We start from the raw sequence: 144,179 nt of genomic DNA, 5'->3' as shown, positions 1-144,179 counted from the left end.
AGGAACTTGGGGGATTATGGGTGCAACCTTTGGTCAAGGTTGACCTGGTTGACCCGACTTGAGTTGACCTGATTCGGGAAAAGTCCAAGTATGGAGACTTGGCACGGAAAAGTCCAAGCAGGGAGCTTGGCACGGGAAAAATCCAAGCAGGGAGCTTGGCACGGGAAAAGTCCAAGTATGGAAGCTTGGCATGGGAGGTCAGAGAGGGCTCGGTAGCTCGTTCTTTGGACTGGATGGAGTCGGAGAGGGCTCGGTAGCTCGTTCTCCGGACTAGGTCAGAGAGGGCTCGGTAGCTCGTTCTCTGGACTGGATGGAGTCGGAGAGGGCTCGGTAGCTCGTTCTCCGGACTAGGTCAGAGAGGGCTCGGTAGCTCGTTCTCTGGACTGGATGGAGTCGGAGAGGGCTCGGTAGCTCGTTCTCCAGACTAGGTCAGAGAGGGCTCGGTAGCTCGTTCTCTGGACCGAACGTAGAGTCGGAGAGGGCTCGGTAGCTCGTTCTCCGAACTAGGTCAAAGAGGGCTCGGTAGCTTGTTCTCTGGATCGGACGTGAAAGTCGGAGAGGGCTCGGTAGCTCGTTCTCCGGACTAGGTCAGAGAGGGCTCGGTAGCTCGTTCTCTGGACCAGGAAGACGTTAGGGTTTAGGGCTGGGAAGCTCTAAAACCAACAGAGGCATTGGATCGGTCTGTTGACCGATCCAGTGATACTTTGGCTGTCTGGATCGATCTGTCGACCGATCCAGTGATACCTTAGTTATCTGATCGGTCTCGTGACCGATCAGTAACCACACAGTAGCTCTCTGTGGGTTATCTGATCGGTCTGGTGACCGATCAGTAAGAAGAGAACAATAGGGGGATCAATAGGGGGATCGGTCTGTGGACCGATCCACCTATGGCCTGATCGGTCCACAGACCGATCAGGGATCGGCAACAACTCTCTGTGAGAGTTGGGATCGGTCTGGGGACCGATCAGCCTAGGCCCTGATCAGTCCCCTGACCGATCAGATCCTCCCTGGACCGATCAGGGTGGAGCCTGATCGGTCCAGGCCTAGCCGTTGAGTCACAACGGCTAGATTTCTGTGTCTTCTTTGTCTTCTTCACAGGTTGGTTATAAATCGAGGTTGAAGGCAGAGAAGTGGTCTTCTTCTTCTTCTTCCTCCTGGCGATCTGAGCTTTGTTGAGCTCTCTACTGCTGAAACTTCGTGTGAGCTTCCCTCGGCTGGGTCTCCAACAACAGTTGCTGCTGTGGTTGGCATCCGTGAAGTTGCTGCTTCATCAACAGTCGACGAGAAGGCAAGCAAACTAGTGTTTTTACATTCATATTGTTCTTGGCTTCTTGCTATATCTTTGTACTCTGATCTTGTTGTTGCAAGAGAGATTGTGGCGAGGTTTCTCCACCCAGAAGGAGTTTTTATTAGCCGGTTTTCCGGGGTCTCATCCACCTACGGATTGATAGGATTCGTCCACCTTACGGACACGCCGAGGAGTAGGAGTATCATCTCCGAACCTCGTTATATCGTCGCGTTTGAGGTTTGATATTCTTCCCTTTCGTTTCTATCTTTTATTTCCGCTGCGCTAACTCAAATTGTAGGAAGAAACGAGAATTTGGGGTCGCCTATTCACACCCCCCCCCTCTCTAGCCGCATCCGAAGGTCCTAACAAGTGGTATCAGAGCGAGGTCGCTCTTCATCGGATTAACACCCGGGGGAGCACGAGCTAGAGAATGGATCAACTTGGAGAATACGTCACGATTCCACCCTTCTACGATCGCGACGACTTCGCGTATTGGAAGGTAAGAATGAAGTATTTTCTTATGACTAACCTAGTAAATTGGAATTGTGTACAAGTATGTTTTATTCCTCCGGTGGATAAAGAAGGAGAACATCTCGAGAAGAAGAAGTGGACGAAGGAACAAATCCACCAATCCATAATCAACGACGAGGTAACGAAAATCTTTGAATTTTCATTACCTAATGAAATCTTGTGTAAGATAGGTAGATACAACAATGCCAAGGAATTGTGGGACAACTTGGCTAAGTTCCATGAGGAGAGCTCCAATTCAAGTCATGAAGAGGAGTCAAGTGAGCCAAGTAGCTCACATCATGAAGGTATGGAATTAGAAGTTGAGGGCTACTCAACATCTAAGGAAGAAGAGGAGAAGAGTTCTTCTTCAAGACTGGAGCAAGAAGAAGAAGCCTCTACCTCCGGAAGGGATGAAGGAGAGAGCTTATATCCATCCTCAACCCTAGGTAACTCAAGCAACTTAATTTCAAGTAAATTACATATAATGTGCTTTAAGTGTAGGGAATATGGGCATTACAAAAGTAAATGTCCAAAGAGGATTAGGAAGACTCCACCGGCACCAAAAGTCAAGGAAGTCGGAGTCCCGATACGCAAGGGCAAGGAGCACATGGTGTGCTTCCAATGCAAGCAAAGGGGACATTATAGGAGTCAATGTCTAAGGGGGAGGCAACCTCACAAGGACAAGAGACCAAGCACATCTATAGGGGGAGCTAAGGTAAACCCTAAGGTATCCTTTAAGGCACATTCTTGCAATTCTAATAAGACACATGCTAGTAGTTTTATTGCAATTGTCAATAGTGATAAGCGTGATAACCATAGAAACCAATACATGTGCTTAGGTGTCAAACATGTTAGCCTAGATAAGGACAATGCTAGAAATGCCAACCCTAGAGTTAACTCATCTAAGGTTAAGGAAAACCTAGATAGGAATCCCAAAATAACTAGACATATGCCTAGGAATACCTCAAAGAAAAATGGAAAATTAAAGCTTAAGGTATTAAAGAAGGAAAATCAAGTCTTGAGATCAAGACTTGACACTTTAGAAAAGGCTCTTAAGAATTTGGAGAAGTCAACTCTAGGGTCTAAGGGTCAAAAATCAAAGCCCAAGGACATGAGAGGTTTGGGTCACAAACCTAAGTCACAAGTGCTACCCGCTTATCATAATGTTCCATTCGATTATGGAACAAGACCTAGGGCTAAGAAGACCATCACCAATGTCACAAGGGGAGTCACCCCTAGAGTTGATCTTGATGAGTCCCAAATGACCAAGGCTTTAAAGCCTAGGAGGGTCATTAGGAGGGTTGCTAGGGAAGTCATCCCTAGTGAATATTTAGTGAACCCAATGAGCTCAAATAGGTATTGGGTTCCTAGGAGCGTGATTCCTTCACGCTAGATGGTTTAGGGTGTGCCAACCTTAATTGGATAGGTAGTTAACCTACTCATGACAAAAGGTGGCATTTTAGGAATTTTCAAGGTGTAATCAAGCCTTGAAAATGAAATTAACAATTATTCCTAAGGTGATTAGGATGTGCCAACCACATTTGAGAAGTTTTCTAGGGTCAATCTAATTGGCACATAGTGATCTAAAAATCTTTAGTATATGATTTTAGGTCTATTACACTTAGGAATATATAATTTATGGTAAAATGATCAAAATTATCAAAAATGGCAACTAAGGCTAGAATTAGGTATTTTCTATACCTTTATATGTTATTTGTCATACATTGTCTGTCATATACCATGTCATGATATCATATTTATTTTATTATCATTTGAAATGTCATGATAATGCTTAGGTTAGTTATATGTCATGTCTTATTTAAGTTTCATACTTTATGCCATGACATCATGACATTGGCACATGTTTCCACTTATGATATTATTTTATGCCATGTCATCATCTCTTGCATTTATGATCAATTAATTTGATTTAAGAATAGAAACACAATTTGATATGGAGATCAAATTGTTATTTAGAAAATGCATGAGAACTTAGCTTAAGATGACCTAAACCCATATCTCACATCAAAATTGACTTGGATGTGTTTGATACACCTTAGATGTGTGTGAGATATTAGGATTATGAGTTAGGATCAAGGTGCATAGTTCTTGTACCTAGATGAGCCTAATTCGAATTTGAGGATCATAGGGACAACTTGTGTACAAGTCATGTACATTTAGCCCTAAGATTGTGGTCCTAAATTGAATGGTTTAAGATCATTTCAAAATTGATTTGAAAAAACCTTGATGAAGCTTTTCTAGTGATAGCATTCATCATTGAGCAATTTGATACAAAGATGGATTAACCTTGAGCTATTTCAAAGTCTTTCGAGCTTTGTATCAAGATTAAAAAATGGGAGTTATTTTCATAGAAAACTATTTTTCCATGATAATATATGTTATGAGAAATGTATCCTCAAAATTTTACAATTTTTGAAATTTTAAGTAATTTTTTAGGGGTTTCTCATTTTCGGGAGAAAAATCAGAAATTCTTATCAAAGAATTATGGACCGATCAGAGAAGATTCTGATCGATCCAGGGAGGTCTGGATCGGTCACTAGACCGATCCAGGGCAGTGTGGATCGGTCTGGTGACCGATCCAGTGGAGTCCTGATCGGTCTGGTGACCGATCAGAGCGTGCCAAAATGCTGATTTTCGGCTGTTGTCTGAAATTTCAGCTGTGGAAGTTGGTGTTTTAGATTTCTAAAGGGTTGAAACTCTCCAAGACATTGTTGGTGCAATGGTCAAGGAGGAGTTGACCTTTAGGGGGAGTTTTACCTATTGGTCAAGGGGGAGTTGACTTTTAGGGGGAGTTTTTACTCGTCAAGATTTCTGAGGATGAGTGATATGGGATTATCACTGAGTTGATTGTTGATTTTAGTATCAAGGGGGAAATTAAGTGTTTCAATGAAAGGTATGGGACTTTCATTAGGAAGAAACTCTTGACCTTGATTCACTCATTTTTGATGTGTGTCAAAAAGGGGGAGAATGTCCAGAGAATGTTCAAGGAAGAACATTGGAGTTTGGGGAGAATGTTCAAGAAAGAACATTGGAGAACTATTGGAAAACCTAAGTTAGGTTATCGGGTTAACCTAACTTGATTATGGTTTTTGTCAAACATCAAAAAGGGGGAGATTGTTGGTGCAACCTTAGGTCAAGGTTGACCTGGGTGACCCGACTCGAGTTGACCTGACTCGAGGTATATTTTGATGTTTGACAAGAATAGAGAAGTTATATTTTGATGTTTGACAAGAATAGGAACTTGGGGGATTGTGGGTGCAACCTTTGGTCAAGGTTGACCTGGTTGACCCGACTTGAGTTGACCTGATTCGGGAAAAGTCCAAGTATGGAGACTTGGCACGGAAAAGTCCAAGCAGGGAGCTTGGCACGGGAAAAGTCCAAGCAGGGAGCTTGGCACGGGGAAAAGTCCAAGTATGGAAGCTTGGCATGGGAGGTCGGAGAGGGCTCGGTAGCTCGTTCTCTGGACTGGATGGAGTCGGAGAGGGCTCGGTAGCTCGTTCTCCGGACTAGGTCAGAGAGGGCTCGGTAGCTCGTTCTCTGGACTGGATGGAGTCGGAGAGGGCTCGGTAGCTCGTTCTCCAGACTAGGTCAGAGAGGGCTCGGTAGCTCGTTCTCTGGACTGGATGGAGTCGGAGAGGGCTCGGTAGCTCGTTCTCCGGACTAGGTCGGAGAGGGCTCGGTAGCTCGTTCTCTGGACCGGACGAAGTTGGAGAGGGCTCGGTAGCTCGTTCTCCGGACTAGGTCAGAGAGGGCTCGGTAGCTCGTTCTCTGGACCGGACGAAGTCGGAGAGGGCTCGGTAGCTCGTTCTCCGGACTAGGTCAGAGAGGGCTCGGTAGCTCGTTCTCTGGACCAGACGTGGAAGTCGGAGAGGGCTCGGTAGCTAGTAAACCAGACATTGGATCGGTCTGTTGACCGATCCAGTGATACTTTGGCTGTCTGGATCGGTCTGTCGACCGATCCAGTGATACCTTAGTTATCTGATCGGTCTCGTGACCGATCAGTAACCACACAGTAGCTCTCTGTGGGTTATCTGATCGGTCTGGTGACCGATCGGTAAGAAGAGAACTATATGGGGGATCAATAGGGGGATCGGTCTGTGGACCGATCCACCTATGGCCTGATCGGTCCACAGACCGATCAGGGATCGGCAACAACTCTCTGTAAGAGTTGGGATCGGTCTGGGGACCGATCAGCCTAGGCCCTGATCGGTCCCCTGACCGATCAGATCCTCCCTGGACCGATCAGGGTGGAGCCTGATCGGTCCAGGCCTAGCCGTTGAGTCACAACGGCTAGATTTCTGTGTCTTCTTTGTCTTCTTCGCAGGTTGGTTATAAATCGAGGTTGAAGGCAGAGAAGTGGTCTTCTTCTTCTTCTTCCTCCTGGCGATCTGAGCTTTGTTGAGCTCTCTACTGCTGAAGCTTCGTGTGAGCTTCCCTCGGCTGAGTCTCCAACAACAGTTGCTGCTGTGGTTGGCATCCGTGAAGTTGCTGCTTCATCAACAGTCGACGAGAAGGCAAGCAAACTAGTGTTTTTACATTCATATTGTTCTTGGCTTCTTGCTATATCTTTGTACTCCGATCTTGCTGTTGCAAGAGAGATTGTGGCGAGGTTTCTCCACCCAGAAGGAGTTTTTATTAGCCGGTTTTCCGGGGTCTCATCCACCGACGGATTGATAGGATTCGTCCACCTTACGGGCACGCCGAGGAGTAGGAGTATCATCTCCGAACCTCGTTATATCGTCGCGTTTGAGGTTTGATATTCTTCCGTTTCGTTTCTATCTTTTATTTCCGCTGCGCTAACTCAAATTGTAGGAAGAAATGAGAATTTGGGGTCGCCTATTCACACCCCCCCCCCTCTCTAGCCGCATCCGAAGGTCCTAACACTAACAAGTGGTATTAGAGCCAGGACGCTTCAGGAGGACTAACCACCGAACGAAGCACACGAGATGGCCGAACCAAGCATCTATCCACCGAAGATCGAGGGGGAGTTCACGAGCTGGAAAAAAAGAATGGAGGTATTATTTAAAACCGATTTTGAATTGCTTTTAATAATGAAATTCGATTTTGTAGTACCCAAAGATAAGGAAAAATACTAGTAGACGAAGAAGGAGCAGGCCAACTTCGTGGCAAACGACGAAGTAGAGTTCCATCTGCTGAGCATCCTGTTAGGATGTATACTAAAAGCCTAGCTTTTGGTATAAATATTTATCTAGAAATAAGAATCACATTGGTCAAATGTCTACATTTATGATAAATGTTGTTGTTCAATTAATTTATATTGTAGATAACATGGTGTGTGGTGTCACACACAGAGGATCATGTTATCAGTACCTTATAAATTATAAACAGTAGCTCATGACCAAGATGGAAAGGAACAAACCATTGAAAGGTCGTAGTGTAATTAGGTATTAGTTTATCTTAACTATATAATTACACTAGAAAACTTAGAGTGTATTGAGTAGGACCATTAGAGGTCGTTTCTTTTATACTGACTTTATAAAGAAACAAAGACCTCAGTTATTATGAAAGTGTGTGCTCTTAATCCTAATATAATAACAACCACATATATTTGATATTTATTTCTTTAATTTATCAATGGGTGATATTTAGTTCGATAAATCAATAAGCCCGATAAGTTGGGAAATGATATCACTTATAGTGTGTGTTGTTGATTATAGAAGGAAACTGTGTCCTAGTGATCTAGGTTGATAATGTCCCCAAGAGGAGCTCATAAGGATTGTCATGTTAAACCCTACAGGTGGATTTAGTCTGACTTGACGATAAGGTTGATTGGTACTACTCTTGAACTAAGATATTAATTAAGTGAGTTGTCAGTAACTCATTTAATTAGTGGGCATTCGACATCTTAAACACAAGGAGACTAATACACTCATAATAAGAAGGAGCCCAAAATGTAATTTGGGATTGGTGCGGTAGTTCAATAATAGTTCTTTAGTGGAATGAATTATTATTGATGGAATTAAGTTGTGTGTTCGGGGCGAACACGGGAAGCTTAATTTCATCGGGAGACCAAAACCAATTCCTCCTCTCGGTCCCTATCATAGCCTCTTGTATATAGAGATTTATACTCACCACATACCTACCTTCTTACCCATCCTAATGGGGTCGGCCAAGCTAGCTTGGAACCCAAGCTAGGGCCGGCCAAGACCAAGTGGATGAGCCAAGTTGGTGGCCGGCCAAAGCTTGGGTCCCAAGCTTAGGTGGTCGGCCACTAGAATATTAAAAAGGATTTTTATTAAAATTATTTCTTATGTGGATATCATGGTTGTAAAAGAGAGTTTAAAATTTAAATCTTTCCTTTTATAGCTTTCTACAAAAGATTAAGAAAAGATTTGAAATATTTCCTTATTTGTAGATTGAAAGGAGATTTTAATTTTGAGAAAACTTTCATTTTTAACCATGATCATAATTTAAAAGAGAGTTTTAAAAATTAAATATTCTCTTTTATTAGTTTCTACAAAAGATTAAGAAAAGATTTGATATCTTTTCTTATTTGTAGATTGAAAAGAGATTTTAATTTTTAGAGATAACTTTCCTTTTTGAAAATTATCCACATGTTTAAAAGAAAGATTTTAATTTATAAAATTTCCTTTTTATATCCCACCATAAAGGGAAAAATTATTGGAGAAATTTTTTATAAATTTCCGGAAACAAATTAGGAAGTTTTAATTTTTGTTTTAATTAAAACTCTCCTTGTTTTGGGGAAATAAGTGGCCGGCCATGGATATTAAGAAAAGAAAATTATTTTTAATTAAATAATTTTTTCTTTTTCATGGCAATGGAATTAAGGAAGTTTTTATTGAAATTTCCTTATTTGCCAAGACCAAGGAATATAAAAGAGGGGATAGAGGTGCCTTCAAAGAGAATAACTCTATTCTTTTCTTCCTCTCTTTTTGTCCTTGGTGTGGCTGGCCATTAGAGGTTCTCCCTCTCCTCTTCTCTTCTTCTTTAGTGGCCGGTTTTTTATCCCCTCTTGGTGCTCTTGATGGTGGCCGGTTCAAGCTAGGAGAAGAAGGAAAGAAAGGAGGTTTTGTTTCTTTCATCCCTTGGAGCTTGGTGGTGGTGGTCGGACCTCTACTTCTCTTGGAGAATTATGGTGGCCAAATCTTGCTTGGAGAAGAAGGTGTCTTAGGTGGATTCTCATCTCGGTAGATCGTTGTCCACACAACATCCGGGATAAGAAGAGGAATACGGTAGAAGATCAAGAGGTTATTTTTTCTTACAAAGAAAGGTATAACTAGTAATTGTTTTTCCACATCATACTAGTTTTCTTTGTATAAGTTATTTTTAGAAATACCAAACACAAGAGGCATATGATTCTAGAGTTTTCGGATTTGTTTCGAAATTGTGTTTCTTTTATTTTATTTTTCGAATTTGTGATTCGATTGTTCCTTTTGGTTAACCTAGAGTTATTTAAGGAAATAAATATTAGCTTTCCTTAAAAGGCTTTGCCTAGGCGGTGGTGGTTGCTCCCATATCCAAGAAGGCCATGTGCCTCGCCATGCATTCCTGGAAGCCAATTTTGAAAATTAATATTTATGAAATTTATAACTTAGGTAGATTTGAATCAATAGTGTTAAGTTTCGCTTGCGATTCAAATCTAAACCATTAAGAACAAATAAGTTAAATTTGGAATCAATGATGTTAAGTTCTGTCTGCGATTCCTTATTTAACTTCTAAAGAACATAATAGGTTATTTAAGGAAAGGTTCGACACTTGTACAAAAAAATTTTGTACAGTGGAACTGGTACGTTTTCCTAGGACCAACCAACACATCCTACTGCCACAAGAAGTCAACCGGATCAGCCCCTATGACTCAGCAAAGGAGCTTTGGGAGAAGTTCCTTGAGCTACACGAAGGGACGTCCGAAGCCAAGCTCGTAATGAAGGAACCAACTAAGTAACATCAAATTGGAAGCAGAGGAAACCGTTGTACATCTTCACTCGAGAATGAAGGAACTCATTACTAGACTCATGAATCTTGGAGAAAAGGTAAGTAACCGAGATTTGCTAAGGTATACGCTTAATGCATTTCCTAGAATTAAAGAGTGGGCATCATTAGCAGATGCTTACTATATATCTAAAGACATAAAATCTGTTACCTTAGAGAAAATATTTTCAACATTTGAAGTCCATGAAACGAGATGTGCAGATCCAAAGAAGGAGCCGAAGCACAACGTTGCCTTTAAGGCAAAGATGGATGAACAAGATTCAGAATCCTCTCTCGACGACGAAGAAAAGACAATGATGGTAAGGCGATTTAAAAAATTAGTTAAATCTAGAAAAACTAACCATTTGTAGGGTAGAAAGAAAAGAATAATCAGATGCTACCACTGTAACGAAGAAGGGCACATTAAAGTTAACTACCCTAAGTTAAAAATCAAGGACAAGGACAAAGGAAAGATCAAGAAGCCTGATAACCATGATTTTGCTATATTGTTTTAATTCATAATGCATATTTTTCATGATCTTTTCATAGCTTAATTTTACATTTTACCTCATATTTCATAATTGCATATGATTTTGGATCTAATTGTAAATTAGCCTATTTTCATGGTATTTGATGTTAATATTTTATTATTATTTTGTAGGCATCAAAAGGGTCATGGACCCGATCAAATCAGACCACATTTGGGCTCAAATCAAGGGCTAAACGAGGCGATCAAACCTTGGAGCATTATGGACCGTTCATTGAAGATCAGAGAGATCTGAGCCATCCATTGATAATCTGGTCCATCCGAGCTCATGATGAGCAGATCTGAGCTATAGATGAAGATCCAAGGGTTTTGAGCCAGATCAGAGACAATCTAGCCGTTGATCAAGCCCTAGAATACTCTGGACCGTCCGATCAAGTTTGAGGAGGATTTAAAAGGGGCGAGAAGCTACAATACACGATGGACTCGACGTTCGTGATTTCCTTCACTATTCTACTTCTTCTCCGTCGTGACGCCGACATTCCCGTTCTCCATTTCAGATCCAGAGCTTAGCTTCTTCATCGTCGGCGATCACTGAGCATCTGGCGATCTTCATCCGAGGTCACAGAGAGCGGTCGAGGGTGTTTCCCAGTCCTCGCATTGAATCTGATTTTCATCCATGATCTAGGCTGAGGGTGTTTCCCAAGTGCTGCGATCTTCATTAGCAACCGGAGGACGAAGGTGGTTCCCAGTAGCTCTGGATTACATTTCATCCCCATTTCATCAGCTGCATTCGAACGGATTTGATCAGCCGATCGAGTGTGCGCAAATTCCAGATTCAGCCTCTATTTTCTTGTGCGTTGAGGACTCCAGTTGGTTGTGAGCCCGAAGGATGTTTTCCCGAGGTTAAGAACTTCCAACTGGACTAGTCGGAAGCTTGGTTTGTCGTCGATGGTCACCCGAAGGGCGTTTCCCAGAGGTTACTCTGTTTCCGATAGATTGTTGAGATTTTGGCTTCAGTTCTGGTTTGTGGAATGTTAGGGTTGCATCTTCTTTATCTTTGTCTTTAATTTGTTCTCAAAACTTGCTCAGATCTTCAGATCTGATATCTTCCTTTGCAAATTCAATTTCTGTTTGAGGATTTGTATTTCTGATTTCATATTCTTGCTTTTAAACCTGGACTAGTGACCTGATATTGATACTGATACTAACCTTAGTTCTGTTAGATTTATTTTGTTACTAATACTGATAGTTATAGGATTTAGTGATTTAGTTAGTAATTCTTTGCTCTAACTTTGGCTTTTATACTTGTGATCTTGCTTAAATGAAGATTGATCAACTGTAGTTTTGATTGTTACCTCTGCTCAATATAAATTTTGTTTGAGCTCATGCGTTTAATTGTTAAGTAAGATTGTGTTATGAATTGAAGAGTTAATGAGTGATTTTCTTGATTCAATGGTACAGTTAAATCCGAATTTAATTGATGCTTATTTGATGAGAAGGAAATGAAGGTGATAATAATAGAGGAGATCAACCTTACTTGAATCTGTTCTTGATCTTGTTAGAAGAACTTAATTTGAATTACAAATTGAAATGATATTTTGAATTAATTCTAGAATTAACACACATTTACTAGCTAACCTTGGAAAATACGACTTGGGACTCCTTACTACACGTGTTTCATTTAGTTTATGTGAGTTTCAATCTTTATTAATTTGGAGCGCCTCGTGACATGCAAAAAGGCTGACACCAAATTTTGGCGCCGTTGCCGGGGAACTAACTAGCAATGTGTGTTTATTTTGGATTTGATTGATTTTATTTGTTAGCATGTTGATTAATTTGATTGCTATTCTTTTTGCATTTTCATATTGATTTAATTCTGAATTTTTAAGTGCTTTTATGTTCATATTATCATGTATTTGAAACTTTATGCTTTTGATTCTTCTAATCTTGATTTTTAGTGTTGTAGTGAAGAACAGGAGATTTCTTTAGCATGAATCCATATTTTCAGAATTTTGAAGGTGGAATGGAAAATCAATATTTTCAGTCTGAGTATCAAATTTACCCAAACATGGATCAACAAAATATGTATGAGTCATTTTCAAATGGTTTTAATGCTAATTGGGTGGACAATTCATGTTTCATGTATGAAAGTGTACAAGGACCATTTATTAAGCCATATCCAGCTTACCAGAGTTCATATGGGTTCCAAGAAATTTCAACATCTTTTATGCCACAATCTTTTCAACAAAATGATCCTTAGATGGATGCGTCAACATGGAAACTCAGAGAGATAATGCAACAAATGAGTGAACATCAAGAGTAGCAATTTTCAAGGATACAAAACATACAGATTCAGTTAGATCAAATTGCATCATCCATCAATCAGCTGCAAGCACAAAATTCCAGTGGAGAGATGGAAAGTAGCGATTCTGTCAGGCCTGACCCTACTCCCATTACTTCATATGATTTTTCTAGTATTTTTTGTGATGATTATGTGATTATGCAAATTTTTGATCCTACTGATATTGTTGCTGAAGATGTTGTTAGTGATTCAGGTTCTGAACATTTCTTTGAAGATGATTTATGTGTAGGGGAATGCTTACTAGAAGCATTACCTCAAGAATTACTAAGAATTGAAGATGTAAGTGTAGGGACTTGTGCTATGGAGCCAAACACCCAAGAATCACTACATGAGGATGAACATTCACCAGAACTACAGCTTGAGCTATATCTTAATAAAGAGGAGGTAACAATCACCACTCCAGGTACCATTCAAAATGATAAGGTGAGTATTTTTTGTGATTCATCAGAAAATTTAATAGAGGTACCGTTCATTGATTTTATTAGATGTGATTCATTCATTGATATATTTTATACTCACACTAATGTTCTCCTATCTTTTTCTTATCCCACATGTGTATGGGAGGTTGTTTCTTTTAATGATGTTGTAGGAGAATACAAGCTTCTGGAGTGGATGCTTGAGTTGAACCGCCTACGTCCTCCAGAAAAAGCTTTGAAAGGAAAAATGAAGAATAAAAAGAATTTTAGTAGAACAACAATTACTCCATTTCTGGCGTGGATTCTTTTGCTAAATCTTCTTCGGCCACCGGAATTAAAGGGGAGTTGGTTCTAATTTCACTTTCTTTTGCATTTTAATTCATGCTTTGTTAATAAATTCTTGCTTCATACATTTCTTTAGTTTCATACTTAGCAATTGCATTTTATTTCCATACTTTGCATTTTGTTTAGTACATAGCATTTTCATTTTGAATAAAAGTCTCCATGGGAATTTTCTAAGTAATATCTTTAAGATGGTAAAAGATTCTTAAATTTGATCATCAATTTAGATCATGTGACATGATTGGATGTTTTTCTTACATGATATTGGTTAAATGGTGGTGGATTCCAATTTGATCAATTGGGCTTGTTTGCATGAAAATACCTAGAGAGGACCACTTTTAGCCTACACTCTATTATTTTCTCATGTGTGACATGCACTCATAGCAATTGAATTCTAGAACTTGCTTAATTTCTTTTCAAAGTCTCAATAACATTGGTATGCATGGAAATTGAGGATTAAATCAATTTTGTTCCCCTTCATACTTTCCAATTCCTTTCCTCACAATCTTCTTGAAAATTCTCATCTAGAATTCTAATTCTTAATTCTATTTTCTTGTCATATTTCTTTTATTTCATTGAGAGTTTTGGATTAATTGCTTGATGAATTAACTTGACCAAGATGTGGATGAAGATTGAGTGTGGGGGAGATGTTCATTCTTTGAGTGAGTTTTTGTGTGCTTGAATTCTACAGAAAAGAGGAAGCAGTGGAAGTTGTTGGTTGTGTGTGTGTGTTTTAGTTCCAATAATTGATATAATTGATTGTGAGAAGAAGTTTTGTGAACAGCTTGGAATTTCGGGAACTGAAGTTAGGGTCAGCTTTCATTTAGCTTTGGAAATCTGCAGAAATTGAAGTGCAGAGCTGGAAATTCTGTATCAGCTTAGTATCAAAATTCAGAATGCAAGATCTAAATGAGTGGAAGTTTAGTTGAAAATTAAGAATATGCTTAAACAAATGGTATGCTTACCTTTTATAGCATTTGCAAGATAAGAAGAGATGAATTCAGGAATCCATATGGACACAAAACAATGCAAAAATAGGGAAGTTGTTGTAGTTACTGAAATTTGATGTAAATGAGCATTGCATCGTTTACTCTGAAAAGTTGAAGACAAGGGCAGAAAATGACACTTTAAACAGTGAGAAATTGCAGAAAAACAGATTGTAAGCTGTTGAAACATGGATCTGTTGCTGAAAACCTGATCAAGGAGCAAAATTTGAACTTTGATTAGTGATTGCCAGTCAGTTCAAGTAACATTCCAGATGGAGTCATAAAATTTTAGAAGAAAAATATGAAGATTTCTGAAATATGGAATTATGAAGTTGTGAACCAGTGAAGGCAAATGCTGGAATCTGAGCATTCTATGGTGTTGCTGCCCATGAGCTATAGTAACTCCTAATCTGGACTCTCAATCAGGGATTGACTATATGATTTCCATCTCAGAAAGCTCCTTTAATTTAGCAAGAATCAGGAAACAGAGGGAATGGAAATGGGTTTTGCAGTGCTGGAATTTCACAGAATGTGCAGATTGTTGTGCCAAATTGTATTAACCTCAACTGTTTGTGCCAAGTTTAATTTCAAATTCTTTGAAGACTGTTGCTGCCCAACTAATCAAGATTAAAACTTTGATCAACTCAAATCCTAAAATATGAAGACTACAACTAAATCAAATTGTTGGAGCTAAAAGATGTAACAAATTGTCGTGCTGAAATGTAAGAATCAAAATGGAATTTGAAGTCAATGGTGAAGCTATTTGAATAGATGAAGGAATAATGGGCTCATGAGTGATATGTTTGGAAATGGATGTTAAAATGTTGTTATCTGATAATTTCTGAAACTGGGAATCTGAAACAGCAATTTTCAAAAGGCTAATCTTGGATTCAAGTTCCTGAAAATGGATTTCCAGGAGGCTGAAGATCTGCTGCAGTTCTTGCTGCGACATTAGAGTTTTGTTGCAACACAAAAGAAGCAGTAAATAAAGCTAGAAATTGAAGATTTTGTTAAGATGTGCAGAATCAGATTTCGGAAATGAAATGTTGTTTGCAAGTTATTAGAGGAAAACTGAAACTAAATGCTGAATTTTGGAACATACATCTTCTCAGAAATTGAAAATCAGTAATGCAATGATACAAACTTATCAATCTATTTGCTGATCAGGATGTAAGATTCTAGAATCTGATTCAAAACCTTTTGAGTCCCTGAATTCAATATTGATAGTTGCAAGGGAGTGAGGTGGAAGGCTGAAAAACCAAAAATGAACCTGCTGGAAATAGAATCAGAGCTTAGCTTTGTGCCAACTTCAGAGATTGTTTTTGAACAGGCATCAATTGGAATTCAACTTTCTATTATCCCATTTCCAAATGAGAATCCTTGTTGAGCTGAGCTTTACATGATTCAAGCCAAATTACAATTTTTGAACTAAGAAAAGGAAAAAATAATCAGCATTTAGCTATATTTCTAGAATTCATTTGCTGTGATTGATGTTTCATATACCTTATTTATGAGGTGGCATGATTACAACTCTTAGGATGTTCAAACAACAAGTGTTATCTGTAAACAGATTCTGGTTTGCAGGAAGTTGCTGTGCAGTTAGCTGTGCTACATTGTGTAAGAGTTTTGCAAGTGAACGGAATGAGATTTTGCAGAAACTAATTTACAATTGTGGAAATTCTGAACTGAAGAAGACCAAAAATAGAGTGAGGAAAAGAGCAGAACCTGCAAAGAGTGGCTATTGACATTAAATGAAGACTGATGCTAGATGTCGAGGCAGAAATAAAGGAAGACAGTGATACTTAATTTCTGTTAGCTGGGAATCTTGAAGCTGGTTTGAACTAGAATGGATAAAGATTGCGGAATTGCTGAATCTGGACTTTCTGAAATCAGGAAACTAGTATTAATTCTAAAATCTGGAATTGGAACTAATCAAGTTGCTGGAAGTTGCAGAAATGCTGGGAATTTTAGAGGTAAAAACTTACACATTAAAAGTGAAACAGAATGGAAGCTGAATTTGCAAGTTGCAGAAGCTATGAGAGACTTTCCATGACTTGCTGAAATTGCTGAAACCGAATTTCAGAAACATATAGAATCCGGTGTGCCAGAATTTTTGGTCATTGAGCATCAAGATTTGGAAAGAGCCATAACTCAGATTCTAAAATTTTGGTGGTTGTCTCTGTTCAAAGCTAAGTATTGGTTTTTCAGTGTTATATGATGTTCCATTTGCTTTGTATCAAGTTTTTTAGCAGAGAAAGACCAAATTCAGTCATGCTGGGAAGTTAGTCAACTAAAATCTTCAAATGCAAGGGTCGGTCTTGTCTTAGAGATTTTTCTGTGCAGTAATTTCAGAGGGAATTCGATTTGTTAAATTTGTTGCTAAGAATGTGGAATTTGAGCTCTGAAAACTGTGAATGCAGAACTGTAAAAATTCAATTCTGAATAGTTGTTGATGGGATACTTTAAGTCATATGAAGAGGAAGAAAGAAAAGTTTTAGAGTCACATGTTCTGAATTCTGAAATTAGATTCTGTTATGAAACTCTGGAATTTGTTGTGGCTTGGCTGAATTTGTATTCTTAAGTTCTGGTTTTCGGGCAATCAAATTCAAGGACTAAAATTAGCTAACAAGAGTTGTAAATGAATGTGTCAATTTAAGTATGATGCATGTCAATTCTAGTTAAAGTTTCTGATCATAAAAGAATCGAAGTGGAATTCTTATTCACTCAGTATCAAGTGGTGTTTACTTCCGGAAATGGAATGGTAAGAAGAAAAAAAAATAGAACAAGAGCAGAAATTGAAGAATTCTGAAATTGGTTATAAAAGTCAATTGTCGTTGACACAGGAATTGAACCTGTGATTTCTATTTTCTAAAAATCTACTGTTGAAAAATGGAAATAGGAAGCTAAAGGCTAGGCTGTGAAGCATGACATTGCTGACATTAATGCCAGTTTTCAGAATCAGTGACTTTCTGGAATTTTTGGTACTCAAACTGTACATAAGAAGTGCTGAAATAAGGAATGTATAAGTGACCTAGTGCTGAATTTGAAATCTGAATCCAGTTGTACAATGTGAAGGTATTTCAATAGAGAAATTAAGATTAGTTCAACACTGAAGTGTACAACTGCAAATGGAGTTTGTATTCTGATTTCAAAGAAGTGCAGTGCAGTTCCAGAGAAATCTTCACGTTTTGTGAAGAATTGCAAAGATTACTAATCTTGGAATGTTAGTTGAGTGCCAAGTATAAGTGATGATTGCTACCAATTGTGAGAACTTTGTAACTATAGAAACTTCAGTAATAACAGGAACAAAGGTTGAGGATAAATGCAGATTGAAGAAAGGGAAAACATTGGCTAGAAATGTGTCAAGTATTTATAATGCAAGATTTGTTCTATTGTCCGAGACGGTCAAAGTTTAAGTGTGGGGGAGGGAGCTCTTTTCCATAAGGGGATGTGAAATTGTTAAGCTTCTAAATGCTGGAATTTAAGTGGACAAATGGAAAAACAGTGAAAATTTTTTGAAAAATGGCACATCAAAAGAGTATCAAGGGAAAGATAGAGTATCAAGATTCTATGTTTGCATTCAAATTGAAGGAGAGGTTAGCTTGATGTTTTGAATTTGTAATGACAAATGGTATTCATCTCTTTTCACATCAAAATGGTCAACTCATCAAGTATATTCCTCCAATACTCTCATCTCCTCAATTCTTCATTGAATTCTTTTCTTTTGCCATTTTATTCACTTTCATTGTTATTCCATTTTGATTCTTCATGATAAATTCCTTTTGATTCATGTATGTTATGTTTTTGGTGGTGGAGAATTAGAAACTAAGCAAGATTATGGTAGTGAAATGTTGTGAGTGACATTGAGTGAGCTCCACTTATACACATTTTTGAGTGCGAGAGTTAGAATAGGTAAATCCATTGTGAGATTGCAACTTGCTTAATTTTTTAATTGGATTAAAACTACCATACCTACTGATTATTGTTTGGATTGTATTCATGATTGTTTGTGATCTTTAAGATGACCTTAGTTAAATTCTTTTTACTATCTTCTAGGTATTGCTAGGGAAATTTGTGTGGAGATGATTTTAGATTTTCTTTACTTGAATGGGGCATCCAAGACTAAGTGTAGGGGATTTGATAACCATGATTTTGCTATATTGTTTTAATTCATAATGCATATTTTTCATGATCTTTTCATAGCTTAATTTCACATTTTACCTCATATTTCATAATTACATATGATTTTGGATCTAATTGTAAATTAGCCTATTTTCATGGTATTTGATGTTAATATTTTATTATTATTTTGTAGGCATCAAAAGGGTCATGGACCCGATCAAATCAGACCACATTTGGGCTCAAATCAAGGGCTAAACGAGGCGATCAAACCTTGGAGCATTATGGACCGTTCATTGAAGATCAGAGAGATCTGAGCCATCCATTGATAATCTGGTCCATCCGAGCTCATGATGAGCAGATCTGAGCTATAGATGAAGATCCAAGGGTTTTGAGCCAGATCAGAGACAATCTAGCCGTTGATCAAGCCCCGAAATACTTTGGACCGTCTGATCAAGTTTGAGGAGGATTTAAAAGGGACGAGAAGCTACAGTACACGATGGACTCGGCGTTCGTGATTTCCTTCACTATTCTTCTTCTTCTCCGCCGCGACGCTGACGTTCCCGTTCTCCATTTCAGATCCAGAGCTTAGCTTCTTCATCGCCGGCGATCACTGAGCATCTGGTGATCTTCGTCCGAGGTCACAGAGAATGGTCGAGGGTGTTTCCCAGTCCACGCGTTGAATCTGATTTTCATCCGCGATCCAGGCTGAGGGTGTTTCCCAAGTGCAGCGATCTTCATTAGCAACCGGAGGACGAGGGCGGTTCCCAATAGCTCTGGATTACATTTCATCCCCATTTCATCAGCTGCATTCGAACGGATTTGATCAGCCGATCGAGTGTGCACAAATTCCAGATTTAGCCTCTATTTTCTTGTGCGTTGAGGACTCCAGTTGGTTGTGAGCCCGAAGGATGTTTTCCGGAGGTTAAGAACTTCCAACTGGACTAGTCGGAAGCTTGGTTTGTCGTCGGTGGTCACCCGAAGGGCGTTTCCCAGAGGTTACTCTGTTTCCGACAGATTGTTGAGGTTTTGGCTTCAGTTCTGGTTTGTGGAATGTTAGGGTTGCATCTTCTTTATCTTTGTCTTTAATTTGTTCTCAAAACTTGCTCAGATCTTCAGATCTGATATCTTCCTTTGCAAATTCAATTTCTGTTTGAGGATTTGTATTTCTGATTTCAGATACTTGCTTTTAAACTCGGACTATTGACCTGATATTGATACTGATACTAACCTTAGTTCTGTTAGATTTATTTTGTTACTGATACTGATAGTTATAGGATTTAGTGATTTAGTTAGTAAATCTTTGCTCTAACTTTGGCTTTTATACTTGTGATCTTGCTTAAATGAAGATTGATCAACTGTAGTTTTGATTGTTACCTCTGCTCAATATAAATTTTGTTTGAGCTCATGAGTTTAATTGTTAAGTAAGATTGTGTTATGAATTGAAGAGTTGATGAGTGATTTTCTTGATTCAATGGTACAATTAAATCCAAATTTAATTGATGCTTATTTGATGAGAAGGAAATGAAGGTGATAATAATAGAGGAGATCAACGTTACTTGAATCTGTTCTTGATCTTGTTAGAAGAACTTAATTTGAATTGCAAATTGAAATGAGATTTTGAATTAATTCTAGAATTAACACACATTTACTAGTTAACCTTGGAAAATACGACTTGGGACTCCTTACTAAACGTGTTTCATTTAGTTTATATGAGTTTCAATCTTTATTAATTTGGAGCGCCTTGTGACATGCAAAAAGGCTGACACCAAAGCCCCTTCAAAAGGACAAGTACAAGACTCTAAAGGCGACGTGAGATGAAACATAGTCCGAATTGGAAATTGAGGCCATCGCTGGACTTGCGTTAGTAGCAAGTCATCAAGACGATGAAAACGAAGCAAGCTCGTTCGAAATGAGCATTAAGAGCATTGACGAAGGGGGAGATATATCGGAAGAAAGTAGTAGTTCAGGGGGAGCTATGGATAATAAGATCGACAAGATAAGTCAGGTACGATCTCTTCCTCCCAATAAGTTATTTAAATTTGATAAATTATTATCTAAAGACTGTTACAAACTAGAAAAAGAAAATAAAGAATTAAAGTTAATTCTAGCCAAATCTTCTCTGTTAGAAGATTTTGAAAAATTAAAATTGGAAAATGATAAATTAAAGACACAAATAGAAAACTTGAAAAATCATACATGTTCAACTATTCGAACTCAAAGTTTTAAAAGACTAAGCTGGTATCTTAGATTTCACAGGGGTCAAATTAGAAAAATTCCCAAAAGTTATGTACCCCCAATTTTTCAAATTAATCATGTAGGAAGGAAACTATATTGAATTCTAAAATCATTTTTGGATTAAAACTTCAAAATTAGGGCTTTCAGAGAGTATATTACATGTTTAATTTCCTTAAGAGGCTTTGTCTAGAAAGTGGTTGTTGCTCCAATAACCAAGAAGGTCTAGTGTCTCGCCACAGCCTGAAAGCCAATTAATGAAATAAAATATTTAATTGATTAACTGATAAAATATTTAGTTATGATTAAATAATGCTTTAAATAATTGTCAAAATTACTCAAATATTTTTTTTACAAATTTGTTTAACTTAAGAAATTATTGATGTTACAAATTTCTTTTACTTAGAATTTTTTTTGCAAAAATTAAAGTTTCTAAAATTATTGTAAAATTTTTGAGATAGCAAAATTATTTTCAAAGTTTGTCAAAAACTTCAATATTATTTTCAAAGTTTGTCAAAAACTTCAATATTATTTTCAAAGATTGTCAAAAACTTGATAAGTTTTTCAATTTTTTTTGGAAAATTAGAGATTTTTTTTAAAAAAGTTACCCTTATATTTTTTTGGTACCCCATTTTTTATGTGATCAAAGCAAGAGAAGGGAAGATTAAGTCTAAGGGGAGGTAGCTTAATTTTTTTTTTCAATTTTTGCACTTTAATTGCTAATTTATTGCTTTACTTTATGTTGGTATACCCTAACTTAACTTGGGTTGCTCACATCAAAATGGGAGAGATTGTTGGTACCCCAAGGTAGTTTTGATGTGATTAAATAATTTAAGTTAGGTCTTGTTGTGTTTAACCCTGTGTTTAAGTGTGCAGGAATTTAGGAGCATAGGATGTCGAGCAAAAGACGCAACTAGCGAGAATGATGACACGAGAGAAAGCCGACGGGTTTAGTGCGTCTGAGGGACGAGGTATTGCGGAAAAGTATACCGGTGGACGAGAAGGGAGCGTGCAGTGTTTTCGAGGGACGAGAAGCTGAAGCGAAAGATTGCTCGAGGAGCAAAAGATGCAGCTGTCCGAGGGATGAAAAGCTATGGAAGAGTACGCTGGTGGACGAGAAGGAAGCATGCGATGATTCCGAGTGACGAGAAGCTAGAGCGGGTGCTTGCTCGAGGAGAAGGCCAGAAGTTGGGTTCGGGTGAGCCCTATTCCGGATGGCCAAAATCACCCAAGCGAGCTGAGCAAAACACCTGAACTGAGGCGAGTAGAACCAGAGCAGGAGACCGGGACCAAAAATCAGTAAAAGCTTAGTTTTGGGGCCCGGGGCGCCCAGACCTGGTCACCCGAACCCGTCCGAGGCGCCCGGACTAGGGCATCCAAAAGAGTCCAGGGTGCTCGGAATCTCAAATTTAGCCAAATCGACATGGCTTTGACCGTTGCATCGGGGATAAAATATTATCTCATTCCAGATGCTTGGAACCTTTCCAGGTGCCTTGAGCAGGGCTATATAAGCAGCCCTACTCGCAGAAGCTAATCACAACAATATTTTTGAAGTAACAACACTTGCGCTTGAGTTTGTCAGAATTTAGTTTTGCTTTGTGAGCTTTGAATGCTGTAAGAGGCTTTTCTGTCTAGAGGAGATCTTTTAGTGTGCCTTTTCACCTTAGATTAATAACCTCTCCGATTGTAACTATGTAATTTATCGTGTCTCTTTCTTTTTAGTTTATTTCTTATTTTGTTTAAGCAAGTGTTTTATTTTAAGTTATAAGTCCAAGAAAGGTTGTTTTGCTTAATTTGTGCAGGGGTTATTCATCCCCCTCTAGCTGACCGCCAAGGGTCCTAACAGAAGGTACAAACGATGCTAAGGTAATGAAATGTGACTTTCTTTTATTTAAAATTAAAAAGCAGGATGGAGAGACAAGAACTCAACTACATGCAAGGATTAAAGACATTCTGAATGGACTTCATTTGATCACTCATCAACTGGAAACTAGGGACATCATAAGGTATGTCTTAAACTCTTTTCCTTGAAATGCACTGTGGACATCTATAATAGATGCCTATAAAGTTTTGAGGAATTTAAATAAACTAAAATTTGATGAATTATTTTGTGAACTAGAATTACACGAACAAACTAACGCCAAACATGTTGAGAAGGATATAGCCTTTGTTGCAGGTTCCACAAAGCAGGCAAAGATGAAGACTAAACCTGAGCCAAAATTTGAGTCTAACTCAAACTCAGATGAAGAAGAGAAACCTATGAACATGGTTAGGAAGATGTTTACAAGGAAGAAAAAGGACTTTAGCAAGAAGGACATTCAGAAGATGATGTTAGTATTAGCCCGATGAGCCAATTATGAAATGATTAAGCTTATTGGGTTATTGGGTTATTGGGTTATTGGGTTAATGGTTAATCCAATATAATAATCCAACTCATTAAGAGGAAAACAAAAAGATGTTTAATCTGAATTAGACTCATTGAGTTAGACTCAATTGGATCAAATTGTTGGATTGAGTCTAATTTAAATTAAATTCATGGAGTCAATTTGGATTGATGTTCATGAAGTCAATTGGGATTTATAAGGTTCAAGGAATTAGACTCATTGGGTGAACTTGAATTCACCAAGGATTAATAAAGGTCTTTTACATGATTTGATCATGTAAAAGAAGAAGACTAAAAGGTTCTTCATGGAAGATGTAAAGCCTCTAAGCATCTTCATGAAAGATGATAATTCTTGAAGGAAGATCGAAAGGCACATGGACTTTTGGTATTCCATGATGGCAAAAATCATGGAATATAAAAGGTGGTGTGTTGATGATTTTGAAAAAGAGAACTTGAGATGTTCATTTGGTCTTCTTCTCCTTCCTCCTCTTCTTCTCTTAGTCGTTCCTTCCACATGGTCGAATCACCTTGTGTGGCTAGTACCACAAAGTTGGTTCTTCTCTGAAGGTTTCATTCGTGTGACGAATGAAGGACGTATTCGTGTGACTATCATAGAGGTACGACCGCTTGATCGTGCTGAGATTTGCATTTAAAGAAGAGTTGCTGTCGGGATTGTGAAGGACACACAACAAAAGTATACTTCTCATTGTAAAACTTAGTATATGTAGTTTTATCCTTCGCATGGATCGTTTGGGAGAGGATCTAGTTAATTTTTCTGCTGCTCTTGCTGTGTGTTTAGCGCGCTAGATCCCAACAGTGGTATCAGAGCCACTTGCGAAGACATATACTAAGTTGTTAGAATTTTTATATGTGATATAGAACTTGCATGAGATGTCTACTATGACCTACATGATTATGGGTCTCGGCCAAATAAGGTTTCGACCAAAGAGAGTTTCGGCCAAACTAGGTTTCGGCCAAAGATGTTGTCAACAACAAGGTCTCAGCCAAACAAGGTTTCGGCAAACTATGTTTCAGCCAAAACTATTGTGGACAGAAAGATTTTGGCCAAAGGTTATATGGGTAGTAAGGTTTCGAGTATGACAGCAACCCTTGACCCCCGCCCGCTAACTGGCTAATGAGACCACCATAGTGTTACAACTCATAAGTCTTTGTTTAAATCATAGTAGATTTTATGTCATAAAATATTGTGAATGTTATGTGATATGGTGCATGGTTATGACTTTTAACCTCAATGTGATTGGATATGTGTGTATATTGTAATTCATAATACGGTATGCCTGTCGTACCTCTCCTTTTTCATTCTTATTGTAAATTTAGACTACCCTCGAATATAACTTGAGATTTCTTTAAATTTTGTAATATACAAATTAGAAAGAAATTAGTCTACTGGACGATGGTGAAAAGGGGGAGAAGGACAACAACACACGACGACCAAGGAAGCACTCGGAGAAGATGCTTGGACCTAAGTTGACCTTTCGATCTTCTCATTGTCTTGAGAAGATCGTAGTGATGGGGCCATAACCATGTCACATTTAAATTAGCATATATGTTGATGTATGCCATGATATGCCATGAATGTATGTGATGCATGTGTAGCTATCGTAATTAGATCATTTTTTCATTTGCCTACCAAAGTTTGATACTCACTACTATCTCGATCATTTGTAGTTAGGTTTGTCAAAGTAAAGTAACTCATTTTATCTTGGTAGAGTGCGACAGAATAATTGTGATGTCCAACTATTGGGCTTTGAGTGTGACTTAACTAAGTTGAGAACTTAAAGGCATATCCCATACGATGAAATTCAAATTATGCTAGTCTTGGGCGATTAGCCAAAGCTAACTCAAGATGAGTTATAATGTAGATTTCATAAGGTGGGCAAATGAACAAATAGTCTTATTCACCTAAAGATACAAGAGTTACATAGAATGTAATTGGTAAACGTTGTCTACCTAAGTTGTACTAAGTCTTGGGCGATTTGCCAAAGCTAACTCAAGATAAGGTATAATATGGATCATATCCAATTGGTACACATTTCCTACTTAATTTATACAAGTCTTGGACGATTAGGCAAAGCTAACTCAAGATGAGGTATAATGTGAATCTTGTCCCACTTGAATGTCTTTGCTTTTGGGTTTAGAGCTAGTATTGACTTGCTCCTACCAAACTTTAGAATTTAGTGGGAGAATCATTTAATTAAAAGGTCTAATTAAATGATCTAAGTATATTACTTTTCCACATTTTATTGTAGATCACCATGTCATCTAGTATGTCGAATACACTCTTTATGTGATCTATCCTTGATAAGGACAAGCTAAATGGAGCTAATTTTCTAAACTGGTATAGGAACTTGAGAATAGTTCTTAATCAAGAGAGAAAACTGTACATCTTAGAGCAATCCATTCCTGAAGCACTCCCCACTACTGCCACTAGAGCTGATAGGGATGCTTATAAGAAGTATCAAGATGATGCATTAGATGTATCATGCCTTATGCTCGCCACCATGAACTCTGAGCTTTAGAAACAACATAAGAACATTTTTGCTTATGATATGGTTGAATATCTTAGACAACTATATCAAGGACAAGTAATGTAACGACCCGCCTTCTACTGACTAGGCTGTAAGGCCGATCGTTACGTAATGTTGTGCTAAATTACTATTGCGGAAATCTGGATTGATTAAAATTTTTACTAAACTGATTACTGTAAAATCTGAACTTAATATTCTGGGTGTACCTAGGAGTTGTACACATGCTAGGGAAGATAATCTATGCCTCCCGAATGTCCTGCTAGCTGTAATCAGGCATTTCAATCGATCCATGGATCGATTGGGCTGTCGGATCGATCTCGTGATCGATCCAGCTTGACAATCGGTCGGCTGACCGATCCACAAGCTATCTCGCTTCAGAAGCGGCTGGATCGGTCTACCGACCGATCCAATGATCGATGATCAGTCGACCGATCCCTTGATCGGTCGACCGATCGATGAGCTCGGTGCTCTCTGTTCGCGCATGGGTCGGTCGGCTGACCGATCCGATCCATGCCAACTCTTGGATCGATCGGTGGACCGATCGGCACCACCCAAACTCGATCGGTCCGGCCGTGCAGGTTCGATATCACCACAAACTCTGATTTCAGCACTCTAGCGTGCCAAAACCTCACACAACAATTCTAAAATCAATGGTAATATATTCTAGAAACTATTAACCAGCATTCTAACATAATTACTAACAAACTAAATAAATCTCCCATGGTTTAAACATTCTAAGGTCTAAAAATGCATGAAAGAAGAAATACTAAGAATTCAACTATTTAAGCTTGCTAAAACCCTGAGAATCTTTTATTCCAGTTCCTGCCACACACACCATCTTTGCATCAAACTCCAGCTTCCTCTGCTAGTCCATTTTCCCTTTACCTTTATCTGCAGTATAAGGAAAGTAGAATCTGTAAGCTTAAAGCTTAGTAAGAAACCAACTACCTCACTAAAACATGCAACGATGCAAACATGCTTTTAAAGAATGCTATTTGAAAACATGTACTGGCATGGCATACTATGGTTGCAAGCATAAACTGAAATAACTGAACATGTAAGCTGAAACATGGCATAGCAAGCTAATCACATAGAACAATAATAGAGAACTAAGCTAACTGAAGCTAACCTGAAGCTGAAATCAAACTCAACTAACATAACTGATTTTATGAGTTTTGAAAACTAATAGCATAGTAGATCAAAATAATAATCATATGCTGTTTGCTGTGCGTGCATCCCTAACTAAACCCGGGTTTGCAAGTCCCAATTTAGTAGGGTTTACTAGGTTATCTGAACCTAGGGACGTGGGAGTCCAACCCAATGGATATCTAATCCAGAACAGTAAAATACTGAATATAGCTAAACTGTTATAAATTGCTGTTTCTAGGTTATCTGAACCTAGAGCTAGGTTGTCTGAATCCAGAGGCGACTGTGGGAGCCCACCCGTTGGATCGTAGTCCCATATAAGCTAGAATAAACTGATTTACTGATTTACTGATTTAGATGCTTCTAATGCATTCAACTGAGCTGTTAAAATGCCTAATTTGCATTTTTACTTAACTAGCTATTTTATCGAACACTTAGTGTGCCCCAACTCTCCTCTCTATTAGGGAGACCACTTCTAGGCACCCGACAACGTCTAGAAACCCCCACTGAAGAGGGATTACTTGTCCGGCCCATCTAGAAGTGCTCACTAAATCCCTAAACCTGCGAGGAGGATCAATTTCACGCTAAGCGTCGATAAAAATCTGCGTATAGCTAACTAATGCGTAGAAAACCCAAACGGAGCTACTTATACTGCAGGTGAGGGGTTTCTTACCTCGTACGCTAATTTCCTTACAATTCTATTCGCTAGAATTCCGGTGGAGACGACTTCTCGATGATCTTCTAGCGTCTAAGCGTTCCTCTCGCGAAGAAGAGCGTCCTCGTGCCGGAGTTATCGCCGGAAGATGACCTTGGGGCCCTAGGGAGGGAACCCTAGGGTTGGCGCCGAGAGGAAGGAGGGAAAGAAGAAGGGTGTTCGGCATGAGGGTTTGGAGGGGAGGAGTTTGCCGAACCAAATTCTAAAATAAACCAAACCCAACCTAACTCTTCTATTTATACTAAGTGGATAATTGAACCCAACTCTAATATAAATATAATTGATTCCTCTTTCTCTCAGCACGGCCCTGCTGGGTTCACCGGTTACTAAGGCTAACTAAAAGTTATCGGATCCGAGGGGTTTCGGGTTCGATTCCCGCCTAAGCTATTTTGCGGTTCTAATTATTTTTACTGCTTCCGCTACTCGGAAAATTCCGGAAAAATATCTAAAAATTCCAGAAAAATCATAGAATATTTATAATGTAGTTTTGAGAATTTTCGGACGTTACAATCCCCCATACCTTATAAAAAGTTCATCCTCGAACTTAGAATAACTCTGGGTACTTCTGTCTCATGCTGGCCTCTGTCTCCGAAGTTGCCTCTTCTGCTGTGTGACTGTGCCAAATGACTTTGACTAATGGTACTTCCTTGTTCCGCAATTTCTTAACTGCTCGGTCTATTATCTGAATAGGCCAACTGTCATAGCTGAGGTCTTCGCGGATCTGGGGCTCAATCACCGGTGGCATCGGGTATGCTTCTTGATAGAGACATGAAATACGTTGTGGACAATTGACATTTCTCGGGTAGCTCTAGCTCATATGCTACCTTGCCCACTCTCCTCATCGATAAGGTATGGTCCCACATATCGGGACTTAGCTTGCCCTTTTCCCAAACCGCATTACTCCTTCATGGGATCTACTGGAACACAATCCCACGCAAACTCTAAGGGTTTGGTGTATCGACATAGCTCTTACGGCTTGTCTCTATCCTCTGGCGGATCTGCTGTATATCTGTTGTGGCTGAAGCTCGAGCTCTTTCTGTTCACCACTCTCATACCACAGATTGAGATCTACACCTCCGTCCGTAGAGAGCCTCGTAAGGTGCCATACCGATAGTGGATAGCTGTTGTTGTATGCAAACTCTACTAAGCTCGGATATTTGCACCAACTTCCTTGAAGTCTAGGCACATGCTCGAGCATATCTTGGATTTACCCGCTCGCCCATCCATCGAGGATGGAAAGTGCTAAACTTTAACCGTGCCCAAAGTCGACACACTCCTAGAAGTGTGATGTGAACCTACTGCTGAAATAATGGTTCGTGGGACTCCATGTAATCTAACGATCTCCTTGAGATACAACCGGGCTAGGCTCCATGGAGTAGGATATCCTGATAGCTAAGAAGTGGGTTAATTTAGTCAATCTGTCGACTATTACCCAGATGGTATCAAAACCATTCGTGGTTCCGGGTCCCACTATAAAATCCATAGAAATGTCTTCCACTTCCATTCCGGTATCTAAATAGGGTCAAAACTCCTCTGGTCTCGATGTTACGCCTTGACCCTCGGCGGGTCGACAGTGCTAACATATCTAGCGATGTCTCTTTTCATCCCGGGCCACCAAAAACGTTTCTTCAAGTCATTTTGGTGGAGCCCGGATGCATCGCATAGAGAGTCTTGTGAGCCTCATCTAAAATCTTTCTTCGTAGTTCCTCCCGATCCGGAACGCATAATCTATCGCCAAAGTACAACACCCCGCCAGCGACACTCAATTCTCCACTTTCTAATTCTGCTAATTGATTTTGTGATCCTGCTCCTGAGCTGTCTGGAGATCACCAAGCAAGGTAGACTCTAATGTCATAGTAGAGAGTTGTCCGACTATGAGTTCGAGATCGAAATCTGAGATCTCCTTCTGTAGGGGCAGTGACATGGCTGCTAGAGATAATAGGGTAGCGTTGGACTTTCTGCTGAGGGCGTCTGCTACCCTATTCGTTTTTCTTGGGCCTGTCGCATATTCAGATCCTTCTGAGTGAAGAAGTACTTCAGACTCTGATGATCTGTATACACTCTGCACTGAGCTCCATACAAGTAATGTCTCCAAATCTTGAGAGCGAACACCACTGCTGCAAGCTCAAGGTCATGAGTAGGATAGTTCTTCTCATAATCCTTAAGTTGTCTGGAGGCATAGGCAATCACCTTGCCATCTTGCATCAGCACTGCTCCTAGTCCCAACTTCGAGGCATCACTATATATGTCAAAGCTATCTGCGTTCTCTGGTAGAGTCAGAATAGGTGCACTGGTCAATCTCCTTTTCAGCTCGCTGAAACTGTTCTCACAGTCCTCTGTCCACTGAAATTTTCTGTTCTTTCTACGAATTTCCTGTAGTAACCTGCTAATCCCAGAAAGCTTCTGATCTCTCTGGCGTTCTTGGGTCTTTTCCAGTTGCTCACAGCTTCTATCTTACTGGGGTCTACCATGATACCATCCTTGGAGATGACGTGACCCAGGAAGGACACCTGATCTAACCAAAATTCACATTTCGTGAACTTGGCGTATAGTTGATTCTGCTGAAGGGCCTGTAACACTATTCTCAGGTGCTCTGCGTGTTCTTCCTGAGTTCTCGAATAGATAAGGATGTCATCAATGAATACGATGACAAACTTATCTAAGTATTCTCTGAATACTCTGTTCATAAGGTCCATGAAAGTAGCTGGAGCATTTGTCACACCGAAGGGCATGACTACGAACTCGTAGTGTCCGTATCTGGTCTTGAAAGCTGTCTTAGGTATATCCCCTTCCTTGACCTTCACCTGATGATAACCTGATCTGAGATCTATTTTAGAGAACACTGCTGCTCCCTTTAATTGATCAAACAGGTCATCTATTCTGGGGAGAGGATACCTGTTCTTGATTGTGACCTTGTTTAGTGCCCTGTAATCTATGCACAGACGCATGCTCCCGTCCTTCTTCTTCACGAACAATACAGGTGCTCCCCATGGTGAGTGACTAGGACGTATGAAGCCCTTATCAAGCAGCTCCTGTAATTGCTCATGAAGTTCCTTCAGTTCTGCTGGAGCCATGCGGTAAGGTGCTTTGGAGATAGGATTTGTACCGGGAATGAACTTTATCTCAAATTCGATCTCCCTGTCTGGTGCTAGGCCTGGTAACTCTTCAGGGAAGACTGCTGGGTAGTCACATACGACTCAGACCTCTGCTAGCTGTTGGTCCTTGTCCTGACTGGTACTGACTACGTGTGCTAAGAACCCCGTACATCCTGAATCCATCAACCTCTGTGCCTTCAGAGCTGAGAGAAACTTCTTGGCCTTTCTTCTTGGTTCCCCGATGTATTCAAACTGTGCTTCTGCTTCGGGTATGGCACTCTATAGAAGCACCGTATCTGATCAGGAAGTCCATTCCAAAGATGACATCGTAGTCAGTCATATCTAGCACTATCAGATCACAAAAGAGTTCTTTGTCTGCTATAATAACTGATACTGCTCTGAGCCAGTGCGTAGATGCCATAATTTCTCCCGAAGGTAATGTCGTCAGAAACTGACTACTGAGTACCTCTGGAGGTATTGCTAACTTGTTTGCGAATGCCCTGGCTATATAAGAATGGGTTGCCCCCGTATCGAATAAGACAGTTGCTATTTGCTGAAAAATACTAATATGACCTGTAACAACTGTCGAGGCATTTGCTACGTCCTCTCTGGTGAGTGAGTAGATCCTCGCATTGGTCATAGCTGGAGGGGCTTCTAATCTGCCCTGGCTGATGTGTGGACCATCTAAAGTGGCCTGCATCTGATGTAACTGAGCTGGCTGGCCTCCGTACTGAATCGGCTGTGGCTGAGGAAGACTGGTCTTGTTTGGGCACTGCTTAGCCATGTGCCCTTCTTGTCCACATTCAAAGCATCCTCGTGTGCCCTTACGACAAACTCCGGGATGGAATTTCCCACAAGTAGCACACTTTGGATAACTGGGCTGCTTGCTGGCTGGTCCTCCTTTTGGGTAACTCCCGAGTTCCCTTTCCAGTTAGAGTCATGGGAGCTGTGGCCCTGCTGTTTCTGAGTGCCTGAGCCTCCTTGACCCTTAGGTTCTGAGAGGATTTGCTTCTGCTGCTTAATACTATTCTGGTAGTGCTCAGTGGTCAAGGTGCTGCTGACTAGTTCTTCGGTGGTTTGCGGCCTGTGGATGCCGCCAGCCACGTTCATTGCTATTTCCGGCCTCAGCATCTTGAGCATCAACCGAACTCGTTCTTTTTCTGTGCTGGCTAGTTCTGGGCATAGACGAGCCAACCTGTTGAATTTCTTCACGGCTTCCTCCACTGAAAGGTTGACATGACGAAACTCTGTGAACTCGTCGTAGTGGCGGTTCGTGACCTGCTGGAGTTCCCTTTCGTATTACGTTGATTATACTCTTGGCATAGGTGTACATATGTCATGTGAGTGTTGTTGAGGTGTATTGTTGATTATACCTATGCTGATATATGCACACGGGTTTATTGATTTATACCTGTGCTATGAGTGTGTTTGGTGTGTACAAATTGGAGGATTATGTCGATTATACATATGTTGTGTGTGCATGTGTACCAGGTGTATGGTGGGTAGCATCATGATGATTCTACCTATGTTGAATGTAGAATGCTGAGTGTCTACATTATGTTATTGGTTGTATAACCCTGTCAACTAATTCTCTTATTAGTGGGTGACCAACCCACTAGGATGATGTTAGAGTTGACTATGGATTTGATTTGTTTACTAGGTTGTTTATACCTTTGGTTGCCTACAGTGATATGTGGTTGAGTGATCTCGTGCAGCCTCTAGTTGGATAGTTAGGTGCCTTGGACACTTATGGATCGTTTGTGGTGGAGCAGAGTTCCCACATATACATATTTCGGATTGCTTGTAGCGGAGCATTGCTCCCATATCTATTGCAGATACATGTTATAGATTATTTGTAGTGGAGTGTTACTCCTACATATTGAGGATTTCTTGTGGTAGAGCGTTGCTCCCACATATGTGGTATTTTCTGTGATGGAGCGTTGCTCTCACACTGAAGGATCTATGCTTAGATTATTTATATCGTTGGTGATCATATTTCAGATTTATTGTCGAGGATCTTATGGATTGAGAATGTCTGTGATACGGACATTATGTGTATTGGTGTTACCAATAGGGTTTAGGAAGCCTTAGATGTTTTCAGAGACTGGATGATTTTGGTATTCCCTAGGATATTGGATCAGAATTCATTATCGTTATTGATGATGTGGTGTTTTATTCCTGATTTGAGGTGTATCACGTACACTATCTTTGCATAGTTCTAGAGATGTTTCGATGGAAACGTCTATATGTGAAGTTCAGTAGTGTGTATTTTGGTTGTCTTCTGTGAGATGTTTGAGACACACGGTCACCAGTAGGAGAATACCGTGGTTCCACAGGAGGACGAGGTTGTTACCGTTGGGAGTAGACGGGGTCTATAGAAGAGGCTCGCAACTTTCTCTGTTTGACTCGATATTTCCGGAGATACATTGAGGGTTTCTCTCGGATTGCTATGCCACTTTCACGCTTGACCAGGAAAGGCATGAAGTTCACTTGGACTGAGGATTATGAGATCAGCTTCTAGGAGCTGAAGCGGTGACTAGTGTCAGCTCCGATTTTGGTTTTTTCCTTCTGAAGAGGACGGATTCGTGCTTTATACCGACGCGTCTCTACATGGTTTGTGCGTTGTTTTGATGCAGCACGGCCGGGTAGTCTCCTACTTCTCGGCAGTTGAAGGAGCATAAGGAGAACTACCCAGTACATGACTTGTGGCTGGCTGCCATTATTTTGCCTTGAAGATTTGGCAGCAACATTTGTTCGGTATTACATTTGAGATTCTCACTGATCATAAGAGTCTCAAATATATATTTTTACCCAGAAGGAATTTAATCTCCGACAGAGGAGATGGATGGAATTCCTGAAGGATTATGACTGTACGATTGACTATCACCCGGGGAAAACTAATATGGTTACCGACGCACTCAGCTAGAAGTCTAGAGAGACTTTAGCTTGCCACCGAGTTGTGGTCACAGATTTGATTCAGGGTTTCTCCGAGTTAGGCCTTGCGAAGCAGGGACAGACAGAGCAGGGTATTCTAGTTACCATGGTTGCTCAATCCTTGATCAGGATGAGGATTCAGGAGGCCCAGGTTGGAGATCAATATTTACGGTCCATTGGCAGCCAGATAGCTTCTGGCAGCAGACCGAGTTTACACGAGACAAGGAGGGTATTATATACTTCCGAGGCAGATTTTGCGTGCTTCAGTCTCATCTGGTCTTATAGGAGTTACTTCCGGAGGCTCATCGCTCATGATTTGCTGTCCACCCAGGCGGTACCCGTATGTACCAAGATTTGAGATGTTTCTATTGGTGGAACGACATGAAGGACGACATGAAAGAAGACATCGCGAATTTTGTAGCTACGTGTCTTGTCTGTCAGCAAATGAAGGCCGAGCACCAGAGACCTGTCGGCTTACTTCAGCAGATTCCTAATCCTCAGTGGAAATGAGAACACATTACTATGGACTTTGTGGTAGGTTTGCCGAGGACACGACGAGACCATGACGCGATTTGGGTAATCGTTGATCGATTAACCAAATCCGCGTACTCATTAGCGATCCGGAAGACTGATTTCCTGGATTGATTGACAGCTCTGTATTGCCGGGAGATTATCAGATTACATGGTGTCCCTTTGAGTATCATTTCGGATAGAGATCCGCGGTTCATGTCTCGTTTCTGGTAGAGTCTGCAGTAGGCCTTGGGCACGCAGCTCTGTTTCGGTACAGCTGTCCATCCTCAGACAGATGGATAGTCAAAGCGGACCATTTAGACTCTAGAGGACTTGCTGAGATCGTGTGTATTGGATTTTTGAGGCAGTTGGAAGGACCATCTGCCATTGGTAGAGTTCGCCTACAACAACAGCTTACATTCGGCTATCCAGATGGCACCGTTTGAGGCGTTGTATAGTAGACCTTGTCGGACACCCGTCCTCTGGGATGAGGTTGGAGAGGCCCAGATGTTGGGACCTCATAGAGTTTAGCAGGATGCAGAGTTGGTCCGTACTATCAGACGGAGGATGTTAGAGGCGCAGGACCGCCAGAAGAGTTACGCTGATCAGAGATGTAGACCACTAGAGTTCTCTGTTGGCGATATTTTTGCGAGTTTCACCCACGAAAGGGTGAAGAGATTTGGCCTCGAGGTGTCCACGATACATTGGCCCTTTCGAGATCTTGAGAGGATCGGAGTGGTAGCTACCGACTAGCACTGACCCGACACATGTGCTGACAGATGTCTCAGTTCCGGTTCAGCCTGACGTCACTTATGAGAAGGTTCCGATACGGATTTTGGACCGGAAAGAGCGTCAGTTGCGGAACAAGACTCTCCGGCTGGTTAAAGTCGGATGACAGCATCATTCGGACGAGGAGGCTACTTGGGAGCTCGAGGATACTATCCGAGCTCGATATCCCCATCTTTTCACTTGAGGTATGTGATTTGTTTACCGTTCAGCATTTATACTTTATATCTGTTGTTAGTACTTGCTGATGGTAGAAACAAAATTTGGAGACCAAATTTTTATTAGTGGGGGAGAATGTAAAATACCAGAAATAGGCGAATATTAATAAGGGAATTTTTAGAAATTTTTAGAAATTTTTCGGGAATTTTTCGGAGCTCGTATGGACGAGTTAACGGGGATGAAAACGGGGTCCGGAAAAGCCTGTTTAGGCTACCCCATTTTTTAGAGGAAAAGTTTTAATTTTTCCTTTTCTTTTTCTTTTATTCCTTTTCTTTATTTTCTCTTCTCCCGTTTCTTTTTGACGCCGTGACCTTCCCCGCGCGCCCGACTTCCCTCTGCCCTAACCGGCGCCGTGGCGGCTCCCTTCCTTTTCCTCTCTTCTCTGCCCTAGCCGGCGATGGCCGCCCCCTCTGCTACGATTTGGCAGCAGGACCGACCGCCACGATCTCTACCCCGATTGCCCTCTGCCGATCTCCCTTCTCTTCCGACGACACCACACGAGCGCCGGCCACCTCTCCTCTGTCTTACCTATACCCTAATCTCCAGCCGGCGTTTCCTTCTTGCCTACACCTAGGCACCACTGTCGATGTCTTCACCGTGACTTAGACCTCTCCCTCGCCGGTTCCTTTTTGTCCATCAGTTGCCGACAGAGAGGAAATGAGGGGCTCCAATTCAGCAACTTCTTCGTGATTCATTGAAATTGTGCCCTAGCTTTGGGTTCACGGCCACTGCCCTCTCCTCACAGACACTGGAACCCGTCGGAAAGGAGATTGAGCATCCGAGTCTTCACTTCACCCTCTGCCCCGTGTGCCGTTGCCCTTGTTGGAGTTGTGCCCTAGATCGTCGGAGGCCGAGAGCTGGAGAAAGTGACAGCGAGCAGTAGTAATCCGGCTATGTGATTGAAGGTAAGGGCTTAGGGTTTGATTTCCGAGTTGTGTTATGTTTCTTGTCCTACCGTGAGCAGCCCTTGTATAGGGTGGAGGTTAGGTTAACTAGGGATGGAGGTTTCTAATTGTAGATTCATTGTGCTGGTGGTGTTTCAGGTTTCCAGCAGCAGCTATTCCTTCCGACAGCACTATCCCTAGTTGTGGATCAACATCTGTACTGTGAGAATTTAGGTAAGGTGTAGTGAAATTGTTTCTTTGTTGTAGCGTGCACCAATTTGTAGGAAAGGACAAGAAATGAATGACACAGAAATCTATTTAAGTTTAAGTTGTTATGAGTAAATGGATTAAGTTTGGAATTTATCTAATGTATGATTAGGATTTATCCTAATTTAGAGTTAGAGGTTTTATTTAGCTATTTATGCGAATTTAGCTAAATAAATGTATGTATATCGGTTGACACAGGACTTTGACGCGAGACGAGTTTCTCGATGTCCGGATTTGGACTGATTGGACCTTTCTTATTAGAGGCGGGTACTTTTGACTTATTGTCTTTGATATGCTTAGTAATGAAAATAATATGTTGCATTAATTATGTTTCCTATTTGTTTCGGTTAATCACTGCCCAATACATGTTACCTGTTTGATTGATTGTTTGTTTGCATCTCGTATTGATCTTGTACCCGATCTATCATGCTCATGGGTAGTGATATAACCATGTTTCACATGTTCAGGACCTAGGTTTGATACCTTTTTGATCAGTATGTCTTGATTTGATCTATTCACTATGGTGCCCATTGTTATATGCCCAGAGGTTGGTTTAGTATATTACCATGCTTAGTGGCATGCACCATTTGCATGATCGCATGCTATGCGATAGATTGCTCCATTATTGTCGAGCACTTTGCCAGTTTTCATCACTGTTCGGTGCTCCGTTGGTCCGCTGTAGCACGTCAGTTTGACTCTTCCGTGCTCCGTTGATCCGCTCAGGGTAGTGTGACGCAGCTGTAGCACGTTAGAGATTCCTCCCGTCATACCGGGAGATGAGAGCATCAAGGCCCCCATTTATGATTTGGGGTAGAGTACGTGTGTACTCCGACAGATCCGTCCACTCGGTCACTCATCGTGAGTAGTGATGCAGAGTGCACGGTGTCACCTACCCACTTGGTCCCACTTTTGTTGTGAGTTGGTTGACTGGCGTCAGGGTGACATTGACATCATATGCATGATGCATTTATTGTTTGTGATTGTGATTGTTGCATTTATATGCTGCATATTGTTTGGATACCTATGTTTGGCATGCATACAGGTCTTCTATACCTTTCGGACTGTTTGTCCTTATACCGGGTCCTGGTTAGTACAGATTCTCTCCTGTCTTCTTCGGTTTGCATTTACCTTTATTTTTATCAGGAGACTATACGCATGATTAGTGCTAGGTGTTATTTCTTTACTTTGCATATCAACTGTACCTGCTGAGTGTTGGACTCACCCCGCCTCCATTGTTGTTATTTTCAGGTTGATGCTGTCAGGAGGGAGTTCCAGTCGCTAGTCCTCACTGCACGTAGTGCTAGATCCCTGTAGACCTCGAGGATTTATTTACCATTTGGTTTGGCTTTTATTTGCTTATGTGTGTACTTGGTTATTTGGATACTTGGACATCGTATGTTTTTCTTTTGATATTGATGGATGTTCTATTCGATATGTTTTTACTACATGCTTGCCTGGACGGCAGAAGATGTGAGTTTCGTCGGATTTGAGTTTTACGAGTGTAGTGGAGTAGGGTGGATTTCGAGTCAGTATAGTATTGTGATGTACTATTATAAACTGCGTGGTGAATGTTTTTATTTATTGTTATTATTCCAGCCGCCTGTGGCTGAGGTATGGAGATATGTAGAAAGTTTCAGATTGTCCGCCGTACAGGGGAGATGCTGCCGAAATTTCTTCGGACGGGGACTCCTCTGGGGGCGTGACAGTTCTGGCCAGTCCAGAAGCTCCATCGTACTCTCTAGTGTTTTGAACCAGGCTTGTGCATCCCATGGTTCACTAGTGCCTGAGAAGTTCTCTGGCTTGACTCTCTGCCACTGGATCAGATAGGCTTCTCTCCTTATCTCTGTTGCTGGGGCTACTGGTACTGTAGGACTACCGGAGTCGTCGAATTCGGTTCCGGGGTGACTGTGGGGGTATTCTGCCGATTAGCCCCGAGGGTGGCTATCTCCTGTTACTATTCAGCTAGCTGCTGCTGTAACTGAGCCACTAACGCCTCATGCTGGGGCTCAGTAGCTGGTGTCCTTCTAGCTAGGCGTCCTCGTGCCATTTCTAAAGACATGGAGGACAGGACATGCATAACTAATACAATTATAATTGTATAACTATTGCTATCATGTCATATACTATCACATACTAACATGCATCAATTATTTATAAACATGGACTATAACAAGAAAGCAAGAAACATAAATAAAGCAGAGGTATTCTTACTTGGAAGCTGCAGGTTCAATGCTGATGTGTGTGTAGGAAGTATGGAACACTACTCTGATACCACTCTGTAAACGACCCGCCTTCTACTGACTAGGTTGTAAGGTCGATCGTTACGTAATGCTGTGCTAAATTACTATTGCGAAAATCTGGATTGATTAAAATTTTTACTAAACTGATTACTGTAAAATCTGAACTTAATATTCTGGGTGTACCTAGGAGTTGTACACATGCTAGGGAAGATAATTTATGCCTCCCGAATGTCCTGCTAGCTGTAATCAGGTATTTCAATCGATCCATGGATCGATTGGGCTGTCGGATCGATCCCGTGATCGATCCAGCTTGATACTGGCACTGATCGGTCAGCTGACCGATCAGTGAGCTTCGGTGCTCTCTGTTCGCGCATGGGTCGGTCGGCTGACCGATCCACAACAGATGTCAACACTCTGTTCGCGACTGGATTGGTCAGCTGACCGATCCAGCGGCACAACCCAAACTCTGATCGGTCTGCAGACCGGTCTGAGTTCTGATATCACCCTGAAACTCTGATTTCAACACTCTGGCGTGCCAAAACCTCACACAACAATTCTAAAATCAATTGGAATATATTCTAGCAACTATTAACCAGCATTCTAACATAATTACTAACAAACTAAATAAATCTCCCATGGTTTAAACATTCTAAGGTCTAAAAATGCATGAAAGAAGAAATACTAAGAATTCAACTATTTAAGCTTGCTAAAACCCCTGAGAATCTTTTATTCCAGTTCCTGCCACACACACCATCTTTGCATTAAACTCCAGCTTCCTCTGCTAGTCCATTTTCCCTTTACCTTTATCTGTAGTATAAGGAAAGTATAATCTGTAAGCTTAAAGCTTAGTAAGAAACCAACTACCTCACTAAAACATACAACGACGCAAACATGCTTTTAAAGAATGCTATTTGAAAACATGTACTGGCATGACATACTATGGTTGCAAGTATAAACTGAAATAACTGAACATGTAAGCTGAAACATGGCATAGCAAGCTAATCACATAGAATAATAATAGAGAACTAAGCTAACTGAAGCTAACCTGAAGCTGAAATCAAACTCAACTAACATAACTGATTTTATGAGTTTTGAAAACTAATAGCATAGTAGATCAAAATAATAATCATATGCTGTTGGGCCCGGCAACTGTACTTACTGTGCGCGCATCCCTAACTAAACCCGGGTTTGCAAGTCCCGAATTTAGTAGGGTTTACTAGGTTATCTGAACCTAGGGACGACTGTGGGAGTCCAACCCAATGGATATCTAATCCGGTACAGTGCCAACTGAAAAGTAAAATACTGAATATAGCTAAACTGTTCTAAATTGTTGTTTCTAGGTTATCTGAACCTAGAGGCGACTGTGGGAGCCCACCCGTTGGATCGTAGTCCCATATAAGCTAGAATAAACTGATTTACTAATTTAGATGCTTCTAATGCATTCAATCGTGCTAATAATGCCTAATTTGTATTTTTACTTAACTAGCTATTTTATCGAACACTTAGTGTGCCCCAACTCTCCTCTCTATTAGGGAGACCACTTCTAGGCACCCGACAACGTCTAGAAACCCCCACTGAAGAGGGATTATGTGTCCGACCCATCTAGAAGTGCTCACTAAATCCCTAAACCTGCGAGGAGGATCAATTTCACGCTAAGCGTCGATAAAAATCTGCGTATAGCTAACTAATGCGTAGAAAACCCAAACGGAGCTACTTATACTGCAGGTGAGGGGTTTCTTACCTTGTACGCTAATTTCCTTACAATTCTATTCGCTAGAATTCCGGTGGAGACGACTTCTCGACGATCTTCTTGCGTCTAAGCGTTCCTCTCGCGAAGAAGAGAGTCCTCGTGCCGGAGTTGTCGCCGGAAGATGACCTTAGGGCCCTAGGGAGGGAACCCTAGGGTTGGCGCCGAGAGGAAGGAGGGAAAGAAGAAGGGTGTTCGGCGTGAGGGTTTGGAGGGGAGGAGTTTGCCGAATCAAATTCTAAAATAAACCAAACCCAACCTAACTCTTCTATTTATACTAAGTGGATAATTGAACCCAACTCTAATATAAATATAATTGATTCCTCTTTCTCTCAGCACGGCCCTGCTGGGTTCACCGGTTACTAAGGCTAACTAAAAGTTATCGGATCCGAGGGGTTCCGGGTTCGATTCCCGCCTAAGCTATTTTGCGGTTCTAATTATTTTTGCTGCTTCCGCTACTCGAAAAATTCCGGAAAAATATCTAAAAATTCCAGAAAAATCATAGAATATTTATAATATAGTTTTGAGAATTTTCGGGCGTTACAAGTAAGGTATGAGAGATTTGAGATCTCTAAGACTTTGTTTCAATGTAAAAGGGGCAAAGGCAAATGGAAGCTCATGTAAGGATGTATACTAAAAGTCTAGTTTTTTTGTATGAACAGTTATTGAATGAACATTTATTTTGTAATAAGAATTACATTGGTTGAATGTCTATATTTAGTTAAATGCAGTTGTCCATTTAATATATATTGTAGATAACATGGTGTGTGGTGTCACACAAAAGATCATGTTATCAGTTCCTTATAAATTATAAATAGTAGCTCACAACCAAGATGGATCGAGACAAATCATTAGAATAGTTATAATATAATTTGGTATTAGTTTATCTTGACTATAAAATTTCACTAGTATATTATGTATGTATTGAGTATGACCATTTGAGATTGTTCCTTTTATACTGACTGCATAAAAGAACATAACTTATGTTATTATGGATGTGCATACTTTTAATCCCGATATAATAACAAGCACATATACTTACTATTTATTTCTTTAATTTATCAATGGGTGAGATTTATTCGTTAAATCAATAGGCCCGATAAGTTGGGAAATAATATTATTTATATGGTGTGTTGTTGATTATAGAAGGAAACTGTGTCCTAGTTATCTAAGTTGATGATGTCCCCTTGAGGAGCTCATAAAGATTATCATGTAAATCCTGCAGGGGGACTTAGTCCGACATGACAATGAAGTTGAGCGGTACTACTCTTAGAGCTAGATATTGTTGGTGTAGTTAGCACTAATGGTCTAACTCAAGTTTTGATGAATGACAAAATAGGTTAAGTTAGTTTCGTTGCTATCTAACACTCTGATCGAGTGTACAGGAGAAGTCCAGACAGGTCGACCGGCTGACCTGATGTCTGGCACGAAGCCCAGCTAGGTCAACGGGCTGACCGGATAGCTGGCACGAAGTCCAAATGGGTCGATGAGCTAACCGAACGTTTGGCACGAAGTCCAGCTAGGTCGACGGGCTGACCGGATAGCTAGCACGAAGCCCAGATAGGTCGAAGGGCTGATCGGACGTCTGGCAGGTAAGTGAAGGTAAGTCATTGGAGGGGAGTGACTGTGAGGACGCGTTCTCGGGAAGGGAACTTAGGCGCCGATCCGACTTAGAACCATTTCGGAACTCTAAGTCGAGATCGTGACTAGATTCCAGTCTCGGAGAGACGGAATCTAATTAATACTCTACTTGTTAAACTTGAACTATACTAACACTTTGTTTTACAGGATATATGTATTATATATTTACCTCCAGACTAACGTTTTCTTGCAGGAAGGAAGCTGCTAGAAAACTAGGGTCCGGGCACCCGGGATGGATCCGGGCGCCCGGAGGTCTAGGCGCCCGGGTCCCTCCCGGGCGCCCGGAGGTGAAAACTTATCCTCAGCGTCATCTCTCCATGTGGAGCGCCCTGGTTGGCTTGGCTACGTCATGTTCAGGGTGCCCTAAAGGTTCTAGGCGCCCCGAACCGCCTATATAAGGAGGGTCAAGGCTGAAGCTCCATCAACAACTCAGAATCTACTCTCTTGTGCTCCTGCGACACTGCAAAAAGATCTCTGACAAAGTTTTGTTTTCTTTCCTGTCTTATTTTCATAATTGTCGATTTTTTTTGTTTACTACATAATTCCTGTACTTAGCTTGTAATAAGTTACCGAATTATTAGTGATTGCCCAATGAAAGCACCCTTGTGTGCAGGCCTTGGAGTAGGAGTCGCCAAAAGCTCTGAACCAAGTAAATCCTCGTGTTCTCTTTGGCTTATTTTTCCACTGTGCTTACTCTATGAATTATTTTAATCAATATTCACCCCCCCTCTATCGAACTCTACGATCCAACAAGCGGTATCAGAGCAGGTACCACTCTGATTTGGTGCAACCACCAATCAGACAGGGGGTGTAATTTTGTTTCCTTTTTTCGATTTCAGTTTTTCGTCTTTATCCCAAACTGGTATTTTTACCTTTTTGGGAATTCTTTTCGTTGCTATTAATCTGATTTGGTGCAACACCAAATATGTTTTTCAGTTTATTTCTATTTTAATCCCGCACTACTAATCCAAGACCTAGTCTTGAGACTCTGTTTGTCTTTTTCTTTACTTATGTGCAGGATGTCTCAACTTGAAGGCTTCAGCACAGTACACCCTCCCCTGTTCAACGGGGATGACTTTTTGTACTGGAAGAAGCGGATGGAAGTCTACCTGAAGACAGACTTTGACCAATGGTTCAACGTCACAAGAGACTACAAGACGCCGGTCTACAACTCTGGAATCCCACTGGACCCAGAATAGTGGACTCCGAATATGAAGAAGAAAGCTTTGACGGAATTCAAAGCACTCAACACGTTCTAGTGTGGACTGACGAAGGAATAATTGAACCGGGTAGGACCGCACCAGAATGCGAAAGAACTTTGGGACAAATTGATCGAGCTACACGAAGGAACAAGTGACGCAAAGGTAACGAAACGTGAGTTGTTATTAAATAAGTTATTTAACATTAAAATGCAGGAAGGAGAATCGGCAAGTCAATTTCACACGAGGATCAAGGACATCCTCAACGGTCTCCACGCAATAGGACATCAAATGGAGAACAGAGACTTAATAAGGTATGCCTTGAACGCTTTTCCACCCAACAATTTGTGGGCATCTATCGTGGATGCCTAAAAAATTTCTAAAAATTTATCCAAACTAAAATTAGACGAGCTTTTTTGTGAATTAGAATTGCATGAGCAAACTAATGCTAGGACCAAGAAATGTGTAGCTTTGTTTGCAGGTTCTTCCAAGGAGAGATCTAAAAACAAGTCTGAACTTAAAGAAGAGTCAGATCAAGAGACTGAATATGAAGAGTACCTGGTGAACCTGGTAAGGAAGATGTTCACCAAGAGAAAGAGCAACTTCAGCAAGAAGGACCTGCAGAAGATAAACTCCCCCAAACCAAAGAACGTAACGTGCTTCGGATGCAACAAGAAGGGACACTACAAGAACGAGTGTCTGAAATTGAAGAGCGACAAGACAAAGGCATCCAAGAAGAAGGCTCTCAAAGCGACTTGGGACGACTCCTCCTCGGACGAATCAGAGGCCGAAGATCAGAAGCACCAGAGTCACCTCGCGCTGATGGCCCTCGAAGAAGAATCGGACGAAGAATCGGAAGACGGGTCCGAACCCGAATCGAGCCACGAGTCCGTACTCGTTTCCGAAGGTCTCAACGAGGTAAATTTTATTTTAAATAGAAATTTTTTTAAAATTATTTCGTGCTTGAATAGTAAATTAGTTAAACTATAAAAAGAAAATAAATTACTCCTTGAGGAAAATCAAAATCTCAGGAACAAATCAAAAATTCAAATCTAACTCAAGACACAACACTTGAGGAGGAAAATTTATTACTAAAACTAGAAATTAATAAATTAAAAGAAATGTTAGAAAAATTTACAATTAGATCTAAGAATTTAGATCTAATATTAAATAATCAAAAAACAACTTACAACAAAACCGGACTTGGCTACAAGTCAAGTTCAAATAAAATATTTAAATCATTAATAACTCAACACAAACAATCAAATAAAGCTTGGGTTCCGAAAGTATGCTTAACCCCGCAAGTAGGACTCAACCAATACTACATACCCAAAGAAAAAAATACATTATATAAAATCAAATAAATCAAATAAAAAAATAAAATGCAAACCTAGACCAACAAATTCAAAAACCAAATATTTTAAACCCGACCAAGACTTAGAATATCATCAAGTAAATTATAACTATAAAAAGAACAGACATAAACTAAGAACTAAAAATAAAAAATAAAGGCCAATAATTCAAGGGGAGGCTCCAGAATAGTTGGCACCTCCAAAACTAACCTACTTGGCAGGGTAACCCAAACTAACATACCCGGCAGGGTAACCCAAACTAATCCTCCTGACAGGGTAATTAGAACTAATTAGAAAGGGTTCAAGTTTAACTTGACCTATGGTACTGGTAGAGTTTTGGATGATAGTACGTTAGGGAAGCTTAGTCTATGCATGTCTAGGAAGATATGGCTTCGACCTGGTGCATTTGGCTAAGTGGAACTGACCGAAGCTACCCTTTATGGATCCTAACCAGTTAGATCAAGGTTTTATACTAAGTCCAGTGGATATGACTATTTGGAAAACCTCGAAGGTATGACTACTCTAATGATATCCAAGTGACTCACCATACCCCAGAAGTTTATCCAAAGAATGCATATCTATTGGACCCAAAGCTAAACCTGAATCTAACACAAAGTTAAACCAAACCCTAAAATTGAACCTAATTCATCTCACAAAATTATAGGATTCCTTGATTGAAAATGTAGATCGGGTGAGATGACTAAGGACTTAATTAAAATTAAAATAAATAAAAATAAAATAAAATAAAATAAAATAAATTAAATTAAAATAGAATAAATTAAAATAAAATAAATTAAAATAAATTAAATTAAAATAAATAAAAATAAAAATAAAAATAAAATAAAATAAAATAAATTAAATTAAATTAAATTAATTTTAAAAATATTTTTTTAACAAACTTAAAAAATTCTTTTAAAAAACTTTAAAAAATTCTTTTAAAAAAATATTTTTTAAAAAAATCTTTTAAAAATTATTTTTAAAACTTTTTTTAAAAAATCTTTTAAAAACTTAAAAAAATTCTTTTAAAAACTTTAAAAAATTCTTTTAAAAACTTAAAAAAAATCTTATAAAAACTTTTAAAAAAATTCTTTTAAAAATTCAACTTTAAAAAATTCTTTTAAAAAACTTTAAAAAATTCTTTTAAAAAACTTAAAAAAAATCTTTAAATATTCAAGTTAAAAAAATTATTTTAAAAACTTTTATTAACTTAAGATTATGTTAAAACTAAGCTTAAAATTTTATCAGCCTAAACTTAGACTAATTCTAGTTCTACTTATTATAGGAAATCAAGTGGATTTTGGACAGTGGTTATTCCAAACACTTGACTAAAGATCACACCAAATTCATCCAACTTGCTTACAAAAGCTCAGGGACAGTTACCTTTGGAAACAATGACAAACTCAAGGTAATTGGTATAGGTAACATTGAGCTAAAATCTGACTTCATTATCACAAATGTCTTGTTGAAAATTTCAAGTATAATCTCCTAAGTATCAGTCAATTATGTGATACTAGGTATAAGGTTAGGTTCTTATCTTCAGAATATCTAATCAAGCACCTAGATAACCCTAAAATAAGTCTAAAAGGGTTTAGAAAAGATAATATCTATGTAATTAACTTAACCACTTCTTCAATGAAGTGTTATTTAACACAAAAAGAAGAAACATGGTTATGACATAGAAGAATGTCACACACGAATTTTAGAAACATAAGCAAACTAAATGGATTAGTAGAGACTTACCAAAATTACGTAACTTAGACTCAACCATATGTAATGCTTGTCAACAAGGCAAACAAATAAAATCTATCCACAAACCAATTAATCAATCACAAACTAATTCAATACTAGAACTTTTACATCTAAATTTGTTTGACTCCCATGGGGTCAAATCAATAAACAGTAGTTTATATTGTCTAGTAATAATAGATGACTTCTCTAGGTTCACTTGGGTAAAATTCTTAAAAAATAAGGATGAAACCTTTGAAAATTTTATAAACTTATGTAAACAAGTTGAAAACGAAAAAGATCTTAAAATTAAGAGAATTAAAAGTGATAATGGGGGAGAATTTAAAAACCATAATTTTAATATGTGAGATATCGGAAAATTTAAATAAATAGACTTATTTGAGTATAAAATTTTTCTGAAAATTTTAGAAATTTTCTGAAAATTTTTCGAAGCTCGTACGATGGATTTTGAGGGGACGAATCGATGGACATGGATTAAGCCTGTTTGAGATATCCATTTAAATGAGACTTGATTGAGATTATGACTTAAAACTTAATCAAGTAACCCTAAGTTTAAATAACCCTTAATCACCGAACCCAACATAAACATCGCCGATCCCGATCCTCTCGTCCCCTTCTTCCTCTCGTTCTCTCCCTCACGGTTTTCCCTTGTCCCGATTGCCACGACTTCATTTCCGGCGATTACCGGCCGTAGGACGTGGGCTACCACAGGAGATCGCTTGCTTCTCGCGTGGACAACCGATCACCTCTCCTCTCTGCTCGACGGTCTCTTTTCCGACATCGGCGCCACCAGGGGAGCGGATCGTTGGCGGCTGTGCACCTCCTTCCACCGTCGTTCACCAAATCTTGGAGGTGATTGGTTGTATTCGACGCCACTGGACTGATTCGGCTCCAACTCCAAAACAAAAGATAATACCGACCCTGAAGATCATACCGACCCTTCGCCATTTTTGCTCAGGCACCCAAAGCGCCGTTCGCCGTTCTCCTTAGAGGACTTCCGTGCTCTCCTCCTCACGATGCAGAGGACTTCCGTGCTCAACACGGAGACGGCATCGACGTCGAATACGATGCTTCAGGCCCCGGATGCCGGTGGGGCCTCCCCCTGCGAGGAGGATGCCGCACTCTCGAAGCGCGTCGCTGACCGCTACCTCAAGCGCGAGGTGCTAGGGGAAGGCACATACGGGGTGGTCTTCAAGGCCATCGATACCAAGGCATGCCCTCTGATAGTCCCTTTTCTAAATTAGGAACTATAGTTTTAGCTTTGTTAGAGTGTACCATTTTATATGAGTCTGTTCTATCTGAAACAGTATCAGTATAAGAATGTAGTGAACTAACACATTGATTTTGACAGACTGGTCAAACAGTTGCAATTAAGAAGATTCGTCTAGGAAAGTATAAGGAAGGTGTAAACTTCACTGCACTTAGGGAGATTAAATTGCTTAAAGAGATTAAAGATCCTAATATCATTGAGTTAATTGATGCTTTCCCTCACAAGGGTAACTTGCACCTTGTATTTGAGTTCATGGAGAGCGACTTGGAAGCTGTTATCCGTGATAGAAACATTGTCCTGTCTCCAGCTGACATAAAATCATATCTTCAGATGATACTAAAAGGACTTGCCTGCTGCCATAGAAAATGGGTCGTGCACAGGTATTTTGCCTTCTTGACGCCTTCCATTTTCATGTATAAAAATCTAATCCAACAATTCTGATGCATCAGGGATATGAAACCCAACAACCTACTTATTGCTTCTGATGGACAGCTTAAACTTGCAGACTTTGGTCTAGCACGCACTTTTGGAAGTCCAGACCGCAGGCTCACTCACCAGGTTTATAATATATTTAGTATGGATTTCCTATTCAGACAGAGTACTTGACAGACATTTATAGTTTATATGCAATGCTTGTGTCAGATCAGGTCACATTTCTCATTTGTACAAAGTCTTTTGATCAGTATCGAACCTAAAATGCTGATATGATGAAAGAATTTGGTATTATTTTCACATTAATATTTACAAATTATTCTGTAGGTTTGTCTTTATTTCTGCTTTTGAGTAGGAACCATGAAATCCCACCTTTTACATGTGCTACCAAGTTTGATTATCATGTGTAGCAAAATATCACCTCTATTGGAAAATGCGAAGGATATTGTCTTTAAATTTAATTGTAAATAGCCCATAAACAAATGGAACTTGGGTCTAATGAAAATGGGAAAAATGAGATTGAAGTTTCTAGAAGGCAATCATGCCTGTCTCAGAAGATCTAATGGGCCTTACATGTTCAAATTATCAACACTCCCTCTCACATATTATGATAAAATTTCCTGTAACATTTGTGGTGGGGTGCCCACCACATGCACCTCCTTTGTCACCACCTAAGCGAGCAGAATGCATGTTGCTCCATACTATGCAGGATCATTTTTTTTACTTGCCTAAAACCATCAAATTGTGATTGTCTTGCTCATATGTTACACTGCTTCTTGTCAACTACTTTATGTCTAACCCTAGGCCTTGACTCATTTCACGTTTCTCCTGTAACATAGTTCCATACTTGCACCATGGTTTGAAATTATGTTCTGACTCAGTGGCATAAATGAAACATCATTTTTCTTGTTAAATGCCAGTAGAGGTCAAAGTCTCATGAGAAATGATAGTGATCCTTTCTAATGTGAGGAAGTTGGATCATGAAGCAGCAAAGGAAACTGAAGATTGTGGACATATTGTCAGTGGTTTAATGGTTTCAGATAGTGGATCAATGGTTTCAGGTCAAGGAGTTGGGGTAGAGCAACAAGATAAAGGTATTGTTGATCATCCATGTCCTAATGTTCAGGTTTGAGAGGTGTGAGAGAAGTTGTCCTGGGCAAGTGATGTTCTATTGATTATGCTAGTTTTTATGCTGGTTGTAATCACATGAGAGTTAATACTGATCCTTCTAATGTGTGCAAAGGTTGGATCATGCAACGAGAAAGTTAATTGAGGGCTGTAGACTTTTCTCTTTTTCTTCTTCATCCTTTTCTTCCCATTATAATATTCTTCTTTTTTCCTTCACCACTACAGCTCACAGCATAACTGACTGACCTGTGTTGACCTAAATCATGTTCTACATGCATATATTAGCACCAATAGCACCAATATTGAACTGTTCTGATTAGGGACCTATAACTTGAGATAAAAAGAATACATACCACTTTATTGAAGGATGAGACATATTTATATACAACCTAGAAATCTAATTTAGGAAACTATAATTAGGTTGATTGACTACTCATATATATTAACTAATTTGTACTGATAATATGGTAATTAATATATAGAAATATAGGAACTAATATACACAAATATGGTAACTAATATATATCGATAATACTCTCCCATAAGTTGGAGCATAGATATTAATCATACCCAACTTGTTACAAAGATACTCAACCCGAACCCCATTTAAAGCTTTTGTAAAGATATCCCCGAGTTATTTTCTTGTCTTCACATACTCGGTAGAAATCAAGCTTTGTTGAATTTTCTCACGAACAAAATGACAATCAATTTCAATGTGCTTAGTTCGCTCATGAAACACGGGATTTGATGCAATATGAAGAGCAGCTTGGTTATCACACCACAGTTTAGCTGGTACTGAAATTTTAAATCCTACTTCAGTCAAGAGTTGATATATCCATACTATCTCGCACACAGACTGTGCCATAGCCTTATATTCTAACTCTGCACTAGATCGTGACATAACATTTTGCTTTTTACTCTTCCATGAAACTAAATTTCCTCCAACAAAGATACAGTAATCTGAAGTAGATCTTGTATCCATCTTAGAACCTACCTAATCTGCATCTGAAAAACATTCAATATGAGTATGCCCATGGTTCTTATATATGATATCCCGTTCGGGTGCTCCCTTTAAGTAACACAGAATTTGCTTTAACGCTGTCCAATGATGAATGGTTGGAGATGACATAAACTGACTAACAACTGACCGAGTACGCAATATCTGGACGAGTCACGGTAAGGTAATTTAACTTTCCAACCAACCTTCGATATCTCTCAGGATATTCAAATAGTTCTCCATCTCTTGTGAGATGCATGTTCTGAGTCATTGGAGCATTACATGGCTTTGCCCCTAATTTTCCTGTCTCAGTTAATAAGTCAAGGACATATTTTCTTTGAGATAGAAATATACCATTTTTACTCCTCACAACTTCAATACCCAAGAAATACTTTAATACCCTCAAGTCTTTCGTATGAAACTGGGTATGAATGAAAGATTTAAGAGATGAGATTCCTGTAGTATCTTCCAGTAATAATAATATCATCTACATATACAACTAATAGAATGATATCAGCTCCTGACCGCTTGTAGAACATAGAATGATCAGACTTTTCATCATACCAAATTTTTCAATAATCTGACTAAATTTTCCAAACCAAACACGAGGACTCTGTTTCAAACCATACAAAGATTTTTGAAGACGACAAACTTGCCTAGACTCCCCCCGAGCGACAAATCCAGGAGGTTGTTCCGTATACACCTCCTGAAGATCACTATGAAGAAATGCATTCTTGATATCAAGTTGATGTAAATGCGAATGATGAGTAGCGACCATTGAAATAAACAATCGAATTGATGTCAACTTTACAACAGGAGAAAAAGTGTCAGAATAATCTACCCCATAGATCTGAGCATAGCCTTTAGCGACAAGACAAGCTTTTAATTTGGCAATTGACCTATCCGGATTGACTTTAACTGCGAATACCTATGTGCATCAAACAGTTTATTTCCCTGAAGGTAAATCGACCAAGTCCCAAGTGCCATTTTCATCTAAAGTATTTATCTCCTCTATCATTGCATCTTTCCAACTAGGATGAGATATGACCTCACGTACAGTCTTAGGAATAGAGATAGAATCAAGTGAAGCAATAAAAGAACAAGAGGCAAATGACAAGTTGTTATAAGAAACAAAAGAAGAAGTAGGATAAGTACACTGTTGTTTACCTTTACGTAACGCAATAGGTAGATCATTGCTCGAGATTGGATCTGCTGATGTAGTAGGTACAGGACATGAATCTAGAGGTGACACCTTGAATAAACTTGAATAATATGAGGCTTAATAGGAGCAGGTTCCAAGACAGGTGCGGAGGGTGTGATCGAATGCTGGGAAATAAGGTGAGGAGAATACAACAACAAATCATCATCATCCCTTTGTTGAGTTGGAATAGGTGAGGATGGAAAATAAGGTGTATCTTCCATGAAGGTAACGTCTATTGAGATAAGATATTTGTTAATACTGGGACAATAACACCTACAACCTTTTTGAAGACAAGAAAACCAAGGAAGATACACTTCAAAGACTTGGGATTTAATTTAGTGACATGTGGACGGACATCCCGAACAAAACAAGTGCTACCAAATATCATGGGGTTAATATGAAATAATGACTTATTGAGAAAAAGGATTTTGTAAGGGATCTCACCATGAAGAACAGAGGATGACATGCAGTTAATTAGAAAGCATCTCGTAGAAACTGCATCAGCCCAAAAGGATTTGGGAACATTCATTTGAAATAAAAGGGCCTGTGCTGTTTCTAGAAGATGTCTATTTTTACGTTCAGCCACACCATTTTAGGATGGAGTGTCAACACAAGAGGTTTCATGAAGCATGCCATACCCATATACGACTGGAATATACCAGACATGTACACTTTAGCATTATCACTCCGCAAACTACGGATGGATGTATTGAACTAAGTTTTAATCTCAGCACAAAAGACACTAAATCATGAAAATAAGTCAAAACGATTTTTCATTTAATATAACCTGGTTATACGAGAGTAATCATCGACAAAAGTAACAAAATACCTAAAACCAATTTTAGATAAAACAGGACAAGGACTCCAAATATCAGAATGAACTAATTCAAAAGGAATAGTAGTACATTTATTTATTCTAGGACTCGAACTAAGACGGTGATATTTTGCAAACTGACATGACTCACACTCTAACGAGGACACTTTACCATATTGTGGACAAAACTTTTTGAGTAAGGTAGAGATGGATGTCCCAACCTACAATGAGCCTCAAACAGAGAAGTATCAAAAGAATTTGAGAGTGGTGTGTCAAGAATGTAAAGTCCTCCAGACTCATGTCTTTTACCAATAATCTTCTTCGTCAACAGATCCTGAAACAAGCAATGATCAGGAAAAAATGAGATGCAACAATTAAGATTATGAGTCAATTGACTGACAGAGAGTAAATTAAAAGATAAATTAGGTAAATGTAAGACGGAGGACAGAGAGAGTAAAGGGGTAAGATTGATATTGCCAGACCCACAAACACAAGATGGAGACCCATCAGCTAAAGTAACAATATGAGTGTTAGCTTTGAACTGACAAGTAGAAAATAGACTAGAATTACCTGTCATATGATCCTTTGCACCAGAATCAATGACCCATTTGGAGGATGAGGAAAGAAAACATGCGTTTTGTTTACTTGAATCAACAATAACAGTGACAGAGGGAGATGACGTCTTGAGTGATTCATGATATTTTGAAAATTTGGGAAATTCATCAGCAGAAGCAAGGACCGATTTATTAGAAGTATCATTAGTGGATGCAATATGGGCCAAGTGTTTTTGTTGACTTTTGTATTGGAGCTTTCTACATTCAAACTTTGTATGACCTGGCTTACGACAATAATTGCATACAATACCACCAGAATTAGGCGTTTGAGTTTGAAAATCCTAGGAACCTCCTCCTTTGTTTCCATTATGACTAGTTTATCTTCCAGACACATAATTTGTGTTGCGACTTACTAGAGCACCACTAAGTGGAGTGGGTGTAGTATTTTTTGTACGGAGAATGTGACTAAATACATCTTGTAGAGAGGAGATCTCAGAACCAGAGAGAACTTGTGACTTAGCAGACTCAAAGTCATAGATAAGCCAGCAAGGAAGCTCATGACCGCCATCTGTTCTCATTGGATTTGTTGAACTTTCACATCAGGGCTAAAAGGCAGCAGCATATTAAGATTCTCATGTCTTTTTGAACGCTATAAAATAATTGATCAAAGGCTGATTTTGTTTTTCTACACGGTAAAAGGCTTTGCAAATCTCATACATGCACGAGAGATTCCCTTTTCCGGAGTATAAAAATTTCAAATAATCCATTAGTTCTTTAACAAATTCACAGTGATTAATCAAACCAATTACCTCACTATTAATACAATTCCGAATCTGAAGGGACAAGCGAGCATCCTCTCTTAGCCATGTCTGTTTTGAATTGTCTTTAGGAGGATCATCAGTCAAATGCCCATCTTTATCAATCCTTCATAGATAAAGATGAACCGTCTTACTCCAATTCAAATAGTTTGAATCATTAAACTTATGGTCTGTGATCTTAGACAACACGGGCACTACATTTGTCACAAGATAGGGTTTATTCTCGGCCATAAGATTTCTCTCACGGAACGCAACAACAGGAAATAGAGTGCACATATCTATAGCTTGTGTTGGAAAGAAAAAACACAGTAAATGGAAAAAAGCATAACAACGGGGGACTGATTTCTTACTTGCGCCTAGAGGATTTGAGGACAAATTTGTCGTGGACAAAGAGGAAGAGACAACACGATTATCGCTGCAGCAACAATCTTAGTGTTGCTTCCTGTTGGACGATGGCGGCAGCAGGGAAGACCTTCCTCCTTATCGTTGCCGTTCCAGCGACTGTTACTTCTCTCCAGTGGCTTGGTGGCTAATAGAAGGAAGCAAGGAGATCACGGCAAGGGCAGCAACTGCTGTTGTCGTCTTTGGGCGGTAGTGTAAGGAGAGCAAATCTTCTTGTTGCCTACTGGCTAGAGGGACTTATTGGCTAGCCGACAACAAGCAGTCCTCCAAAGGTAGGGCAGCAACATGATCTGTTGCCCGAGGTCCGTCGGGTTCGGGCTGCCGAAGATCGACGCTCTAGCCGTGTCATTGATCTCTGGTGATGATCCGTAATCAGCCGATGGTGACCCCTCCCTTGTCCGAGAGGGCGACCGTTAGCAGTGGTAGCTTTTTGGCGCCGACGGTGTCGAGTGGATGTGGCACGACGTTGGGTGAAAAATCGTGAGAGAAGGGGGTCGGCAGAAAATCACGAGAGGAGGGGGGTCTGTCGTGGTGGAAGAAGAAAAGGAGGCGAGAAACCTAATCAAGAGGAGGCCGTCGAAGGAGAAACCTGGAGGAGGAAGTTGAGTCGTGTCTTGGCTAGCGAGTGATGCAGCAGTTGGTGACTGGAGGCGGAAGTAGCAGCGATGGCATTAGAGACCACAACACTCACAACGCTCTCTTGCTTGGCGGCGCTGGCAGCGAGTACAACAACACTCCATGGAGGTGGAGCACAGCAGTGGCGGAGGACTCGTGGCACGGGGCTCCGAGATCGGAGCGGTGCGGTAGATAAAGAGGAAAGGAAAGTTGTGTGTGAGGACGATAGTGGAGGTAACCTAATTTCTAATTTCTAATTTCTAATTTCTAATCACAATGCTCTGATACCATGTAACTTGAGATAAAAAGAATACATACAACTTTATTGAAGGATGAGACATATTTATTTACAACTTAGAAATCTAATTTAGGAAACTATAATTAGGCTAATTGACGACTCATATATATTAACTAATTTGTACTGATAATATGATAATTAATATATAGAAATATAGGAACTAATATACACAAATATGATAACTAATATATACCGATAATAAAACTGGTTCCAAAGTTGAGATTTTAAGCTTTGACTTGCACAATGCTTGAGTAAGATATGAAGTTACTGAATTGTTAATCACATTCTTATTGTTTGCATGTAAGATTTGAAATTTCATTCTAAGCTAGGATTTCAATCCCCAATCTGATCAAAATTATATATCTATTGTACTGGTGTCCTAACGTGGTGCTGGTGGCACCAATGAGGAAGAGCATGAGGAGTTGAGGAAGAGCAGCAACAGTGGAGAAGTGGAGAAGACGATCATGAGGAAGTCCCATCAGTAATGATGCCTTGAGGAAGATTCTTGTGAGGAAGTAAGATGCTCACGAATCACCTCACACCACTATTCTGCTCACATAGCAGGGTATTGAAGGTTCTCACATATAGAAAGGGCAGAATAAAACGTTTCTCCCATGTTGGCATGGAACTAAATATGAAACCATGGTTGCATGACTGGTGGCTGCTTAAAGGCATAGTAATGGTTGAAAGTAATAAAACTAACTATTAACATTTTGAAATGATGTTAGTCCTTTGGTACAGATGACTATAAGAGTATCCATATTATTACATTTATCATTATTTATAGGAGCTGTAATTTCCAGAAAGAGAAATTATTAGATTTCTCTTGGTTAGTTCCAGGAATGTATTGCACATAGGTGTAAAATGTTGTTCACTTTATAACTGTTATGAATTCGCAAGTGCATGGAAACGTCGTCATAATATAAAAGATTGTTGAATCCACATGAACGGTTGATTAAGCACTAGAGATGTTGTAAAGTAAGTTATCTAGACGGTCATCATTGGTCTTTTTGCTTGAAAACCTTGCTCCGGAGGTGACCAGATCGTGTGGAACGGCAAAGTTAGAAGCTCTAGGGTTTCTTAAAGGGGAGAACTCTTTCCCAAGGAAAGGGGAAGCAACCCCAATCCCAAGATAATGAGAAAAGAGGAGTAAATCCCCCTTTATAGCAGGGGGGCACACCCCCCTTATTTTCTCCGCCACGACCGTGCCTTTTGGTATAGCCTGGGTATGAATAACCTCAGCCGGAGAGGCACGGACATGCCAATTGGCACGACCACCCCCTGATTCAGCTCCGGAAACTCATGCCATTTGGCACGGCCTGACCCTGACTCTGATTGGGCTCTAGAAGGGGGGGGGGGGGGGGCCCAATCGTGTGTTTTCACTCGACCGCCCCATTGTTGGTCGTTGGTGGGAGGCACGACCGGAGCCTGCTTCGCTTTGGGAGAGGGTACACAGCCGGGCCGTGTCAGGGGGCATGACTAGGTTGCTGATTCTTCACAAGTTGCTTCAATGTGTCTTTCCACTCCATTTTCATTTCAATCTGTGTCCTGTTAATAAAAAACATGCAAAGAGCAGATCTTGAACAAATAGAATGGAAGTATTACATAATAATGAAATAGGGTACAATAAACATAGACTATATTACAAGTCGATGTGCATCAAAGAATAGCTAGAAACATATATAACTTATGCACATCACACCCCCACTTGAGCCTTTGCTTGTCCTTGAGCAAAAACTGTAATCTAGACCTATATAGTTAAATAGTGCATCGTAATATCTAGCGTATCAATCTAATCCTATCAAATGATTTCATTGGTGAGCAAGATACAAAAATTATTTGAGTATGACCTAAGAAATAGTTCTCAATGCAATAGGGACCTAAGTTTTTCAAGTTTCAACTCCTAAGCCTAGTCAAGTTGTCATAAAATTATGTTCCTTATACTTCTGGCTATAGACACTTACCTGCCACACGTATGATTCATATTTCTAAAACTACACAAGGTCTCAAAGGATTACTTGGAATCAAGAGAAACATAATATTTATTTCCCCAATAACCTAACTCGGTTTCAAAGGGGTAAATTATTAGTTTTAACTCATGACAACTATTTTCTATCCCTTATTCATATGATTTTTTTTGGTGCCTTAAAAGTGTAGCACTAACACATGCAAATATACAAATGCAAATGCAAATGCAGGGATTTTGATTTTTCCAAGTGACTTGTTATGATCCAAGATCATCCAGTAACTAAAATGTAATTAAGAGGTCACCTTAGAAACACAAGTACTAGTACAGTTCTATGAATCATAACTTTTCAGAGTTATCTTCCATCAAAACTAGGTATAGTATATAGTGATCCTAAAACAAGACTAACACTTAAACTTCTGCTAAAAACATTGCTCACTTTAGGCTAACATAGATAGGAAAAGATAGATCACTAAACATACTAGCACCATAAGTAACCAATAAAGCATATGAAATCTAGAATAAGCGTGCTAATATTTTGCATTAAGGAACAAACAATCATAATGTGATGAATGATGCAACTAGAAAAATTTTATTATGTAAAAAGAAATATAACAAAAACTAAACTAAACCCAATACATCCCAGACTTAAACTTTTCATTGTCTCAATGAAAATTAGAAATGTAATATGGTGGAGGTTTTGAAATTAGAGAAGTTGCCAAGTGTTGAGTTCCAAATGATTAAAACATTCATGTTCTAAAGATACTTTCCTATCTGTGATTTGCACTCCTCCACAACTTTGAATCCTATAAAAAGAAAGTGGACAAGGAAAACTAAGTAGAGGGATTAGGGTTATTATGAAAAAAGAAAAGAAACTAGAAAAAACTAAAAACATAAATGAAGATAAGGAAGAACTTAGGTTGCCTCCCAAGAAGCGCTTGTTTTAAGTTATTAGCTTGACCCCTTATTTGGTTCATCTAAATCTCGATCTAGGAGGCGTTAGAAATTTTAGAATCCTTTGTAAAAGGGTTCTTAGCTCCTTAAAATTTATACTCTCCTTCAAAGGTGCATAACGAGGTTGCTCTTTCGTTGATTGCTATGCAAAAGATGTCCTACCACCAACATGCTTGAAAAAATATTGGTTATTAGCTTTAGAAATATTAAATAAAATTTTACCACTGCCAATCACCGAAAAGAGTGTATCGTCGAACATAGATTCACATGTGGTTAGGGGAGGCTTTTCTTGGTCCTTGAGACTTGGAGGTATTTGAATTAGAGCAGAACACTCCACTATCAAAGTCTCAATTTGATGTTCCTCAAGCTCAATTTCATTATCTTCGCTCATCTGAGACTCCTCCCAAATTGAGAGACGAGTTGACATGCTAACACATGATGAGGTTATATTATTGCATGTAGCATTCATTTGCTTGATTTTCTCGTGCACTTGAACTTGTGAGGTTTAGAAACTTTCTAACATTTTCAATATTCTGTCCTCCTGGGATGAAGATTAAGCTTCCATATTTTGACAATAGTTGCCTTGTCCTCGATTGTCGCTAAAAAATTGAGGGTTCCTCCAATCAGGGCTGCATGCGTGAGAGTGTGATGAGGCCATTACATCGAACTTTCTATTGAGTTCATCTATTGATGTTTCCAAATTGTGTAGCTTGATGCAATTCTCGATTGTATGACCTGTCTCTTTACAAGCTTTACAGTTGTTCGAGCCACTGATTGTAATTGGGGAGGTCACCCTATTGTCTAGGTGAATGGTCAAACTGTAATGGACAATTCTCGTTCGAATGATCTGTTGCACCATAACTATGACATAGACATTAGTAGAATTCACATCAAACATTTGTTTGAACCCTTTGAATAGAAGCATATATTATTTTATTTAAGGAAAACATGTCTATCTAAAATATAATAGTCAGAATAGGATAAACATGTAATAGAAACCAAAACAAAAATGCAAAATTAAAAACAAGAGGAAGAAAGATGCAAAAAGAGAAATGTCTAGAATAACTCAAATGCTAATCAACTGATGTTAATCAGAAATAGTCTCGGTAACGGTGCCAAAAACTTGTTACGAATTCGTAAGTGTACGGTAACGTCATCAGTAATATAAAAGATTGTCGAATCCACATGGACTGTTGATTAAGCACTAGAGATGTCACAAAGTAAGTTATCTAGACGGTTGAAAGTTGGCTCTGACACTTGCGAACTAACGAGAGAGATTGAAAAGAGGAAGAGAAGGTTGAGAGAAAGAGAGAGAGAGAGAGAGAGAGAATGAGCATAAGTGAATAAAGGATGATAGATTCTAGAATTTCGGTTTCATTATGATACTATGCATTGTTCATCTATTTAACTCCATGCTTATTTTCTTGTAGGGCTTCTAATTAAAGTCCAACACAACCTCGCGCAGGTCGCACCTTCGAGTTTACTCAAGTTCTAATGCCATTAGGTAAAGAAGCAACTCTAGAAAGCCCGACCATACAATCTCTAGAGTTAACCGATTTACTTCATAACGGTAGATTAATGCAATTAAGTAGAAGAGATAATCTATAAAGTCCGGTTAAAAGGATACCTTTTGTCACAGGCCCCCGACCATATAATCACTAGATTCAGCAAGTCACTAACATTAATTAGGGGAAACCCCTCTAAACTCTAATTAGCTTTCCTTATAGGGAATTGCCTCTCGTTTCAAGGGTGATACCCTAGAAAGTAAGGGATACATTCTGTCACAGGATCTCCGGTTAAACAAACCAATGTATCCCTCTACACGGTGAACAAAACCTTACATCTATATGTATTAACCTCACATACAAGGTACAACACACATAGAACATGATATAAACATATCATAGCACAAGAAAATGTCCAAATACATAGTTTATACATCAACATTACATCACAACTACTTCCTACATCCTAGATCTGGAGAATCTATTCCATTGCAAAGGATTTACAAACAAGAGGCCACAAATTAAGCAATCTACAATAGAATAAATGAGATAAAGAGAGGAGAAAGCTTATCAATGTATCGTCGGTCTTTTTGCTTGCAATCCTTGCTCCGGAGATAGACAGATCGTGTGGAACGATAAAGATAGAAGCTCTAGGGTTCTCCGAGGGGGAGAACCCTTCCCCAAGGAAAGGGGAAGCAACCCTAATCCCAAGATAATGAGAAAAGAGGAGAAAACTCCCTTTTATAGCAAGGGGGTATGTCCCCCTTGTTTTCTTTGTCATGACCGTGCCTTTTAGTATGACCTGGGCGTGAATAGCCTCGGTCGGAGAGGCACGACCATGCCAATTGGCACGACCAACCGTTGATTCAGCTCTTGAAACTTGACACTGCCTGGCGTGACTATGTGTTTTCACACGAGCGCTCCTTTGTTGGCTGCAAGTGGGAGGCACGGCCGGAGCCTACTTCGCTTTGGGAGAGGGCACACGATTGTGCTAGGGGGCACGACCAGGTTGCTGATTCTTCACAAGTTGTTTCAGTGTGCCTTTCCACTCCATTTTCGCTCCAATTTGTGTCTTGTCAATTAAAAACATGCAAAGAGTAGATCTCCGAACTAATAGAATAGAAGTATGACATAATAATAAAATAGGGTGTAATAAACATAGATTATATTCATGAAATACAAGTAGATGTCCGTCAAAAAATGCCTAGAAACATATATAACCTATGCACATCAATAATATCAATGCTAATCCATTTTATATACTGCTTAAACCAACTATTAACATTTTGAGATGGTGTTAGCCCTTTTGCAATGGATGAGTGCATGGATATCAACATTGTTACATCCATCATGATTTATAGGAGCTGCAACGTGAGAAAGAAATTATTAGATTTCTGTTGGTTAGTTCCAACTAAATGTGTTAGGTAGGTGTAGACACTTGTTCACTTCAGATCCATGCTAATTCATTGTATATACTACTTAATTATCACTCTGTAGATTCTTGAAAGATTGATCAATTTACTATTAAATATTTCTTTTATTTTGTAGGTTTTTGCTCGTTGGTATAGAGCACCTGAGCTGTTGTATGGGGCCAAACAATATGGATCAGGGGTAGATGTGTGGGCTGCAGGTTGTATATTTGCTGAACTGCTCCTTAGGCGACCTTTCATGCAGGTTTGATTAGCTTCTTTTTTGATATTGCTTAATACATTAAATGTTTTTTTTCAAGGTACTTGTGTGTTCAGATATAAGATAGTTAATTTGCTTGTGAGATATATCTTGTTAGGGCTATTTTTCTTTCCAACAAAGATGAACGAATGCAATCATTTACATTTTGTTATAGAGATTAACTGACTCAGTACTTAACCTACTTGGAAGGAATAGGGAAGGGAAGTTAGATCCTGTATCTATTTAAGCTGTGTAAATGAAAAGATAAGGGAAGCAAAATCACAAAAATCGTCTAAACTAAACATGATCCTGCATTGATAACACTGGAACCAAATACACACTTGATACGATTGAGATATTGATGTTTAGAAAGAAATAGCAGTGAACATAACTAGTCATAAAAATTTTCTCAGGGAGAGCCTAATTGCGTTTACTAAAAATAGGGCATCTTTGTTTCGTGCCTTTTTTGTTGAGATTAAAATTCAATTCAATACATTCATTCGTACTTTATGAAGTGATAATGCTAAGGAGTATATGTCCGATTTATTCCAGTCATATATGGGTCAGAATGGCATGCTTCATGAAACCTCTTGCGTTGACACTCCATCCCAAAATGGTGTAGCTGACGTAAAAATAAGCATCTTCTTGAAACTGCACGTGCCCTTTTATTTCAAATGAATGTTCCCTAACCTTTTTGGGCTGATGTAGTGTCTACAACATGTTTTCTCATTAATCGCATGACATCTTCTATTCTTCTTTGGTGAGATCCCTTACAAAATCCTTTTTTCCTAATAAGTCGTTTTTTCCTATTAATCGTAGGATATTTGGTAGCACTTGTTTTGTTCGGGATGTTCATCCACATATTACTAAATTAGATCCCAAGTCGTTGAAGTGTATTTTCCTTGGTTATTCTCGTCTTCAGAAAGGTTATAGGTGTTATTGTCCTAGTATTAACAAATATCTTATCTCAATTGATGTTACTTTCATGGAAGACACACCTTATTTCCATCCTTATCAATTTCGACTCATCAAAGGGAGGATGATGATTTGTTGGTATATTCTATCACACTATACACACCTGTCCCGAAATTGGCTCTTGTCAAACCTCCTATTATTCAAGTATACTCCAGACGCCACCCACCCCTCGAGATTCATGTCCTGCACCTACTACTTCGTCATCAGACCTAGTTCTGAGCGATGATCTTCCTATTGCATTATGCAAAGGAAAACGACAATGTACTTATCCTACTTCTTTTGTTTCTTATAACGACTTATCGTCTTCCTCTTATTCTTTTATTGCTTCACTTGATTCTGTCTCTATTCCTAAAAGTGTGCGTGAGGCCATATCTGATCCTAGTTGGAGAGAAGCAATGATAGAAGAGATTAAAAGCACGTCTTGTTGCTAAAGGATATGCTCAAATTTATGGGGTGGATTATTCTGACACTTTTTCTCCTATCGCAAAGTTGACATCTGTTCGATTATTTATTTCAATGGTTGCTACCCATCATTGGCCTTTATAACTTGATATCAAGAATACTTTTCTTTATGGTGATCTTCAGGAGGAGGTGTATATGGAGCAACCTCCTGGTTTTGTTGCTAGGGGGAGTCAGGGCAAGTTTGTCATCTTTGAAAAACTTTGTATGGTTTGAAACAGAGTCTTCATGTTTGGTTTGAAAAATTTAGTCAAATTATTGAAAATTATGGTAACTAATATATATATATATATTAGTTACCATATTTATATATATTAGAGACCATATTATTGGTACAAATTAATTAATAGATATATGTATAGTTGTCTTAAAATAGATCCCTTATATAAAGGGGTCTTGCTTTTCAATAAAGTATGAATTCTTTTTTTTTGTTTTTGAAAAAGGAACAAATTCTAAAAATATAACAAAAAAATGATATTATGCCTTTAAATAACAAAATGGTTGTGTATTATATAGCATTGATTATTATATCATTGTATTGAGATTAATCTCATAATTTTCCAATATTCATCTGAGGATAGTTAGTATTGAATTAGTTGCTTCACCTATCCATAAATACATAGCATAACTGTATCTCAGTTTATCACTAAGAGTTGGACTTAAATTCATATAAACTAATTTCTAATTTTGGCATCTCTTCTCTTTCCTACTACTAGTGCTCTTGCTGATCCATCTTTTCTTTCCTTATTTCTTGGTTGGTGTTTGGATCTCCTCTTTTTAACTAGCTGATGGAATCAACTGATGAGTCAGCAAAAGTGAATTTCCTTTTTCAATTAGTATAGTCAATTGGTGCTTATAATCTTGTCTTTTGCATTATGTATCCTTGTCCCGACAAATGAAATTGAAGGATGAGACACTAGAAGAGAATCTTCCTCTATTGATGAATTCTAATTGGTTCCTCGACAAAATAATATTTACTCGTGCCAACACAATATCATTATAGGTCTACAATTGAATATGTCTCCACTATAATGACCAATACTAATCTACACTTGAAACCATTGTTTAGTACGAAAGCCTATTAGTTTAAAGTAGATGTGTTTTAAAGATTTGCAAAATTGTAAAAATGGAGATATTTTGAATAGATATAAATAGGTAAAATTTAGAAAAAAAAGTTATAGGATTAGTAAACTTTAAAGCACAATATCTATTGAATTGTCTAAGCTAGGAAAATGAAATGTAAACAAACTTAGGTAATGCTAGATACAATAAAACTTATGTTACATAGTAAACGAATAAATGAATGATAGGTTTTTTTGTGATAGCATATATGATTGTTGTTCTACTAACAATTTTATTTTAGGGATTAAAAATTATCGTAGATTTAGGAATTCTTGTTTTGTTTTAGATTACTTCTAATGCGTAGAAACCATGTCTCTGAGACTTCATCCATTGCGTAGGTTGGTCGACCGAGACTTATGAGGAATTTCGATGTCTAGAGGTCTAGCCTTTAAGATTTCATCCTTTGCCCAGTGTTGGTCGATTTTGAGTTGCCCGAACTTCCACTTGCCCAATCTAAACCTTGACTTGTTGGACTTGCTGAGACTTTATCATTGCCAAGCATTTAGTCACCCTACTTGTTGACCTGCTTGTACTTTTATCACTTGCCAAGCATTCTGTCTACATTGGCCTATTTAGACTTTCACACTTGCTAAGTATCCAATCATCCTTGACTTGTCTGGTTTACTTTGCTAAATATTTAGTCCTCTTGTTTGAACTTCCACTACCAAACATTTGGTCCTCTTGAACCGCTTGCTTTGACTTCTAGTGCCAAACATCTATTGAACTTTGTTTTCCCCACTCCCTATTGGACTTTCATTTTGCCAACTCCCTTTTAGACTTCTCCAACCACTAACTCTCTGTTGGAGTTTCTATTTGCCATGGACTTTCTATCGACCAACTCTCCCGTTAGACTTTCCATTGTCAATCAACTATTGAACTTTCAATAATGCCAACCCTTGTTGGACTTTTCTCTTTGTCAAATGTTTGTCCGACCTCAACCCATTTGGCCTTCACTCAATGTCATGTACCAGTCAATTTTGATCAACTTGACATATTAACCTAATTTAAACTTATCTCAATCATATTGCTAATATGATTGGATCAAAATATTGTGTAGACATATTTTCTAAACATCAAAGCACATCCTTTGGTCTATTAGGACCAAGCTTTGTTTGACTGCACCATCAATATCCCCAACATGACCAACGTGGGGTCTGATTGCACAAATAGAATGTCGGACATTTAAGGTATAATTTGGTTAAGTGAATTATTTTGACAAAATTTTTGAGAAATAAGTTCAAGAAATTGACGAAAAGTTTATAGTATATATTTATAAGAATAAAGGTGGTATACAATGTTTTAGATATATAGCAATTATGAGAAATATTATGAAACTTTAGAAAAATGGTTATCGGAAGAAGAATAATAGATGGAACACACATTTCCAAAAATAAGAGATATAGATGTTATTTACTTAAAGAGAATTAATGGAAAGATGTAGTAGAAAGAAGCATTTTTATGTGTCTTTTACCGACTTGAAAAGGCTTATGATAAAGCCTCTAACAACTATTATAATGGGGTTTAAATAAATAATAATTACATGGATATGATAGAAATAGGTTAATATTGTTTTTAGTGTTAGAGCTGCTCATAAGTTTGGAATCTCGTATAGTGACAGGCGGCAAGGTTGAAGTATTGTTTTATTAAGTTATTGAAGCTTGAGATTACTCAATATAGATAATGCCTCTTATTATTATGTCAATTATATCAATGAATATCATGGCATGCAAACATTTAACACTGCATGCTACAACGCATGCCAAGATGAATTAAAAAAAATATTTTTAATTTTTATAATTTGTATCCTGTACAACAAAATGTGTCTAAACCATGCATATGAAACACAGTCCAAATTTAAGTCTATGTTTTCTATTTATTTATTTTATTTTTATTTATTTTATTTTTATTTCTACCTCGAATTCACCATCGACGCCATATATTAGAACCTTAACATAGTACTAGAAAAGTATCTTCAAATTAAAGATCCAATATCTGACACAATTTCCACTCTATATTTTGAACATTAGAGCTATAAACAACAACAACAATAACCAAGTCTTATTTCACTGGTAGAGTTGACTATATGGATCATTCTACACTATTGGATTGTATCACCTATTATATTATCATTTATATTTAAAAAAAATTATCTTATTTTATTGTTGCTGACCAAGTCTCTTTTGGTCTTCCTCTTTTTCGTTTGATATGTGAATTTGTCATAGTTTCACATTGTTTAACTGGAGCATTTATTATGAGTTTAAGTACATGTTCGTACCATCTTAAATGTATCTTACACGTTTTTCCTCAATAGGTGTAACCCGAATTTCTCTCTAATATTTTTATTTCTTATCTTATCTATTCTTGTATGTCTGCATATTCACTTTAATATCCCCATCTCTGCAACTCTCATCTTCTGATCATGTGCCTGTATCATAACTTAACATTCAACTCCATATAACATAGTAGCTCTAACTGTCATTTTGTAAAACTTTTCTTTATGTCTTAGAGGTACTTTATGATCATAAAGAACAACTGAGGCTCTCCTCCATTTCAACCATCCTGCTTGTATACTATGTAAGATATTTCTCTCAATCCCTCCATCCTTTTGCAAAAATAATTCTAAATACTTAAAACTCACTTTCAGACAACTTATCATCTACTATCTTAATAATTGTCTCATTATGTATAATATTGTTAAATTTAAATTCTATATATTCTGACTTTACCTACTAAGCCTAAAATCTTTCACTTCTAGTGTTTCCCGTCAAGATTCGAGTTTAACATTTATTTCTTCATGTGTCTCATCTATCAAAATAATATCATCTGCAAATAACATATACAGCAGTACTATTTCTTGAATGTGTCTAATTAGTTAATCCATGATTAATGAAAAAATAGGGATTTAGAGCTGATCCTTGATGTAACCTTATCTCTATGGGAAATGCTTCAGTCAATCCGCCTAATGTCTTCACTCTTGTCATTACACCCTTATAGATATTCTTAATTAGTTCAATATACGTTATACTAACACCTCTCTTTTTTAGAGTTCTCCATATAATTTTCCTAGGGAATCTATCATAAGCTTTTTCTAGGTCAACGAATACCCTATGTTAGTCTTGCTTCTAATCCTGATACTTTTTAATTAGTTGAAGATGTATAACTTCTATTGTCGATCTTTTAGGTATAAATCCAAATAAATTCTTGGGTCATCATGGTCTCCTTAGTCTTTTTTCTAGTACTATTTTCTAAGATTTCATGGTATGATTCATTAGTTTAATATCTTTATAGTTTGCATAATTTTATACGTCTCCTTTATTCTTTATATAAGTGAACTTGAGTACTTACCTTTCATTGATTAAATATTTTTTTATTTTTCAATATCAAGTTGAATAAATTTGTGAGTCATTCAATACCTTGTTTCCTAAGATCCATACCTCTATCAGAATATGTCCAACTGCTTTCCATGTTGCATCCTATTTAAAACTTGCTCTACTATTTTTTAGTTGGTACCAAGTATCCAGTTTACATCGACTAATTCTGGGTAGCCCGATCCATAGAAGTTTTCCATCGACTAACAGGGTAAATTGAGAAGCACTCGTAATGGACGACCATTAGCTCAACGTTCTTAGGTCAACCGTCTATTAAGGAAAATTCATTTGTTAATTTGTCGAGATAGCTCGATCCTTAGTGCCTGAAAACTGAGAAGGCGTCCTTCCACTACACCATTGTCCCGGGGAAAAACTTGCTCTACTAAAGTTTAAATTCTACTATAAAAATTTAAATTTCTATACTTATTTAACTTATTTAAATTATCTAAATTAAGTTGGTCATCTAAACCTTCATTAAAAGGTTAATGAAAATACCTTCCATCACTCTTTTATTTTCTCATCATTTGCTTGTATTCTATTGCATTCATTTTTAGTGTATCTTATTTGAATAAGATATCTTATCTTCTTCTCTCACGTTTTTACTATTTTTAAATATTTTTCTCTTTTTTTTTTATCCAATTTTTGATATAAGTCTTTAAAAATTCCATTCTTAGCTTCATTCACCCGTTTTCTTGGCCTTTTTCTTAGCTACTGTATATTTTTTAAGTTTTCTTCATTCTTACAAATATATAATTTCTTATAGGTTGTTCATTTTTCCTTCACTTTCTCCAAAACTTTCTCATTCCACCACTAAGATTTATTTACATAGTATCGCATACACTCTTGACTATTATTTTCAACTTTGATACTATCGTATATTTCTCCTAATGCTTATACTCTTACCGTGTACTTAAATAAGTTTTGTTTCCTATCTTTTAACTTTCACCATTTAATTTTAAGAGTTGTGCATATTTTCTTTCTATTGATACTATGCTTGAGGCGTATTTCCAACCCTACTGATCTATGTTAGGTAGTTAAATTCTAAATTTTCTCACAAAATTTTCTCAAGGAGAAGTCTAGCCTGTAACTTCTCCTTGCTTAAGAAAGCTAATTAGCTTCTAATGCTACTACAACTATACCCCATATGAAACCTGATCCCAAAACTACTCCCAGGTTTACTTCATTTATCCATTCTCTAACACTAGTGACAAGTTTTTCTCATAATCGCTTTCCTTCTCATTTTTGTAATTCTTCAAGAACTCCGCCCATGATGACCGGTCATGGCCGGTCCCAAGCCCGGATAAAGGAGGAGGGTTGCGTTAGGTTGCCAGCCAACGTCAAACTATGGCAAATATTTAATGAATGAATCCATTAAACTATTGTGCTAATGCTAGGTTGTTCCCCGGAAGGAACGCGTTGCAGGGTCCGACTGTAACGTCTCGGCAAGGACCGCTACATCTCCAAGAGTTCGCGTTACAGGGTTCGACTATAACGTCTCAGCAAGGACCGCTACATCTCCATGAGAACTTGGGTGTAGTGTTAAATAGGCAAAAGTTCTCACACCATAGGTTAGATAAGAACAAATATGATAGGAAAACTAATAATCTAAGATTTGGAACATGGAATATAGGAACTCTCACTGGTAAATCAATGGAGGTAGTAGATATGATGATTAGGAGAAAAATTAGTATTTTGTATGTACAAGAAGATAAAATGGATAGACATAGAGAACTCGAGTTTTAAGTTATAGTACACCGAAAAGAGTAAAGCAAGAAATGGAGTGGATATCGTAGTAGATAATTCATTAAAGGATGAAGTGAAGTTAGAGAAGTTATAACACTTAAGATAATAGTGGCGAAAGAAACTATGAACATAATTAGCGTATATGCACCACAAGTAGGATTAGATGAAACTACCAAATCAAGGTTTTGGGAGGGCTTAGATGAAATATTACAAAATATTCCACCAAATGAAATGATTTTAATAGGAGGTGATCTAAATGGGCATGTCGGAGTGAAAAATGAGGAATATGAGAGAGTACATGAGAGTTATGGGTTTGGAACGAGGAATAAGGAAGGGAAAACTATATTAGATTTTGCGATAGCATATGACCTTATATTAGCTAATACGTTTTTTAAAAAAAGAGAAGAACACTTAGTCACATTCAAAAGTGGGAATAATAAATCGCAAATTGACTTTCTTATGGTTAGGAAGAAGGATAGAAAGATTTGTAAAGATTGCAAAGTCATCCCAGAGAAAGCTTAACTACCCAACATAGGGTAGTAGTGTTGGATATACGCTTCAAACATAGTATCAATAGAAAGAAAATATATACAATTCCTAGAATTAAGTGGTGGAAGTTAAAGGATGAGAAACAAAATATATTTAAGGAGAAGATAGAAGTACAAGCATTAGGTGAAATATACGATGACTCTAATACAACATGGGATAAGATGATAGGTGGAATACTCGGTGAGTCAAAGGGACATGCACCACTAAGTAAAGAATCTTGGTGGTGGAATGAGAAAGTACAAGAGAAAGTGAATGAAAAATGAATAGCTTATAAGGAATATATATTTGTAAGAACGAGGAAAACTTAAAAAAAATATACAATAGCCAAGAAAGAAGCTAAGAAAATAGTGAGTGAAGCAAAAAATGAAACTTTTGAACGGTTATATCAAAAATTGGATACAAAAGAAGGGGAAAGACACATTTATAGAATAGCTAAAGTGAGAGAAAGGAAAACAAGAGATCTTAGCCAAATAAAATGTATTAAAGATGAATGTAATAGGGTATTAGTAAACGATGGAGAAATAAAAGAGCGATGAAAGAGGTATTTTCATCAATTTTTTATTGAAGGTTTAGGTGACCAACTTAACTTAGGTAATTTAAGTAGATCGAATGAGCATAGAAATTTTAATTTTTATCGTAGAATTCAAACTTCAGAAGTAAAACAAACTTTAAATGAGATGTACAATGGAAAAGCCGTAGGACCGGATGATATTCCGATAGAGGTATGGAAGTGCTTGGGAAACAAGGTATTGAATGACTTACAAAATTATTTAACATGATATCGAAAACGAAAAGAACGCCTGATCAATGGAGGATAAGTACTCTAGTTCCCTTATATAAAAAAAGGAGACATACAAAATCGTGCAAATTATAGGGTATTAAACTAATGAGTCATATTATGAAATCTTCGAAAAAAGTAATAGAAAAAGATTAAGGAAGGAGACCATGTGTGAAAATCAATTTGGGTTCATGCCTGAAGGTCGACAATATAAGCTATACATCTCCTTAGACAATTAATTGAAAAATATCGGGAGCAAAACAAGATCTACATGGTATTCATCGACTTAGAAAAACTTATGATAAAGTTCCAAGAGAAATTATATGGAGAATTTTAGAAAAGAGAGGTGTTAGCGTAACATATATTGAACTAATTAAGGATATGTATGAGGATGTAACGACTGGAGTAAAGACTTCAGGAGTAATCAAGCATTTCCAATAAAGATAGGGTTACATCGTGGATCAACCCTAAGTCCCTATCTTTTACACTAATTATGATTTAACTCACAGACATTCAAGACACGATCGTGCGTGTTGTTCTGAGATGATATTATTTCGTAGATGAGACACGAAGGAGTAAATGCTAAGCTAGAATCTTGGAGGAAAAATAAGGGAAATGTTTTAAGCTTAGTAGATTAAAGATGGAATATACGGAATTTAAATTTAGCAATATTAAAAGTAATGAAACAATTGTTAAGATAAGAGAGGTTGCCCAGAACCGAGAGATTTAATATTTAGGATCATTTTACAAACGACGGAGGGATCGAGAGACGCCTTACATGGGATACAGGCAGACGGGTGAAATGGAGGGAGCGGGTGTTTTATGAGTAAAGTACCTCTTAAACTTAAAGGTAAGTTCTATAAAGCCGCACTCAGACCTGCTATGTTATATGGAGCTGAATGTTGGGCTATGACTCGAGCACATGAGCATAAGATGAGAGTTGCAGAGATGAGGATGTTAAGGTGGATGTGTGGACATACGAAGATGGACAAAATAAGGAATGAGAGCATTAGAGAGAAAGTCGGAGTTGCATCTATTGAGGACAAACTCCGAGAGACACGTTTAAGATGATACGGACATGTACTTAGACGACCAATAAATGCTCCAGTTAGGCGATGTGAAACTATGATAAACATGCATATCAAACGAGGAAGAGGAAGACCAAAAAAGACTTGGTTAGCAACAATAAAACAAGATAAAATTTATTTAAATATAGATGATGATATAATAGGAGATAGAGCTCAATGGCGTAAAAAGATTCATACAGCCGACCCCACCTAGTGGGAAAATGCTTTGTTGTTGTTGTTGGTTCAAGCATGCATTAAATTAGATATACACTAGATCATTCATCTTATTCATAAGTAGTCTAGGTTTATCTTGATTGTCATTGCTTACAAATAGTGAGTACCTGATCTAAACATCAACCACTAATATGTTATTAATTTAAATTAATAAATAAAATTTTAAAATTTATTTAAAGTAATTAAAAAATTTGAACATCCTCTAGGGCGTAGCTGTGTTGGTACCTAAGTAGTAGATTTGCATCAATGGGCAAGGGTTTGAGTTGTGGATGTGACAAATAACCCTCCCACTTAGGAGGTCGTTCAGTACCTGATTTACATCCTTTCATCTTACTGTAGGGCCGGCGATGAGTAGCGCTTGGCGTGAGCGTTATCATGTTTACATCAATGATAGAAAGTCTGCACATGTGAATATACTCCATGATAACACTATTAGGTTCTATTTTCGTAGTTCCTATACTAGTAAATGGTATTAAAGCAATAAGCATGTAGAGCACTATCTAATTTCTGCTATACATATTGTTGAATTGCATTTATATGACTTATGAGAAGATTTCACATTCTTAAAAAAGGTAATTATTTCCCTGTTAACATTCTTTATGGTACCATTCACAAATTCATTAGCATTAACAATCTATAACTTTACTAATGACAAAACCACTTATAAGTATAAAATTTACACTGTGTAGCATTTGACCTTTAACTATTTTAAACCATTTGCAAAATGACCCACTTAGTTGAAGAAAACATTGTCCTTAACTTTTTCCTTGCATTTATAAAACTTTTAGTGAAAGGAGGAAGTTACAAGCCTTGTGATTTAGGCTCATATAAGATATACTTCTTTTGAGTGAAGTAGTGCATTATAATCAAACTCCTATACCAAGTAAAAGATTTTCCCATTAAAGCTATATCATTAATTTTTTTCCCTATGAATCTCAAGCATTAAATCAATATTGTGGATTGTAGAAGAGAACATGATTTAAAATTTCGAGCCGTGCCGAGGATTCGGTCTCAGACCGGAATGATACAGTTTCGGTACCATATCATACCGTGCCAATATAGTTTTGGTATTTTTTGAAATATAAAATATAATAACTAAAAATAAAAAAATAATCTACATATTTAAAAGTGAAAAATACAAATTTTTTTTTAAAATATATATATATATAATTAATGAGATAATTTTATTAGATTTTAATTAAGCCTTTTGTACTCATCCAATGAATACAAAAAGTTTTTGTCTTTTGGTATTTCTTTCTTTAATTCTCCATTAAGCTCTTTAATGGACATTAATCTTAGTGGTTGATCTAATCCGTTGAATCTAATTCGGATTAGACTCAATCCAATGATCCAAAGGTTGGATTCATTTGAGTCTAACTCAACTCAATCCAATAATCTAATGGTTGGATTCACTTGTTTAACTCAATAAGCCTAATTCGGATTAGACTTAACTTGTAATATTAGGGTCAATCATAGTTTAGTCAAATTAGAATAAACTCATCTTCAAATCAACATGTTCTTTGTGTGTGACCCAATAGGCTCTCGTAACATTGACAATGTATTTAAAACCATTTAGATACATAATCAATGAGTGATATCTAGCAATGCATCATTGCTACCTAAGTGACGAGAATGCCGAGATCTGACCTAACATTTTTGTGTCTATTATCTTGTATGACTTGGTCCTTCTATCCTCGATATCTAGATTGATCAACGAGTATCAATCTTTGTATTTCTTGATATCTAAGTAAACTCACTTAACCAAATGAGCTCAATATCTCATATTGACTTATTTGAGTATGACCATGCATTTTAGTAGTCCTACTTAATCAAGGGGTCCACATATAACTTATTGTATACCCAGTGATTGATTTTATAGTTCACCTTGTTACAGGTGACGTTTGTCGATATCAAAGTACACAACTCCTTATGTAGGGAACCGTAATAACTTCAGGTCTAAGGATTATTTATACCAATAGTCACTCCATGAAACATTCTTATGGAGGATCAATTCAGTACATATTTTCTAATATATACTCATGTGTCAACTTAATATCTTATATCCATGACTTGTGAGATTAAGTATATGCTAGTCTCAACGCATTAATGTTGTCCTTGTATATTAATGTTTGACTAGGAATAATTAAGAATAGTGTCTATACATATCTATAACCTTCCACTATCAATTCAACCAATTGATATGCTGTAGATTAGAATCTACTACTTTAGGATATTATTATTTTTATTCATCTGAAGATATATAATAACCATTGTCTTTTATTAATGAAATATGATACAAAAGTTCCCTTGTCAATCATATCATAATTGACTCTAATGGCTAATACTAACACGGAAGACGTGTAATTGATTGAACATACACCTCTAGTTAATTGCTGCACTGTGACATGTAGAATTTAGAGATTTACTTCTTTGTCAATTGCTCGATTCCCACTCATCCTATAGCACAACAATCGTCTTGCCTAGTCAACAACCCTTCATTAGTCGATTAGCTTAGTCGAGTGGCCTTCAGATCTACAAAAATATTTAATTAATTCTATTTTCTATCTGAGTTGATTGCTTCATTAGGCATCTGTCAAATTTTGAATTCTTTCAAAACATAAATTTATGGATTCAAATTCAACAATCAATTGGTATTATTATATTATTTCACTAGTCTACCTATACTCTGATTCTAACAACATTAAGGTTGAACTCTTGATGTGTCAAGAGATTACATATCATTAGGATTTCCTTGTTTGTTTAGTATAAGTCACCTTGACTTACCATGATTTCATTCTTACCGAGTATTTAGTTAATCTCAACCTACTAAGATTTTTCATGCCAAGAGACTCATCTCATGAACTTCACCATGTCAATAAGCCTTCCAAGGACTTTAGCTACTTAACATCTAGTCACCGTTGACCAACTAGAACTTCCACGGTCAAGTATTCGGTCCTCATTGAGTTACCCAATTGCCAAGTATCCGATCCTCGATGACCTACCACTTCCTCATTTGCTAGACATTCGACCGTCCTCCATGAGTTACCTGGATTTTTTTGTCATTTGCTAAACATCCGATCCTCCCTGATGTGTCATGACTTCCTCTGGTACAAGCTATTCGTCTTCTCATCATGTGGCAAACATTCAGTTTATCTTAATCTATTTACTTGCCAAGTGTCTAGTATAACTAACCTACATGAACTTCCCATCAATCCAGTAGACCTACCAACCCCAGCTAACACTTCGAAGGTTTTAAAACAAAGATTTTAATGATGAATTTATTGAAACTTTTGGCTAGTTTTTAACTTTTTATCAAGTTTAAAAATTATATATATGTATTTTTATGAAAAATGTATTTTTCTAGAGTAAAATATTTGAAACAAACCTTTGTAAAATTTTAGGATTTTTTGAGGTTTCTATAATTTTTTATGCATTTTAAAAATTGATAATGTTAGGCAGTGTATAGTTGAGTCAACTAAGACAATTATAAGACAACATAGTTAGCTTAGTCGATTGACATCTTATAGTTAGTCGATTGAAGTTTAGTAGAAACTTCAAAAATAGAACTATCATTGTGTTTTTAATCATGTTAACTTGCATTATCCATTGTATCTATTTGGAGGACAAGGAAAATAATTTATAATCAATTTCATGTGATAAATTATTATTTAGTGCATCTTTTGATTTGTGAAACTCCACCCATAGAGAATAAACTTTATCATGGCTAGTTCCAATCTCAAATAAAGGAGGGTTGCATTTAAGTTAGCCCGCATCAAACAAAAACAAATGTTATGTATGAATTGATCAAACTATTACATTAATGCTAGGTTGTTTCCGGAAGGAATATTACAGGGTTCGATTACAACATCTTGACAACGACCGTTGCATTTTCATGAGAACATAGGTGTAATGTTAAATATACAAGAGTTCTCACACGTTAGATTGGATACAAATAAATTTTATATTAATATTAATTGTTTTAGATTTGGAACATGAAAAATAGGAACTCACTAGTAAAACAATGAAGGTAGTAGAGACGAAGATTAGGAGAAAAATTAATGTTTGATGCTTATAAGAGATAAAATGGATATGGGAGAAAATAAAGATAATAAAGAACTCATTTTAAATTATGGTACATAGCAACAAGTAAAATGAGAAATAAAGTAGGAATTATTATAGATAGTTTGTTAAAAAATGAAATAGTAGTTAGGGAGATAGGATTATAAATGTCAATAAAGTAGCAGCAAAAGAAACTATTAATGTTATTAATGTTGACTGTCTGCAAGTGCATGAATAGTCATTAAGTAATAAAAATATCGATTTTCAGGAACTATTGACTAAGCACTAGTTGAGTTCGCACGGTAAATTATCTAGACAATCAAAGGTTGATTGGAGTCACGAATGCAAGAGATCAAGAGATTCGAGAGAAGAGAGAGGGTGTTGAGAGAGAAGAGTTGGTTTGGAGAAGGTTGGCTTGAGAAGATAGTTCTAGGATTTCGATTTCATTGTGATACTTCTTAATGTAATATGGATTTCCAATCTTAATTCCTCTATGTCTATGACTCGTAAGGAACCTAAATGAATACCAATGCTACCCTATGACGGTTTTACCGGAGTGCTCTCCCTATTGACATTCGATGCTACTAAGTAAGAAAGGGCAACATCGGTTTAGTGGTTATCCTTTGTCACGAAGGACCCCCGGTCATACGATCTAAATTACTCTATCACCTCCTAGCATAGAATTGGGAAAAACCCATTAAGCACTACTTAGAGTCTCCCTTGTACGGATTTAGCCTCATTTTCGAGAGAATGCCCGAGATGCCTGGTTTAATGGTTATCCTTTGTCACTAAGGGATCCCTGGTCATACAATCTCGAGTATTCCTGCTACGCTGAGACTAATCCATACATCCATCCAATTAAACAACAAGGGTTAGCAATAAGGATTCACACATGCATTCAATCGAACAAGAACCAAATACAAACATGTCATAGAAATAAAAGGCGGGCGTATCCATAAAGTTTAATATCGATTTACATTACGACTACTCCCTAGTTCTAGAACAAGGAAGATCTACTCTATTGCAAAAGAATAACAAACCAGGAACACAAAATAAAATATTCTTACAACTCCAAATGGAAGATAGAGGAGAAGAAATGCTTATCACAAAGAGTTTGTCGGTGTCTTTGGGATGCTTCCTTGCTCCGGAGGTGGATGGATGGTGCTGATCGGCGAAAACGGAGGCTCTGGGTTTTCCCTAGAGGGGAAAACCCTTTCCCAAGGAAGGGGGTGGATCTCCAAACCAAAGATCCATGAAAAAGGGGAAAAAAAAATCCCCTTTTATAGGCGGGGTCGTGTGGCCCTCGCCCTAGGCAGGCACGACCGTGCCTTTTGGCACGGCTAGCCTGGTAGGCACGACCGGGCCATGTGCTTGGTAGGCACGACCGGGCCATGTGACCTTCTGAGACAAAAGACACGGCCGTGCCTCTTACCCGTGTGACCTTTTGCTCGGAGGGGACACGACCGTGCCTCTGGGCATGACACGATCGTGTGGCTTGCTAGGAAGAGAGGCACGATCGTGCCTCAAGGCATGACCTGCCCCTTGCTGAGTCCTGGGAGGTCTTCGTCAAGCGTTCTTTGTCCAATTTCGCTCCTTATCGCACCCTATCAATAAAAACATAAAGAGGAGCAGATCTTCGAACAAAACAAGTAGCATGTTGATAAAATGAGGAAAAGGAGTGATAACATAAATCAAATATAAGAAATGCAAGTGAATATGCGTTAACAATGGTCTAAATATATATATAACCTACGCACATCAATTAATATATATGCATCTCAAGTAGGATTACATAAAGATATTAAGTATAGGTTTTGAGAAGAACTAGATGAGCTAGTATAAAAAGTTTCAACACATGAGATGATTTTAATAGGAGGAAATCTAAATGAGCATGTAGAGTAAGAAATAAAGAATATGATGTGGTGTATGGGGCCATGGTTTTGGTCAAAGAAATGAAAAAGGAAAAGCTATATTAGATTTTGCGATAGCATATGAATTTATAATCGCTTATATATTTTTTAAGAATAGAGAAGAACACTTGGTTGCGCTTAAAAGTAAAAAACCATAAGTCAGATGTTGACTTTCTTATGTTTAGGAAGAGGGATAATTTTTTTTTATAAAGACTGTAAGATCATCTCTAGAGAAAACTTAGCCACACAACATAAGTTAATAGTATTAGATATGTGCTCGAAGAATAGTACAATAGAAGGAAAATATACATGACTTCTATGATAGGTGGTGGAAGTTCAAGGTTAAAAAATAAATTATCTTTAAAGAGAGGGTAGGAGCACAAGTATTATGAGAATTACATGGCGATTCGATTATGACATGGGATAAGATGACATCAAGTTGAAAATAATAGCTAAGAGTGTATTTGGGAAGTCAACAGAACTGGTACCATAAAATAAAGAATTTTGTTAGTGGAATGAGAAACTACAATTAAAAGTGATGGAAAAACAAATGACCTACGCTTTTAAGAACGTTTTTTTTTTAAAGTATATAGTAGCAAAGAAAAAACTAAGTAGTGAGTGAAGCCAAGAATGAAGCTTTAAATGCTTGTATTGACCGTTTAATACAAAAGAAGTTGAAATAAACATCTTTAGAATAGCTAAAGTGAGAGAGGTAAAAAATAAAAGATCATACCGAAAATAAGATACATTAAAGATGAATTTGATAGGGTATCGATGATGAATAAGAAAATAAATGAGTGATAAAATTCTTTAATGAAAGTTTAGTGACCAACTTATTTTAGAAACTTAAGTAGGCTAGAAGTATAGAAAGTTAAATTTTTATCAGAGACTTTAAACTTCAAAAAATAAAAAGAATGATTTTAAAAGGGATACAAAATGGAAAAGCGGTTGGATCAGATGATATTCTAATAAAGGTATAGAAGTGTCTAAGAAGCAGAATATTTAATGACTTACAAAGTTATTCAACATGATATTGAAATGAAGAAAATGTTTAATTAGTGAAAGGTAAGAACTCTAGTCCTTTTATAAAAACAAACAAGTACAAAATTGTGTAAATTATAATGACATTAAATTAATGAGTCATACCATGAAACTTTGTGAAAGAGTGATAGAAAATAGATTAAGGTAGGAGATCAACGTAATCGAAAATCAATTTGGATTTATATTTAAAAAATCGACAATAGAAGTTTTACATCTTATGTGACAACTAATGGAAAAATATTGAAAAAAAGAAGTAAAAGTTATACATGATATTCATTGACTTAGAAAAAAATTTATGATCGAGTTTTAAAGAAAATTATGTGAAAAATTGTAGAAAGAAAGATGTTAACATATCGTATATTGAAACAATTAAGGATATATATATGAGGATATAATGACAAGAGTAAAGACTTAAAGCGGATTAATTGAAGTGTTTTCTATAAAGATTGGGTTACATCAAAGATTAGCTCTAGGTCTATACCTTTTTACACTAGCCATGGATGAACTGGACGCATCCAAAATACATTACCATGATATATATTTGCAGATGACATTGTTTTGGTCGATGAGACATGTGAAAGAGTAAATGCTAAGTTTGAATCTTGACGGGAAACACTAGAAGTAGGTTTTAGGCTTATTAGAGTAAATCAGAATATATGAAATTTAAATTTAGTATTATTAAACATAGCAACACAACTACTAAGCTAGGAGATGAATTATTTGTATTTCGAGAGCTTTAAGTATCTAAAATCGTTTTTATAAAAAGATTGATGATAAAGATGTTTTACGTAGGATAAAGGTATAATGGTTAAAATGGAGGGTATTAGGTGTTGTTTATGATCGTAAGTTACCTCTAAAATTTAAAAAAAAAAAAATTATAAAATGGTAGTTAGACCTAGTATATTATGTAGGGTTGAATGTTGGAATATGAAGCAAGCACACGATAAAAAAATGAGAGTCGCAGAGATGAGAGTGTTAGGTGTTGTTTATGATCGTAAAATGCCTCTAAAATTTAAAGGAAAGTTTTGTAAAATAGTAGTTAGACCTACTATATTATGTGAAGCTGAATGTTAGATTATGAAGCGAGCATATGATCAAAAGATGAGAGTTGTAAAGATGAGGATATTAAGGTTGATGTGTAGACATATAAGGATGAATGTAATAAGAAATGAGAATATTAGAGAGAAAGTTATGGTTGAGAAACGCGTTTAAGATGATATGGATACATATTTAGAAATCTAATAAATGTCGAAGTTAAGTGTGAGATCATGACAAATACACATTAATAGAAATAGAGGAACATGAACACCAAAGAAGACTTGTTAGCAATGATAAAATAGAATGAAATTCATTTAAATATAGATGAGGATATAGGAAGCAATTGAACCCAATGGTATAGGAGGATCCATATAACCGACCCTATTTGGGGGGGGGGATATGGAGAGTTTTAAGTTAGAAACTTCATCTTCTCATAGAAAATTCTGAGGAGTTTGGATGTAAAGGAGCCTAGTGTTAGGTTCATCATTATTTGTAAAATTTCTTAACCTAAACTAATTTCCAAACATAAAAATTTAGTGATTATTAGTGCACTTGTACTCTATGTGGTCACAAAGCTAAAGGATTTTGGTGAGGTTGGTGATTTTGACTTGATAACTCAAAGTCTGTAGTAAATCAGAGAAGCATATCATGAGATGTCCGAGGGACCGCAACACTAGCATTGAGGTGGCAGCGTTTAGGATAGCTAGTAGGAAGCAAACTATATAGGTGAAGAGTGAAGGTATTAACATGGAACGAGCTACGGGCTTGGTGGATTTGAGAGACTTCTGACCTTATGAGAGATAGTTTTGTAGGCGATTGTCATGATGCAAAGATAAACTCTCAAGTGAATTGTGTAACTTGGGTTAGTGTAGCTCTTGACTTAGGCCTACAATATTAGAATAGTTGTAGTCAATGATCTAGTTGATTGAAAGATGGATTGATTCAACTGGTAGTTGAGTCAATTTCTTAGTCAACTCAAGTTTAACGGCCAATGTAGAAAATATTTCTATTCCTAGCTGAGCCGACTGACCAATTGACTAGGTTGACTACAATTGATGGTTTAGCGGAAAAGCTGAAAGATGATTGTTGATCTCAAAAAAAAAAAAAAAAAAACTGCAACGGTTGGGTGACCTAAGAGCTATAATAATGCAGTCAACTAAATTTGGATCAAGTTGATTGAAGTAGTCGTTGTCTTAGAGAGTAGTCGACTGACGACGAGTGGAGTTGATTTGGAGAACTATTGGCAATTGAAGATTTTAGAGATTATGAAAAAAGTTGACTGACTGGAAATGCAGTCAGTGACACATCGACGATAGAATAGAAAAGTAAAGTTGGTGACAACTTATAGGTTATAAAAGAAGAATCAAGAGGATCTTGCAAAGGCTGACGCTTTGTGTTCCTCTTGCATCTCTAAGATCTGTCGTAATCCTAGTTGTCAAATGTTGTGCTTCTTACTTCCTCTCATTTAGTCTCATTCATTGTAAGCGATTTTGTAAGAGTTTTCTTTATCTCCAAAATGATATGAGAAGGAAAAAGATAGTGGACATTCGGGAGTCTCACCAAAGAATCATTATAAAGTAGGAATGAGGATTCCGAATCACGTAACCAATCGTATTAACATTTGTATTTGTATTTTTTTACTTGGTGTTGTGCTAATTGTGTTTGATTTATATTGCTAAAGTCTATCAAGAATAAAGAGCTCTATTTACACAACAAATACTATTCACCCCCTCTATCTATTCGGCCATCATCCCTATCAATTCTAACACTTAAACTGTCCTCTCTCTGTTAGATCAGTGCTTGTCAAGGTTTTTGATACTGACTGAGATTCATTGATGACATTGTGGCACAATCAATTTCAATACCAATGGTCTTGAAAGATCTGATTTAGTTTTTGGAGGTGCATGGATTGTTCTCACAAGCTTGCTGCAAGAAAACCATCCATTTTTTATGACACTCGTTGTGTTTGTAGAAGTCCCTACAAGTTATTAGTCAAGCGACTCCTACTGAAGTTTTTCTATTAGCTAACTTGTTTTGATATGAAATTATTCTTCTTTAATTCGTATTTGGTATGAAATTAAGCATTAAACTAATTGATTTACTATTTTTTGCAGCTAAATAGGTCCTATAGTTTTTTTTGGTTATAAAAAAAATCAATGAATGATAGGATAGCTGTTGCTAACAATGACCTCCTTGGTTTATAGATACAAGATTCCACGCATTCAATCCAACTGTAGAATAATTATCTCATTAATAATATTAAAACTATAAATATAATATAGAATATTGCCGTCTTTGAAAAACTTGTGAAAGAAACATGGAAGTTCCAACCAACATATTTGTCTCATCTCACATGGTGTGAAATTTTTGTCTGGTTATTTGTGAGTGTCCTTCAAGGTGAAATAGTTTTCAATTCTTCCAACTTCCAGATAAATAAATCTCCTAGATGGTCTCATATTGAAATGATTCAATAGGTCATTTGTTTGGTCCTTTAATAACCACATTATTTATATTTGTTTGTGTGAACAAATTTCTCCAGTACCCCCACATTTATAGAGTATTTTCTGATTTTTTCCCCCAATCTTTTCTGAATTTCGATACTGCTTAGAAAACAAGTATTCTGATAGTTTTTTCCCCCACATTATTTTCTTGTAGGGAACAAGTGATATTGATCAGCTTGGAAAGATATTTGCAGCTTTTGGGACTCCAAAGCCATCTCAATGGGCAGATATGGTTTATCTTCCAGATTATGTCGAATACCAGTACGTCCCTGCACCACCATTGAGGACACTTTTTCCCATGGCTAGTGATGATGCCTTGGATTTGTTGGCAAAGATGTTCACTTATGATCCAAAGGCAAGAATAACAGCACAACAGGCGTTGGAGCACAGGTGTTTGTGGTAGAATTGTTAGAGCAGGATACGATAAGATATAATGTGACTGAGTTTTTACTCCCTCGTGTTTAAAACAGGTACTTTGCATCAGTACCTGCGCCCACAAGGCCATCTTTGCTTCCAAGGCCTCCCCCAAAGGGAGATTCACAAACTCACAAGACTTCAGAGTTCAATTCGCAGGATGGCCCCATTGTCTTATCTCCCCAACGGAAGATGAGGAGGATCACTGTCAATCACGATGGATTGGAGGGGACTGTATACCAGCTAGATAAGGCTAGCGAACATGCTAAGGAAGCTAGACATATGGACGGAATCAGTGGTCAGAGTGAAAGTATGCCCATGTCGATAGATGCAGGAGTTCTTTTTGGTTCTCGCCAACCTCCCAGGCCCACTTTGAACAGGTAATAATTTTTGCCTGTAAACATTTTGTTCGGATCTTATACAAGAATTTCTTTTTTCTTCAAGCAGTAAGGAAGCTTACTCTCTTTTTGCTCTTTTTTTGTGTGTTTAAACAAACTCTAGAAATAAACGTTGCTGAAAAATATCATCGTATGTGCAGTGCTGATAGGACACATTTAAAGAGAAAACTAGATCTGGAACCTGAATTCAATTACAATGAGCGGGAGTAGAAGATAGATTGGTCTTTTCACTCAAAAAAAAGTATGTGATTCAATCAACCTTTACACGTATCAAGATCATACTTTCAGGATGCGGGATACTGAAGCTCATTTGCAGAATTACAAGAGCAATGGAGCAACATGATTAAGTCTAAAAGATGTTGGAAATATTCTCGTGATACCATCAATTTACAATAATGGGGCCCTTCAGATCATTTTAATCACGTAAACAAAGATAAAGTCCTTCGTGCATGATTGAACTTTGTAATCTTAAACTATATATTTTTTTACCGTGTGATAAAACCGCAGGTTGTTTGTGGAGCTACAGCTGACGTGGTGCCTACTTTGTGAAATTAATATGATGATTGTGCTTGAACCGTCAAGTTGATAACATGTCTCAAGGCCATGATTCCTCTGAGATCTAGTTTCTAAGTTTAGCTGTGTTTCAGTGATCGATTTCTTTAAAATCAGAACCCCCGTTGTAGATTGGAACTGGCTTGCTGGGAAATTTTTTTTTTGGTTAAGATAAAAAAAACATAAAGAACAATCAGTTATTAGGAAAAGAACCACGCCAGTTATGCATTATCATCTGCATGGAACAAATCTAATAATGTAAATTTTGGTGCTAGCATTTGACATTATTTTGTCATTGTGATTATATTATGAATGAAAGGGAGTTTTAGTGTAATAGTAAAATTGTTATGACCTAAAATTATCGTGACCTTAAGGTCATGGATTCGAATTGTGAAAAATAGTCTCTTATAAAATACAAAATTCAATAGATCCAATGTGATTACATCTTTTTCCGAGATCTCATTTTTATCAGAATTTTGTGCACGGAGCTATAAATCATATTATAAATGAATTATTGTGGGACCGATGATACTAGGTGGTTTAGGATTAATGATATCATCTTGTGCTCTAATGTTATAAATGAATTGTCATTTAAATCGATAAAAATATATTAAAAAATAATATAAAATAAATATATATTTAAAAAATTAATATAAAATAAATACATATTTAAAAAAAAAATAATTTTATAAGGTATAAGATTAATTATTCCTTTTTAGTTGGTACCATGTATTTAAGCCTTTGGTTCAACTAATCCTAGGGTGGTTGGTCCAGTCCCACGAAAATGTCTTATATCCAAACCTTTGACTCGATTAATTTTGGGGGTGGTTGGCTCAGTTTCATGAAAATTTCTCATCGGCTATTTGGATAAATTGGAAAAATACATATGGATGTTCATCTTGATAGTCACCGTTTTTGAATCTGCTATTTATTAGGGAGAAAATCTTTCATAATATATTATATCTGAGTTTTGAACATTAGATATCTGGTCAACGACACATTTCCCGGGGCTAAGATTAATTAAATTTATTGATATTTAAAGTGAATTATATTTTGAATCATTTGTGTCACGGATCTAAAATTTGAATTTTAACTGTAATGTATTGCAGGAGATTTTTCAATTCAGTAAAAACTAAATTTAATAAAAAAAAAGTGTATTAAATTTATTCTTTTGTCTTACCTACCTTTTAATTTTCGTATTCATCTTATACTAAAAATTAAGTTTACTTTCAATTTTTAGCATTCATTTATCTCATGAAAAAAAAACTAATGATAAAAAGGAGTAAATTACATAAATTATGTAACATTATACTAAAATTTATAAATTTGATTCTATGCATTTCTGTCTAATGATAAATTTTACTCCTTAATTATTGAAAGCATTCCAATAAAATTTATTCTTCAATTAAGTTTATTGTGTTGTCCTTGAGTTTACTAATTTTTTTTTTTTTGAAAATTTAGATATTCTATTTTAATCTTAGGTGATCGGTCCCACCCTATAAAATTTTTTTATTGACCATTAGAATAAATCGAGAAACGCTCTTGAAGATCCATCTAAGTGGCCAACATTCTTATATTTATCGTCCCATTGGAAGTGTAATAGCCCGGTTCTGAGATTCTGGTTAAGTATGACTTAAAAGGTTAGATGATACTATCCATATCATCAAGGTGCACCTTCCTTTTCGGAAGCCCAAACTTAAGAACTCCAAAGTTAAGCATGCTTGTCTTGGAGAAATCTAAGGATGAGTGACCTCCTAGGAAGTTTTCCAGGATGCGTGCGAGTGAGGACAAAGCACGCTGAAAGGACCTCCGGTGGTCTGTGGAGATAGTCGTCAACCCGATGAGCAATTCTGGTGGCATTCCCGGTTCGGTCGGGTGGGGCTCGCCCGGGCTGGGGTGTTAAAGATGGTATCAGAACAAACTTGCGATCGTGAGTGCGCCTGTGGCAGGAGCACCCAGGGCACCACCTAGCGAGGGAGATTCTGGGATTTGTCTATGGTGTGGTTCGTGGTTACACAATGAGGACGTTGTATCTTTAAGTGGGGGTGATTGTAATACCCCGGTTCTGAAATTCTGGTTAAGTATGATTTAAAAAGTTAGATGATATTATCCATATCACCACGGTGCATCTTCCTTTTCGGAAGTCCAAATTTAAGAACTCCAAAGTTAAGCGTGCTTGGCTTGGAGAAATCTGAGCATGTGTGACCTTCTGGAAAGTTTTCCAGGGTGCGTGCGAGTGAGGATAAAGCACACTGAAAGGACCTCTGGTGGTCTGTGGAGCTAGTCGTCGACCCGATGGACAATTCTGATGACATTCTCGGTTCGATCGGGTGGGGTTCGCCCGGGCTGGGATGTTACAGGAAGAAAATCTCTATAGTATGTAATAGGTTCGAACCTTAAATGTATAGTTAATCATTTAGAGAGGGTCTAACTACCCCATCATAATTAGGGCATCGTTAAATTTACTATTAAATGTTATACTGACGTAATGTTAAGTTGATGGATATCATTTTAATAAATATACTTTGGCCCCAAAAAATTATAGGATCCAGAACTAAAAATATTAAAAAAAAAATACGAGGAGCTAAAAATAGTTGATATTATTTATTCAAAAAATTCAATAATATTAAATATATAAAAATAAATGTAAAAATAAAAAATTATTTTATTCCACATTTAACATGCAATACGATAAAGATGAGTAAATGCAACGAAAAATGGAAAAAAATTTAGAAAAATACCATACAAAGAAAAATAAATTAACATAGTAGATTTAATTGTTGAATAAGTGTGAATGGAGAAGAGATGGAAGAGAAGAAGCTTCATTATGAATGAGACGTTAGTCCTACATTGAGAGTTTCAAGGTACTTTTGTTGGTTTATATTGATTCACATACATGGAAGATGTGAACAAATGCATGGGGAGAAGCACTCTCTCACGCGTGGGTGCACAGGGGGGGTGCAAATCCAGAGCCCGGATTGCACTGAACCTAGTTGACTCGTGAGCGAGCACGACCTGCGCACACGAATGCCGGACCGGTCGGGGCAAAATTTGCCCAAGCGGAACAACCAACATTTTACCACGTATATCTTTTTGCTGCTTGTGTAACGGATGCATTAATCGTAATGATCATTAATCTCCTATATAAGGAGGCTGCGACCACAGGCAAAATGTTACACAGATAACACAGCGAAAGCAAGCAGAAGCTCTCATCCTCATTCCCCATCTCTGTCGTGCAGTTCCTGCTCGACAAATTGCCCGCGATAGCATTCGGGTACCACTCAGTTCGCCGTGGCCATCGGTGCTTGGTGGAGTTCAAAGTCACACCGTTGTATCCTGGGAAACAGACCACCCAAATAAGTCTCGAAGCACAGCCGGAGGTGGGGGCGAATCTGTTTCAAGGAAACTGCTACTTGCAGGCCTCGATCAGCTTGCCCGGTCGGGATTTTGCCCGACCTTACTGCTCTGTCAAGACCTGTTGCTCTGTCGAGATTGTTGTCTTTAACAATAATATGGTTCGACCTAGGACGGTAGATGAATCAATAGAAAACTTAATATTTAATTTGGTAAGATCTTATTTATATTCGTTTAATACACATGTTTGTTAAATGAATAAATTTACATAACTCATTAAATAAAAAAAAAAACAAGTTTGAATATATATCTATTGAACTTGTTAACGTTTATAAATAAAAATTATGAACTTTTCTTGAATAACGTTCACTAATAAAGTTTTTGAATAATGTTCATCAACAAAACTCTTATTAAACTTATAAATAGATAAAGAAACTCTCAAAATAAATAAACAAGTTTATAATATCAAGTTACCAAATAAGTTTTAAAAGATAATAGTTTCAAATAGTTAAACAAGCTCGAATTGAGAGATAGATAACATCTAAACGATCAAACTCAAGCTCATAAAAAAGAAACTATACAATGGTTGAACACACATTTCCAACTACGTAATTCATTTTAGTTGGATTGACTTGACTTGGTTCCCTAATCAAACAAGATTGAACAATATAAACTTTGGTTTGGTTCCTCTTAAGGATCCCAACTCCATGGATATGATCCTTTATAGATATATAGTCGATAGATGACCTAGATGCTGAGTTTGAAGGAGTCGTTGATCTAGATGACCTGAAACCCGAGCAATAAGTGTAAGTGTAGGAAACTTGACAAGAAGAATTGTTAAGTCATGTGATCAAGAACCAAGTAGAAGGACAACCCTAGTGGGTCAGGTGATAAGACACTAGGTAGCAAAAGCCTTGATGGGTTAGGTGATCGGACATTAACAATCCTAGTGGGCTATGTGACTAGATAGTAGGATAGAGAATTTTAGATGGGTCAGGGAGACTAAACGGCTAACAAGTAGGTAAGATGACCAAACTTTGATGGGTTAGGTGACCAAACATCAAAAGTAATGTAAGTCTCGAGGTTCGTGCAATCAACCTCTGGTCAAGGTTGACTAAGATCAGTTGACCAAGCTAGAGTTAAGTTTTGATTTTTGATTAATATGTTGGTTGAGGCTAGAAGTATAAATGAGTCATGATTGACCAGATACTTGGTGGTTGAAAGTCTAATAGAGAGTTGACCTGAGGTAAGAAATCCAAGTGGATCATGGTTGACAAGACACTGGTGGTCAGAAGTCCAACATGGAGTTGGCATGAGCCGAGAAGTCGAAGGGGGTTACAGTTGATCAGATACTTGGCGATCAAAAATCAAATAGACAGTTGATATGAGGCGAGAAGTTTAAGTGAGTCATGGTTAACAGGATACTTGGTCAAAATTCCAACAGGGAGTGGACATAAGGTGAGAAGTCTAGTGGGTCACAGTTGGTCAGACACTTAGTGGTCAGAAGTCCAACAGAGAGTTGACATGAGGCGAGAAGTCCAAGTTGGTCACGGTTGATCGAACATTTGGTGATCGAAAGTCTAAATGAGAGTTGGTAAGATGAGAAGTCCAAGTGGATCACAGTTGACCGAACACTTGGTAGTTGAAAGTCCAACAGGGAGTTAGCAAGAGTGAAATCCAAGTGGGTCATAGAGGATCAAACACTTGGCAATGAGGAAAGTCCTAAAATGTCATGATTGACCATATGTTAGGCATGAAATGAGAAGTCCAAACATGCCTAATATTCGGCAATGGCGAAGTCCCAACATATCAAGGTTGATCGGATGTTAGACAATTGAATGCCTTAGTAGATTTCAGGTTGACTGAATGCTTAGGTAAGGAAGTCCTAGTAGGTTGAGGTTATTTAGATACTAGGCAAGGTGAGGATTTAACCTTGGTAAGGTTGAAACAGGAGTATCAGTTGATTAATAGGGTATCTCAATCTAATGATGAAATCTTAAACCTCAAATTTAGGGTTTGAGGGGGTTTAATGTGTTAATGTAGTTGGCATAAATAATTGAACATTGGTTTTGATGAATGATATGTAGGGATCTATAGCGATAAACAAATTAAAAATGCAGTGGAAATTGATCCCTTCAGAGATCCATGCGATTGCAAAACTACTTTTGCAACTACACTAGCGAATAAGATTGTTACCTTTGATGCATGAACAACCCTCAGAAGACTTCTAGTCCGGTTGATCTCAACACGATCAGAATGTCCATGCCTCTACGGTATCCACATGAGCATGCCCCTTTCTTCGTCTCACAAATTTCGGAATTGGAGAGTCTCACACCACCACACCTTCTTGCTAGAGATGTCTATTTAAGGTGGCAAAAGGTAAAGAAGAAAAAGAACTCTTTTCTTTTTTCGTAATGGGTTCTTGATAGTGATGGATATTTAAGGTGGTAAGGAAGAAGAAGTTAACTCTTCATCTTCTTACTAAGTCTTCACCTTCTTGCTAACCCTTCACCTTCTTGAAGAACTCTTCATTTTCAAGAACTATTGACGGGCTCTATAGTTGGGTTGGGCCTTAAATGGATTAACTAATTAATCCAATAAGTCCAAAACCCAATTAGATTAACTTATTAATCCAATATTCTTAAAGTTTGAAATCATAAAATAAATCAATTTTCAAATCAACATACCTTTTGTGTGTGACCCATTATGTTCTAGTAACATTGGCAGTGTTTCTAAAACTATTTTAGATACACAAGCAATGAGTGACATCTACTAATACATCAATGATACCCAAGTGACAAGAATGTCGAGATCCGACCTAACCTGTCCATGACCATTATCTTGTATAGCTAAGTCCTTTTGTCCTTGATATCTAGATTAATCCATGAGGCATAGATCGTGTCATCCTCTAATCAATCTGTGTTTCTTGATCTCTAAGTAGACTCACTTAACCAAATAAGCTTAATATCTCATATTAACTTATTTGAGCATGCCAATGCATTTTAGTAGTCCTACTCAATCAAAGGGCCCACAGATATCTCTTTCGTTATATAGAAGAGACAAATCCCATCTACATCACTCACATCCCTTTGCATAGCTTATTGCATACCTAGTGAACAACTTTATAGTCCACCTTGTTACAAGTGACATTTGTCAATATTAAAGTACACAACTCCTTATATAGGGAACCATAGTGACTTCAAGTGTAAGGACTATTTATACTAATAGTCACTATGAGAATGTTTACGCCACTCATATAACGATCCATGAAACTTTTCATGGCAGGTCAATTTAGTATAGATTCTCAAATATATATCCATGTGTTAACTCAATATCTTATATCCATGATTTGTGAGAATAAGTCATCAATTAACTTACATGAAAGCCCTAGCATATTAATATTGCCCTTGTATATTAATACTTGACTAGGAATAATTAAGAATAATGTTCTCTATATATGTTGACTACCTCCCACAATCAATTCAACAATTGATATGTTGTACACTAGAACCTACTATTCTAAGGTATTATTATATTTATTCTACTAGAACAAATATGAAATAAATATAATAACCAAAACATTATCTTTTATTGATAAATATGATACAATATGTCCTAAGTTAATCAACTCATGATTAGCTCTTAGGGCTTACACTAACATGACAAATGGTTAAAGTTAGATTCTATGTGATCTGATATTTTTACCATATGTGTAGGAATTGACGAGTCTAGAGGACTTGATACCAGGTTAAAGCCCAGTTAGGTCTGAGGACTTGATAACTGGCATAAAGTCCAGAAAGGTCAAGATGTGACCTGATATCTGGTAAGAAGTCCAGCTAGGTCTACGAGACCTGACAACTGGCTAAAGTCCAGTTGGGTCTATGGACTTGACAACTGTTAGAAAGACCTGGTGGTCAAGAGGCAAGTCATGTGACTATAAATGATAAGTGAAGGTAAGTCACTAGAAGAGAGTGATCTAGCGAGGATGAGTTCTAGTGGGACTATAGGCGCTGGTCTAGCTTAGATCCATTTTGGAAGTCTAAGTTGAGACCATGACTAGATCTTGGTCTCGGTAAGACATGATCTAATTAATAATTTTTTCTTCTTGTGCTAACTTTGTTTTGTAGGTTATTTGTTATTATTTGGATAACATGATTTTGTAGGATTAAATTACAAAAATCAGCCTCGGATGAATAGTTATTAAGGCACCTCGAAACTACGCGGTGGCACTCTGGATAGGTCAGAGGCGCCCTCAAGGAGATAAAGTTTGTGAATAAACTTCCATGGCGTGAAGGAACTCTGGAGCCCTAGCCCATGGAGGTGCCTCGAAGGTGCGTGGAGGTGCCTCGGAGTGATTAGAGGCACCCTTGCACGGATAAATACCGCAGGCATCGAAGCTGATAGAGGTCAAATATTTTGAGATCGAATTTGAGGTTGGATGCACCTTAGATGGGGTTGGAGGCACCCTCAACACTCTTTAAATGACCTGTTCGACCAACAACTAATATAGAACTTCTCTATGTTTTCTTTTGATCATTCTGCTGCTTCATTCTCCAACTACTATGACTTTACTATGCCCGACCACTGTCGGCAGATCGACACCAACACACAAGCTTGATCAAATTCAATTCTTCTAAGTATTGGTAATGATTTATTTTATTGTGTATTTTTTTATACTTGCAAAAGAAAAGTGTAGGGTTGTTACACTTTTCTCCTTCTTTACTTGTACTCGATTACTCTACCGGGAGTGTACCGGTAGGGAATTTAGTGGATTGCCTATTAATAGGTCCAAGGGACCTAGGTCTTGGAGTAAGAGTTACCGAAGGCTTCGAACCAAGTAAACTGATCATGCCCTCTCTTTTCTCATCTTAGTTTATTTTTAATTCCGTTGCGTACTTGATTTCAAAACTAAAGAAAAGTTTTTAAGTACACATGATTTACCCCTCTCTCACGTGCACCGATCCTACAAGTAGTATCAAAATAAGGCCGCTCTGAATCGATGCAATCACCAATCTAGCAGGGGGGGTTCTCCTATTATTTTCTTTCTTTTTAGCTTTTTAAGGTTTCTTTGGATTTTTGATCTAGTTCAAATTGGTGCAATCACTTCTTTGGATAAGTTTTCTCATTTTTTATTGCAAAATACTCAAAATTGGTGCAACACTTTTTGAGGTTTTTTTCTGTTATTTCTCCCCTTTTGTACTACTAATCCAAGACCTAGTCTTGGAACATTTTCTGTTAGTTTATCTTTCTGTGTACAGATTTTTTTTGATGGTCCAAAGTGAAGGCTACAACACTGCTCGCTCTCCATTCTTTAGCAGAGACGACTTCACTTACTGGAAAAGAAGAATGGAGATATACCTGAAGACGAATATCGAACAATGGTTGAGCACTCGACGAGGATATTGTTGGACCCCGTGATAGTTTTGATGTGATCAACCAAGTTAGTTAGGTCCTGCTGTGTTTGATCCCTGTGTCTGAGTGTGCAGGAGCTTAGGAGCACAGGAAGTAGAGCGGAAGACGCAGCTAGCGAGAAGGACGGCACGGGAAGGGAGCCGACGGGCTCGGTGCGTCCGAAGGACGAGAGAGCTGCGGAAGAGTACTCCGGTGGGCGTGAAGAGCGTGCGCGGCGTTCGAGGGACGTTAAGCCGGGACGGAAGGCTGGTCGAGGAGAAGGCCGGGAATTGGGTTCGGGTGAGCCCTATTCCGGTTGGCCGCAATCACCCAAAAGAATGGAGCTTCGGAAGCCAAAGCGAAGAAGAAAAAGAGTCAAAAGAAGATGGAAATTACTGTAGCTTGAAGGCGCCTTTGAAGGCGCCTTGAAGCCTGTTCAAGGCGCCTTGAGCAGTCCAGTTTGACTGTTTGCGCTGTGAATAAAGTTTTATCCGCAGATTGAGTTGGAGGCGCCTTGAACCCTGTTAGAGGCGCCTTGGACTCTCGGGATAAGATTTCCAGGGCCTATATAAAGGCCCCTGGAGCTAGGAATTCAACAACAACTCAAGCATCCAATCTGTAAGCAATTCCTAAGCAACTAGTGAGCTTCCAAAGTGTAAAAGGCTTCTCCGCCTTCAGAGAAGGAGATTTTCTTATTGCGCTTTTTCTACTGTCCTGGATTAACAACCTCCTTGGTTGTAACCAGGTTAAATCTCTGAGTCTGTTCTGTTTCTTTTTCTGTTTCATTAATTTAGTTGCTATTACTTTGCTGATTTTATTTCTGAGTTGAAATCCGAGGAGGGTAGTTTTTGTTCTCTTGTTTTCAGCAATTCACCCCCCCTCTTGCCGGTCTCCGCTGCACCAACAAGTGGTATCAGAGCCTGATCGCCTCAGAAGGACTAACCGCCAATTGAAGCACTACGATCAAGACGATGGCCGGAGCGAACATCCATCCCCCAAAGTTCGACGGAGACTTCGCCACATGGAAGTGCAAAATGGAGGTATTTTTTAAAACAGATTTTGATATTCTTATTACAATGAAATATGGTTTTGCAGCGCCGAAAGATAAAGAAGAAAACACATGGAGCAAGAAGGAGCAAACCGATTTCGTCGCCAACGGAAAGGCTGAGTTCCATCTACTCAGTGTACTGCCACCTCAGGAGGTAAATCGGATCGGAAGCTACGACTCCGCGAAAGATCTCTGGGAAAAATTCCTGGAGCTTCACGAAAGTACTTCCGAAGCGAAGCTAGCGAAGCGCAACATCCTCCGGAACCAGTTAACGAACCTCTGGATGAACCAAGGCGAGAAGGTAGCGCAACTCCAAGCGAGAATCAAGGAGCTGATAACGCAATTAACGAACCTTGGAGAAGAGGTAACCAACCAGGATTCCATCCGATACGCGCTCAATGCCTTCCCGAGAACTCCAGAGTGGGCCTCCTTAGTAGATGCATACTACATCTCTAAGGACCTCGAGGTAAGTACGTTAGAACAGTTATTTTCGACTTTTGAACTTCACGAATCTCGAGTTTTAGAGCCAAATGGAGTAGAGAAGACCGGTCAGAACATAGCTCTAAAGGTAAAAGTAAACGGTTCTGACTCCGAAGCCTTAGTCGATGAATCCGAAGTGGCACTACTGGTAAGACGCTTCAATAAGTTTTTCAGCACTAATAAATTTAAATCGCAGAGGCATCATCGAAAGAAGAGGACGGTTCGTTGCTACAACTGCAATGAAGAAGGGCACATCAAGGAGGACTGCCCAAAATTTAAAAGAAAGGAGAAAGAAAAGGAAAAGCCAAAATACAAGAAACCAGAACCCTCCAAGCACAAGAATCTGAAGGCTACTTGGTCAGATTCATCAACCTCTGAGTCAGACATCGAAGAATTCTCGGGGTTAGCACTATTGGCGAACCATCAACCGGAAGAAGATTCAAGCTCAGAGATGAGCATCGATGAAGGGGGAGGAACATCAGAAGAAGAAAGCAGCAGTGAAGGGGGAGCGTCACCAGATCAGGTAAGTAAGGTACGCAATCTAACCCCCTCTCAGTCTTTTCGATTTATTAAATCACTTTCTAAAGACTTATTCGAAGTAGAAAAAGAAAATAAAGAATTAAAAATGAAATTAGCAAAAGCATGTCCACTTGAAATGTATGATAATGTAAAATCAGAAAATGATAAATTAAAATTAGAAATTGAAAAACTGAAATCTGTTGCATGCTTAAATCAATTTCCAAATTCAAAATTAAGAATTTATGGCAAATTAAATTGGTATATAAGGAAGCATCAAGGTCAACTTAGGAAAATACCAAGAAACTATGTACCCCCTAGATTTTTGAATAATCCTGTAGGAAGGAACCTCTATTGGGTTCCAAAATCTGTACTTAATTAATCTTTCAAAAATTAAAAGCTTACACTAAGAAAATTAAATATTGAAATTCTTTATGGAAGCTTTGTCTAAGGAAGTGGTTGTTGCTCCAATAACCAACAAGGCCTAGTGCCTCGCCACGACCTGGAAGCTAAAATATTGAAAGAAAATATTTAATTAACTTTCTGAAAAAGCATTAAACTAGAATTAAATAATGCTTTAAAAGTTTTTAAATCTTTTCAGAATTCTAAAAAGTCAGATTGTGAAAATTCAAAAATTTAAATTTGACTTAGAAATTTTTTTTATTAAGGTAGAAATTTTTTTTTTCTAAAAATTCAAAAATTTGAGTTAGAATTTTTCTTTGTTTGGAAAAATTCGTTTTGACTTAGAATTTTTTTTTTTAAAAAAAATCATATTGACTTAGAAAATTTTTTTCTGAAAATTCAAAAATTTAACTTAGAATTTTTTTTTTGTTTTTTGTTTGGGATTTTTTTTCTATTAACCCCATTTTTGTTGTGATCAAAGGGGGAGAGAAAAGTACAAGTTTAGGGGGAGTTAGAAAATTTTAAAATTTCTGTTATTATTTAAAATTTCTGTCATTATTTTTATAAAAAGTGTTGCAATTTTACTAATTGCAAAAATTATGCTTAACTTGTTAGTTTAGTAATTTTTTCTTTAAAATTACTCTTTATGTCTATTTTAAACCCTAACTTGAACTTGGGTTGATGCACATCAAAAAGGGGGAGATTGTTGGACCCCGTGATAGTTTTGATGTGATCAACCAAGTTAGTTAGGTCCTGCTGTGTTTGATCCCTATGTCTGAGTGTGCAGGAGCTTAGGAGCACAGGAAGTCGAGCGGAAGACACAGCTAGCGAGAAGGATGGCACGGGAAGGGAGCCGACGGGCTCGGTGCGTCCGAAGGACGAGAGAGCTGCGGAAGAGTACTCCGGTGGGCGTGAAGAGCGTGCGTGGCGTTCGAGGGACGTTAAGCCGGGACGGAAGGCTGGTCGAGGAGAAGGCCGGGAATTGGGTTCGGGTGAGCCCTATTCCGGTTGGCCGTAATCACCCAAAAGAATGGAGCTTCGGAAGCCAAAGCGAAGAAGAAAAAGAGTCAAAAGAAGATGGAAATTACTGTAGCAGAAAGTTACTGTAGCTTGAAGGCGCCTTAAACAAGCTTGAAGGCGCCTTGAGCAGTCCAGTTTGACTGTTTGCGCTGTGGATAAAGTTTTATCCGCAGATTGAGTTGGAGGCGCCTTGAACCCTGTTGGAGGCGCCTTGGACTCTCAGGATAAGATTTCCAGGGCCTATATAAAGGCCCCTGGAGCTAGGAATTCAACAACAACTCAAGCATCCAATCTGTAAGCAATTCCTAAGCAACTAGTGAGCTTCCAAAGTGTAAAAGGCTTCTCCGCCTTCAGAGAAGGAGATTTTCTTATTGCGCTTTTTCTACTGTCCTGGATTAACAACCTCCTTGGTTGTAACCAGGTTAAATCTCTGAGTCTGTTCTGTTTCTTTTTCTGTTTCATTAATTTAGTTGCTATTACTTTGCTGATTTTATTTCTGAGTTGAAATCCGAGGAGGGTAGTTTTTGTTCTCTTGTTTTCAGCAATTCACCCCCCCTCTTGCCGGTCTCCGCTGCACCAACAGATACAAGGCTCTGGTGGATAATGTGTCTGGTGCACTCATCAACCTAGAAAAATGGAACCTGGAAGTGAAGAAGAAGGCACAGAGAGACTTCAAAGCTATACACACTCTTCAATGTGGGCTGACAAAGGAAGAACTCAACTGGGTCATACGATTTGAGAATGTAAAAGAACTCTGGGACAAGCTAATCGAGCTGCACGAAGGTGTTGGTACCCCAAGGTAGTTTTGATGTAATCAAACAAGTTAAGTTAGTGTTGGTGCAGTGAGATCGACAAGAGGGGAGGGGTGAATTGCCTGCAAAAGAAAGATACCCTCCTCGTGCTTTCACCTTTTAAATTGCAACAATAAAATAATAATAAAAGAAACAGAAAATAAGAGACTCAGGAAATTAACTTGGTTACAACCTAGGTGGTTGTTAATCCAAAGCGGTTGAACAACTCTACTAGAAATGTCTCCTTCACTGTAGGCGAAGAAGTCTTTTTACACACTAAGGAAGCTCAGATGTTGCTAGGAATTGAATACAGAGTTGAATTGATTAATTTCCTAGCTCTAGGGTCCTTTATATAGCTCCTGGAAAACCTATCTCGAATGTTGAGGGCGCCTCCAAAGGGATTGAGGGCGCCTCCAAGGTGTATAAGCGGATACAATTTTATCTGCTTGCCAACGGTCACAAAGACTGGGTTGAGGGCACCCTCAATGGCATTGAGGGCGCCTTCAATGTTGAGGGCACCCTCAATGCTATTGAGGGTGCCTTCAATGTTGAGGGCGCCCTCAATGCTGTTGAGGGCGGCTTCAACCTGCATGGTATAAATAACTTGCAACTTCTCTTTTTCTTCTTCTTTCGAAGCTCCGATCGCTTAGGTGATTTCGGCCAACCGAAATAGGGCTCTCCTGAACTCAATTTCCGGCCTTCTCCTCGAGCAGACTTCCGCTCCGACTTCTCGCCCTTCGAACATCGCGTACGTTCTTCTCGTCCATCGGTGTACTCTTCCACAGCTCTTTCATCCTTCGGATGCACCGAGCCCGTCAGCTCCCTTCCCGTGCCGTCCTTCTCACTAGCTGCATCTTCCGCTCGACTTCCTACGCTCCTAAGCTCCTGCACATTTAGACACAGGGATTAAAACCAAACATGACCTAACCTAACTTGGTTGATCACATCAAAACAACCACGAGGTTCAATAATCTCCCCCTTTTTGATGTGCATCAACCCAAGTTCAAGTTAGGGTAAACCAAACAAGTAATTTAAAGAAATTACAAAACTAACATTTCAAGCATAAAGTTTGCAATTAAAAATAAATTACAATACTAAGTATAGAATGAATTTATCTATCAAAATTAACTTGAATTTTTTTTTAATTCCCTGAACTTGTACTAACTCTCCCCCGTTGATCACATCAAAAAATAGGAGGCAAATTTCCAAGTTAATGAAGTAAGGAATTGTCTAAGTTAAAACACTAGTTTCCAAGTTAATGAAGTAAAGAAATTGTCTAAGTTAAAACAAAATTTTAACACTATTTTTAAGTTAAAAAAATTCAAATAATTGACAAGAATTTTAAAAGCATTAACCGATATTTTATACTTTATCAGATTGTCAATTAAATACTTAATTCGATAATCAGCTTCTAGGCTGTGGCGAGACATTAGACCTTCTTAGTTATTGGATCATCAACCACTTCTAGACAAAACCTTTTAAGAAATTTCAATATTTAATTTCTTCTGAAAGCCTTAATTAACAAAAGTTTTACTCTAGATATGATTTTGGAACCCAATAGAGGTTCCTTCCTACTGGGTTAGTAAAAAACTTAGGGGTACATATTCTTTAGGAATTTTCTTAACTTGACCTTGGTGATGTCTAATATACCAATTTAATTTACCATAAATTCTTAGTTTTGATTTTTGAAATTTATTCAAGAATGCATGATTATTTTTCAATTTATCAATTTCTATATTTAATTTTTCATTTTCTAATTTTAAATTATCATATAATTGTAGAGGACAAGCTTTTGCTAAATTTAATTTTAATTCAACATTTTCCTTTTCTAACTTAACTAAATCTTTAGTAAGCACTTTAATGAATTGAAAGGACTGCTTGGGAGTTAGAGAACGTACCTTATCTCAATTTCTGATGCTCCCCCTTTATCGCAGCTTTCTTCTTCTGATGATCCTCCCCCTTCGTCTATGCTCATTTCTGAGCTGGTCTCATCTTCTTCTACTTGATGGTTGACCATCAATGCTAATCTCGAGAAGGCTTTGACTTCAGATTCGGAGGATGACGATTCATCCCATGTAGCCTTTAGACTCTTGCATTTAGTGGACGTCGGTCTTTGGGACTTCTCCTTGTCCCTTTTCTTCAATTTTGGGCAGTCATCCTTGATGTGCCCTTCCTTGTTGCAGTTGTAGCATCGGACCATCCTTTTGTTGCGTTGATGCTTTCTCGACTGCGATATAAATTTATTAGTCTTAATAAACTTATTTAACTTTCTTACCAATAGCGCCACTTCAGTTTCGTCGATTGACGCTTCAGAGTCAGGATCATCCATGTCGGCTTGTAGGGAAACATTGAGATTTGACTTCTCTAGTTGTTTAGGTTTTGCAATTTGAGATTCGTGAAGTTCAAATGTAGAAAATAAATTTTCTAGCGTACTTACCTCAAAGTCCTTAGAGATGTAGTATGCATATACTAAGGATGCTCATTCTGGAGTTCTTGGGAAGGCGTTGAGCGCATGCCGGATCGAGTCTTGGTTTGTTACCGATTCTTTGAGGTTGTTCAGTTGAGATATTAGCTCCTTGATTCTTGCTTGGAGTTGCACTACCTTTTCATCATTGTTCATCTGGAGATTTTTCAGCTGAGTCCGGAGGATGTCGCGCCTTGCTAACTTTGCTTCTGAGGTGCCTTCGTGGAGCTCCAAGAATTTTTCCCAGAGGTCTTTGGCGGAGACGTAGCTTTCGATTTGACTTACCTCCTGGGGCGGCAGGACGCTGAGTAGATGAAATTCTACTTTTTCGTTGGTCATGAAATCAGCTTGCTCCTTTTTCATCCAGTTGTATTCTTCCTTGTCTTTAGGGGCTGAAAAATCATATTTCATAATTAAAAGAATATCAAATTCTATTTTGAAGAATACCTCCATTCGACGTTTCCATGTCGCGAAGTCTCCGTCGAATTTCGGGGGATGAATATTTACATCGGCCATCGTCTTGATCTTGATGCTTCAGTCGGCAGTCAGTCTTTCTGTGGTGGTCTGACTCTGATACCACTTGTTGGTGCAGCGGGGCCAACAAGAGGGGAGGGGTAAATTGCCTGCAAAAGAAAGATACCCTCCTCGTGCTTTCAACTTTTAAATTGCAACAATAAAATAATAATAAAAGAAACATAAAATAAAAGACTCAGGAAATTAACTTGGTTACAGCCTAGGTGATTGTTAATTCAAAGTGGTTGAACAACTCTACTAGAAATGTCTCTTTCACTGTAGGCGGAGAAGCCTTTTTTACACACTAAGGAAGCTCAGATGTTGCTAGGAATTGAATACAGAGTTGAATTGATTAATTTCCTAGCTCTAGGAGCCTTTATAGAGCTCCTGGAAAACCTATCTCGAATGTTGAGGGCACCTCCAAGGTGGCTAAGCGGATACAGTTTTATTCGCTTGCCAACGATCAAAAAGACTGGGTTGAGGGCGCCCTCAATGGCATTGATGACGCCTTCAATGTTGCGGGCACCCTCAATGCTGTTGAGGGTGCCTTCAACCTGTATGGTACAAATAGCTTTCGACTTCTCTTTTTCTTCTTCTTCCGAAGCTTTGATCGCTTGAGTGATTTTGGCCAACCGAAATAGGACTCACCCGAACCCAATTTCTGGCCTTCTCCTCTAGCAGGCTTCCGCTCTGACTTCTCGTCCCTCAAAAGTCACGTACGTTCTTCTCGTCCACCGGTGTACTCTTCCGCAGCTCTTTCGTCCTTCGAACGCACCGAGCCCACCAGCTCCCTTCCCGTGCCGTCCTTCTCTCTAACTGCGTCTTCCGCTCGACTTCCTGCGCTCCTAAGCTCCTGCACATTTAGACACATGGATTAAAATCAAAGAGGACCTAACCTAACTTAGTTGATCACATCAAAACAACCATGAGGTTCAACAGTTAGGTCCTGTTGTGATCAACACTGTGTCTAAGTTTGCAGGAAATCAGGAGCACAGGATGTCAAGCAAAAGACGTAGCTAGTGAGAAGAATGACACGAGAGAGAGCCGACGGGCTCGGTGCATCTGAGGGACGAGGTGTCGCGGAAGAGTACATTGGCGGATGAGAAGGGAGCATGCAGTATTTTCGAGGGACGAGAAGCCGAAACGGAAGATTGCTCGAGGAGTAAAAGACGCAGCTGTCCGAGGGACAAAAAGCTGTGGATGAGTACGCTTGCAGGTGAGAAGGAAGCACATGGCGATTATGAGGGGCAAGAAGCCGGAGCGGAAGCTTGCTCGAGGAGAAGACCGGAAGTTGGGTTTGGGTGAGCCCTATTCTGGATGGCCGAAATCACCCAAGCGAGTAGGGCGGAAGACCTGGACTGAGGTGAACCATAGCAGGAGACTGGGACCAAAAATTAGCAAAAGCAAATTTTTGGGGTCCGTGGCGCCCTGACCTGGTTGGGGCGCTAGGATTGGGGGCGCTTAAAACAGTCTAGGGCGCTCGGACTTCGAGCGTTCGGAACCCTTTCGGGTGCTCGAAACCCAAAATTTAGCCAAATCAATGTGACCTTTGACCGTTGCATTGGGGATAAAATATTATCCCATTCAAAGCGCCTAGAACCCTTCCAGGCGCCCCGAGTAGGGCTATATAAGCAGCCCTTCTCCCAGAAGCTAATCACAACAAGATTTACAAAGTTACAACACTTGTGCTTGAGTTCGTTAGAGTTTAGCTTTTCTTTATGAGCTTTGAATGTTGTAAGAGGCTTCTCCACAGAGAGGAGATTTTTTAGTGCACTTTTTCACCTTGGATTAACAACCTCCCCAGTTGTAACCAAGTAATTCGCCGTGCCTCTTTCTTTTCAATTTATTTCTTATTTTGTTTAAGCAAGTGTTTTATTTTAAGTTATAAGTCCGAGAAAGGTTGTTTTTCTTAATTTGTGCAGGGGCTATTCACCCCCTCTAGCCAACCGCCAAGGGTCCTAACAAGTGGTATTAGAGCCAGGACGCTTCAGGAGGACTAACCGCTGAACGAAGCACACGAGATGGTCGAACCAAGCATCTACCCACCGAAGATCGAGGGGGAGTTCACGAGATGGAAAAAGAGAATGGAGGTATTATTTAAAATCGATTATGAATTGCTTTTAATAATGAAATTCGATTTTGTAGCACCCGAAGGTAAGGAAAAATACTAGTAGACGAAGAAGGAGCAGACCAACTTCGTGGCAAACGATGAAGTAGAGTTCCATCTGCTGAGCATCCTACCGCCACAAGAAGTCAACCAGATCGGCACCTATGACTCAGCAAAGGAGCTTTAGGAGAAGTTCCTTGAGCTATACGAAGGGACGTCTGAAGCCAAGCTCGTAAGATGGGATCTACTAAGGAACCAACTAAGTAACATCAAATTGGAAGCAGAGGAAACCATTGTACATCTTCACTCGAGAATGAAGGAACTCATTACTAGACTCATGAATCTTAGAGAAAAGGTAAGTAACCGAGATTTTCTAAGGTACGCGCTTAATACATTTCCTAGAATTAAAGAGTGGGCATCATTAGCAGATGCTTACTATATATCTAAAGACATAGAATCTGTTACCTTAGAGAAAATGTTTTCAACATTTGAAGTCCATGAAATGAGATGTGCAGATCCAAAGAAGGAGCCGAAGCACAACGTTGCCTTTAAGGCAAGGATGGATGAACAAGATTCAGAATCCTCTCTCGACGACGAAGAAAAGACAATGATGGTAAGGCGATTTAAAAAATTAGTTAAATCTAGAAAAACTAACCATCTGTAGGGTAGAAAGAAAAGAATAATCAGATGCTACCACTGTAACGAAGAAGGACACGTTAAAGAGAACTACCCTAAGTTAAAGATCAAGGACAAGGACAAACGAAAGATCAAGAAGCCCCTTCAAAAGGACAAGTACAAGACTCTAAAGGTGACGTGGGATGAAACATAGTCCGAATTGGAAATTGAGGCCATCACTGGACTTGCGTTAGTAGCAAGTCATCAAGACGATGAAAACGACGCAAGCTCGTTCGAAAAGAGCATTAAGAGCATTGATGAAGGGGGAGATACATCACAAGAAAGTAGTAGTTCAGGGGGAGCTATGGATAATGAGATTGACAAGATAAGTCAGGTACGATCTCTTCCTCCTGATAAGTTATTTAAATTTGATAAATTATTATCTAAAGATTGTTACAAACTAGAAAAATAAAATAAAGAATTAAAGTTAATTCTAGCCAAATCTTCTCTGTCAGAAGATTTTGAAAAATTAAAATTGGAAAATGATAAATTAAAGACACAAATAGAAAACTAAAAAATCATACATGTTCAACTGTTCAAACTCAAAGTTTTAAAAGACTAAGCTGATATCTTAGATTTCACAGGGGTCAAATTAGAAATTTTTCTAATTAATCCTGTAGGAAGGAAACTATATTGAATTCTAAAATCATTTTTGGATTAAAACTTCAAAATTAGGGCTTTCAGAGAGTATATTACATATTTAATTTTCTTAAGAGGCTTTGTCTAGAAAGTGGTCGTTACTCCAATAACCAAGAAGGCCTAGTGCCTCACCCCAGCCTGAAAGCCAATTAATGAAATAAAATATTTAATTGATTAACTGATAAAATATTTAGTTATGATTAAATAATACTTTAAATAGTTGTCAAAATTACTCAAATATTTTTTTTTACAAATTTGTTTAACATAAGAAATTATTGATGTTACAAATTTCTTTTACTTAGAATTTTTTTTTGCAAAAATTAAAGTTTCTAAAATTATTGTAAATTTTTTGAGATAGCAAAATTATTTTCAAAGTTTGTCAAAAACTTCAATATTATTTTCAAAGTTTGTCAAAAACTTCAATATTATTTTCAAAGATTGTCAAAAACTTGATAAGTTTTTCATTTTTTTTTGGAAAATTAGAGATTTTTTAAAAAAAAGTTACCCTTATATTTATTTGGTACCCCATTTTTTATGTGATCAAAGCGGGAGAAGGGAAGATTAAGTCTAAGGGGAGGTAGCTTAATTTTTTTTTTTTTTCAATTTTTGTACTTTAATTGCAAATTTATTGCTTTTACTTTATGTTGGTTATCCTAACTTAACTTGGATTGCTCACATCAAAATGAGAGAGATTGTTGGTACCCCAAGGTAGTTTTGATGTGATTAAACAATTTAAGTTAGGTCTTGTTGTGTTTAACCCTGTGTTTAAGTGTGTAGGAATTTAGGAGCATAGGATGTCGAGCAAAAGACGTAACTAGTGAGAATGATGGCACGAGAGAGATCCGACGGGTTTAGTGCGTCTGAGGGACGAGGTGTTGCGGAAAAGTATACCAGTGGACGAGAAGGGAGCATGCAGTGTTTTCGAGAGACGAGAAGCCGAAGCGAAAGATTGCTCGAGGAGCAAAAGATGCAGCTGTCCGAGGGATGAAAAGCTATGGAAGAGTACGCTGATGGACGAGAAGGAAGCATGCGATAATTTCGAGGGACGAGAAGCCAGAGCAGAAGCTTGCTCGAAGAGAAGGCCAGAAGTTGGGTTCGGGTGAGCCCTATTCTGGATGGCCGAAATCACCCAAGCGAGTTGAGCGAAACACCCGAACTGAGGCGAGTAGAACCAGAGCAGGTGACTGGGACCAAAAATTAGTAAAAGCTGATTTTTGGGGCCCGGGGCACCCAAATCTGGTCACTCGAACCCGTCCGAGTTGCTCGGACTGGGGCATCCGAAAGAGTCCGGGGTGCCCAGACTTCGGGTGCCCAGAACCTCAAATTTAGCCAAATCGACATGGCTTTGACCGTTGCGTCGGGGATAAAATATTATCCCATTCCAGATGCCTGGAACCCTTCCAGGCGCCTTGAGCAGGGCTATATAAGCAACCTTACTCGCAGAAGCTAATCACAACAATATTTTTGAAGTAACAACACTTGCGCTTGAGTTTCTTAGAATTTAGCTTTGCTTTGTGAGCTTTGAATGTTGTAAGAGGTTTTTCTGTCCAGAGGAGATCTTTTAGTGTGCCTTTTCACCTTGGATTAACAACCTCCCCGATTGTAACTAAGTAATTTGTCGTGCCTCTTTCTTTTCAGTTTATTTCTTATTTTGTTTAAGCAAGTGTTTTATTTTAAGTTATGTCCGAGAAAGGTTGTTTTGCTTAATTTGTGCAGGGGTTATTCATCCCCCTCTAGTTGATCGCCAAGGGTCCTAACAGAAGGTACAAACGATGCTAAGGTAATGAAATGTGACTTTATTTTATTTAAAATTAAAATGCAGGATGGAGAGACAAGAACTCAACTACATGCAAGGATTAAAGACATTCTGAATGGACTTCATCTGGTCAGTCATCAACTGGAAAATAGGGACATCATAAGGTATGCCTTAAACTCTTTTCCTTAAAATGCACTGTGGACATCTATAATAGATGCCTATAAAGTTTTGAGGAATTTAAATAAACTAAAATTTGATGAATTATTTTGTGAACTAGAATTACACGAACAAACTAACGCCAAATAGGTTGAGAAGGATATAGTCTTTGTTGCAGGTTCCACAAAGCAGGCAAAGATGAAGACTAAACCTGAGCCAAAATTTGAGTCTAACTCAGACTCAGATGAAGAAGAGAAACCTGTGAACATGGTTAGGAAGATGTTTACAAGGAAGAAAAAGGACTTTAGCAAGAAGGACATTCAGAAGATGATGTTAGTATTAGCCCTATAAGCCAATTATGAAATGATTAAGCTTATTGGGTTATTGGGTTAATGGTTAATCCAATATAATAATCCAACTCATTAAGAGGAAAGCAGAGAGATGTTTAATCCGAATTAGACTCATTGAGTTAGACTCAATTGGATCCAATTGTTGGATTGAGTCTAATTTAAATTAAATTCATGGAGTCAATTTGGATTGATGTTCATGAAGTCAATTGGGATTTATAAGGTTCAAGGAGTTAGACTCATTGGGTGAACTTGAATTCACCAAGGATTAATAAAGGTCCTTTACATGATTTGATCATGTAAAATAAGAAGACTAAAAGGTTCTTCATGGAAGATGAAAAGCCTCTAAGCATCTTCATGAAAGATGACAATTCATGAAGGAAGATCAAAAGGCACATGGACTTTTGGTATTCCATGATGGCAAAAATCATGGAATATAAAAGGTGGAATGTTGATGATTTTGAAAAAGAGAACTTGAGATGTTCATTTGGTCTTCTTCTCCTTCCTCCTCTTCTTCTCTTAGCCGTTCCTTCCTCATGGCCGAATCACCTTGTGTGGCTAGCACCACAAAGTTGGTTCTTCTCTGAAGGCTTCATTCGTGTGATGAATGAAGGACGTGTTCGTGTGGCTATCATAGAGGCACGACCGCTTGATCGTGCTGAGATTTGCATCCAAAGAAAAGTTGTTGTCGGGATTGCGAAGGGCACGCAACAAAAGTATACTTCTCATTGTAAAACTTAGTATATGTAGTTTTATCGTTCGCATGGATCTTCTGGGAGAGGATCTAGTTAATTTTTCTGCTGCACTTTCTGCGTGTTTAGTGCGCTAGATCCCATCAGTGGTATCAGAGCCACTTGCGAAGGCATATACTAAGTTGTTAGAATTTTTATATGTGATATAGAACTTGCATGAGATGTCTACTATGACCTACATGATTATGGGCCTCGACCAAATAAGGTTTCGACCAAAGAGAGTTTCGGCCAAACTAGGTTTCGGCCAAAGATGTTGTCAACAACAAGGTCTCGGCCAAACAAGGTTTCGGCAAACTATGTTTCAGCCAAAACTATTATGGACAGAAAGATTTTGGCCAAAGGTTATGTGGGTAATAAGGTTTCGGGTATGACAGCAACTCATATAATGAGCGTGCAAAATAATTTTTCGCCGGAGGCGGGGGCGCTGGGGGGGGGGGGGGGGGGGCCCCCCCCCCCCCCCAAGGGGCATTTCCCCCTTGACCCTGCCCGCTAACTGGCTAACGAAACCACCATAGTGTTACAACTCATAAGTCTTTGTTTAAATCATAGTAGATTTTATGCCATAAAATATTGTGAATGTTATGTGACATAGTGCATGGTTATGACCTTTAACCTCAATGTGATTGGATGTGTGTGTATATTGTAATTCATAATACGGCCTGCCTGTCGTGCCTCTCCTTTTTCATTCTTATTGTAAATTTAGACTACCCTCAAATGTAACTTGAGGTTTCTTTAAATTTTGTAATGTACAAATTAGAAAGAAATTAGTCTACTAGACGATGGTGAAAAGGGGGAGAAGGACAATAACACACGACGACCAAGGAAGCACTTGGAGAAGATGCTTGGACCTAAGTTGACCTTTCGATCTTCTCATTGTCTTGAGAAGATCATAGTGATGGGGCCATAACCATGTCACATTTAAATTAGCATATATGTTGATGTATGCCATGATATGCCATGAATGTATGTGATGCATGAGTATCTATCGTAATTAGATCATTTTGCATTTGCCTACCAAAGTTTGATACTCACTACTATCTCGATCATTTGTAGTTAGGTTTGTCAAAGCAAAGTAACTCATTTTATCTTGGTAGAGTGCGACAGAATAATTGTGATGTCAAACTATTGGACTTTGAGTGTGACTTAACTAAGTTGAGAACTTAAAGGCATATCCCATACGATGAAATTCAAATTATGCTAGTCTTGGGCGATTAGCCAAAGCTAACTCAAGATGAGTTATAATGTAGATTTCATAAGGTGGGAAAATGAACAAATAGTCTTATCACCTAAAGATACAAGAGTTACATAGGATGTAATTAGTAAATGTTGTCTACCTAATTTGTACTAAGTCTTGGGCGATTTGCCAAAGCTAACTCAAGATAAGATATAATATGAATCATATCCAATTGGTACACATTTCCTACTTAATTTATACAAGTCTTGGACGATTAGGCAAAGCTAACTCAAGATGAGGTATAATGTGAATCTTGCCCCACTTGAATGTCTTTGCTTTTGGGTTTAGAGCTAGTATTGACTTGCTCCTACCAAGCTTTAGAATTTAGTGGGAGAATCATTTAATTAAAATGCCTAATTAAATGATCTAAGTATAATAATTTTCCACATTTTATTGTAGATCACCATGTCATCTAGTACGTCGAATACACTCTTTATGCGATCTATCCTTGATAAGGACAAGCTAAATGGAGCTAATTTTCTAAACTGGTATAGGAACTTGAGAATAGTTCTTAATCAAGATAGAAAACTGTACATCTTAGAGCAATCCATTCCTGAAGCACTCCCCACTACTGCCACTAGAGCTGATAGGGATGCTTATAAGAATCATCAAGATGATGCATTAGATGCATCATGCCTTATGCTCGCCAACATGAACTCTGAGCTTTAGAAGCAACATGAGAACATTTTTGCTTATGATATGGTTGAATATCTTAGACAACTATATCAAGGACAAGTAAGGTATGAGAGATTTGAGATCTCTAAGGCTTTGTTTCAATGCAAAAGGGGCAAAGGCAAATGGAAGCCCATGTTAGGATGTATACTAAAAGCCTAGTTTTTTGTATGAACATTTATTGAATGAACATTTATTTTGTAATAAGAATTACATTGGTTGAATGTTTGCATTTAGTTAAATGTAGTTGTCTATTTAATTTATATTGTAGATAACATGGTGTGTGGTGTCACACAGCAGATCATGTTATCAGTTCCTTATAAATTATAAATAGCAGCTCACAACCAAGATGGATCGAGACAAATCATTGGAATGGTTGTAATATAATTTGGTATTAGTTTATCTTGACTATAAAATTTCACTAGTATATTATGTATGTATTGAGTAGGACCATTTGAGATTGTTCCTTTTATACTGACTGAATAAAAGAACATAACCTATGTTATTATGGATGTGCATACTCTTAATCCCGATATAATAACAAGCACATATACTTACTATTTATTTCTTTAATTTATCAATGGGTGAGATTTATTTGTTAAATCAATAGGCCCGATAAGTTGAGAAATAATATTATTTATATGGTGTGTTGTTGATTATAGAAGGAAACTGTGTCCTAGTTATCTAGGTTGATGATGTCCCCTTGAGGAGCTCATAAGGATTGTCATGTAAACCCTGCAGGGGGACTTAGTCAGACATGACAATGAAGTTGAGTGGTACTACTCTTAGAGCAAGATATTGTTGGTGCAGTTAGCACTAATAGTCTAACTCAAGTTTTGATGAATGACAAAATAGGTTAAGTTAGTTTCGTTGTTATCTAACACTCTGATCGAGTGTGCAAGAGAAGTCCAGACAGGTCGACGGGCTGACCTGATATCTGGCACGAAGCCCAGCTAGGTCGACGGGCCGATCAGATAGTTGGCACGAAGTCCAAATGGGTCGATGAGCTGACCGGACATTTGGCACGTAGTCCAGCTCGGTCGACGGGCTGACCGGATAGCTAGCACGAAGCCCAAACAGGTTGAAGGGCTGACCAGATGCCTGGCAGGTAAGTGAAGGTAAGTCACTGGAGGGGAGTGACTGTGAGGACGCATTCCCGGGAAGGGAACTTAGGCGCCGATCCGACTTAGAACCATTTCGGAACTCTAAGTCGAGATCTTGACTAGATTCCGGTCTCGGAGAGACGGAATCTAATTAATACTCTACTTGTTAAACTTGAATTGTGATAACACTTTGTCTTGCAGGAAGGAACCTGCTAGAAAACTAGGGTCCGAGCGCCCGGGATGGATCCGGGCGCCCGGAGGTCCAGGCGCCCGGAAGGGACCCGGGTTCCCGGAGGTGAAAACTTATCCTTAGCGTCACCTCGCCACGTGGAGCGCCCTGGTTGGCTCGGCTATGTCATGTTCAGGGCGCCCTGAAGGTTCTAGGCACCCTAAACCTCCTATATAAGGAGGGTCAAGGCCGAAGCTCCATCAACAACTCAGAATCTACTCTCTTGTGCTCCTGCGACGCTGCGAAAAGATCTCTGATAAAGTTTTGTTTTCTTTCCTGTCTTATTTTCATAATTGTCGATTTTTTTGTTTACTATATAATTCCTGTACTTATCTTGTAATAAGTTACCGAATTATTAGTGATTGCCCAATGAAAGCACCCTTGTGTGCGGGCGTTGGAGTAGGAGTCGCCAAAGGCTCCGAACCAAGTAAATCCTTGTGTTCTCTTTGGCTTGTTTTTCCGTTGTGCTTACTCTATGAATTTTTTTAATCGATATTCACCCCCCTCTATCGAACTCTACGATCCAACAAGTGGTATCAGAGCAGGTACCACTCTGATTTGGTGCAACCACCAATTAGACAAGGGGTGTAATTTTGTTTCTTTTTTTTCGATTTTTAGTTTTTCGTCTTTATTCCAAACTGGTATTTTTACCTTTTTAGGAATTCTTTTCATTGCTATTAATCTGATTTGGTGCAACACCAAATCTATTTTTCAGTTTATTTCTATTTTAATCCCGCACTACTAATCCAAGACCTAGTCTTGGGACTCTGTTTGTCTTTTTCTTTACTTGTGTGCAAGATGTCTCAACTTGAAGGCTTCAGCATAGTACGCTCTCCCCTGTTCAACGGGGATGACTTTTCGTACTGGAAGAAGCGGATGGAAGTCTACCTGAAGACGGACTTACCCTTGGAGCTCGGATTCCCTAAAATTGAACCTAATTCATCTCACAAAATCATGAGATTCCCTGATTGAAAATGTAGATCGGGTGAGATGACTAAGGACTCAATTTAAATTAAAATAAATTAAAATAAAATAAATAAATAAAATTAAATTAAACTAAAATAAATTAAATTAAAATAAATAAAATAAATTTAAAATAAAATAAAATAAAATAAAATAAAATAAAATAAAATAAAATAAAATAAAATAAAATAAAATAAAATAAAATAAAATAAAATAAAATAAAATAAAATAAATTAATTTTAAAAATATTTTTTTAAAAAACTTTTAAAAATTCTTTTAAAAAACTTTAAAAAATTCTTTTAAAAAACTTTAAAAAATTCTTTTAAAAAAATATTTTTTAAAAAAATCTTTTAAAAATTATTTTTAATACTTTTTTTAAAAAAATTATTTTTCTAAAAATTCAACTTAAAAAAAATCTTTTAAAAAACTTTAAAAATTCTTTTAAAAATCTTTAAAAATTCAACTTAAAAAAATTCTTTTAAAAACTTTAATTAACTTAAGATTATGTTAAAACTAACTTTAAAATTTTATCAGCCTAAACTTAGACTAATTCTAGTTCTACCTATTGTAAGAAACCAAGTAGATTTTGGACAGTAGTTGTTCCAAACACATGACTGGAGATCACACCAAGTTCACCCAACTTACTTACAAAAGCTTAGGGACAGTTGCCTTTGGAAACAACGACAAACTCAAGGTAATTGGTATAGGTAACATTGAGCTAAAATCTGACTTCATTATGACAAATGTCTTGTTGAAAATTTCAAGTATAATCTCCTAAGTATCAGTCAATTATGTGATACTAGGTATAAGATTATGTTCTTATCTTCAGAATGTCTAATCAAGCACCTAGATAACCCTAAAATAAGTCTAAAAGGGTTTAGAAAAGACAACATCTATGCAATTAACTTAACCACTTCTTCAATGAAGTGTTATTTAACAAAAAAAGAAGAAACATGGTTATGGCATAGAAGAATGTCACACACGAATTTTAGAAACATAAGCAAACTAAATGGATTAGTTAGAGACTTACCACAATTACCTAACTTAGACTCAACCATAGGTAATGCTTGTCAACAAGGCAAACAAACAAAATCTATCCACAAACCAATTAATCAATCTCAAACTAATTCAATACTAGAACTTTTACATCTAGACCTGTTTGACTCCCATGGGGTCAAATCAATAAATAGTAGTTTATATTGTCTAGTAATAATAGATGACTTCTCTAGGTTCACTTGGGCAAAATTCTTAAAAAATAAGGATGAAATCTTTGAAAATTTTATAAACTTCTGTAAACAAGTTGAAAACGAAAAAGATCTTAAAATTAAGAGAATTAGAAGTGATAATGGGGGAGAATTTAAAAATCATAATTTTAAAATGTGAGATATCGGAAAATTTAAATAAATAGGCTTATTTGAGAAATAGCCTTATAATTTTTTTTTGAAATTTTTAGAAATTTTCTAAGAATGTTTCGGAGCTCGTACGACGGGTTTTGAGGGGACGAATCGGCGGGCACGGATAAAGCCTGTTTGGGATACCCATTTAAGTGGGACTTGATTGAGATTATGACTTAGGACTTAATCAAGTAACCCAAAGTTTAAATAACCCTTAATCACCGAACCCAACATAAACATCGCCGATCTTGATCCTCTCTTCCCCTTCTTCCTCTTGTTCTCTCCCTCACGGTTTTCCCTTGTGCCGATTGCCACGAGTTCATTTCCGGCGATTACCGGTCGTAGGACGTGGGCTACCACAGAAGATCGCTTGCTTCTCGCGTGGACAACCGATCGCCTCTCCTCTCTGCTCGATGGTCTCTTTTCCGACATCGGCGCCACCAGGGGAGCGGATCGTTGGCGGCTGTGCACCTCCTTCCACCGTCGTTCACCAAATCTTGGAGGGGATTGGTTGTATTCGACCCCACTGGACTGATTCGGCTCCAACTCGATCGCCGACGTGGAAGGGACATTTAGGGCTCCATGGGTAAGCGACCGATCCTTCCTCTTTTTTGATCTATGATTGGTGCCCTAGGTTCGTGTCTTCTTCCTCGGTTCTAACTCTTCCTCTCTGATTGTCGGTGATCCCAGGTCACATCTTGGATCCCGTCTTTGTTATTGTTGATTGAGGGTTAGAGGAATTCCTGGTATGCTGATTCACAGATCGAATTGGGTGATCCTTTTAGAAACGATCAATCGAGGTAACATTTGAGAATTCTGTAGATTCAAGGACTTCAATGTGTTCTTGTCCTTATGGTAATTTTCTTTCGGTTCTGGACTAGGAGGGAGAGGTTAGATCCAATTGCTTGCTGTAATTCCCAGATCAGTTCTTGGACGTCCCTCTTCTTTGCTGTGCTTGAGGTCTCGGTTGAAGTGGGGAAGAATTACAACAGAGCTTGCTGTGGTTTCTATGATCCAGCAAGAAAACTACCTCTCACTGTGCTGTCGACAAAGGATTTTGATCAGTGAGGTGAGTTCTATTTCTGTGAGCTACTTGGATGTGGATTTTGGTTGGATACTATATTTATTAGGTAGGTTGAGATTGATGTGATTAGGGTTGTGCCCTAATTTAGATTTAGGGATTTTATTTAGCTATTCATTTGGATTTAGTTAAATAAAATATATGTATATTGTTTGTTGACGCAGGACTTTGATTCGAGACGAGCGTCTCGACGTCAGATTGGGACTACTTGATTGCACCTTCTATTTGAGGCGGGTACCCTTTGACTTATCTCTTGATAGTGTCTTATGATATGTGAAGTTTATATATACTTACTAGTGTTGGTAGTTAGTACTCCCCTGGTTTAGTTTAGTTGATACCTGATATATGCTTCTACTGATAGCTGCTATACCTTTGTCTAGAATGCTTTTCATTCTTGCTATGCTTATCTGTGTTCATAGAGATAGAACTATTTATTATGCTTCTCTCTATACTGGATTAGTAGATTGACATGTTGGATATGTGATGTTGGATTCATGTGGTTTATTATCCTTGTTATATATGTGTTTATCTCTTTGGCACCTACATATATGGAGGAGGATATGTTCAGGTATGACATACTGTAGCCGCATGCACCATATCGCATGATTGCATGCTGGGCGATTGACGACTCCATTATTATTGAGCTCGTCGGTCGGCTACATGGGTCTGCACACAACGTGACCACTGCATGGGTAGTGGTACAACACTTAGGGTGTGTATGGTAGGTTGCTCGGTGGTGCTTCGCTAGGACGCTCATGGGAAGTGTGACTGCAGCGTGGTAGCACGCCGAGATCCCTCTCCGTCATCGCGTACCGGGAGATGAGAGCATTGCGCTCCCTCACTATATTTGAGGTAGGAGGATAGGTGTACTCTGATAGCATCCCGTCCACTCGGTCACTCTTCAGGGGTAGTGACGACAGAGTGCACGGTGTCACAATCCTACCCACTCGGTCTCACCATCATGTGTGAGATGACTGATTGGCATCAGGGGTGCCCAGGACATGTCATTGCATCATATGCACAGATTGCATTTATTGTGATCGTTGCATATTGGATGATGCATTTTGGTGATTGCATATGATTGACATGCAGTCAGGATACATGCTTGTTTGCTCTAACTATTTTGATCTGTGTATGTTCACAGTTACAGCTCAGAGGATTTGCAGGTGAGTACAGTTTATTTTAGTTATGCATTTCTTATTATGCTTGCAGTAGATTGTACTTTATGCCTATTGTTGGTTACTATAGTTTATTCAGCTATGCATATCTGTTATACTGTTAGGAGACTGTGCTATAGGTTCTATGGTTTAGGAAATTGTACTATAGGTTATTGTTGGTGGTTATATGTTGCTGTACATATCTATTTGTTACTGTAACGCCCACCCTTCTTACCCAAGGGCGGCGCTACGATCTTATACTACTTACGTACATGCTTTAGTTATACTATAACAGCGGAAAATTTTAAATCATTCCTTTTATTTAAATAAGCATGATATCACATATTCTGATTAGTTCGAATGTGCATATATTGATCATATAACTAAAAATATTAATTTGTCCGAATCGTTCTTGCCGAGCCACCACCACACACATCACTATCTGCTCCTCCTGCTGCTCCGTCATTCCGAATATCCGTCCCCCATATCTGCGGTACAAGGAAAGTAAGCTATGAGCACTCATGACTCAGTAAGTTCCTTTCCTACTCACTAAAACCGAATTCATATTATTGCATATCAATATCATGCGAGGTATCATAAGCATACGACATACAAGGGTATCAAATTCATATTCATATCATAATATCACATGACATTATATCTAATCATCAGATAATTCAAGCACATATGTAGGCAATGCATCATGAATTTGAAAACTTATACTTATAAGTACTTGAAATTAATATCATCATTAGAGGGGATCCCGATTTGTACCACATACATAATGCGCACGCTTTATAGGTAGGTCCAAGGTAGCAAGTCTTGAACCCTACCATGCATACATACTAGGCCCGAGTCTTACTCCATCGACCTAGGGCATTCAGAGGCCCATTACTGACGAGGCCCGAGTCTTACTCCATCGACCTAGGGCACTCAGAGGCCCATTACTGACGAGGCCCGAGTCTTACTCCATCGACCCCGGGGCGTTTACGGAGCCCACCCTTGGTACAAACCATACAAAAATAACTTATCATGCATAACTATCATATCATGTCCCTAACAATCTTTCATGCATTTCCTTTTTCATTTCTTTTCATTATGTATAGCATTTCCTATGCTATAACATATCATGGCATATTACATAATATAATTTCATTTCTTCTCATTATGTATAGCATTTCCTATGCTATAACATATCATGGCATATTACATAACATAATTTCATTTCTTCTCATTATGTATAGCATTTCCTAGGTTTCTTTCCTTTTTTTCTTTTATTTTCCTTCATGGCCGAAACCTACCAGTCCTTAAGCAAGGTTTCTTAAGTGGCCTAAAGCATGGAAAGCCTAAGTAAATATCATGGCAAAAGTTACTAAGAACATCATACACAAAATTGGATCATAAACAAGCTAGGACTCTTGTGATCTTACATGTCTTATATCATGTAACCAATTTTCTACATTCCAATTAAACATGAGAGCATTAATCAACTTTCATATCATAATATCACAGAGGTCTTGAGCATATTAATATTTTTGTTTAGGCTAATCTAAGCTATCCCTTTTATCATGGCCGAAAAACCCTAAAAAGAGTTCATGAGTTTCTAGCAATAGGAAATCCTTTGAGAAACTTTATATCCTATCATATGAGCATGCTTATTTAAATTTTGAAGGTCTTCCTAACCCTTAACCTTTCTGGTCCGAAACATACAAGTGAGTTTTCTTTTGGTTCCAATTAATTTCCAAGCAAGAAATCCATAGAAAGGTCCTTAGCATTTCATAAAAGGAACCTTGCACTAGTTTGGTTAGACAATAATCTTCCTAACCTCTTTAAAATATTTTTGGTTGAAGTCCTAGGGTTAGATACTCCTCTGATCATACATCATATCAGTATAAAATCATGGAAAAGAATCCTTCTACATAGCATAGAAAATCTTATCATGAAATGAGGTCTTGTTTAAATCATCCTAGATTTGAAAACCTTTTCTTTAATTTTTCTTAAATTCTTTCCTAGGTTTTCTAATCCTTATAAATCCGAAAATCACATAAAAGCCTTGTACCACAGGTGAGGGGAAGCTTACCTTCTTTGCTTAAGTTTCCTAGAGTTGAGAACTTGCTTGTGGACCTTTCTTCCTTGCTTGCTTTGCTCGGCACCAATGGAGGAAGAAGTGGCTAGGTCTTTTGGTGGAGAGGAGGAGGAAGAGAGGCTTCTTCCTCTTGTGTTGCTCGGCAACAAAAAGAAAGAAAGAAAAGAGGGAGTGTCTCGGCACCTCTAGGAGAAGAGGAGGAGAATGAGTTGAGGATGAAGCCACCCTCCATGCCTATTTATACTAAAATGAGGGAGGAAAACTTGACTTGATTCATCCTCCTTATTTATTTCTCCTCTTTAATGATAAGAATATTCTAGAGAAATGCTTCTTGAGTTCTCTCTTTTCTTTCCTTTAATTTCTATCTTCTCCTCTTACAATATCCTCTCCTATCACACTTGGTTAACATATGCATGCATCCACAAGAGAACCAAGGATCAAAACTTGTTTATGTATATTTTTACTTCTTTTTACTTCCTTTTCCTTTTAAGTAAAAAGAATCCTTTCTTATTCTTAACTACTTAGTCCTTTCTCTCCTTATCAATAATTCTCCTATCCCCTTTGATATCCTATACATGTTCCTTACAAGAGGTCCATGGTTCAATCCTATTTCTCTTCTAACATATTATTGATATTCTTTTGTACATAATAATTCATATATCACCATATTATGCATTATGCATAAATATTTCATACACATATATATTATCTCATATTCCTTCCTTTTGTTTACATTAATTCCATGTATTATAAATATAGATGATTTATATTCTCAACTTTATTTTCTTTCATAAAGTTTTAATCATCTAAATCCTTCCCATCTTAATATTCAACTTAGAATATTTACACCTTCTTTTCACTACCTTCAAACTCTCATTATCCTTACTTGCTTATCTAGGCTTTCTAGGGTTTTTACAATACTTATGTTCGTCCCCGAACTTAGAATGACAATTTCTGCTCAGATTCCTTAGACGTTGGTGGAGCTTCCAATCTCCCTTGACTCATTGAAGGTCCCTCAATAGAAGTCTGCAGTTGGTGTAACCTTGCGGGACCACCTTGATTCAGAACATACTGTGGTGCTTTAGTTTTGGTAGGGCAGTCTCTAGATAGATGTCCTTCCAGTCCACAGTCGTAGCATTTAATTTTGCCCTTACGACAGTCTTTTGCTTTATGACCCTCTATCCCACAGTTGTAACACTTATTAGTGCTCGTACGACATGTTCCTGGATGTTTCTTCCCACATGTATTGCACTGAGAAAACTTGAGTTGCTTGTTGGACGGACCATTCTTAGTGTCGTTCCGTCGCTTTCCCTTTCCACCGTGGTTCCCTTTCCAGTTGGCCTTGATATTTTCCAGTTCTTCCATCTGAGCTTGCTTCTTGTCCTTGCCTAGTGCCTTCAGGTAGTGTTCAGTATTCAGGGCACTGCTAATTAACTCCTCTGTGGTCCGCGGCCTGTTAACTCCGCCGGCCACATTAAGTGCTATCTCGGGTCTGAGCATCTTTAGCATAAGCCTGGCCCTTTCTCCCTCCGTCCTAACTAATTCCGGGCATAGTCGTGCCAGGCGGTTGAATCTTTTCATCGCTTCTTCTACCGTTAGGTCACCTTGCCGAAATTCGGTGAATTCATCATAGTGCCTACTTGTCACCCGAGTGTGGAAGAATTCTTCGAAGAATTCCGTCTCAAAATCTGCCAAACTCATTTGGTTTACTGGTCTTTTCACTTTCACTCTGTCCCACCACATTCGGGCGTCTCCCGTGAGACAGAATGATACGCATTTGACCTTTTCATGCTCAGGCCAGTCCAATAGTTCTATCATGCTCTCCATTGTCTTAAACCAAGCTTGTGCGTCCCATGCTTCACAATTACCAGAAAATTTCTCTGGCCTCAGTCTTTGCCACTGGATCAGATACGCTTCTTGACGAACTACCGGTGCCAGATTCACTAGTGGTACCGGTGCTGCTACTGGCTCCGGTTCAACTACTGGTATAGTTGGCGTATTATTCTGATTTGGGGTAGCAGGATTCCCTTGTTGATTCATCATGGCAGCAATCATCTGTTGCTGTTCCGTAAGCTGTCGTTGTAGCTCAGTAACTACATGTGCCCAATCAGGTGGAGGTACGGTCTCCTCCGTTCTGGCATTTCGTCTTCTAGTCATACTTATTTTCCTAAATGATAATAAGTTTAGTCTAAGTTATCATTTATGCATGAATATCTTAACATATCATGTCTAGGTTTCATGCCATGTTTGGGTTATCGTTGAGGTATTCTTTCTTAGGTTGTCATATCATCTTTAGATTACCTTACCATTCATACGCGTCAAGATCTAGCCGATGGTATTATCATTCTTACTTGACTCATGCTTAAATTGATACCATTTCTACTCTTTTTATTCATCAAAAGCTTTTATTACATTTTTTGTTCATAACTTCTTCTCTTAAAAGGCCAGGTAGGTTGTGACTACTCCTGCCATAAAGGACATGAGAGCAGTAGTCATCATCAACCCAACCTGTATCGACTTGCCCAGATCATTCTGGGGTGGATCAGGCATTATCGGAGATTGAATCTCTGATGCCTCTTCCGGGTCGATTATTATCTCTTCATCCATTCCCTCGTCTTCTTCAACATGTTCGTCCGGTTCCATCGGGTCTTCGTTTAGTTCCCCCTCGAGGTTGTTCAGTCCCCACTCGAAGTCTATTATATCGTTGGGGTTGAAACCCATTTCCATGTATTCAGAAGGTTAAATTCATCCTCGCCCATCTCAGGAAACTCGTTCTCTCCTTCATAATATTCCATAATTTCTGAATCTTCATTATCGTCCGAATTCCCTTCCTCGATTTCCTCGAGATCTTCCTCTCCGAACTCGCCGTGTTCCGGAGATTCCGAGTCGCTCACATAGTTGTCGAAGTATTCCAGCATATCGGGTTCATCCGCGAACTCGAGGTATTCGCCAAAATATTCTACATCCTCGGGATCGTATTCGAACGGGATATAGTCCATTTCTACAAGATTCATTATTCCTCTTATGTTATAGCCTAAGGTTCTTGTATCTAGGCTACCATTCATGCATCCTAGAATATCACCTACTTATCATCATGCACCATTCTCTAGGGTATAACTTAAGGTATCCTTCCTAGGCTACCATTCATGCATCCTAGAGTATCATACTATTTTTAACACATACTTGTCATCATGCACCCTTCTCTAGAGTATAACTTAAGGTATCCTTCCTAGGCTATTATTCATGTATCCTAGAGTATCATACTAATTTTTGCATATAAATAAATTAAGCAACTGTACTTACTTGGAGTGACAGGAAGGAGCTTGATGTGGCTCTGATACCACCTGTAACGCCCACCCTTCTTACCCAAGGGCGGCGCTACGATCTTATACTACTTACGTACATGCTTTAGTTATACTATAACAGCGGAAAATTTTAAATCATTCCTTTTATTTAAATAAGCATGATATCACATATTCTGATTAGTTCGAATGTGCATATATTGATCATATAACTAAAAATATTAATTTGTCCGAATCGTTCTTGCCGAGCCACCACCACACACATCACTATCTGCTCCTCCTGCTGCTCCGTCGTTCCGAATATCCGTCCCAGGAAAGTAAGTTATGAGCACTCATGGCTCAATAAGTTCCTTTCCTACTCACTAAAACCGAATTCATATCATTGCATATCAATATCATGCGAGGTATCATAAGCATACGACATACAAGGGTATCATATTCATATTCATATCATAATATCACATGACATTATATCTAATCATCAGATAATTCAAGCACATATGTAGGCAATGCATCATGAATTTGAAAACTTATACTTATAAGTACTTGAAATTAATATCATCATTAGAGGGGATCCCGGTTTGTACCACATACATAATGCGCGCGCTTTATAGGTAGGTCCAAGGTAGCAAGTCTTGAACCCTACCATGCATACATACTAGGCCCGAGTCTTACTCCATCGACCTAGGGCATTCAGAGGCCCATTACTAACGAGGCCCGAGTCTTACTCCATCGACCTAGGGCACTCAGAGGCCCATTACTGACGAGGCCCGAGTCTTACTCCATCGACCCCGGGGTGTTTACGGAGCCCACCCTTGGTACAAACCATACAAAAATAACTTATCATGCATAACTATCATATCATGTCCCTAACAATCTTTCATGCATTTCCTTTTTCATTTCTTTTCATTATGTATAGCATTTCCTATGCTATAACATATCATGGCATATTACATAATATAATTTCATTTCTTCTCATTATGTATAGCATTTCCTATGCTATAACATATCATGGCATATTACATAACATAATTTCATTTCTTCTCATTATGTATAGCATTTCCTAGGTTTCTTTCCTTTTTTTCTTTTATTTTCCTTCATGGCCGAAACCTACCAGTCCTTAAGCAAGGTTTCTTAAGTGGCCTAAAGCATGGAAAGCCTAAGTAAATATCATGGCAAAAGTTACTAAGAACATCATACACAAAATTGGATCATAAACAAGCTAGGACTCTTGTGATCTTACATGTCTTATATCATGTAACCAATTTTCTACATTCCAATTAAACATGAGAGCATTAATCAACTTTCATATCATAATATCACAGAGGTCTTGAGCATATTAATATTTTTGTTTAGGCTAATCTAAGCTATCCCTTTTATCATGGCCGAAAAACCCTAAAAAGAGTTCATGAGTTTCTAGCAATAGGAAATCCTTTGAGAAACTTTATATCCTATCATATGAGCATGCTTATTTAAATTTTGAAGGTCTTCCTAACCCTTAACCTTTCTGGTCCGAAACATACAAGTGAGTTTTCTTTTGGTTCCAATTAATTTCCAAGCAAGAAATCCATAGAAAGGTCCTTAGCATTTCATAGAAGGAACCTTGCACTAGTTTGGTTAGACAATAATCTTCCTAACCTCTTTAAAATATTTTTGGTTGAAGTCCTAGGGTTAGATACTCCTCTGATCATACATCATATCAGTATAAAATCATGGAAAAGAATCCTTCTACATAGCATAGAAAATCTTATCATGAAATGAGGTCTTGTTTAAATCATCCTAGATTTGAAAACCTTTTCTTTAGCCGAATTTTTCTTAAATTCTTTCCTAGGTTTTCTAATCCTTATAAATCCGAAAATCACATAAAAGCCTTGTACCACAGGTGAGGAAGCTTACCTTCTTTGCTTAAGTTTCCTAGAGTTGAGAACTTGCTTGTGGGCCGTTCTTCGTTGCTTGCATTGCTCGGCACCAAGGGAGTAAGAAGTGGCTAGGGGTTTTGGTGGAGGGGAGTGTGAAGGATGTGAGGCTTCTGCCTCTTGTGTTGCTCGGCAACAAAAAGAAAGAAAGAAAAGAGGGAGTGTCTCGGCACCTCTAGGAGAAGAGGAGGAGAATGAGTTGAGGATGAAGCCACCCCTCCATGCCTATTTATACTAAAATGAGGGGAGGAAAACTTGACTTGATTCATCCTCCTTATTTATTTCTCCTCTTTAATGATAAGAATATTCTAGAGAAATGCTTCTTGAGTTCTCTCTTTTCTTTCCTTTAATTAAAATTCCTATCTCTCCTCTTACAATATCCTCTCCTATCACACTTGGTTAACATATGCATGCATCCACAAGAGAACCAAGGATCAAAACTTGGTTATGTATATTTTTACTTCTTTTTACTTCCTTTTCCTTTTAAGTAAAAAGAATCCTTTCTTATTCTTAACTACTTAGTCCTTTCTCTCCTTATCAATAATTCTCCTATGCCTTTTGATATCCTATACATGTTCCTTACAAGAGGTCCAAGGTTCAATCCTATTTCTCTTCTAACATATTATTGATATTCTTTTGTACATAATAATTCATATATCACCATATTATGCATTATGCATAAATATTTCATACACATATATATTATCTCATATTCCTTCCTTTTGTTTACATTAATTCCATGTATTATAAATATAGATGATTTATATTCTCAACTTTATTTTCTTTCATAAAGTTTTAATCATCTAAATCCTTCCCATCTTAATATTCAACTTAAAATATTTACACCTTCTTTTCACTACCTTCAAACTCTCATTATTCTTACTTTCTTATCTAGGCTTTCTAGGGGTGTTACAATCTCCCCTACTTATTGAAAGTTCGTCCCTGAACTTAGAATGACAAATTCTGCTCAGATTCCTTAGACGTTGGTGGAGCTTCCAATCTCCCTTGACTCATTGAAGGTCCCTCAATAGAAGTCTGCAGTTGGTGTAACCTTGCGGGACCACCTTGATTCAGAACATACTGTGGTGCTTTAGTTTTGGTAGGGCAGTCTCTAGATAGATGTCCTTCCAGTCCACAGTCGTAGCATTTAATTTTGCCCTTACGACAGTCTTTTGCTTTATGACCCTCTATCCCACAGTTGTAACACTTATTAGTTCTCGTACGACATGTTCCTGGATGTTTCTTCCCACATGTATTGCACTGAGAAAACTTGAGCTGCTTGTTGGACGGACCATTCTTAGTGTCGTTCCGTCGCTTTCCCTTTCCACCGTGGTTCCCTTTCCAGTTGGCCTTGATATTTTCCAGTTCTTCCATCTGAGCTTGCTTCTTGTCCTTGCCTAGTGCCTTCAGGTAGTGTTCAGTATTCAGGGCATTGCTAATTAACTCCTCTGTGGTCCGCGGCCTGTTAACTCCGCCGGCCACATTAAGTGCTATCTCGGGTCTGAGCATCTTTAGCATAAGCCTGACCCTTTCTCCCTCCGTCCTAACTAATTCCGGGCATAGTCGTGCCAGGCGGTTGAATCTTTTCATCGCTTCTTCTACCGTTAGGTCACCTTGCCGAAATTCGGTGAATTCATCATAGTGCCTACTTGTCACCCGAGTGTGGAAGAATTCTTCGAAGAATTCCGTCTCAAAATCTGCCCAACTCATTTGGTTTACTGGTCTTTTCACTTTCACTCTGTCCCACCACATTCGGGCGTCTCCCGTGAGACAGAATGATACGCATTTGACCTTTTCATGCTCAGGCCAGTCCAATAGTTCTATCATGCTCTCCATTGTCTTAAACCAAGCTTGTGCGTCCCATGCTTCACAATTACCAGAGAATTTCTCTGGCCTCAGTCTTTGCCACTGGATCAGATACGCTTCTTGACGAACTACCGGTGCCAGATTCACTAGTGGTACCGGTGCTGCTACTGGCTCCGGTTCAACTACTGGTATAGTTGGCGTATTATTCTGATTTGGGGTAGCAGGATTCCCTTGTTGATTCATCATGGCAACAATCATCTGTTGCTGTTCCGTAAGCTGTCGTTGTAGCTCAGTAACTACATGTGCCCAATCGGGGGGAGGTACGGTCTCCTCCGTTCTGGCATTTCGTCTTCTAGTCATACTTATTTTCCTAAATGATAATAAGATTAGTCTAAGTTATCATTTATGCATGAATATCTTAACATATCATGTCTAGGTTTCATGCCATGTTTGGGTTATCGTTGAGGTATTCTTTCTTAGGTTGTCATATCATCTTTAGATTACCTTACCATTCATACGCGTCAAGATCTAGCCGATGGTATTATCATTCTTACTTGACTCATGCTTAAATTGATACCATTTCTACTCTTTTTATTCATCAAAAGCTTTTATTACATTTTTTTGTTCATAACTTCTTCTCTTAAAAGGCCAGGTAGGTTGTGACTACTCCTGCCATAAAGGACATGAGAGCAGTAGTCATCATCAACCCAACCTGTATCGACTTGCCCAGATCATTCTGGGGTGGATCAGGCATTATCGGAGATTGAATCTCTGATGCCTCTTCCGGGTCGATTATTATCTCTTCATCCATTCCCTCGTCTTCTTCAACATGTTCGTCCGGTTCCATCGGGTCTTCGTTTAGTTCCCCCTCGAGGTTGTTCAGTCCCCACTCGAAGTCTATTATATCGTTGGGGTTGAAACCCATTTCCATGTATTCAGAAGGTTAAATTCATCCTCGCCCATCTCAGGAAACTCGTTCTCTCCTTCATAATATTCCATAATTTCTGAATCTTCATTATCGTCCGAATTCCCTTCCTCGATTTCCTCGAGATCTTCCTCTCCGAACTCGCCGTGTTCCGGAGATTCCGAGTCGCTCACATAGTTGTCGAAGTATTCCAGCATATCGGGTTCATCCGCGAACTCGAGGTATTCGCCAAAATATTCTACATCCTCGGGATCGTATTCGAACGGGATATAGTCCATTTCTACAAGATTCATTATTCCTCTTATGTTATAGCCTAAGGTTCTTGTATCTAGGCTACCATTCATGCATCCTAGAATATCACCTACTTATCATCATGCACCATTCTCTAGGGTATAACTTAAGGTATCCTTCCTAGGCTACCATTCATGCATCCTAGAGTATCATACTATTTTTAACACATACTTGTCATCATGCACCCTTCTCTAGAGTATAACTTAAGGTATCCTTCCTAGGCTATTATTCATGTATCCTAGAGTATCATACTAATTTTTGCATATAAATAAATTAAGCAACTGTACTTACTTGGAGTGACAGGAAGGAGCTTGATGTGTGTGTAGTGAGCTGGCAAAACCTCGCTCTGATACCACCTATAACGCCCACCCTTCTTACCCAAGGGCGGCGCTACGATCTTATACTACTTACGTACATGCTTTAGTTATACTATAATAGCGGAAAATTTTAAATCATTCCTTTTATTTAAATAAGCATGATATCACATATTCTGATTAGTTCGAATGTGCATATATTGATCATATAACTAAAAATATTAATTTGTCCGAATCGTTCTTGCCGAGCCACCACCACACACATCACTATCTGCTCCTCCTGCTGCTCCGTCGTTCCGAATATCTGTCCCCCATATCTGCGGTACAAGGAAAGTAAGTTATGAGCACTCATGGCTCAGTAAGTTCCTTTCCTACTCACTAAAACCGAATTCATATTATTGCATATCAATATCATGCGAGGTATCATAAGCATACGACATACAAGGGTATCATATTCATATTCATATCATAATATCACATGCCATTATATCTAATCATCAGATAATTCAAGCACATATGTAGGCAATGCATCATGAATTTGAAAACTTATACTTATAAGTACTTGAAATTAATATCATCATTAGAGGGGATCCCGGTTTGTACCACATACATAATGCGCGCGCTTTATAGGTAGGTCCAAGGTAGCAAGTCTTGAACCCTACCATGCATACATACTAGGCCCGAGTCTTACTCCATCGACCTAGGGCATTCAGAGGCCCATTACTGACGAGGCCCGAGTCTTACTCCATCGACCTAGGGCACTCAGAGGCCCATTACTGACGAGGCCCGAGTCTTACTCCATCGACCCCGGGGCGTTTACGGAGCCCACCCTTGGTACAAACCATACAAAAATAACTTATCATGCATAACTATCATATCATGTCCCTAACAATCTTTCATGCATTTCCTTTTTCATTTCTTTTCATTATGTATAGCATTTCCTATGCTATAACATATCATGGCATATTACATAATATAATTTCATTTCTTCTCATTATGTATAGCATTTCCTATGCTATAACATATCATGGCATATTACATAACATAATTTCATTTCTTCTCATTATGTATAGCATTTCCTAGGTTTCTTTCCTTTTTTTCTTTTATTTTCCTTCATGGCCGAAACCTACCAGTCCTTAAGCAAGGTTTCTTAAGTGGCCTAAAGCATGGAAAGCCTAAGTAAATATCATGGCAAAAGTTACTAAGAACATCATACACAAAATTGGATCATAAACAAGCTAGGACTCTTGTGATCTTACATGTCTTATATCATGTAACCAATTTTCTACATTCCAATTAAACATGAGAGCATTAATCAACTTTCATATCATAATATCACAGAGGTCTTGAGCATATTAATATTTTTGTTTAGGCTAATCTAAGCTATCCCTTTTATCATGGCCGAAAAACCCTAAAAAGAGTTCATGAGTTTCTAGCAATAGGAAATCCTTTGAGAAACTTTATATCCTATCATATGAGCATGTTTATTTAAATTTTGAAGGTCTTCCTAACCCTTAACCTTTCTGGTCCGAAACATACAAGTGAGTTTTCTTTTGGTTCCAATTAATTTCCAAGCAAGAAATCCATAGAAAGGTCCTTAGCATTTCATAGAAGGAACCTTGCACTAGTTTGGTTAGACAATAATCTTCCTAACCTCTTTAAAATATTTTTGGTTGAAGTCCTAGGGTTAGATACTCCTCTGATCATACATCATATCAGTATAAAATCATGGAAAAGAATCCTTCTACATAGCATAGAAAATCTTATCATGAAATGAGGTCTTGTTTAAATCATCCTAGATTTGAAAACCTTTTCTTTAGCCGAATTTTTCTTAAATTCTTTCCTAGGTTTTCTAATCCTTATAAATCCGAAAATCACATAAAAGCCTTGTACCACAGGTGAGGGGAAGCTTACCTTCTTTGCTTAAGTTTCCTAGAGTTGAGAACTTGCTTGTGGACCTTTCTTCCTTGCTTGCTTTGCTCGGCACCAATGGAGGAAGAAGTGGCTAGGTCTTTTGGTGGAGAGGAGGAGGAAGAAGAGGCTTCTTCCTCTTGTGTTGCTCGGCAACAAAAGAAAGAAAGAAAAGAGGAGTGTCTCGGCACCTCTAGGAGAAGAGGAGGAGAGTGAGTTGAGGATGAAGCCACCCTCCATGCCTATTTATACTAAAATGAGGGAGGAAAACTTGACTTGATTCATCCTCCTTATTTATTTCTCCTCTTTAATGATAAGAATATTCTAGAGAAATGCTTCTTGAGTTCTCTCTTTTCTCCTTTAATTCTCTCTTTTCTTTCCTTTAATTAAAATTCCTATCTCTCCTCTTACAATATCCTCTCCTATCACACTTGGTTAACATATGCATGCATCCACAAGAGAACCAAGGATCAAAACTTGGTTATGTATATTTTTACTTCTTTTACTTCCTTTTCCTTTTAAGTAAAAAGAATCCTTTCTTATTCTTAACTACTTAGTCCTTTCTCTCCTTATCAATAATTCTCCTATCCCCTTTGATATCCTATACATGTTCCTTACAAGAGGTCCAAGGTTCAATCTTATTTCTCTTCTAACATATTATTGATATTCTTTTGTACATAATAATTCATATATCACCATATTATGCATTATGCATAAATATTTCATACACATATATATTATCTCATATTCCTTCCTTTTGTTTACATTAATTCCATGTATTATAAATATAGATGATTTATATTCTCAACTTTATTTTCTTTCATAAAGTTTTAATCATCTTAATCCTTCCCATCTTAATATTCAACTTAGAATATTTACACCTTCTTTTCACTACCTTCAAACTCTCATTATCCTTACTTTCTTATCTAGGCTTTCTAGGGGTGTTACAGTTACCTGCCAAGTTCTTGGACTCACACCGTTATATTACCACTTTTCAAGTTGAGGTCGTCGGGAGATTATAGTCGCTAGCCCCCCCTTGTCGCGAGGATTTTCGGTTGTAGAGCTAAGTATTCGATTTTATGTCTTTAGGCATTTGTGATGTGGGTTCTTGTATTGTGGACTTTATGTTGAACTTTTGGGTTTGCTACTCTTGTTTTCCGCTGCGGATATTTTCATTTCTTCGTGGATTTCATTTCTTCGTTGTAGTGGAGTAGGATTTACATATATCTACGATGATTTCTATATCGTCTTTTCTTTTATTAAATTTTGTTGATAGCCGAAGGCTGTTCATTAAACTGCATGGATTGTTATATAAACCGTGTGGATTGTATAGTCTTTGTATTGTATTGTTCCGTCCGTATAAGCCGATGTATTGATATATGTATACTGAGATTCATATTGTCACTCATACAGGGGAGATGCTGGCGAAATTTCTTCTGACAGGGACTACTTAGAGTGTGACAATTTATTTGTTATCAGAGCAAGTTTACGATTCTCGATTTACGCGTTCTGGATTTTCGAGATCAGTCTGATACCAATATTTTTGGTATAAGAGCTTGGACTCCGATTTCAGATTTTTGTGTTATGGAGTTTGTGAGTGTTTCTGGGTATTTTCGGATTGTACGGATTTTCATCGATTTCTCATTTCGGAATTCCGAGGTATTTTGACGAGGTTCTATTTGGGGACTAAGCAGCGATAGGACATCTCCAGACGTCAATAGGTAAACTAGGTAATTTTATAGTTTTCATACTTATAGTGATATCTGGGTAACATTTTGTTTACAGATATGACACATACACGTGTTCTGGTACCGAGACGTGGGCGACCACGTAAGAGGGTGATAGATTCTCCGGAGACAAAGTCTTCAGAGAGATCTGCTAGGGTTGAGCCTTTCCGTTAGGAGCAGACTCCTCAGGACATTGTGGGTACATCTGCTTATCAAACCCCGACAGTTCCGACTTCAGAGGTACCTACCTCGACAGTACCACCAGTGGTACCACCGTCGGCATATCCAGCACCTCCTCCATCAGCAGTACCCGCAGTATACCCGACACCCCCTCTAGCCATGCTTGCTATTGCATACTCGGTACCACAGACATCCGTGCCGATTACTACATATTCAACACCAGTACTAGCAGTACCGGTGGCTCCTTACCCGATAGCATCCACCGTACCTTCATTCACCCCTACTTACGTTTACTCAGTAGTTCCACCATCAATACCACCCATAGGATCAGCTCCGGTGGTTCTACCCAGTTCCTCGGCGATTCCCACTGATATAATTGCGGTGCGCGCACTGATTCCAGCCTTAGCAGAGTCGGTGAAGAGTTGATTCACATTATTCCGTGGGGAGACTGATCCGAGCATAACTCAGTCCTGGATAAAGACTATGGAGTGGACATTCTTTTATATGGCTTGCTCTGAATGGGAGAAGGCTGAGTTGCTGCTTACCACTTGCGAGATGGGGCAGAGATCTGGTGGGACACTCATCGCTCGATTATTGGTGAGCAGCATATTACATGGGCGAGATTTAGAGAGACATTCAAGAGTCAGTATTTTCCCCGGGCGTATCAGATGACACGTCGGCAGGATTTCCTGAGTCTTCGACAGAATAACCGTTCAGTGATGGAGTATAGTGCCGAATTTAATCGATTGGTCATATTCTGTCCTGAGTTAATTGCCGAGGATAGATCTCGTATGCTTTAGTTTGTCCAGGGATTGGATGGGCATCTTCAGGTGAAGATTGCTGGTTTGGTAGCTCATCATACACAGAGGCACTGGATAGAGCTCTTATGATCGAGTCTGCTCATCAGAGAGTGAATGCAGACAAGAAGAGGAAGCAGACTGATTGTACTTCCGGATAGATCCAGCAGTCACAGACTACGGGACAGCAGCAGAGCAATCGCACTCAGACGGGTCAGGGTACTTCTGGGGCATCTAGCTGACCCCAGATGTCGGGACGATCTTCATCTGGACCTTTCCGACCTGCTCAGTAGAACCGAAAACAGTCCGCCGGTGACTCTCACTGTACTCGATGCGGATCCCGAGATCACATCATCTCGGCATGTACTCTGGGGTAGTCAGTTTGCTATTATTGCAAATTGCCTGGACACGTGAGCCGAGACTATTCGCTAAAGGCTTAGCATATAGATTCCGGGGTTTCTTTTTCGGGAGGATAGTTTGGTCAGTTCGGGACTCGGCGAGGGGGGTTGAGAGCCCAATCATCGCATCGTCAGCAGAGGACAACCCCCCTGCAGGTGCTGCTTATGGCATACACGGTCAGGAGCATTCTGGTGTTCTTATAGAGTCCCAGTGTTCTATTTTGGGACCTTAGTATCTGACTAAGGGGCAGTATCAGTTGCAGTCTCAACGATTGGTGCAGTATCAGTTACAACCCCAGCCACCGGTTCAGTACATACTGCAACCCACATGCCCACCTCTGACTCAGTATCCAGTACCGACTCAGTGGTAGGCTCAGGCTCCAACGCAGCAGCCTTTGGCAGTACTACCACCTCTACCACCATCAGATACTGGATGAGTTCACGCGGTCACTAGAGAGGAGGCATAGCGGGCCGACGGATCCGTTTTCCGCGGTACGATTTTACTTTATGCATTTTCTGCTGATATGCTAATTGATACAGGGAGTTCACATTCCTTTATATCTTGTGCATTTATGAGGAAGATTGGTAGGTTACCTTCTCATAGATCATAGCGATTGACCGTCTCCTTACCATCCAGTGATACCTTGGATGTCATGCAGGAGGTCAGAGGTTGCCCGTTAGACTTTGACAACATTATACTCATGGTAGATTTATTAGTACTGGAAATGATCGAGTTCGACATTATCCTTGGCATGGATTGGCTATCATCATACCATGCTACGGTTCATTGCCAGACGAGGGTAGCCACCTTTCGATCTCCGAACCAACCCTCGTGGGATTTCACTGGCATCCGAGACGATGGGTGATGTGCGTAGATTATATACTCTTTTATGCATGTTTTTACGCACATTTACATACTTTGAGCATGCTTGATCTATGCATTTTTATACTTCCAGCTTTCCTTTTAGCATATTTACTCTTTTGGTTCGGAGTTCTGCTTTTTGTGTATTTTCTGTACACAGGAGTCGAAATTGGTGAAGATTATGCGTCCTCGGGCAAGCTTGGAAGTAATTGAAGAGAGAGAGCATCAAGGCCGTGTTCCACACATGGCCGTGTAGTCTTAACAGGAAGGGAAGAGGACATGGCCGTGTGAATCCCACACGGCCGTGTCTTGATTTGAAGAAATCAGAGCAGAAGCCTTACATGGCCGTGTGGATCTACACAGCCGTGTGAGGTTTCCAGAGGCCAAGCAGATGGTGGCCGTGCGCATCACACGGCCGTGTGGAGTTTCCAGAGACCAAGCAGGTGTTGGCCGTGTGTACCACACGGCCGTGCAGCTTTGGCAGAGAAGGAACTGGACATGGCCGTGTGAATCTCACACGGCCGTGTCGTGGGGCCGTGTGGCGCCCGATTTCCTCCTCTATTTAAACCTTCCTTCATGAATTGAAAGGGGATCTCTCCCCTTTTGGGAGAAGGCAAGATTTGGTGGTTTCCTCCCATTCTTGGGAGGATTTCTGGGCGATTCTAAGGGAGTTCTTGATGATTTCGACTCCGGAGCGAGGATTGGATCCGAAGACGAGGCTTCTTCGTAGATAAGTTTTCTCCTTCCCCTTTTCTTGGTTTCTTGGATTGGGGATTTAAGAAATGCTTGTAATCTTTATTTCTTCGGGTTTTCTTCCTCGATTCATGGAGTAGATCTTGTATTCTAGGATTAAGGGAGTATTTGTATGATGGATTGATGTAATTTCTTATGGATTTGCCATTTTCTTGTTTCAATGACATTGTCTTGCTTGTATCAATTAGATCTTGAATGATTAATGGTGATTTGTGCTTAATTCTCATTCTTGATTGATTGTTTGGATTTCTTGTGGATTTTGTAGAGATAAACTCTCACTCGATCATCCGAGGGATCCACGTGACAGGTGCAAGCCCGTGTAAGGACGTTTGAGAGATAATCTTGAAGAGGAAATAGGAATATTCAAGAGAGTAGGATGAATTTTGTGATTAGTTTCTTGTATCTTGATAGATTAATAAGTTGTGGGCTTCTATGTTGATATCCGAGGAAGGCATAGTAATAGGTGCGCTTCTGTGTAAGGACAACGTAGGTTCACATCTAATTGATCATATTTAGATACATTTCTCAGCCCTTAGCCGGTTATCTATTGCAAGAGAGAACCGACAACTTTCTACAAGTGTTTGATAATTGAGGGAAAAGAATTGGTGAACCATTTACATTCAAGAAATCTTACAAAGAAACCGAAACTCCTAGAATCTCCCTTTATCATAACCCAAAACACTAAACTCTTGTTTGTTGATCTTTAATATTAGATTTGTTTACCCTTACTTTGCATTTGAAACGATTGGATAGTTGTTTAGCTAATTCGCATTGAGACATTTCTAGTGCTTATTCCAGTCCCTGTGGATACGATAATCTTTTATATTACTTGCGACATTTTCGTACACTTGCGGAGCGTAACAATGGGATATCGACTATTTCTGTGATACAGGCTCAGAAACTATTGTTACATGGATGTTATGGATTTCTATTATCATTGATTAGTGCTGACGACAGCAGTAGTCCTCAGCTCTCAAATGTTATAGTGGTTCGAGAGTATTCAGACGTATTCCCAGATGAGCTACCAGGATTGTCTCCCCGAAGGCAAGTGGAGTTTGCTATTGAGCTAATTCCGGGAACTGCGCCAATATCGAAAGCTCCTTATTATATGACACCGAAAGAGTTGGATGAACTAAAAGTTCAACTCCAGGAGTTATTAGATAGGGAATTTATTCACCCTAGTGTTTCTCCGTGGGGGTCTCCGATATTATTCGTCAAGAAGAAGGATGGTACTCTGAGGTTGTGCATCGATTATAGGCATTTGAATGCAGTGACTGTCAGAAATAAGTACCCATTGCCACGGATTGATGATTTGTTTGATCAGCTCAGAGATACATCAGTGTATTCTAAGATTGATCTGTGGTCCGGATATCATCACCTGATGGTCAAAGATTTTGATATTCAGAAGATGACATTCAGCACCAGATACGGACATTGCGAGTTTTTGGTAATGCCATTTGGGCTTACCAATGCTCTCGCAGTATTTATGGATTTGATGAACCATATTTTTTTGGAGTACCTAGATCAGTTTGTTATTGTGTTTATAGATGATATATTGATCTATTTGTGTTCCGAGGAGGAACATGCGTAGCATCTTCGCATAGTCTTGAAGACTTTACGACGACGTCATCTGTATGCGAAGTTCAGCAAGTGTACTTTTTGGCTATCCTCAGTTGGTTTTCTGGGACACGTGGTATCAAGCCGAGGTATTTCAGTAGATCCTCAGAAGATAGAGGCTATCACTAGCTGGGAGCAGTCAAAGTCAGTCCAGGAGATCCGCAGTTTCTTGGGACTGGCTGGATATTACAGACGATTCGTTGAGGATTTCTCTAGTATTGCTATGCCGTTGACACGTCTGACCAGAAAAGGCGTGAAGTTCACTTGGTCAGAGGCCTGTGAGACCAGCTTTCAGGAGCTGAAGCGGAGATTAGTATCGGCAACAGATTTAGTTTTACCTTCCGTAGAGGACGAATTCTTACTTTACATAGACACATCTCTACAGGGCTTGGGCACTATGTTGATGCAGCACGATAGGGTAGTCTCCTATGCTTCTCGTCAGTTGAAGGAGCCTGAGAAGAATTACCCAGTACATGATTTAGAGCTAGCCGCTATTATCTTTGCTTTGAAGATTTAGCGACATCATCTTTATGGTATTACTTTTGAGATTCTTACTGATCATAAGAGTCGCAAATATATTTTCACACAGAAGGAACTCAATCTCCAACAGAGGAGATGAATGGAGTTCCTGAAGGATTATAATTGTACTATTAGCTACCATCCGGGTAAAGCTAATGTGGTTGCTGATGCACTTAGCAGGAAGTCCAGAGGGACTTTAGCTTGTCACCGAATTTTAGTCATGGACTTGATTTAGGGATTCTCCGAGTTGGGCCTTGAGGAGCAGGGACAGACAGAGTAGGGTATTCTTGTTACCATGGTTGCTCAGTTGTCGATCAGGATGAGGATTCGAGAGGCCCAGGCCGGAGATCAACATTTACAGTTTATTGGCAGCCAGATAGTTTTCGGATAGTAGACCGAGTTTACCCGAGATGATGAGGGTATTGTTTATTTCCTAGGCAGATTATGTGGGCCTCAGTCGCACCCGGTCATGGAGGAGTTACTTCAGGAGGCTCATCGTTCTAGATTTGCTATCCACCCAGGTGAAACTCGTATTTATCGTGATTTGAGGCATTCCTATTGGTGGAATGGTATGAAGAAAGACATCATAGAGTTTGTAGTTAGATGTCTTGTTTGTCAGTAGGTGAAGGCTGAGCACCAGAGACCTGCTGGATTACTTCAGAGGATCCCTATTCCAGAGTGGAAGTGGGAGCATATTACTATGGATTTTGTGGTAGGATTACCTAGGACTCGACGAGGTCATGATGCGATTTAGGTAATCGTTGATCGATTAACCAAATCTGCACACTTGTTAGCGATTCGGAAGACTGATTCTCTAGATCGATTAGCAGAGTTATATTGTCGAGAGGTTATCAGATTACATGGTGTTCAGTTGAGCATTATATATGATAGAGACCCACGGTTCACATCCCGATTCTGGTAGAGTCTGCAGCAGGCTTTATGCATGCAGCTCCATTTCAGTACGACATTCCATCCACAGACAGATGGGCAGTCAGAGCGGACCATTCAGACTTTAGAGGACTTGCTGAGGTCTTGTGCTATGGACTTCGGAGGCAGCTGGGAGGACCACCTGCCATTGGTGGAGTTCGCCTACAACAACAACTATCATTCGGTTATACAGATGGCACCGTTTGGAGCGTTGTATGGTAGACCTTGTCGAACACCCATCCTCCGGGAGGAGGTTGGAGAGGCCCAGTTGCTAGGACCTCAGAGAGCTCAACAAGAGGCAGAGTTGGTTCACACGATCAGACGGAGGATGTCAGAGGCCCAGGACCATTAGAAGAGTTATGCTGATCAGAGACGGAGACCCCTAGAGTTCTCTATTGGTGATCATGTATTTCTGAGAGTTTCACCCACGAAAGGGGTGAAGAGATTTGGTCTTCGAGGTAAGTTAACTCCACGATACACTGGGTTGTTCTAGATCTTAGAGAGGATTGGAGTAGTAGCTTACCGTTTGGTGCTACCACCATCTCTAGCTGGCATTCACGATGTATTCCATGTATCTATGTTGAGGAGATACGTATCCGACCCAACACATGTTCTGTTAGATATATCAGTTCCTATTCAGCCTGATGTTACTTACAAGGAGGTTCTGGTACGGATTATAGACCACAGAGAGCGTCAGCTGCGGAACAAGATGGTCCGGCTGGTTAAAGTCGGATGGCAGTATCATTCTGATGAGGAGACTACTTGGGAGCTTGAGGATACGATCTGAGCTCGATACCCCCATCTTTTTACTTAAGGTATTTAAGTTAGAGTTCCTTTCAGCATTTATACCGTTAATTATTTCTAGTGTTTGCTCTTGGTTATAGTGAAATTTGGGGACCAAATTTTTATTAGTAGGGGAGAATGTGAGATATCGGAAAATTTAAATAAATAGGGTTATTTGAGAAATAGCTTATAAAATTTTTTCGAAATTTTTAGAAATTTTCTGGAAATTTTTCGAAGCTCGTACGACGGGTTTTGAGGGGGCGAATTGACGGGCACGGATAAAGCCTGTTTGGGATACCCATTTAAGTGGGACTTGATTGAGATTATGACTTATGACTTAATCAAGTAACCCAAAGTTTAAATAACCCTTAATCACTGAACCCAACAAAAACATCGCCGATCCCGATCCTCTCTTCCCCTTCTTCCTCTCGTTCTCTCCCCCACGGTTTTCCCTTGTGCTGATTTCCATGAGTTCATTTTCGACGATTACCGGCTGTAGGATGGGGGCTACCACAAGAGATCACTCGCTTCTCGCGTGGACAACCGATTGCCTCTCCTCTCTGCTTGACGGTCTCTTTTCCGACATCGGCGCCACTAGGGGAGCGGATCGTTGGCGACTGTGCACCTCCTTCCACCGTCGTTCACCAAATCTTGGAGGGGATTGGTTGTATTCGATGCCACTGGACTGATTCGGCTCCAACTCGATCGCCAACGTGGAAGGGGCATTTAGGGCTCCAAGGGTAAGCGACCGATCCTTCCTCTTTTTTGATCTATGATTGGTGCCCTATGTTCGTGTCTTCTTCCTCGGTTCTTACTCTTCCTCTCTGATTGTCGGCGATCCCAGGTCAGATCTTGGATCCCGTCTTTGTTGTTGTTGATTGAGGGTTAGAGGAATTCCTAGTACGCTGCTTCACGGATCGAATCGAGTGATCCTTTTGGAAACGATCAATCGAGGTAACATTTGGGAATTCTGTAGATTCAAGAACTTCAATGTGTTCTTGTCCTTATGGTGATTTTCTTTCGGTTCTGGACTAGGAGGGAGAGGTTAGATCCAATTGCTTGCTGTAATTCCCAGATCAGTTCTTGGATGTCCCTCTTCTTTGCTGTGCTTGAGGTCTCGGTTGAAGTGGGGAAGAATTACAGCAGAGCTTGCTATGGGTTCTCTGATCCAGCAAGAAAACTACCTCTCACTGTGCTGTTGACAAAGGATTTGGATCAGTGAGGTGAGTTCTATTCTCTATGAGCTACTTGGATGTGGATTTTGGTTGGATTACTAGATTTATTAGGTAGGTTGAGATTGATGTGATTAGGGTTGTGCCCTAATTTAGATTTAGGGATTTTATTTAGCTATTCATTTGGATTTAGTTAAATAAAATATATGTATATTGTTTGTTGACGCAGGACTTTGATTCGAGACGAGCGTCTCAACGTCAGATTGGGACTACTTGATTGCACCTTCTATTTGAAGCGGGTACCCTTTGACTTATCTCTTGATAGTGTCTTATGATATGTGAAGTTTATATATACTTACTAGTGTTGGTAGTTAGTACTCCCCTGGTGTAGTTTAGTTGATACCTGATATATGCTTCTACTGATAGCTGCTATACCTTTGTCTAGAATGCTTTTCATTCTTGCTATGCTTATCTGTGTTCATAGAGATAGAACTATTTATTGTGCTTCTCTCTATACTGGATTAGTAGATTGACATGTTGGATATGTGATGTTGGATTCATGTGGTTTATTATCCTTGTTTTATATGTGTTTATCTCTTTGGCACCTACATATATGGAGGAGGATATGTTCAGGTATGACATACTGTAGCCGCATGCACCATATCACATGATTGCATGTTGGGCGATTGACAACTCCATTATTGTTGAGCTCGTCGGCTGGCTACATGGGCCTGCACACAACGTGACCATTGCATGGGTAGTGGCACAACACTTAGGGTGTGTATGGTAGGTTACTCGGTGGTGCTCCGCTAGGACGCTCATGGGTAGTATGATTGCAGCGTGGTAGCACGCCGCGATCCCTCCCCGTCATCGCGTACTGGGAGATGAGAGCATTGCACTCCCTCACTATGTTTGAGGTAGGAGGATAGATGTACTCCGATAGCATCCCACCCACTCGGTCACTCTTCAGTGGTAGTAACGGCTGAGTGCACGGTGTCACAACCCTACCCACTCTGTCTCACCATCGTGTGTGAGATGACTGACTGGCGTCAAGGGTGCCCAGGACATGTCATTGCATCATATGCACAGATTGCATTTATTGTGATTGTTGCATATTGGATGATGCATTTTGGTGATTGCATATGATTGACATGCATACAAGATACATGCTTGTTTGCTCTAACTATTTTGATCTGTGTATGTTCATAGTTACAGCTCTGAGGATTTGCAGGTGAGTACAGTTTATTTCAGTTATGCATTTCTTATTATGCTTGCAGTAGACTGTACTTTATGCTTATTGTTGGTTACTATAGTTTATTCAGCTATTCATATCTGTTATACTATTAGGAGACTGTACTATTGGTTCTATGGTTTAGGAGGTTGTACTATAGGTTATTGCTGGTGGTTATATGTTGTTGTACATATCTATTGGTTACCTGCTGAGTTCTTGGACTCACATATATTACCACTTTTCAGGTTGAGGCCGTCGGGAGATTCCATTCGCTAGCCTCCCTTGTCGTGAGTATTTTCGGTTGTAGACTTACGTATTCGATTTTATGTCTTTAGGTATTTGTGATGTGGGTTCTTGTATTGTGGACTTTATGTTGAACCTTTGGGTTTGCTACTCTTGTTTTCCGCTGCGGATATTTTCATTTCTTCGTTGTAGTGGAGTAGGATTTACATATATCTGCAATGATTTCTATATCATCTTTTCTTTTATTAAATTTTGTTGACAGCCGGAGGCTGTACATTAAACTGCGTGGATTGTTATAAACTGCATGGATTGTATAGTGTTTGTATTGTATTGTTCCGGCCGTGTGGGCCGATGTATTAATATATGTATACTGAGATTCGTATTGTCACTCGTACAGGGGAGATGCTGTCGAAATTTCTTCTGGCAGGGACTACTTGGGGCGTGACATAATAAATTTTGTCTTGAAAATTGATATCATCATGAATTTTCGTCTCCTAAAACTCCTCAACAAAATGGAATCGTGGAAAGAAAAAAATAGAACGTTACTTGAAGCACCTAGAACTATGTTAAATGAATATAATCTTCCCAAATATTTTTGGGCAGAAGCTGTTAGTACAGCTTGCTACGTGTAAAATAGAACAACCCTAAATAAAGTACATAATAAAACCTTTTTCGAAGTTTATTATAATAAACAACCCAATATAAAATATTTTAAAGTATTTGGGTGCCCATCCTTCATCTTAAACACAAGGGAACATTTAGAAAAATTTAGTTCTAAAGTAGAAAATGGAATTTTTGTAGGATATTCACTCAACTGTAGGGGATACAGGATATATAATAAGGTTACATTAAGAATTGAAGAAACCACCAATGTAAAATTTGAGGAATCCAAGCCAAACTTAGATCAAACCCAACTTCAGCCAATTGAGTTCATTCAAAGTAGTAGTAATCAAGAAGGAACCAATCAAGACTTAAATCATGAAGACGAAGAAAGAACTCAAGAAAACCAACCTCTTAGAACCATAAGAGTCAACCCAAATCATCCAATTGACTAGATAATTGGTGATCCAGACCTAAGGGTACAGACTAGGTCATCCTTTAGGAACCTAAGTCAAATTTCTTTAATTTCAAAAATCGAACCTAAGACCATAACTGAATCCTTACTTGACCCAGATTGAGTCATAGCTATGTAGGAGGAACTAGCTCAATTTGAGCGAAATGAGGTTTGGGACTTGGTACCACCACTCAAAAATAAAAAAGTAATAGAAACAAAATGGGTATTTAGAAATAAACTAAGTGAAACTGGGGAAATCACTAGAAATAAGGCTAGGCTAGTCGCTAAGGGGTTTAGTCAAGTTGAAGGACTTGACTATGATGAAACCTATACTCCAGTAGCTAAACTAGAGTCCATTAGAATGTTACTCAGCTATGCAGCCCATAAAGGGTTTAGACTATATCAAATGGACGTCAAGTCAGCATTTCTAAATGGATTAATAAAAGAAGAAGTCTATGTAGGACAACCACTTGGGTTGGAATGTCTAGAACATCCAGACTATGTATTTAAATTAAAGAAAGCTTTATATGGACTAAAGTAAGCACCTAGGGCATGGTATGAAAGACTCACCTCTTACCTAATATCCAAAGGATTCAACCAAGGTCAAATTGACCCAACTTTATTTGTTAAGCTAATAAAAGAGAATATTTTTATAGCGCAAATCTATGTAGATGATCTAATTTTTGGTTCAACTAATTCAGAATTTTTAGATGAATTTACAAATCTAATGGAACAAGAATTTGAAATGAGTCTAGTAGACAAATTAACTTACTTTTTAGGATTACAAATTAAACAAACAAATGAAGGTAATTATATTTATCAACAAAAATACACTAAAGAATTACTTAAAAAAATTTGGAATGGAAAACACTAAAGAAATAAAAACACCTATGATAGTAAACACAATCCTAGATGATGACGTCAATGGAAAACCAGTTGACTTAAAATACTATAGGAGTGCCATAGGTAGCCTACTCTACTTAATTGCAAGTCGACCCGATATTTTATTTGCAGTTAGTATGTGTGCTAGATACCAAACCTGTGCTAAAGAATCTCATTTGACTCAAGTCAAAAGAATCTTTAGATACCTTAAAGTAACAACAAATGTAGGTATCTGGTATCCTAGAACTAATAATTTTGAATTAATAGGATATTCTGACTCAGATTATGTTGGGTGCAAATTAGACCGCAAAAGCACAAGCGGTGGATGTCAATTACTAGGTCCATCACTCGTTAGCTGGTTTAGTAATAAGCAATACTGTGTTGCTTTATCTACAACTGAGTCAGAATATATAGCCATAGGAGAATGTGTTGCATAACTATTATGGATGATGCACACTTTAAAATATTTTAACCTAAACATTACAAATGTAAAAATATTAATTGACAATATTAGTTTAATCAATTTGACAAAAAATCCAGTGCATCATTCCAGACCAAACACATTGAAATTAGGCATCACTTTATTAGGGATCATGTCACTAAAGGAGACATTGAACTCAAGTACATTGAGTCAAGATCTAATTTAGCTAACATATTTACTAAACCCCTCCCTAAAAGTGAGTTTAACAATCTACGTAGAAAATTAGGGATGTGTCTAATAGATTAGGAATTTTTAAAAATTGTTTTCAAAAATGATAATTTTCAAATTCTAAGGTAAAATGGTTTTATGTTTTCAAATTTCCTATTTTTAGAATTTCAAAATAGTTTTAGCCTTAGACTAGAATAATTCCTTAGAAATCATGTTCCCCTAGGACTAGTACTTGAGCATCTCACCAACACTTTAGGATTCCCTTGTTTGTGATTGTCAAACATAGAAAGGTGTGAGATGCATAGGTAGATTGCCTGGACTTAAGATGCTTATGCTAGTGCATCGATATAAGTCTGGGCGTTAAATACCAAACATATATTAATCAAGTTAAATCATTCAGTTTAGTCAAACACTACCTGATGCTTAGACTTAACTTTACTAACCAAGTGAAAGCTGCTATCCTCTAAATAGTCAGTGAGTAGCTAACTGGCTAGACAGATTTTGTAATGTCAGGTTCATGGGGAGGATAACTATTTTTATACTTATTTTAAATTATTTCTTGCAAAATACCTCTTTTTAAATCAAGTCAAAACTAAGTATTTTAAAAAGTTATTTGAAAATTTCAAAATTAGTTTTAAAAGTTAAAATCATTTTTGAAAATTAGCTTTACCTAAAAATTTTAAACTTTTAAAATTCAATTTTGAACTTAGTTTTTGATTTAAAACCTCCAAACTTAGGTAAAAAGTTGGTTTTTGAAAATTGGATTCTTCATTTTGAAAATTATGGTATTTTTGGAAATTGTATTCTACTTAGGTTTAAAAACATATTTTTGAAAATTTATTTTTAAAATTGGAGGCTACAAACTCAGAGTTGAAAATAAATTTTACTTAGTTAAGTTTTTACAAACTCAAACTTGATTTTACTTAGTTTCAAAACTTAACTTGTAAATTAAACTTAACCCTAATTTCTTTCTATCTTTGAAAATTATGTTTCCAAATTGCAAAACTCTTTTTGAAAGATTCAGTTAGAATTATATTTTTAAAAGTTAAATGTAACAATTTTTTGAAAAAGATAAAATTTAAAAACCTAAGTCATTTTTCTATGTTATACTCCTCCAAAATAATCTGACTTACATTTCTAAATTTTGTTTACCTTGCATTTTTTAAGTTACCTTGTTGTTCTATGTTATTTTTTTTGATGAATGCTAAAGGGAGAGGGTTAGGTGGTTAAGTTAGTTAAACAAATTGAAATAGAACAAAATCTAAAAGCTAACTTAACAACTATCTAAAAGCTAACTTAACAACTTATGCTTGTTTTTTACATGCATATTTATCACTAACTTAACCAGGTTGTCATTGCATCAAAAAGGGAGAGATTATTGCTGCGGTTAGCACTAACGGTCTAACTCAAGTTTTGATGAATGACAAAATAGGTTAAGTGAGTTTCGTTGTTATCTAACACTCTGATCGAGTGTGTAGGAGAAGTATAGACAGGTTGACGGGCTGACCTGATGTCTGGCACGAAGCCCAGCTAAGTCAATGGGCCGACCAGATAGCTGGCACGAAGTCCAAACGGGTCAACGGGCTGACTGGACGTTTGGCACGAAGTCTAGTTTGGTCGACGGGTTGATCGGATAGCTGGCATGAAGCTCAGAGGGGTCGAAGGGCTGACCGGGCATCTGTCAAGTAAGTGAAGGTAAGCCACTGGAGGGGAGTCACTGTGAGGATGTGTTCCTGGGAAGGGAACTTAGGCGCCGATCTGACTTAGAACCATTTCGGAACTCTAAGTCGATATCTTAACTAGATTATGGTCTCGGAGAGACGGAATCTAATTAATACTCTACTTGTTAAACTTGAACTATGATAACACTTTGTTTTGTAGGATATATGTATTATATATTTGCCTCCGGACTAACGCTTTCTTGCAGGAAGGAAGCTACTAGAAAACTGGGGTCCGGGCGCCCGGAGGTGAAAATTTATCCTCAGCGTCACCTCGCCACGTGGAACACCCTGGTTGGCTTGACTACGTCATGTTCAGGGCACCCTGAAGGTTCCAGGTGCCCAAACCTCCTATATAAGGAGGGTCGAGGCTGAAGCTCCATCAACAACTCAGAATCTACTCTCTTGTGCTCCTGCGATGCTGCGAAAAGATCTCCGACAAAGTTTTGTTTTCTTTCCTATCTTATTTTCATAATTGTCGATTTTTTTTATTTACTACATAATTCCTGTACTTAGCTTGTAATAAGTTACCGAATTATTAGTGATTGCCCAATGAAAGCACCCTTGTGTGTGGGCCTTGGAGTAGGAGTCGCCAAAGGCTCCGAACCAAGTAAATCCTCGTGTTCTCTTTGGCTTGTTTTTCCGCTGTGCTTACTCTACGAATTTTTTTAATCTATATTCACCCCCCTCTATCGAACTCTACGATCCAACAGATATTAATTAAGTGAGTTGTCAGTAACTTATTTTATTAATGGACATTCGATATCTTAAACACAGGGAGATTAATGCACTCATGATAAGTAGGAGCCCATAATGTAATATGAGATTGGTGCGGTAGTTCAATAATAACTCTTTAGTGGTATGAGTTATTATTGATGAACTTGAGTTGGATGTTCGGGTCGAACACAGGAAGCTCAAACTCATCGGGAGACCAAAACCAATTCCTCCTCTCGGTCCCTGTTGTAGCCTCTATAAAGCCTTGTATCGACAAAGTCCACTTCTTACCCAAGTAATGGGCCGGACACATCCTTGCTTGGTGCAAGGGGGCTGACCAAGCATCATTAATTTGAAGCCCAAGAGGTGGTTGGCCAAGCTTGGTGCCCAAGTAAGGGGCCGACCACATAGGATTAAAAGGAGAGATTTTATTTTTTGTTAAAATCTTTCCTTTTATAGCCATCCATATGGTTTTAAAAGAGAGTTTTAAATTTTAAAATCTTTCCTTTTATAGCTATCTACAAAGGATTAAAAGAGAGATTTTAATTTTATTAAAATCTTTTCTTTTTTGTAGTTATCTATAATGTTTAAAAGAGAGATTTTAATTTTGATAAGACTTTCCTTTTTTGTAACCATGATTTAAAAGAGAATCTTTTATTTTAATTTTTCCTTTTTTTATAGCCATCTACATAGTTTAAAAGAGAGAGATTAATTTTAAAACTTTCCTTTTGTAGCCATCACAATAGGAAATTTAAAAGAGAGAGATTTTAATTGTTATTAAAATTTCCTTTTTTGCCATGAACAAGGATTATAAAAGAGAGGTAGAGGGTGCCTTATGTGAGATAAACATCTCCATAATTCCCTTTCTCCCTTAGGGCCGACACCTCTTCCTCTTCTTCTCCTTGTGTGGTCGGTTTTATCATCTTCTCCCCTTCACCTTGTTTTCTTTCCTAAGGTCGGCGACACACATCTTCTTCTCTCCCTTTCTTCTTTCTAAGGTCGGCACTCATCTCTTCTTGGTGGCCAAAACTTAAAAGAAAAGAAGAAGCACTTGGTGGCTGGTTGCTTGGAGAAGAAGGAGAAGAGAAGGAAGTTTCCTATTTTGGCATTCTTTGGGTGGCCGAAACTTGTAGGCAAAGAAGAAGTGGTTCGGGTGGATTTCATCTTGGTAAATTGTCACCCACACGACGTCTAAGAGGAGGAGAGGAATACATTAGAAGATTAAGAGGTCTTTGTTTACAAGGAAAGGTATAACTAGTTCCTAATTCCGCAGTGAAACTAGTTTTTCTTTGTACGGATCCTGAAATACCAACACAAGAGGCTAGCGATTTCGTGTTTCATTTTTTATGCTTCGGTTTAGTGTTTAGATCTTGTGCTTCTATTGAGATCTATGTAGTTAAACCTATGGTTACTGTAAGAAGTTTAAATATCCAATTTCTTTGAAAGACTTTATCTAGGAAGTGGTGGATGATCCCATACTCAAGAAGGTCGAGTGCCTCGTCATGTTTAATCTGGAAGCCAATCCTTGAAATATATATTTAATCAACTTTTGTAACATGAGATGAACTTGGATTAATAAAGTTAAGTATCATTTGCAATCCAAGTTTTAACTACTGAAGAACACATGAGTTGAGCTTGAAGTAAAAATGTTAAGTTCCATTTCCAATTCAAGTTTAACTCATGAGGAACACATAGGTTGTTAGGAAAGTACCGTGCTTGTATAAATTTTTGTACAGGGGAAGCAGAACGGAATTCCTAGTAGCGACCAATAGCCCAAAGGTAAGGATAAGACCCAAGTCAAAGGAAAGGGCAAGACTCATGCATTGCAACCCAAATGTGGGGTTACTAAGGATGAAACCTCCTTCCACTATGGTGAGACCGGACACTGGAAGAGAAACTGCAAGTTATACCTAGAGGAACTAAAACGGAAGAGAAGTGAGACTTTTGCCTCAAGTATATATGTTATAGAGGTCAACCTATCTATTTCTTCTTCATGGGTATTAGATACCAAATATGCATCTCACATTTGTACTAATGTGAAGGGGCTGAGAAATAGTAGATCATTGACAATGGGCAAAGTGGAACTACGAATAGGCAATGGAGCAAGAGTTGCTGTTATAGATGTATGAACATATTCCTTTTCTTTACCCATTGGGATTGTTTTAGAACTTGGAGAGTGTTGTTATGTGTCTACCTTGA

General features: G+C 38.4%; 1 protein-coding gene across 1 annotated transcript; it reads left to right on the top strand.

Moving 5' to 3' along the window:
• Nucleotides 1–46,691: 46,691 nt before the first annotated feature.
• On the top strand, nucleotides 46,692–83,006 carry LOC121970263 (cyclin-dependent kinase D-1-like). The gene is made up of 7 exons (XM_042520858.1): nucleotides 46,692–47,340; nucleotides 47,481–47,779; nucleotides 47,849–47,957; nucleotides 60,632–60,757; nucleotides 81,750–81,985; nucleotides 82,066–82,389; nucleotides 82,548–83,006. Exons 1-7 carry the CDS (start codon nucleotides 47,146–47,148, stop codon nucleotides 82,615–82,617), a joined length of 1,359 nt encoding a protein of 452 aa, XP_042376792.1. The 5' UTR covers nucleotides 46,692–47,145; the 3' UTR covers nucleotides 82,618–83,006.
• Nucleotides 83,007–144,179: the final 61,173 nt, after the last annotated feature.

Source organism: Zingiber officinale, chromosome 4A, assembly GCF_018446385.1.
Source record: "Zingiber officinale cultivar Zhangliang chromosome 4A, Zo_v1.1, whole genome shotgun sequence".
In the NCBI taxonomy this organism is placed as follows: Eukaryota; Viridiplantae; Streptophyta; class Magnoliopsida; order Zingiberales; family Zingiberaceae; genus Zingiber; species Zingiber officinale.
The sequence above is the reverse complement of the archived record's forward strand: the minus strand, read 5'-3'. Positions and strand labels throughout refer to the sequence as shown.

Excerpts from the sequence above, each read along its gene's own strand:
- LOC121970263 (XM_042520858.1), top strand. The coding sequence starts at position 47,146 with ATGCAGAGGACTTCCGTGCTCAACACGGAGACGGCATCGACGTCGAAT. Across the intron at positions 47,341-47,480 it reads TCAAGGCCATCGATACCAAG|ACTGGTCAAACAGTTGCAAT; the intron begins GCATGCCCTCTG and ends TGATTTTGACAG. Across the intron at positions 81,986-82,065 it reads CAACAGGCGTTGGAGCACAG|GTACTTTGCATCAGTACCTG; the intron begins GTGTTTGTGGTA and ends TGTTTAAAACAG.